The sequence below is a fragment of the Cetorhinus maximus genome, unplaced genomic scaffold (genome assembly GCF_964194155.1).
Source record: "Cetorhinus maximus unplaced genomic scaffold, sCetMax3.hap1.1 HAP1_SCAFFOLD_321, whole genome shotgun sequence".
In the NCBI taxonomy this organism is placed as follows: domain Eukaryota; kingdom Metazoa; phylum Chordata; class Chondrichthyes; order Lamniformes; family Cetorhinidae; genus Cetorhinus; species Cetorhinus maximus.
In genome coordinates, this window is record NW_027596271.1 from 86,393 (window position 1) to 230,571 (window position 144,179).

Consider the following 144,179-nt stretch of genomic DNA (forward strand, 5'->3'; position numbering starts at 1 on the left):
AATTTTCTTCACAACTGAGATAGCTGGATTTTTAATCAATAAGCGAATCATGGGTTATGAGGGAAAGGTGAGGAAAGTGGAGTTCAGTATTATCAGATTAGCCATGGTCTCATTGAATGGCGGAACAGACTAGATGGGCCGAATGCTCCTACACCTCATGGTTTTTTTCGGATAGATAGCGAAGATTTGGGCCTGTGTCTCCTGTTGACAGGGGAAACAAACCCCATCATCCTCACCAACACACTTTCAGCAGGTTCATCTGACAATGATAACAGTATTGGTAGGAGTGCCCACCTCACGGTTTGAGTGTAGGCTAAGTCCACTCTTTGCACTGATGGGACACAGCAAATTAAATATCGAGACACAGGCTGATAGGGATGCTGAGGGAATGAATGAAAATGCTGCATATTTGAAAAGACTTTAAGGCGCTCAGGAGTTTCAAAAAGAGTTTTGCAGCCAATGACGTTTGCTACCATACAAGAGTCAAGCTAAGGTTACACTAAATACTGTCTTAGCTACAAATTGTTGACCTGCAATGTGAAATGAGTGCAAGTTAAACATGAATTCACAAGAGGATTATTGTTAATTGTATAGTATGCGTTACACATACAAGTAAGGCAGACGTCAATAATTGGCATGTTTTGAAGGGACAATGTGAAGAAATTGGGGAGAGTGCAGAATATCTTTCACAGGAATGGTTCCAGGGAAGAGGAACTTCAGTTCAGTGGATCACTTGAAGAGGTTCGGACTGTTCTCCTCAGAGAAGAGATGTTCGGGAGCAGAAATTAAAAAAAAGCTCTTCAGAATCATGAAGGGTCTGGGACAGAGTGGATCAGGAGAAACTGTTCCCATTGGGGGAAAAATCTGGAATCATAGGGACAGAGGTTGCTGGCGATTGGTCAATTGTTTTAAATTAATTGATAAATTACCCTACAGAAGACACAGTATAGAGGCCATCAAACTCAGTAGCAAAATCCATCAAAGCTCTGTCTTCCTCACAAAGTATTTCAATTCCTCGCCTTTAAGAGTGTAGCCTGATCTGCAGCCGGCAGCGGAACACAACAAGCCTGAGTTCAAATGGCACAGCCTCCAACAATAATGGCACAAGTCTGCCCGGATACTTATCAGCTCGGTCTGCATGATGCAGGTTCACCAACATGATCTTCAAGCAACTGAAGCAGCTGCAGCAACTGTGTGCTTGCTTATTCTCAGCCTCGACTTTTCTTCAGCCTGCCTGTACTGCACCGCTGGACTCACGTGATAACCGATGCTGTTGGTAAAACGGAGTTATTTAAAAATCCCGGAGGGAAACTTTAAACAACTGTCATAACCTTTAGTTTCAAGTGTTATGTCTGAGATGCGACTCTAAGTTCAGTAATCAGACCACCCGTTCTCGAGGTTTTACATTAAACTAAATAAACCCATCGATTTACGCTCCCGCCCCCCACTACACCCCCGCGCCCCTCAATCTCAGACAGCGCATTCCAGATCCGAACCCCTCGATGAACCCTCTCTCCCCCACACTCTAAGGCAGTAGGTTCCATAACCTAACCACTCCACTGACCCTCCCTCCCGGAAACTTTCAGGCAACGTGTTCCAGATCCTGACCACCAGATTGACCCTCCCGCCCCCACAATCAGAGGCAGCGCATTACTGATCCTAAAGACTCGATTAACCATGACTCGCCCATACTCTCAGGAAGTGCATTTCAGATCCTCACACATCGATTGACTCTCACTTTACCACGCTCTCAGACAGCGCACACCAGATCCTAACCCCTCTTTTGACCCTCCCTCCACTGCACTCTCAGGTCTGGTTTCACTCCGTGGAAAGCTGTGCAGAGCTCCCTCGCCGGCCGTTATCTGTCAAGAGACGCTGCACCTCACACGCCAGGTAAATAACTGTTAGATGGAGTGTGGGAGGCAGCTGCTATGGGTGCAGCACTCCACGGGACTCTCACTATATGTGCACATTGCACTCCACACACAAAGCGTGTCCTGATGGATGAATTACATTGGTGTACACTAAAGGACATTGTACACAATGGGTCAGGTTCAAAATCCGGAAATAGAATGGTCAGGGTCAGGGTCCGGACACATCAGTGTCACGGTCAATGTCAGGACACAGGAGGGTCAGTGTCAGGACACAGCAGGGTCAGTCTCTGGACACAGCATGGTCAGTATCCTGACACAGGATAGTTAGCAACTGGACGCAGGATGGAAAGGGTCAGTGTCTGGGACCACGCTGGTCAGTGTCTGGACACAGTACGGTCAGTGTCAAGACACAACACGGTCAATATCCGGACACAGGAAGGTCAGTGCCAGTGCCCGGACAGAGCAGGGTCAATATTTGGACACAGAAGGTTCAGGGTCCGAATTCAGAATTGTCGGGGTGCTGAAACAGAAGTTTCAGGGCCCGGAAATGGAATTGGAACTTGAAATGTCTCAGCATAAGTTCTTGAGGAGAAATTGTGGAGACTGGAGCGCACAAATAAACTGATCCTTTTGTTTGAAATATTCAAAATGCTAAATTATCTCTTTCGTCAATTTTTAAAAATCAATGCATGGGATGTGGACGTTGCTGGTTCGACCAGCATTTATTGCCCATTCCTAATTGCCCCTTGCTCAGAGATTATTTAAGAGTCAAACCAGCACCCCCCCACCCCACCCCTTCCATTCCATTGCTGCGGGTCAGGAGTCACATGTAGGCCAGGCTGGGTAAGAATGGCAGAAATCCTCCCCTAAAGGACATTAGTGAAAGAGATGGGTTTTTATGGCAATCGACAATGGTTTCATGGTCATCATTAGACATTTAATTCCAGATATTTATTGAATTCTAATTCCAACATCTCCAGTGGTGGGATTCCATCCCTGGCACCCCAGTGCTTTATCCTGGCTCACTGGATCATTATCCCAGCAACAATGCCATTGCAAAATCACCTCTCCTGCAGGGATCATTGTGCATCCAAATGTTGCGGTTGGTGTTAAAGTCCAGATCAAACAAAATGTAACTAACTGGCAGTGCTGGCTCAGGGGTAACATATCCTCTTCCTCTCTCTATCAATTGCTGTGATACGGCAGGTGGTATTTACCACGCTGATCAAATTCCCAAGGGAAACTTGGACAAGCTATCGCGACAATTTTGCAATTTGCATTTATTACGTCCAGGCTTGTGCACTGAATTCAAACGTACTGAGTCCACTATCGCCTATTAACAACAAAGAAAAGACTTAAACACACACAAAAGGTTACAGTTACACTGTTTAACAGTTCCCCAGATTTCTACTTTAACCAAACTCCCAACTACACAGCCCCTTTAAAGCAACATTTTCAATGAATTCCAAATTATTAACACACCCAGGAATATTTCCACAAGGACCCAGTGGTTAATGTGATTTCAAAGGTTTTTCACACAACTTTGGTTACTGAGAAAGCAAACCTCTGCAGGGGAGGGGTCAGGGGTTTGGGCGGTGGCGGAGCTACAAGCTTCTTCCCCAAGTCTGTTTCTCGTGAATGCACCTTCCAAGATCTCACTCGGCCACACCTTACACAGCCTCCCACCCTTCTTCAAATATATTTCGCCCTTTTTGATCTGTAAATCTCATTCTTTCAACTAGTTTTTACCAGTTATTTTTCCCAGGATATACAAAATTTTCCATGTTATCATTATGCACAACACTGTTTGGAATAATCACATTAATAACCCGGCCTTTTTTGCCTTGTCCGGTGTAAAAATCTCATAATGTACCTTTGAAGATCAAACACTTCTTCACTTATCAAAAAATACAAATTTCATTCATACCATCTCTGCTCACACCTCACCCAAGCTTACTCAACTCCATTTCAAATGCCTGTTTTACATCACACTTCTTTGGACCTTTAAACCTTGCAGTCTAACTAGCTCTACTTTGGTTAGATTAGCCACACAATCAGAACCATATACACACACACACACTCAAACACATACAAACACAAACAATCATGCACACTCGCGCACACACACACATACACACACGCAGGCAAACACATATACAAACATACACACACACACACATGCAAACACACAGGCATGCACACATATAAATTAACACACACACACAAAAGCACACACAAACAAACATGCACACACACACAGCGATTTATAAACACACAGACACACACAACCATGCACACACAAAAAAACATGCACACTCGCACTAACACAAAAACATATATACACACACACGGACACAAATGCACGCACACACAGACATACACAAAACACACACATGCACAGACACACACAGACGCACACTCACACATAAGTGTACATAGAAACACGCACATGCACACAGAGAAGTGCACGCACACATGCACACACACATACACACAAGCCTGCCTTAAATTACCCCAAAATAATATTAGAAAAAAATATGTTAGTTAATTGACAGCATTGTTCCATATATTAGTTCATAATTGACGAGTTTACCTGTGGCTATATACCTTACATTCCGTCTCCTATCTGCGACCATAGGCTCAGCCAGCGCCAGGAACACAAGGACCAAGAGCAGCACCTTCTTCATTATTCCCCAAGCTGCTCAGAGTAAGAGGTTGAGGAAACTGCAGCACTGAAACTCTTAATATGAGCTCAGGGAGGAATCTGTAGTTAATCTTCACACACACACACACACACACATACACACACACACACACACACACACACACACACACACACACATTCAGAGACATACACACACACACGGTGAAGAGTGGCTAATCTATAAACTTCTTAAAGGAACAGCCCGTAGCTGAAGCTGGCAGGGACAGGAATGAGATTTCGAATGTACTTAATGGATTTAAAAGATAATTTAAACTTAAGCCAAGGTATCATTAATAAATGTGTGTGTGTGTATCTGGGGGAGGGCGGGGGTGCAAAGATATGAGCAACTATTCAACTGGGGTAGGTTGAAAGGAATCCTTTGCCGTGATTAGTGTAAGAATCCTACAGCAAACAAGGAGTCCATTCTTCTCATCGTGCCCATGCTGGCACAATCATTCCTCCTCAGTCTCTTATCCTTCCTCATCGCCCTGCCGTTAAATAAAATCATTTTGATTCTTTGCCCAGATTCCCTTTTGAAAGATGCTCATTCGGTCTACTCCTGCCACCAACTGAGGCAGCGCTTTCCTGATCAGAACTCTCAGTGTGAAAAGCAATTCTCCTCACTTTCCAACTGATTCATTACAGATGATTTTCAACGCGGTTCTGTATGATAGTGACTCCCCCACTCTGGACACCATTCCATTGTCAATACTGGAATGAGACTTGCGCAGATCTCTTCCCAGTGCCCCAGTGGGAACAATATTTATCACCAACCAATGTCACTAACACCACTTGCCTGGTGTTGCATGGTTGATGGTGGGAGCTTAATATGAGACCATCGCCTTCCATGTGTTCCTACATTTGACCAATGGCGACACTTCAACGCGGTCACTTTGTCTGTGCTACATGTTGGAAAATTCTTATGCAGGGAAAGATGCTGTATAAATGAAAGTCTTTATTTCTCGCCCACATTTGTCTTCATTTCCTTTGCTCTCTGACATGTCCACATTCTTTATCTCAACCATCTCTCTGTCTCTACCTATCCATACATATATTTATGTTTCTATCTATCTATCTATCTATCTATCTATCTATCTATCTATCTATCTATCTATCTATCTATCTATCTATCTATCTATCTATCTATCTATCTATCTATCTATCTATCTATCTATCTATCTATCTATCTATCTATCTATCTATCTATCTATCTATCTATCTATCTAATTATCGATTAATGTATCTGCCGATCTGTTACCAATCTGCTTATCTATCCACTTATCTATTTATTGATCTATCGCCCTGTCTGCCAATCTATCTGTCTGTCTGTCTACCTATCCTTCTATCTATCTATCCACCAATATACCTATCCTTCGATCTGCCTATCGTTCGATCCATATATCTATCTAACTAACTAACAATCTAGCGACGTATCCGTCTTTATCCCTCTTTGCTTTCTTTTCTCTCTATATTTATGTTCCTCTTCATTGCTCTGTCTCCGTGTCTTTGTAACCTCTGTGCTCATTCTCTCAGCCTCTCTATCTCAGCCCACGCCACTTCACGGATGCCCCGTTTTGGGATGCTCGATCTGTTCTGAATCTGTCCCATTTGCACGAAGGGAGTTCCACAACACGATCGAGTGTATCCTCCATGTGAAGACAGGATTTGTCTTAACAAGGACTATGCGGTGTTCGCTCCTATCAAAACGATTGTGTCCAGGGCCAATTGCGAGAGGTCGCCTGGTCTGGACAGGTCAAGCAGGTTTAGGCCTGCTGTTTGGTCCCTTTACCACTTGCCGCAGGCGAGGTGATCTGGTCACCATAGACCTCACATGTAGCACTGTTTACAATTCTGACATGGAAGTACCTCGGTTAGATGTGTCCTTCAAGGTCGGCTAAACTGGATAAGCCGTGGCGATATCGAACCACTCTTGGTGTTGGTTATTTCAGTGCCTCACTCACTGAAATGTGGCTGATATTGCTGACTCATTCCCAATGGATGAGGCGATACGGTCTGTCCGTAAGCATGATCCAGGACTCCCTGTCACTTGCCATTTCCTCACACCACCCTGCTCTCATGCCCACATGTCCATCCTTGGCCTGCTGGAATGTTCCAGTGAAGCTCAACACAAACTGGATGAACAGCAATTCGTCTTCCAACTAGGCACTTTACAGCCTTCTGGACTGAATATTGTGTTCAACAACATTAGATGATGAACTCTCGCCTCCATCCCCACCCTCTTTCCGATCCCCCTATTTTCCAATAATTTATACACATATTTTCTTTTCCCAACTATTTCCATTATTTTTAAATGTATTTCCATCCTTTGTTTTATCTCTACCTTTTAGCCTATTTCGATCCCTTGCCCCCACACCACCGCCACTTGGTCAGATTTTCAGGGCTGCAAGGTGTAAACATTGCCTTGGCGTTTCATGACCTCCCCTATCTCAGTGACACAACAATCCGAGAGAGAAATGAGGCACGGTCAAGAGGCGGTGACCAAGTATGGTGTGACCGAGGGATATGGAGACGGGAAATGAGCACAGTGCTCCGAGTGTGGTCTAAGCAAGAGATACAGAAATCAGAGCTGTGCACAGTGCTCCAAGTGTGATCGAACCGAGGGATATGGAGACGAGAACTGTGCACAGTGCGCCAACTGTTGACTAACTGAGGGATATGGAGACCTGAACTGTGCACAGTGCTCCGAGTTTGGTCTAAACGAGGGATATGGAGACCTGAACTGGGCACAGTGCTACAAGTGTGGTCTCCCTGCTAAATATGGAGACTGGAGTTGTGCACATTTCCCCAAGTGTGGTAAAGCCGTGGGAATTGTAGACCAGAAAAGTCCACAGTGCTCCAAGTGTAGTCCTACTGCCTAAATATCGGGACTGGAACTGTACACAATGCTCCAGGTGTGGTCTAACCGAGGGAAATGCAGATCATAAATGTGCACCGTGCTCCAAGTGTGGTCAAAATGCGAAATATGTAAACTGGAACTGTGGACAAAGCTCCGAGTGTGGTCTAACTGAGGGAAATGGGCATAAGAAATTTAGAACCAAGATGAGCAAATGGAGTTAAGGTAAAGATCACATATGAACTATTTGAACGTCAGTAAAAGCAGTTAAGGGTCTGAATGGCCTCCTTCTGTTTCTATGAATGCTTCCACAGATTAACTACTGTGAGAGGCACTAGCCTCCTTACAAACCTATTGCACACATTCCTTTGTGTCATCTGGAAATTTCGAGACATTGCTTTTAGTTCCCTCATCCAAATCATTGACATATAATGTGAATAACTGGGGCCCCATCTCCAATCCCTGCGGTACCCCAATAGTCACAGCCTGCCATTCGGAAAAATATCAGTTTCTTCGTACTCTTTGTCTCCTGTCTTCCAACAAGTTTTCTATCCATCTCAATACACTACCCCCAAACCCACGCGCATTAATTTCACACCCTAATCTCTTACGTGGGGCTTTGTCGAAAATCTTCTGAAAGTTCAAATAAACCACACCCAGAGGCTTCCCTTCATCAACTCTACCAGTTACAGCCTGGAGAAATTCCAGTAGATGCGTCAATCGTGATTTCCCTTTCAGTAATTCACGCTGAATCTGTCCGATTCTGCCACTGTTTTCAACGTACTCAGCTATTAAATCTTTTATAATGCACTCTAGAATTTTCGGCACTAACAACGTCAGGCTGACTGGACTCTAATTCCCTGGTTTCTCACTGCCTCCCTTTTTAAATAGTGGGGTTACATTAGCTACCCACTAATTTTTAGGAGCTGTTCCAGAGTCTATAGAATCTCGGAATCTGACCAGCAATGCATCCACTATTTCGAGCGCCACTTCCTTAAGAACTCTGGGATGTAGATTGTCAGGCCCTCGGGATTTACCCGCCTTCAATCCCATCAATTACCCCTGGAAAATTTCCCTTCTAACACTGAATTAATTCAGATGCTCCCACTCACTAAACTCTGTGTTCCCCAAAATTTCTGGTATGTTATTTGGGTCGTCCTTTGGGAAGGCAGAAACAAAGTATATATTTAGTTGGCCAGCCATTTCTTTGTCCCCCATGACAAATTCCCCAGATTCTGACTGTAAGGGCCCTACATTTGCCTTCACCAATCTTTTTATCTTCACATGCCTATGGAAAATTTTAGAGTCAGTGTTTATGTTCCCCGCAAGCTTACACTCATAATCTATTTTCCACTTCCTCATCAATCCTTTGCTGAATTCTAAACAGGTCCCAATCCTCAGGCTTGCTGTTTTTTCTTGCAAATTTGTATGCCTCTTCCTTGGATCTAAAGCTATCTCTAATTTCCTTTGTAATACATGTTTTTTTCCATTTTTCCTGTTTTACTTTTTCACCAGACAGGAATAAATAATTGTTGCGGTCCACCCATGCGCTCTTTGACTGTTATCCATTGCCTAACCAGCGTCCTCCATTTAAGTAACGTTTCCCATTCCTTCATAGTCAACACGCTCCTCACACCATCGTAGGTTTCTTTATTAACAATCGGGACCTTAGTCTCAGAATCAACAACGTCACTCTCCATCTTGATGAATAATTCTATGGTGGGTGATGCGGGTGGGGTGGTTGTGAGGATCTCATTATCATAAGATAGTCATCAGAAAATCCAACAGGGTTTTCAGGAGAAGGTTCCTCACCCAGTGAACCATAAAAATAGCGATCTCACTGCTCACCACCCCCACCCCCCATTGGTGGCTTGCTAAGTGTTTGCGTCTGAGGCAGGACTGCCCGGTCACGAGTCGCCATCCAGCCTAATGGAGGACGTGGCTCAGTAGGTGATGTTCCTGCCTCTTGGTTGGGAGTTTCCGGGTCAAGTCCCGCTCCGTGACATGCCAGCCTTGGGCGGAGAGGACGTGGCCTGGTTCGAATTGGACGGTATCCAACACATTCAACCTTCCATCATGCTCTCGCTATTCTTCAAAGGGATAAAGTGTGTGAGTGCGTGTGTGTGAGAGTGCGAGAGTGTGAATGTGTGTGTCTGACTGTGTAAAGTGTCTGTGAATATGCAAAGTGTGTGTGAGTGAGTGTGAGAGTGAGAGTGTGTGTGTGAGGATGTGTGCCTGAGAGTGTGTGTGTGAGTGTGTGTGTGAGAATGTGTGTGTATGTTTGTGTGTGTTAGTGTCTTTGTGTAGGTGTGTAACTTGAGTGTGTGGGAGTGAGAGTGAGTGTTTGAGTTTGTGTGTGAGAGTGTGTGTGTGAGAATGTGTGTGTATGTTTGTGTGTGATAGTTTTTGTGTGAGTATCTGTGTGTCAGTGTGTAAAGTGAGTATGTGGGAGTGTGAGAGTGAGTGTGTGAGTTTGTGTGTGAGTGTGTGTGTGAGTGTGTGTGTGCGATTGTGTGTCTGTGAAAGTGTGTGTCCGTGTGTGTAAAGTGTTTGAGTGTGTGAAGTGTGTGTGAGTGAGTGTATGTGAGCCTGTGTTTGTGAATGTGAGTCTTTAAGTGAGTGCGAGTATGTGAGACCGATTGTGTGAGAGTGAGTACGTATGTGAGTGTGTTTGTGCGTGTGTGTGTGTAAATGTGCGTGAGGGGATGATGCCATCTAGCAGCACTGTGTGACACCCTGTGGATAGGCATGAGGAATTAACTGTCCCCGAAGTTCGAATACACACTCACGGTCTATCGGTGGGGACAGCCTACATCTTCAGCACCACCCCCAGGATAATGTAGCCTGGTGCCTTCACCTGATCCTTGAAGTCACATGGTGTGAATCAGCTGGATGGTGATGGTAGAGTGGGGGTGATATGCCGGGCCATGAGGTTGCAGGATGGGGTTGAATACAATTCTGCTGCTGCTGCTGGCCCGGGGCATCTCATGCCTGCCCCGTTTGGAGCTGCTGGAACTGCTCTGAATTTAAAACAAAAATAAAAATAAAAATACTTTGAAAAACTCTGTTCTTAATCTATCCCGTTTAACACGATGGGAGTTCCAAACAACATAATGGCGTGTGTTTTGACGATTTATCTTCACTGGGGCTGTGCGGTAGTCACTCCTCCCCATGCCACCATGAGCAGAGGGAACTGCAGCGGGTAGATTAGCGAGGACGCGCTGAAATGAAACTTCCCCCTCTTGTTGGTTTTCTCAGCTCCTGCTGCAGGCCAAATCTGACAGGTATGTCCTTCAGGGATCGACCAGTAGATTCAGGCGTGGTGTTACCAAGCCACTCTTTGTGACGCACATTCAAGGCTCCCACCACTCCCCCCTCGACTAGATGACATCCTGTGTCGCATTGTCCTCAGATGTCTCCCAATTGTTGATTGTCATGGAGGAGAACAGGTTGATCACCCGAGGGAGCGAGGGATGGTGGGAATCAGAATGAGGTGTCCTTGTCTCTCTTCAGCTTCATGACATGTACGGTTGGGGGTAGGGATCAGTAATCAAGAGGAAACTTTCTTTCCTGAGTTTGATCTCTTGTTTTGAGTCTTCATAGATGCTGTAGGAAAGGTTGAGGTTTCCATTATTATTCCTTGAACTTAAATTGGCGAGGCCAGCATTTATTGCCCAAGCCTAATTGCCCTTTTTCAGAGGCCATTTTCACGAGTCAGCCACATTGCTGTATGTCAGGAGTCACATGTAGACCAGACCGGTTAAGGATGGTAGACTTCCTTCCCTAAAGGGCAGTAGTGAACCAAATGGGATTTTATGACAATTGGTAATAGTTTCGTTGGTCAATGTTAGAATTGTTACCTCTAGATTTTTGTTGAATTCAAATTCCACCATCTGCCATGGCGGGATTCGAAGCAGGGTCCGCAGAGCATTACCCTGGGTCTCTGGGTTACCAGCCCAGTGGCAGAACCACTATGCCACCGCCCCCACCCATGGCCTCCCTATGTCCTACCAGTGTGCCTTCATACCTTGAGGGTCTGCTTGGTAGAACATACCCAGGGATCGCAAGGGGTGAACCTGGGGCATTAGCCATTAGGTACGAAACTATGGGGGTGACTTTTGGCTCTACTGAAAGCCAGTGTGGCCTGCCACATCATGATCTCCCCTCCCTCCCTGTAGATAGGGTAACACAACGATCTGAGTGAGAAATGTGAAACCGATAAGAAGTGGTGATCAACTCAGCCAGTTTTATTCACGTGATTCAAAAAGCAGAGGGTCATCGGCCATTGGACCTACAGAATGTAGTAGAGCCTGAATGACAGAAATTCCGGTTCGCTTCAGTCGGAGCCTCAGTCGGGTCTCGCGGCGGGACATAATTCCTCCAGATTACTCCAAGAGGTTGGCAGCACCTGAACATGAACGGGAGGTTTGATTTGTCTTAAAATGGGAATCTGCTACAGAAACTTCCAACCTCGTCACACAGCATGATAGGGGCTTGGAATCAGTAAGAATGATCTCATTAGTGACTCTGGTCAGAACCGCTGGGCGTCCACGTGCACCTGAACCAGGTGTGGGCTAGCCAACGCACATGGAGACCAGAATTGTGCACAGTGCTCCAAATGTTGTGTAACCGAGGGATATGGAGACCGAACTGTGCACAGTGCTGCGATTGTGCTCTAGCCGAGAGATATGGAGACCAGAACTGTGCACAGCGCTCCACGTGTGGCCTAACCGAGGGGGATGGAGACCAGAACTATTGACAGTGTCCGAATGTGGTCTAACCGAGGAATATGGAGACGAGAAATGTGCTATGTGCTCCTAGTGTGGTCTAACCAAGAGATATGGAGAGCAAGACTGTTCACAATGCTCTAAATGTGGTCAAACTGATATATATGGAGTACAGAACTGTGCTCAGTGCTCCGAATGCGGCCCAACCGAGAGCAATGGAGACCAGAATTGTGCACAATGCTCTAAGTGTTGTCGAAAAAGGGATATGGAGCCCAGATCTGTGTGCAATCAGAATGATACAATTTATGCAACAACTTCATGAAATTTCACACGTTGCCTCATGAGAGCATGTTAGAAAAATGAATTGACACAGGGTCACATGAACCGGTATTAGTGGCAGGTGATGCGAATCTCACTCGAATTGGATGGATTGAAGGGCCATCTCCAGGAAGGAGAGAGGGGTGGACAGTGTTACAGTGGGAACTTCCAGCCTTGGTCCCAATCAGCTGAAGACACGGTCGCCAATGGCAGGCCAGTTAAAATCTCAAAATGGGCAGGAGGACAGAATTGGTGGTGCGCAGGTATCTGGAAGGTTTATTGAGATGGAGGAGATGGCAGGTAGACAGACGGGCGAGACCATGGAGAGATTGGGAAACAGTCTGTATGATTAGTTCAAGATATCACCAAGGGGCAGCATGTGGATGGGAAATACGAGGTGGCTGAGGAAAGCTCCTTGGTGGTTGATAGTTGAGGTTGGGTCATTAAAAATAAACTGCCCAGCTTTGAACAAGGCTTACACTGCGGCTGACAGCTTTCTGTTTGGAAAGGATTTTAATGGTCATGGAACGAAGATTGTTCAATGGTATTAAGACAGCTGTCAGCCGTGATCCAATTAAATGAGACTACAGGTTTTTAGGGGCTGATTGGCCAATTCCTGTTTCAGCGAATGTTTCTAGATTTTGGAAACTGAGAGATAACCTCCGTGGATGACCTGCCGATAAGCTTGGTCTCCATCAGCACCAGCAGTCCCAGCACCTAGAGCAATGCTTTACACATCATCACCTGAGCTCCCCAGAGTCACAGTGAGATGACTGTTGTACGGATGCTCTTTATATGAACTGAGAGAGAATTCTGTCGCTAATAATCACAGACACACGGTGAGGATTGGCTCAACTTTGTGCACGTCAAAGTAACACTTCACTAACTGAGACCAACGGTAACTGGAATCCACGTCCAAATTTGCCTACCAAACCGGATTTTATTAATCAGCAGAGACACTGATATGTGAAATGATTGACGCGGTGAAGGATTAAAGGAATTCTTCACTGCAACAAAGTTAGAGTCATTCAGCAGTGGTGAGGGCCATTTGGCCCATCGTGTCTCTGCTGGTTCATTGAGAGCTTTACCGAATTATGCCTCCTCCATCACTTCTCTTCCCCTATCGCCTTGCCATTATGTCCCCTGTCAATTCTTGATACAATTCCTCTTTTGAAAGTTTCCATTGACTCTGTTAACTTTTCGGGCAGCGCATTCCAGATCACAACAACTCGCTGTGTCATAAAATAATTCTCTATATCTTCCCTCAACTTACTTTGTGAATTATCATCAATATATTTCTACTGATTTCCCAATCTCCCACCCTGGAATAGACCCCACTGCCACTACTGGAAGAAGAGTTGAGGAGTAACAAATGATGCCATGGGACCAATATTTATCTGGCGATCAGTATCAATGATACAGATTCTCCAGCCATGTTTCCACTGGTGTTTGAGGGAGCTTGCTGCGGGCAAATTGACTTCCATGTGTCCAGTCTGACACAAGTGATGACATTTGAACACTAATTCACCACCTTGTTCTGAACGCTGGTGCATTCTGCCGTCCAGCTGCTTCTCCAGATTTCCTCTCCTGTGCTTGACGTAATGCCTCCAGGCGTCATGTACTCTGGGCTCGAAGTTGGAGGCATTCTGAGCCAGCCCCTCCAGACCACGGTTGGGGCTGCCCCGCCGGTGGGTACAGGCCATTCCCGGGGATGGTGATGGCCCCGGACTGGGGATAATGTCTCTGAGCTCCGAATCTGCGAGTGTGTGACTGCGTTTGAGCGGGAAGATGCCAATGTACCCCAAGCATTTCCTGACCTCCCCTCCCCACCACATTCAATACATTGACGCAGCCGCACTGAAGTGTCCCCAAGGGGCGGTGATCAATGCACTTAGTTGTTGTCACGTGCTTCAATGAGCAGTGGGGCAGGAGTCATTGGGTATACACAATGTGTCAATGGAACACATACACCGGACTCCCAGCCTCCCACTGCAAAGCCCCTCTCCAGCCCAGTGCCACGAACTGGCCATGCTGCATACTGACCCCCAGACTCTCGCTGTTTTCTGCAGTGCCTGCTTCCTTGACTGCACGTCCCCAACAACAAAACTTTCCCATGACCTCCCACCACTTAAATGGCTCCTGGTACCATGGTGCCATGGTCATTGTCCCCCTGAACTCTGCAGCTGCCGCTTCCATTCTTACAGGCCGCAAGAGCCTGTTGCACAATCGTGAAGCCCGAGGCACCTGCATTTCTACCTCCTGAATCCCCATGCCTCCCTCACTCGCAGCCACGCCCTCCTTTCCCTGACCACTAAACAAATCGGAAGACCCTGCTTGGATAGTATGACTGCCTCCTAGTAAAAAGTGCCCAGGTAAATGTCCCAATCATTGTGGCATTAATTTGACTGCAGATGGGCCTACATCTCACAGTCTCTCTCCCCCTCCCTCTTTGTCATGCAATGTCTCCCTGCATTTCCCCCTATCTCGCACTCTCTCTCCTCCCACCACCGTCTATGTTTATCTACAACTTTCCTTATTCCCACCATTTCTGAATCTCTTGCTCAGTTCCTCCCTCTCTCCCTCTCCATATCTCGATTACTATCTCTTTATCTTTTTTTCATTCATTCACGGTCTGTGGGCTTCACCGGCTAGGTCCAGAATTTACTGCGCAACCCAATTGCCCTCTTGAGATGGTGGTGGGTGAGCCGCCTTCTTGAACCGCTGCCGTCCGTGTGCTTTATGTACAACCACTTTGTTGTAAGGGAGAGAGTTCCAGGATCGCGCTCTGTTCTCCTGTATCGCTATTTTTGTCACCTTTGCAACCCCTTCCCCATTTCGACCTTGCACTCATGCTAATTCTCCTTCTCTCTCTCTCTCTCTCACTCTCTCTCTCTCTCACCCTGTCTTGCCCATCTGCCCAGATGGTTAAATATTCATAATTTTAGGCCCCTGCAGGTTTGTTAATAATTTTCCCCAGAAGCGGAACTGCCCTTTCCCCAGTCGCCGTCCTGTCTGACTCCGGTTAGGAATGAGCTGTCCTTGGATATGATCCAGCAGATCACTGCCTGCCTGTGTGAACAAGACACAAACCCTCAACTACTGAGTGTCCACATATCATCAGATTAATTCATCTAATGCTGTGAAATAATGTGGGGAGATGTTTTATCACCAGTGTATATTTCTACATTTGTTTATATAAGGGATATGAGCATCACGATCAAGGCCAACATTTGTTGCCCATCTGTAATTAGCAGTTGAGAAAGTGGTCGGTGAGCCGCCTTTTGAACCGCTACAGTCCCGTGTTGTGTAGGTACACCCACAGCGCTGTTAGGGAGAGAGTTCCAGGATTGGACCCAGCGACAGTGCACTGACAGTGATATAGTTCAAATGGGGATGGTGTGTGTCTTGGAGGGAACATTTGAAGATTGTCCTCCCATGTGCCCACTGCCCTTGCCCTTCCAGGTGGTGCGGGATCATGGGTTTGGAAAGCACTGTTGAAGAAGCCTCGGTGTGTTGGTGCAGTGCTTCTTGGAGAAGATACACACTGACGCCATTGTGTGCCAAATGGAGACTACAGGCCAATTCTTTGACCCGATGCATTGAGGCTTCACGAGATGTGGGGTGAATGTCGAGTGTACCCAGGGACGCCCCCTGCTGACTGTATGACAATGAACTGCCAGCTCTGGTCAGCCGGCCTTTCCGCTGGGGATGACTATTCCCAAGGACTGTGATGGGGAAGTCTAGGCCATTGGATTTAGGTTAACATTTGTTGAGTATCTATGTCAGGCCGTTGATCGACTTGTCCGTGGGACAATTCTCCCAATTTGGCGTTCCCTTCAATACTCAAGTGCTGATCAGACACAATTTTCACTCGAGAGCATGTGTGCGCTCCTCACGCCTACTTCCACTGAATGCGGGCAGTGGACACATTGGCACAAAGCGGCACAAGGTTAAATTGCTGCCCTGCCCAGGGGCCTTGTCTCTAGGACGGGGCACTGGAGATTCTGAAGGAGGAGCTGCAGAGGTGGAGTGATGCCCTGCAGAGGCGGAGCTGACTGACTCCAGGTCACCATCCTGACCCTTTCCTCCATCAACAGCTGGCACTGTCCTCCCTGGCTCACAACATCCTCCCATTCGCCGTGCGGTCCAGGTGGAGGTCCAGCACGATGACAATCGACAAGAAATCTCATTTTCCGGTGAATCCGGGAAGGTGTCCAACATAGTCGAGCAGCCCGGCAATGACCATGTTCAGGTGATGCCTGTTGGAGGTACTGTTAGTGACGCTGTGTCTAAAACGGCGTCTCACACTCAACCCGATCAAAATTGGATTCAATGCGCAAGATCCGGCCTGGGCCACACTAGTGGACCGTCAGCTCCTGAATTGGTCTACCTGCGTTATCGTGTCCAACAGGCTACAACTCATGGATTCACCCAAACACTGACTGGTGCACACAAGTCCATGTCCTCAGTGCATAAGCCTGCTTTTGCCCCGTTCCCCTCAAAACATTGGTCGTTGAAAAATCTCTCCATCTTAGCTTTAAAGACAGCAACTTACTTACACCAATTGCCATTTGTGGAAGAGAGTTCCAACTCGCTGCTACTCTTTGAGTGTCTCCCTTTGCGAGACTCACCAAGCAGCATGAATATCTTCTACATATCCAACTTCGCTCTATTATACCCTAATATTTAAGATTCTTAACCAATGGGAACAGTGCTTCTTGCTTGCCTTCAACAAACTAGCGTTAGCTTGTAACCTATATTTTCATTCTTCTCCAAGTGCAGACTGTTCCTGACTGTCCTGCAACGAATTCCCCATCACATGCACCCTATCCATAGAAATCGATTCCTCAGACTATTCCTCTGAGCAGTCAGGATTCACTTTTTGGCTCCTGCTTAATGCTGATGCTGGACCCACTGGAGCACAAATGGGGCCAAATGCGATCTCAGTTCATACCTCCGCTTTTTCATCTCCTTAAAGATGCATGAAAGCAATTTTACTGTTAAAGAGATGCCCAGTCAAGGCATCTTATCAATATTCCAATAATACATACTTATCAAGGAATTTCATCACTTACATTATGCGCAGTAGAATTGCTATCTTAAGCAACAATAATTACACAAATATATCAATGAGGTGATTCCTATCAAGGTTAGAACATCATTTTCTTTTCTATATGCCTGGTTCTGTTCTTGACACTCTGTACTGCATTTTTGAGTGAATCAGGCTTGATCGATTGCCTTGAAAGTTATGGTAGTGTCAGGAAAATGCCAGGCCATGGCCTTGCAGGTTGTGTTTGAATTTAATTTTGCTGCTCCTGATGACCCAGAGCTCCTTGTGGAAGTTGAGATTTGAGCTGTGTGGTCTCTTCTGAAACTATCCCATTGAAAGCAAAGAGTGCCAGATAACACAATGGAGAGTGTTCTCAGTGAGAAGATAGGATTCCGTCATCACCAGGACTTTGCGGTTGTCATTCCAACCAACACCGCCAGGGACAGATGCATCTGCAGCAGGTAAATATGTGAGGATGATGTCGAGTAGAACCTTCCTCCTTGTTCGTTCATCTGCCTCAGGCCTCTTCAGGCTTTCAGGGCTCGGTCTCCTGGGTCTGTAACGGTGACCCTGAGCCACTCTTGGTGATGAAAATGCAGACTCACAGCAGAGAACATTATGTGCCCTTGATACACACAGTGATTCTTCCAACTGGTGTTTAACATGGAGGAGTAGAGATTGATCAGATTCGGGAGAATGGTATGTGGGAGTCAGCAGGGCCTTCCCATTCCCCTGTTTGCCCCCCTGTCATGAGATATGAGAGAGAATGGATCAATGTTGAGCACTCAAAGAACAAAGAACAAAGAAAACTTCAGCGCAGGAACAGGCGCTTCGGCCCCCAATCCTGCGCCGATCATGTTGCCCTCAACTAAAACATTTTGCACCTCTGGTGTCCATATCCCTCTATTCCCATCCTATTCATGTATTTGTCAAGCTGCCTCTTAAACAGCACTATTGTACCTGCTTCCACCACCTCCTCTGGCAGCGAATTCCAGACACGCAATACCCTCTGCGTAAAAAAACTTTTCTGCACATCTCCTTTGTAGTTTTCTCCTCTCACCTTAAATCTATGTCCCCTAGTAATTGACTCTTCAACCCTGGTAAATAGCTTCTGACTATCTACTCTGTCCATGCCACTCATAATTTTGTAAACTTCTATCAAGTCGCCCCTAAATCTCCATCGCTCTAGTGAGAACAATCCGGGTTTCTACAACATCTCCGCACACCTACTAACCTTTAGACCAGGCAGCATCCTGGTAAAGGTCCTCTGCACCCTCTCCAACGCCTCCATATACTTGTGGTAATGTGCTGACCAGAATTGCACGCAATATTCCAAGTGTGGCCTTACCAAGTTTCCATACAGCTGCAGCATGACTTCCCAGCTTTTATACCGAATACCACTGCTAATGCAGTCAAGCATGCCATGTGCCTTCCTGACTACCTTATCCACATGTATTGCCACTTTCAGTGACCTGTGGACCTGTACACCCAAATCCCATGCCCATCGAAGCAATTAAGGGTTTGGCCATTTACTGTATAATTCCTGCCTAGATTAGACCTTCCAAAATGCATTACCTCGCATATGTCCGGATTAAACTCCATCTGCCATTTCTCTGCCCAAGTCTCCAACCGATCTGTATCCGGTGTATCCTTTGACAATCCTCTTCAGTATCTGCAACTCCTCCAACCTTAGAGTCATCTGCAATCTTACTAATTAGCCTAGTTACATGTTCCTACAAATCATTTATGTATAGCACAAAGAGCAAAGGTCCAAGCATGGATCCCTGCGGAACTCCACTAGTCACAGCAATCCATTCAGAAAAACACCCTTCCACTGCTACCCTCTGTCTTCTATGACCAAGCCAATTCTGTATCCATCATGCCAACTCACCTCTGATCCCCTGCAACTTTATCTTCTGTACCAGTCTGCCATGAGGGACCTTGTCAAAGGCCTTACTATAATCCATGTAGATAACATCGACTGCCCTTCCATCGTCGATCATCTTTGTCACTTCCTCGAAAAACTCGATCAAGTTAGTGTGACACGAACTCTCCTTCACAAAACCATGCTGCCTCTCACTAATACGCCCATTTGCTTCCAAATGGTAGAAAATCCTGTCACGAAGAATCTTCTCCAATTATTTCCCTATCACTGACGTAAGGCTCACCGGCCTGTAATTTCCTCGATTATCCCTGCTACACTTCTTAAACACTCCTGTCGCAAGCCTACATTGACTGCATGTCCCTGTGCAAGCAAGTCGGGTAGCACTGTCCATTCAGTGGGTTATGACATTTCCCAGAGATTTGGGCGATGAACCTATGACATTGGCTTTTCAATTATGATTCCTACAGTGTAATTATGTTGGAGCAGCTGGGTGTCAATGTGGCCCTGTTATTTCCTGACCTCCCACCCCTCCCTGCCGATATGGTGACACAACGATGCGAGTGAGAACAAAGACGCGGACAAGAGGTGGTGATCGACAGAGCCAGTTTTATTCACATGATTCAGAAAACAGTGGGTCGGATGTCAATGGACCCAAACAATGCATCAGAGCCGGAATTATGGAAATTACAGTTAGCTCCATTCGGATTCACGGACGAATCGCACATTGGGAGATGTTATGTTTAGGCAACTATAATCTTACGCAGCAAGTGATCCAAAATTGGCAGCTTGCCCCGACGTGCCTCTCATTCCAATAACATCGGCCAAATCTGCAGGAGCCTCCCAAAAAACCGCAATCTGTAGCTATTCCTGGGAAACAGAAAGGAAGAATTAATTGTTACAAAGTTTCAGAGCTCTGCCGACCAAGATGTCATTAAACCAAATTCTCTGGACACTTGAACTGTGCACAGGGCCCCAAGGTTGGGCTAAAGGAGTGACATGGAGACCAGAATGTGCAAAAGAATGACATGGAGACCAGAATATGCACAGTTCTCCAGCTGTGGTATAACCGAGGAATATGGAGGCCAGACCTGTGCACAGTGTTCCAGGTGTTGGCGAAATGAGGTATATGGAGAACAGAACTGTGCACAGTACTTCAAATGTGGTCCAGCCTTTCTATGTTGAGAACAGCGCTGTGCAGAGTGCTCCAAGTGTGGTCTAACCGAGGGAAATGGAGGCTAGAACTGTGCACAAGGGAAATGCCGCAGCCTCTACATGGAGGGGGTGGGGCAATGGAGGGGTTCGGAACCACAGGCCAGGGTTATAGTTACCCTCCCGCCCTGGAGTACATTACAGTTCCAGCGTAGTGCATGGGGATTACAATGTCTCGCCACATCCGCCAGGGGCAGGCACTCTGCGTCAGGGCCATAAAACACTGACCAACGTTTATAGTTAATGTAGGGTCTCACCGAGGGTCAGCACGTAGTTGGGAGGCAAAAGAAAACTATGGTAGTTGCTTGGGTTATTATCGAGAAAGATGATTATTTTTCTTTTTTAGGCGATTCATGGAAGGGTGCAAAACTGAGGTGGAAAGCTTTTTGTTTGGGAGATATGTTAAGGGTTGAGGAACAAAGTTGGATGGATGACGTTAAGACACCAATTGATTGGTTGCGCAGGCTGAAGAGGCTGAATGGCCTCCTCTTCATTCCCTGAATGTTTCTGCTGTGTCACTCCTGGGAGATTTGTACTCACGGCGCCTTCCTGCACTCACTCCTCCACCCACAGCGCTGGGCTGAAGCAGCACCAGGAGTCCAAGCACCAAGAGTAATACTTTCTTCATCTTCCGCAGATCCCGTCAGAGTCACAATGAGGTGACCGCATTACGACTGCCCTTTATATCAACGCACGGAGTATTCTGTACTTAATATTCACACGATCACATGGTGTGAACTGGCTCCACCTTGAGCTTGTTGAAGGAGCTGATCATTAAAGGAGATCAACATTTTCTCAAGCGAAAGACTAAATGTGTCTCCCTTGGCTGCACTTTTACTATTCGGAGAGACGGATTTGTGTAATGTTTGAAATGCTGGAGGTCGAATGGTTTGCTTCATTGTGTTTGAAGTGAATATCTTTCTGCAATGAAGGGGGTCATTTGGCCCACCCAACCTCTGTTGGCTCTTCGAATGAGCTGATGAATTTTGCCTCCTCAACCTGTTCTCTTCACCCATCGCCCCGCCATTATGATCCCACTCAATTTCTGAATAAATCCCCCTTTGATAAGTCGCTATTGAATCTGCTTCTGTTATCCTTTCAGGCAGCACATTCCAGATCACAACTCTCTGTGTCAGAAGGAAAACTCGCATCTTTCTTCTACTTCTTTTCCTAATCATGTTAATTTTTTTCCAATTAGGTTCAAATATCACGCCTTTGAAATTACCCCAAAGTCCTAATTGGAAGAAGAGTTGGAGAGTTCCCCCTGCTGCCCTGGCACATGCCTGACGTTTGGTATCTCATGTGTCAGTGTGTCTGGTGCTTCTCCTGACATCGTCTCCTGAACACGTCATTGGTCCAGGTTTTACCCCTTGGCTTGATGGTAATGGGAGAGTGAGGACAATGCCGGGACCATAAGGTCAGAGATTGTGGTTGGATACAATTTTGCAGTGCTGGTATCCCACAGTTCCTCATGCATGACAGGATTGGAGCTGCCGGACCTGTCCAGAATCTACCTCATTTACCGCAGTGACAGTGACACACAGCCCGATGGAGTGTGCCCACAGTGTGATGACAGGACTTTGTCTTCACCAAGGCTGTGCGGTGGTCAATCCTACTCAACCCTGTCAGGGGCAGATGCATATGCGGCAAGTGGATTGTTGAGGACAAGGTCAAGTTTGTTTTCACCTTTTGTTGGTTCTCTCACCACTTGACTCAAGCAAAGTCTGCCTTTCAGAGATCGACCACCTCGGTCTGTAATGGTGCTACTTAGCCACTCTTAGTGACGGTCATACGGGCCCCAACCAGATTACACGATGTGTCCTTGCTACCCTCAGTGGTTCTTCCAAGTGTTGTCTAAGATGGATGACTGCTGATTCTTCAGCTCACGGATGGTTGCAGGTGGGGATCAGCAGGAGGATTGCTGCCCCGTCGTCGGCCCCGATGTTGTTGGACATCATGGAGAGTGGATTCAATGTTGAGAATCCCAGGCCAAGCCTACACAGACTGTATGTCACTGGGCCGTCATGGCTGGTGGACCTGTCCTGTCAATAGGACATGACATGTCCAGAGAACGTGAAGGGTGTGGTTGGGACACTGGCTGTAAGGTATGATTGTGTGAGTGTTACAATATTGGAGATAAAAGATGTCAATGTGGCCCTGCCAGTTCATGACATTTCCACTTTCTCTGTCAATATGGTGACACACCGAACCGAGTGAGAAATGAGTCACAGACCAAAGTGGTAATCAATGTAGCCAGTTTTATTCACATGACTCAGGAAGCACTGGGTCAAGGATCACTGGATCCACGGAAAGCAACGGGGCCTGAATGTCAGAAATTCTAGTGAGCTTCAGTCAGAGATTCAGACGCGTCTCACCGAGGCTCAGATTACATTTGTGTAACTAAGTAAGCTTTGGAGCACTAGAAGAAAAAGAAGCATTTCCTAAGCATCGTGTAATCACATTCCTTGAATTACATTATTATTCAGGCCCCTGGATTGTCACCACATCCGAAAGGCCTATCTGTGAACAAGAGGGGAAGAGATCATTGACGGCATCATTCAGCTTCCCCGAATGTCCAAGTGCCATGTAACTGAAGGGTACTCATTCATGACATGCAGGTAGTGCAGCATTCATGGCCCAGCTAAGGGATATGGCGGCCAGAGCTGTGCATAGTTCTGCAAGTGTGGTCAAACCGAGGATTCTGGAGACCAGAACTGTGAACAGTACACCAAGTCTGGTCCAAACGAGGGATATGAAAACCAGAACTCTGCACAGTGCTCCAGGTGTTGTATAAAGGAGAGATATTGAGACCAGAACTTTGCAGATTTCTCCACGGGTGGTCTAACCAATGGGTATGGAGACAGGAACTGGGCACAGTGCGCCAAGTGTGTTCCAACAGAGGGCCGGAGCCCAGAACTGTGCACAGTGCACCAAGTATGGTCTAAACAATGGATCTGAAGGCCAAAACTGTGCAGAGTGGTCCAGGTGTTGCACTAAGGAGGGATATGGAAACCCGAACAGTACACAGTTCCCCTAGGTGTGGTCTAACCGAGGGATATGGAGACCAGAACTGTGCACAGTGCTCCAGGTGTGGTCTAACCGAGGCATAGGGAAGCCTGAACTGTCCACAGTGTACCAAGTATGGTCTAATCGTACGATATGTAGACCATTACTGTGCACACTGAGCCACATGTGGTCTATCCGAGGGTTATGGGAGACCAAAACTGTGAAGATTGTCCATGTGTGGTACATCGAGGGATATGGAGGCCAGAACTGTGTAAGGCGCTCCAAATGCGGTCTAAATGATGGGTACAGAGACCAGAACAGTGCACAGTGCTCCACATGTAGCCAGGACAAGGGATATGGAGATTAGTAATGTGCACCGTCCTCCAAGTGTGGTTCAAACGATGAATATGGAGATCAGAACTGCCCACAATGAACCAAGTGTGATCCTAACGTGGTATATGTAGGCCACAACTGTGCACAACGCCCCAGATGTGGAACTGAGGGAAATGGAGGCCAGAACTGTGACCCGTGGTCCAAGTGGGGTATAACTAAAGGATATGAAGACTAGAACTGTGCACAGTGCACCCAGTGTGGTCTAACTGAGGGATATAAAAACCAGAACTGTGGAAAGTGTTACAAGTGTGGTATATCCTTTATAGGGTCAGTGTAACACTCACTTCTCCCAATGAGACCCTTATCCTTCTCTGCTTTGACTGGGATTACCCTGAGATAGAGTCTCAATCCCTCTTTCCAGAGCCCCTAGCTCCTCTCCAACACGACCCCTCACATCGTAATTATCTCCGTACTCATCTCCTCCAAACCTAGAAAGTCTGCTCTCTACTACTTCATTCCCACAACCCTCTAACCATTCCCTCTTCCCAGGGCTCCTGACAGCATTGATCCCTCGCCGCCGTCTCTCTGTGTGGACTGGATGGGCCGAATTGCTTCCTGAGCCGTGATGACTCTCTGAACGTCCCGTTATTTGGTCTTTAATTGTCTCCGAGTGATGGGCATTAGCTGGAGACTAAACTGCACTCGGGTTTCCATTTGTGGGATGAAAGGTTGGAGATGTCGGGAATGCAATGTATGTATAAAGAGTTCCATCCCGGCCATCAGGGTTGACGCGCACATCAGTCACTTTGAGCAGTTTCCCGGCCTGTTAGATATGTCCCTGGAACACGAAACAGACCGGACACCATTTGCCATTCTGTATGACAGCCTGGAACAAGGTGTGATGGCATGACAGCAATGAACCAACCCAGGATAGGGTCCAACAGCTCACTGCCTGTCTGCCTGGATATTACACAGGATATCCACTGTCCAAGTATCACACTTTTCAATAGTTAAACGTTGCGCGGTTGGTTACAGAGTGAGGGTGAGAGCGGGCGCTAAATGTCTGGTCCTCATGTTGGTCCTAATTGGCGATGACCACAATTGGAATTTGCCTTGAGAGGTTCAAAAAGAGACAGCTGCATATTTAACGCTCAATTGCTTAATAGATGCAATTTCCATGTGGATAACCTGTGTGGGATTCTCACGTCCACTTCCACTGAGCGTGGGCAGAGTGACTCAGAGCGGCACAATGCCGGATGGTTCACTTACCAATGGAGACTGTGGGCAGGCTCTCGGGCAGAGAACTGCAGGTTCTGGTGTGTAAGTTGCAGAGGGTGAATGATGCCCTGAGCGGAGAAGCTCAAAGGGCACCACCTCACCCTCCTGCGCCTCTCTCCCAACATCAGTTGGTGCCGCTATTCCTGTTCGGACATCCTCTTCCCTCTCCTCCTCCAGGCTAGGGGGCCTGTTGCAAGAAGCCAGTGACCAAGGTCACGCATCATTCCAGCGATTCCGAGCAGGTGGCTAACATGGCTTGATGGGAATGGTAAAGTGGGGGATATGCCGGGCCAGAGGTTACAGATTCTGGTAGAACACAATTGTGCTGCTGCTGGCCCACATAGCCTCATGGATGCTTTGAGCTGCTGGACCTGATATGAATCTGTCAAAATGAACACATTGGAAGCGCCACAGGACACGATGGAGGGTGAGTGCAGTGTGAAGACAGCTCCTTGACTTCACAAGGACTGTGCGGTTGTCTCTCCTATGAATACTGTCAACGGAGACAGGTATATACGCGAGTTGTGGTTAAAGTAGATGTTTCCCTCTTGTTGGCTCCATCTCGATCTGATAAAGTCCAAATCTATCGGATATGACATATACAGCTTGCCTGCCTCTGTCAGTAGTGATCCTAATGAGACACTGTGTGTGATGGGCAATGTTGTAGCTCAACCAGGCTCCTTTGTGTGCACTCATTGCTTCTGTGAATCGCTGTTTGACATGGAGGGGAACAGGTTCATCAGCTGACGGAGGGTGGGCGGTGGCGATCAGCGGGATGTATCCCTCCCTGTGTTCCCCCTGATGCCATGAGACACAATGGAGCCTGGAGTCAATTTTGAGCATTGCCAGAGGCAGTCCTTCCCCACTCTCTGTCACTCTGCTGGCACCTCTGCTGGGTGTGTCCTGCCAGTGGGACAGGACATGCCACGGGGAGGCTGATGGACGAGCCTGGGACTTTGACCTTCAGTCTTTTACTTTGAGGATGACCACATCGGAGCTTCATAATGGTTCATGTGATCCTGTCATTCTCCGACCACACCCTCCCTCCGTGTCAATATGGTGATGCATCGTTCCGAATGAGAAATGAGGAGCAGTTAAGCGTTAAACACGTGGCTGTGCGTCTGGGATCAAATGTAGGTCAGACCGGGTAAAGACTGCAAATTTTCATCCCGAAGGTACATGAGTCAACCAGGTGGGTCTTCACTCACAATCCACTGTTTTCATGCTCAACATCACCGATATTTTGTTTTATTTCTAATCCAGGGCTATAATTTCCACAAAACCCATTCCCTACAGTGCGTCTTCAGTCAGAGGCCAGGACAATCCTCCAGTCGGCATGTCCGGGGGCTGCGTTCAGCATCGTGAACTCTATCCTTTGTAGGATCAGTGTATATCACCCACTGCGCCCAGTAAGTTCCTAACCCTTCTCTGGTGTAACTAAGCTCACCCAGAGATACAGCATTCAAACATCTTCTCGGCCCCCTATCTCCTCTCCCACACCCTCCCACATCCCGCCCCCAACCCACATCCCAATTGTCACTCCAATCGATACCCCCGGCCCTGCAAAATCTCCTCACTATTACCTCATTCCCACAACCCGCTATCTATTCTCCCCTCCCAGGAATCCTGTCCTCATTGACCCCCCACTGCTGTCTATCTGAACGGACTGGATGGGCCGAATTGCTTCGTGAACCGGGCTACCCAATGAACCTAACTTTGTTGAGTACTAATTGCCTCCCAGTGATGGGAATTAGCTGGACACTAAACTGCACTCCTGTATCCAGGAGTGGGATGAAATTTGGAGATGTCGGGAATGTAATGTTTTTATAATAAGTTGCTTGTCGGCGGTCTGATCTGAAGCGTAGATCAGTCACTTAGAGCAGCTTACCGGCCTGTTAAATATTACCCTGGAAGACGGAACTTGCCGGACACTAGTTGCCTTCCTGTCTGACAGCCTTGAACAAGGTGTGCGGATCTGACAGTAATGAATCAGCACAGGATAGGGTCCAGCAGCTCACTGCCCGTCTGTCTGGGAAATACACAGGCTTCAATCTTCCAAATCTCCACAGTAGCTCATCCATGGCTCCCGAATCCTCCCTCATGAGTGGTGATCATTGCTGGATGTATTAATCTAGCTGCGGCGTAAACAGGGATTTATAATTGTTCAGATTAACATCCCATGATTTTGTACCCAACACTTGTATTTAAGAAAGTCAGGTCACGACCATCTGCAACAAGACAGAATCCAACGATCGCCCCGTGACATTCAATGGAATTACCATCACTGAATACTCCACTATCATCATCCTGGTGATTATCACTGACCAGAAACTGAACTGGACCACCCATATAAATACTGCGGCTACAAGAGCAGGTCAGAGGCTCTCAATCCTGCGGAGAGTAACTTACGTTCTGACGCCCCAAAACCACCTACAAGGCACAAGTCAGGAGTGTGATGGAATTCTCTCCACTTGCCTGGATGAGTGCTGCTCCCACATCACTCAAGAATCTCGGCACCATCCAGGACAAAGCAGCCCCGCTTGATCGACACCCCATACACAAACATTCCCTCCTTCCACCACCGACGCACAGTAGCAGCAGTGTGTGTACCATCTACAAGATGCAGTGCAAGAACTCACCATTGCTCCTTCGACAGCGCCGCCCAAACACAACTCTACCGTCTCGAAGGACAAGGGCTGCAGAGACATGGGAACATCACCACCTGGAAGTTCCCCTCCAGACCAATCATTATCATAGACCTGGAGATAATTCGGCCGTTCCTTCAATTTTGTTGGGTCATAATCCTGTAACTTCCTCCCTAACAGCGCTGTGGATGTACCTACACCGGAATTGCAGCGGCTCACAACCACCTTCTCTAACGGCAATTTGGGAGGGACATTCAATGCTGTCCTAGCCAGCGACGCCCACATCTCCTGAATGAATTTTAACCAATGAAGCCCATAACCCTCCAGGCTTCGCCAACTGCTCTCCCATCCTACCCTGCCGAATGTCAGAGATAACATTTCGGAACACCCATTATCTCTCTGTCTCTGAATGCTCTGCGAAATTGTGTCATGCAGCCCATATTGCCTCTCCATTATCCTTCCGTCAAAGTGCATCACCTCTTACCTCCCTCTGCAAAATTCTTCTGCCACTTTTCTGCCCTCCTATCTACGTCCTGTTTCCATCGATATCTATCGTCCTCACCGGTTGCCATGGCTTCAAAGATTGTTTCATTGACAAGTGTCGACATTTCACCGTATTCCTAATGTATGTAATTGGGGAAACAGCACTATCTACATGCTGTTGGGACAGGGACATACACAGGGATGGTGATTGGCACGTCCGGGAAAATAGCTCTGATTTATGACTCTGTGATTATGATTATGGTGGAGCAACAGGGCCTGAATGTGGCCCAGCCATTGACTGACCTCCCCCTTCTCTCGCTGTCAGTGTGGAGACACACCGATCCAAGTGAGAAATGCAACATGGACAAGAAGCAGTGATCAATGCATCCAGTTTTATTCACATGATCCAGGAACTAGTTGGTCAGGGTACACGGGCCCTACACAGTCCGTGGAGCCTCAAGGCGGTTCTGGAGTCAGGAGCCTTGCTAGCCTATGTGTGATTCCTCATTTTATGATACGCTTCACCACGCAACAGTAATACAACGAATAGCATTTGTGGCGTGTCAAACCCTCGTTTCTGCAGCACTGTCCCCATTGACAGGTGCCCTCTTTAATACTGTCACATTCAGAGAAAAATCCTGAAATGCAGAATTGAATCCGCTGTTGCTGCCGCCAGTAAGGACACTCGACTGTCGGTCAATCAATTATTATGTATCACTGTAAATGTTGAAGTCCCCTTTCACTACTACATCCCGATATTGCACTATCATCTGTTTGGTCTGGGAGACCAAGACAAAGGACATCGAGAACAGGACTACTTACAGCGCTCGATGGGTTGCATAACCCAGCAACATGGAGAGCAGAACTGTGCACAATGCTCGAAGTGTGGTGTAACCGAGTGACAAGGAGACCAGAATTCTGCACAGTGATTCAGGTGTGTTCTAAACGAGGAGGATGAGGACCAGTACTGTGCACAGTGCTCCAGGTGTAGCCAGGCCAAGGGATATGGAGGCCATAACTTTATCTAGTGTTCCAAGAATGGTGAACCGAGAGATTAGAGGCAAAAACTGTGCACAGTGCTCCGAGTGTGGCATCACTGAGGGATTTGGAGACAAGATCAGTGCATAGTGCTCCAAGTCTGGTCTAACCGAGGGATATGGATATCAAAACTGTGCAACGTTCTCCTAGTGTGGCCAGACCAAGGGACATGGAGAGCAGATCTGTGCACCGTGCACAAACTGCTGTCTAAAGGAGGGATAGGAAGACCATAACTGTGCACAGTGGTCCAGCTGTAATCCGATTTGATCGATAAAGAAACCAGAACGGTGCACAGTGCTCCAGCTGTAATCCGTTTGACAGGTAAGGAAACCAGAACGGTGCACAGTGCTCCCGCTGTAATCCGTTCGAGGAGTAAGGAAACCAGAACGGTGCACAGTGCTCCAGCTGTAATCTGTTCGAGAGATATGGAAACCAAAATGGTGCACAGTGCTCCAGCTGTAATCCGTTCGAGTGATAAGAAACCAGAACGGTGCACAGTGCTCCAGCTGTAATCCGTTCGAGGAATCAGGAAACCAGAACGGTGCACAGTGCTCCAGCTGTAATCTGTTCGAGGAATAAGGAAACCAGAACGGTGCACAGTGCTCCAGCTGTAATCTGTTCGAGGAATAAGGAAACCAGAACGGTGCACAGTGCTCCAGCTGTGATCCGTTCGAGGGATAAGGAAACCAGAACGGTGCACAGTGCTCCAGCTGTAATCCGTTCGATGTATAAGGAAACCAGAACTGTGAACAGTGTTCCAGGTGCAGCCAGGACAAGGGATATGGAGACCATTACTTTGTCAAGTTATGGTGAACCGAGATCTATGGAGGCAAATACAGTTCACAGTGCTCCGAGTGTGGTGTAACTGAGGGAGTTGGAGACCAGAACTGTGCAGAGTGCTCCAAACGTGGCCAGGCCAAGGGATATGGAGAGCAGAACTGTGCACAGTGTTCCAACTGTGGCCTAACTAAATTTTATCGAGGCCAGAACTGTGCACAGTGCACCGAGTGCGGCTTAACTAAGGATTATGGAGGCCAGAATTGTGCACAGTGCTCCAAATGTGGTCTATCCGAGGGACAGGAAGACCTGGACTGTGCACAGTGTCCTTGTATGGACAACCGAGGGATACGAAGGCCAAAACTGTGCGCAGTGATTTGAGTGTGGTCATCCGAAGGATATGGAGGCCAAAACAATGCACAGTGCTCCGAATGTGGGCAACCGAGTGATCTCCAGACCGAAACTCTGCACAGTGCTCGGAGCAGGGTCGAAACAAAGGACATGGGGACCAACACTGCGCAGAATACTCCACGCGTAGTCTAACCGAGAGATATGAAGACCAGGACTTTGCAAAGTGCTCCAAATGTGGTCTACCCGAGGGTCTACAAAACCAGGACTGTGCACAGTGCACCAAGTGTGGCCAGATCAATGGATATACAGGCCGGAACTGTGCACAGTGCTCCAGGTTTGGTCCAAACGATGGTCATGGCGGCCAGAACTGTGTACAGAGCTCCAAGAATTATCTAGCCGAGGAAGAGGGAGACCGGATCTATGCACAATGCTCCACATGTATTCCAAACGAGGGATATGGAGACCAGAACTGAGCACAGTGCTCCAATTGTGTCCGACCAAGGGATATGGAGGACAGAACTGTGCACATTGCGCTACGGGTGGTCTAACCGAGCGATATAGAGACCAGGAACTGTGCATAGGGCTCCAAATGTAGCCAAGCAAAGGGATATGGAGACCAGCGCTCCAATTGTGGTCTAGCCCAGCGGTATGTCTAGCCCATAGCTGTGCACTGTGCTCCACGTGTGGCCGATCAGAGGGATGTGGAGGGCAGAACTCTGAACAGTGCCCCAAGTGTCGTCAACCGAGGCATATGGAGGCCAAAACGGTGCAAAGTGCTCCAAGTATAGGCAGCCGAGTGATATGGCGACCGAAATTGAGCACGGTGCTCAAAGTGGGGTCTAACTGAGGGATATGAAGACCAGAACAGTGCAGTGCTCCAGCTGTCATCCATCCGAGGGTAAACGAAACCCGAAAAGTGCACAGTGTTCCAGGTATGGCCAGGCCAAGGGATATACAGAACAGAACTGTGCACATTGCTACAAGTTTGTTCTAAACGATGGACATGGCGGCCAGAACAGAGCACAGTACTCCAAGCACGTTCTAACCGATGAATAGGGAGACCAGATCGGTGCACAGTCCTCCAGGTGTTGCCCAAACCAGGGATATGTAGAAATGTTCAAAGTGCTCCAAGTGTTGTCTTGCTGAGTGATATGGATCCCATAACTGTGCACAGTGCTCCATGTGTGGCCGAACAAAGGGATATGAATCCCATAACTGTGCACAGTGCTCCATGTGTGGCCGAACAAAGGGATATGGAGCCCATAACTGTGCAGAGTGCTCCATGTGTGGCCGAACAAAGGGATATGGAGCCCATAACTGTGCAGAGTGCTCCATGTGTGGCCGAACACAGGGATATGGAGGCCATAACTGTGCAGAGTGCTCCATGTGTGGCCGAACAAAGGGATATGGAGCCGATAACTGTGCAGAGTGCTCCATGTGTGGCCGAACAATGGGATATGGAGCCCATAACTGTGCAGAGTGCTCCATATGTGGCCGAACACAGGGATATGGAGGCCAGAACTGTGTACAGTGCTCCATGTGTGGCCGAACAAAGGGATATGGAGGCCAGAACTGTGTACAGTGCTCCATGTGTGTCCGAACAAAGGGATATGGAGGCCAGAACTGTGTACAGTGCTCCATGTGTGGCCGAACAAAGGGATATGGAGCCCAGAACTGTGCACAGTGCTCCATGTGTGGCCGAACAAAGGGATAGGGAGGCCAGAACTGTGCACAGTGCTCCAACCGAGGGATATGGATGTCAAAATTTTGCACAGTGCTCCGAGTATGGTCATCCGAGGAACTTGGAGACCAGAACTGTGCAGAGAGTGCGAAACGTGTTCGAATTGAGGGATATGGAGACCAGAACTTTGCAAAGTGCTCCACGTGTGGCCAGGCCAAGGGATATGGAGAACAGAACTGTGCACAGTGTTCCAAATGTGGTCCACCCGACGATTATGGGCAGCAGAACTGAGCACAGTGCTCCAAGTGTTGTATAACGGAGAGATGTGGAGACCAAAACAGTGCACTGTTGTCGAAGTGTGGCCAGGCCGAGGGATATGGACACCAGAGCTGAGCACTGTGCTCCAAGTCTGGCCTATACTTTGTAGGGTCAGTGTCTCACTGGCTGCTTTAAATGAAACCCTGAATCTTCTCTGGTATGACTGAGATCATCCAGAGACACAGTCTCCACCCCTCCTTCCACAGTCCCTAACTGCTCTCCAACCCTGCCCCTCACATCTTAATTGTCTCCCAATTCTCTACCTCCAACCCTGGAAAATGTGCTCTCTACGCCCCCATTACCACAAACCTCTATCCATTGCTCCTTTTCAAGTGTGCCCAGCTCATTGATCCCTCACTCCGGCTATCATGCGCCGAATGGCTTCCTGGGCCGTGGTGACCCTATGAACCTCCCTTTATTGTCTACATAATTGTCTCCCAGTGATGGGCATTACCTGGAGACTAAAATTCACTCCCGTATCCAGGGGCGGGATAAATGGTTGGAGATGTTTGGAATGCAATGTGAATGCCGGCCATCAGAGTTGAAGCGTAAATCAGCCACTCTGAGCAGTTTACCGGCATGTTAAATATTTTCTTGGAACTCGGAACTGAACGGATACCAGTTTTCATCCGGTCTGACACCCTTGAACAAGGTGTGGGGATCTAAAAGGAAGAATCAGCCCAGGATAGGTTCCAGCAGCTCACTGTCCGTCTTTGTGGACAATATTCAAACTGGTTCGCTGTCCAAGTAGCACGAATTTCAAATGGTTAAACACTGCTGACTGGGTTTCAGAGGGAGGATGAGAGTGGGCCCTAAAGGCGTCCTCATGCTGGTTCAAACTGGCGATGACAAGAATTATAACTTGCCTAGAGAGGCTCAAACAGAGACTGTTCCACATTTAATGCTGAATTGCTGAATAGAAGCAATGTCCATATGGATAAACTGTGTGGGCTCCGCACGTCCATTCCACTGAACGTGGGCAGTGGGCAGCCTGGCACACGGCGCCACAATGTTGGATGTTTCTGCGACCAAGTGAAAGTGTGTGGGCAGGCTCTCAGTTAAAGCACTGCAGGTGCTGGTGGCCACGCTACAGAGGGTGAATGATGCCCTGAGTGGAGAAATGCCAAGGGCACCGCCGCACCCTCCTGCGTCTCTCTCCCAACATCAGTTGGTGCCGCTATTCCTGTTCGCACATCCTCTTCCCTCTTCTCCACCAGGCTATGGGCCCTGTTGCATGATGCCCATGACCAAGTTCTCGCAGTATTCCAGCGAGATCGAGTAGGTGACCAAAATGGCTTCACGCTAATGGTTGACTGGGGGATATGCTGGACCAGATGTTGTTTGAGTGCAATTGTGCTGCTGGTGGCCCACTTAGCCTCATGGATTCTTTGAGCTGCTGGGCCTGATCTGAATCTACCCCATTGAACAAAATGGTAGAGCCACACGACACGATGGAGGGTGAGCGCGGTGTGAAGACAGCTCCTTCTCCTCACAAGGACTGTGCACTGGTCTCTCCTATGAACACTGTCAACGTAGACAGATACATTCACGAGGGGAGGTTAAGGTAGATGTTTCCCTCTTTCTGGCTCCCTCTCCACATGATACAGGGCAGGTCTATCGGATATGACAAATACAGCTTGCCTGCCTCGGTAAGTAGTGGTCCTACTGAGCCACTCTTGGTGATGGGCAATGCTGTATCCCAACCATACTCCATTGTGTGCACTCATTGCTTCTGTGAATCGCTTTTTAACATGGAGAAGAACAGGTTCATCAGCTGAGGGAGGGTGGGCGGTGAGTGTTAGCAAGTTGTATCCCTCCCTGTGTTCCCCCTGATGCTGTGAGACATAATGGAGCCTGCAGTCAATGTTGAACATTGCCAGAGTCAGTCCCTCCCCACTCTCTGCCACTCTGCTGGCACCTATGCTGGGTATGTCCTGCCAGTGGGACAGCACATGCCCCTGGTTTGGTGATGGACGATCCAGGGACATTGACCTTCACTCTGTTACTTTGAGGATGACCACATCGGAGCTTCAAGATTTTTCATGTGCTACTGCCATTCTCTGGACAACCCCTCCTTTCCTTTCAATATGTAGATGTACCAACCTGAATGAGAAATGAGGGGCAGTAAAGATTATAAGACGGCAGATTTCCTTCCCTAAGGGAGACGAGACAACTAGGTGGGTCTTCATTACAATCCACCAGTTTTATTCTCACCATCACTGGTATTTGTGTTTTATTTTAAGTCAGATACTATAATTTACCCAACTGCAAACCCTACTTTGAGTCTGCAGTCCGTGGCCCGGACAATCCTCCAGTCAGAATTTCCGGGGGCTGTGTTCAGCATCGTGAACTCTATCCTTTGAAGGGTCAGTGTATATCACTCATTGGAGCCCAGTGAGACAATGGTCCATCTCTGTTGTGAGTGAGCTCAACCCGAGATACAGCCCACGGCGTCCACCCCTCCATCTCGAACCCCTATCATCACTCCCACCCCTCCTGTGCCCTAAACCGAGCCAAACAACCCACATGCCAATTGTCTCCACACTGGGCACCTCCGGCCCTGCCAAACTCCTTCCCTTTTAAGTCATTTCCATAAGACTCCAACCATTCCCTCTTCTCAGGGACCCTGTTATCATTGATCTCTCACTGCCGTCTATCTGCGTTGCCTGGATGGGCCGAATGGCTTTCGGCGATGTGATGACTCGATGAGTCTACCTTTATTGGGTATTTAGTTGTCTCCCAGTGATTGTTGTTAGCTAGAGACTAAACTCCTGTATCAAGGAGTGGGATAAATGTTTTGAAATGTCTGGAATGCAATGTGTGTATACAGAGTTCCATGCCGGCCATCAGAGTTGGAGCTCACATCAGTCACTTCGAGCAGCTTTCCGGTCTATTAAATACATCCCAGGAACACGGAACTGAGCGGGCACAAGGTGGCATCCTGACTGACAGCGTTGAACAAGGTGTGAGGATCTGGCAGGTATGGGACAGGCCAGGATGGGCTCCAGCAGCTCACTGCCCGTCAGTGTGGACAATACCCAGGCTTAAATATTCTAAATATTCTCAGCAGCCCCTCCAGGGCTCTCATATCCTCCCTCATGTGTGGTGATCAGAGCTGTTTCTATTAATCTAGTTGTCGCCTCAACAGGAATTAATCATTGTTCAAAGTAACATCCCCTGATTTACTTCCCGACACTTGATTTATGATTGTCAGGTAATGACACTCTGTAACAAGGGAGAATCTAAACAACACCCCGTGAGATTTAATGGCATTACCATCACTGAATCCTCCACTAACAACATCCTGGGGCTTACCTTTGACTAGAAACTGAACTGGACAAGCCAAATAAATGCAGTGGTTATAAGAGGAGGTAAGAGTCTGTGACTCCTGCGGCGATCGACTCACCTCCTGACTCCTCAAAGCCTGTCCAACAACTAAAAGTCACAAGTCAGGGGTGTGATGGAATACGCTCCATTTGCCTGGACGTGTGCAGCTCCAGCAACACACAATAAGCTCGACACCACCCAGTACAAAGCAGCTCCGCTTGATTGGGACCCCAACCACAAGCATTCATTCCCTTCACCAAGGACACACAGTGGCAGCAGTGTGTACCATCCACAAGATGTTTATCAGCAACTCACCAAGTTTCCTTCGACAGCGCCGCCCAAATTCACGACATCTAATATCTAGAAGGACAAGGAAATCAGACACATGGGAACAACATCTCCCGGTGGTTCCCCATCGAACCACTCACATTCCAGACTTGGAACAAATTCGGCCAATCGTTCGCTGTCGCTGGGACAAAATCCTGGTATTTACTCCCTAACAGCGCTATGGGTGTACCTACACCACAGGGATTGCAGCGGCTGTCACCGCGTTCTCAATGGGCAATTTGGGAGAGGCATTAAATGCTGGCCTAGCCAACGACGCCCACATCACAAGAATGAATTTTAAGCAATGGAGCCCAATACCCTCCACGCTTCGCTAACTGTTCTCTCATCCTACCCTTCCAAATGTCAAAGATTAAATTTCGGAACACCCCATATCCCTCTGTCTCGGAACGCTCTTTAATGCTGCTTCATTGAGTCCATAATCCATACCCCTATTCCTTCTGACAAAGTGCATCACCTCATATCTCATTCTGCAAAATTCCATCTGCCACTTTTCTGCCCATTCTGCCCGCCTATCTACACCCTGTTTCCATAGATTTCTATCGCACACCGTTGATGCCATGACTTCAAGTATTGTTTCATCAACAAGTTTTGGAATTTCACCGTATTTCTCATTTAAGTAATTGGGGGAACATCACTGTCTACATGTTCCAACCTGATAAACAGCCCTTAACTCCAACAGCAGTTGTGTTGGGTCAGCGGCTGAGGGAGGGCAGTAGACGAGAAGCAGGAGGAGACATTTTTTTTGCCCATGTCTGTCCTGATGGCATTGGCCAATATTGAGGACTCCAATGGAAACCCCCTCTCGCTGCATGGCAGTGTGGCACTGCCGGTGGGAAAGGGGCATACCCAGGAATGCCGATGGACACGTTTGGGATAATGTTTCTGAGGCATGTCTCTGTGAAAATGATTTTGCTGGAGCTACAGGACCTGAATGTGGCCCTGCCATTGACTGACCTCCCCATTCCCTCCCTGTCAATGTGGAGACACACCAATCCGAGTGAGAAATGAGAAACCTACAGAAAGTGGTGTTCAGCGCTGCCAGTTTTATTCACATGATTGAGGGACCAGTGGGTCAGGGGACACGGGGACTACACAGTCCATGGAGCCTCAAGGCGGTGCTGGAGTCACGGGCACTGGAAGTTGGGCTGGTGTCGCTGGCCTTGGTCGCCAACGGCTGCTTCCTCCTTTTCTGATTTGCTTCGCCACGCAGCATTGAAACAACCAATAGAGCTTCTTGCGATTCAAACACTCGTTTCTGCGGCAGTGCCTCCAACGACAGGTGCCCCCTTTAATTCCGTCACATGCAACGGTCAAACCTGAAACGCAATTTTGAATCCGCTGTTGATGCCACCAGGAAGGACTCTCGCTCAAACACTTGTTATGTATCACCCTAAAAGTTGAAGTCCCCCTTTCATAACCATACCCGATACTGCATCATTGCCGGTTTGGTCCGTGAAGTGTTGCCAAAGGACATGGAGAATAGAATTACACTCAGGGCTCTACGGGTGGCGTAACCAAGGTACATGCAGAGCGGAACTGCACTCAGCGACCCAAGTGTGGTGTAACCAAGTGATATGGAGACCAGAACTGTGCACCGTGCTTCATGTGTGGTCTAACCAAGGGATATGGAGGCCAGAGCTGTGCACAGTGCTTTGAGTTTGGTCTAACCGAGGGATATGGAGACCATAATTGGGCACAGTGCTCCATTTGTGTTTCAACCAAAGGATATGGAGGCCGAAACTGTACCCAATTCTCCAGCTGTGGTCTAACCAAGGCATATGGTGACCTCAGTGCTCCTAGTGTGGTCTTACTGAGGGATATGGAGACAACAAGTGTGCACTGTGCTCCAAGTGTGGTCTGACCGAGGGATATGAAGACCTGAACTGTAATTAAAAAACTACAAATCCTTAGAAGTTTGCTGCAATTTTAAGATTCCGTCCGGTCAAATGTGGAGGCACGAGCAAAGTTAAACAAAAAATAAACAGTATTAAAAAAGTCCTAATTTTGCGAGCATTCCCACGCTGAGATTGAAAGGTTTTGGTAACATGGTTAGGTTTATGTTCCAGAACCAAGCCGGACAAATGGATTTAAAAACAGGTCAAAAATGATCCAGTCGAATGACAGCACATGTTTGATTGGGTGAATGGCCTACTTCTGTTTCTGTGAATGGTTGCATAGATTGGCGACAGGAAGGTTTGATAACCTCCCTAAATATACTTTGCAGCGATGATTTGTCCAAATACCAGGAATACAACTACCAAGAGCAGTGCGTTACTCATCTTCCTATGAGCTCCTCACAGCTACAGTGAACTGCCTGGGCTACAGAAGCTCTTTGTATGAACTTAGAGTATGAACTGTAGTTAATGAACACACACAGACACCCATGCATACACGGTGAGAATTGGCTCCACCTTGGGCACATTGAAGGGATTGGTCACTCACTGACAGGAACAGTAACTGGAATCAATGAGTAAATGTGTCTCGCAAGGCAAGTATGTGTTAATCAAAAGAAACCGCCCTGTGTAAGTATTGAACATGGGAAGGTTTATAGAAATATCTTTCTGCGATTAAGATAAGTGGGTAAATCGGATAATCGTGCCTACGTCGCCTCTCTGAAACAACTATCCAAATATTCCAACGCTACTTTACTCTGTCAATATGCCGGCTGTTTTGATTGGCCCTCATGATTGCATCCTATAGCGTCACGTGACCTCACAACCGCCCTTTCAGTTCCCCTTCCCTCACACTGAATCTACTTTCCAACGTACAGCTCACCAGAGAATAGCCAGCAATAGATTCTCTTTATGTTCCCAAGCCGATACCTATGGTGTCCCCTGAGTGTCTGCAACCGTGCCTCCCCACACCCACACCCCCACCAACGCCCACACCCACTACCGAACCACCACATCCCCCCCACCCTCTCCTCCCACACTCACACCCCCAACACCTCCAATCGCAGATTTCTTCTGCATATCAAGCGCGTCACCATACGACGAATAATTGCGATTTCTAACCAATGGGACGGGGCTCCCTGCCTTACACACCACACTCTAACCATCGCTCCTACATTATATTTGCAATTCTTAACCAATTGGAACAGAGCTTCTTGATTCCTCGAAGGCAAAAACAAAATGCTGCAGATGCTGTAAATGTGAATTGAAAACAGAAAATTCTGGAAAGAACCTCAGCAGCTCTGACAGCATCCGCGGAGAGAGAAACAGCGTTAAAGGTTCGAGTCCCTATGACCCATCTTCAAAGGTTAGAAGGGAACAAACTAACCTTAACGTATCCCCTATATTTACAAACCTTCACCAATGGGAAGGGTGCTTCTGGATTCCCTATAACAATTTAATATTTACCTGTGCCATCTTTGCACTTCTATAATCCCCAGGCATTATTTCCAGCCAATCAGCATCTAGTTTTGGATTCTGAATAATGCTATTGCTCGACTCACTGGCACACAAACATAAAATGCTCCGTTATTCCACTTAGGCTTTTAATAAGATTTCAACTAAAAGGCATTGAAACAACATTTCACTCTTGACATTAATTTAAGAAGGCTAATGGGATGTTACCCTTGATTATGCGAGGGAGCGAACATAAAGGTAAGTACGTTATCCTTCAGTTATACAGGGCATTTGTGAGACCGCACCTCGAATATTGTGTCCAGTTTTGCTCACCTTATTTAAGGAAGAATGTAAATTCATTGGATGCAGTTAAGAGGAGGCTTAAGGGATTGAGACCTGGAATGAGTGGGTTGTCTTTTGATGAAAAATTGGACAGACTGGGCATGTTTCCACTGGAGTTTAGAAGAGTAAGGGGCGATTTGATTGAAGTATATAAGATCCTGAACAGCCTCGACAAGGTAGACGTGGAATGGTTGCTTCATCTTGTGGGTGAGAACAGAAATAGGGGCGGGGAGCAACGTCTAAAAAGAAAGGGTCGCCCTTTTAGGACGGAGCTGAGGAGAACTATTTTCTCTCAGATGTTTGTGCGGCTTTAGGTTTCTGTGCCTCACAAGGCGGTGGAGGTGGGGTCAGTGAATATTTTCAATGCAGATGTAGACAGATTCTTGTGAGGCATGGTGAACAAAGGTTATCTGGGGTCATGGGCGTAGATGGGAATGTGGAATTCAAGACACAAACAGGTCAGTTGGATGGCACAGCAGACTTCAGGGCCCGAGTGGCCCACCCCTGCTTTTATGTTGTATCTTTGTATGTAACATTGCAATAATATATAACTATTAAGACATTTCATTGCCAAGCTTTTGTGGAGTACAGTTGCTAATGTCAGCCTTAGCAATTAGTGCAATGTGTCAATTAGGTGATGTTTAAAAAGGTGAGCACCTCGTTTTTTAGTTATGCCTTGGTCTGCTCTTGACACCCTACCCTTGTCTTTTCTGGGAACCAGGCTTGTTCCCTTGGCTTGATGGTAGTGGTAGCATGTGCAAAATGGCAGGCCATGACCTTACAGGTTTTGTTCGAATTCAATTCTGCTGCTTCTGATGGCCCACAGCGCCCAGTGGATTCCATGATTGGAGTTATGTGACCGGCTCTGTGTCTATCACATTGAATGACATTAGTTCCACGAAACACAATGCCCACCATGTGAAGGCAGGGGACTCTCGTCAAAAGGACTGTGCGGTGTTCATTCCTACCAACACCGTCAGGGACAGATGCACCTGCAGCAGGTAGATTGGTGAGGATGTGGTCGATTAGAATCATCCCTCTCGTTGGTTAACCTGCCCCGGTCTATTCTGCCTTACAGCGCTCGGCCACCTGGGTCTGTAACGGTGACCATGAGCATCTCTTGGTGATGGACATGCAGGTCCCACAGCAGAGACCATTATGTGCCCCTGATATGCTCAGTGCATCTTCCATGTCGTGTTGAACATGGATGTGTAGAGATTGATCAGATTCCGGAGAGAGGTGGGTGGCTGGCAGCTGGAGGTTTCCATTCTCCTGTTTGACCTCATTCATTGTGACATCAGAGAGACTTGAGTCAATGTTGAGCACTGCTGTCGCAAGCCTCTATTTACTGGATGCCCCTGTGGCATCATGTCGGGCAGGACTGCCCATTCATTGGGATATGACTAACCCAGGGATGTGGGCGATAAACCTATAACATTGGATTATAAGTTACGATTCCTAGAGTGTGATGTTGTTGGAGGTGCCTGGTGTCAATATGGCCCTGCCATGTCCTGACCTCCCCACACCCTCCCTGTAGGTAAGGTGACACATCGATCCGAATGAGAAATGAGAAATGAGAAACGGACAAGGGACGGCGATTGACACAGCCAGTTTTATTCATATGATTCAGAAAGCAGTGGGCCAGGGGTCATTGGATCAACACAATGTATCATAGCCGGGATTACAGGAAATACAGATTGCTTCAGTCGGAATCACGGGCGAATCGTACATTGGACATGTTATGTTTATCCAAGGAAGTTATGTCTGCAGCATCTGAGCCATAATAGGCAGTCTCCATTGACCTGTCTCCAATTTCTGGAACATGGTGCCAATCTACAGACGCCTCCTAACTCCACACATCCTTCGAGAGCTTCAAGGAAACAAAAAGGAAGAGTTCATTGATAACAACATTAAGAGCTCTGCCGCACCTAGGTGGGATTTAACCAAATGCTCTGGAGGCTTGAACAGTGAACAGCGTTCCGGGTGTGGTCTAACCGAGGGATCTGTATGCAATAACTGTGCTCAGTGCCCCAGCTGTGTTTGACTGAAAGATATAGAGACCGGAACTATTCACGCTGTACCGATTGTGGTCTAACAGAGGTTAATGGAGGCAAGATCTGTGCTCAGTGCTCCAGGTGCGTTGTGACTGAGGGATATAAAGACCTGAACTGTGGACAGTTCTATGACTGTGGTCGCACCGAGGCATATGGAGACCAGAACTGTGCTCAATGCACCAAATGTGATCCAGCCGGTGTATATGGAGGCAAGAACTGTGCTCAGTGCTCCACGTGTGTTGTAATTGAGGGATATGGAGACCGGACTGTGAACAGTGCTCTGAGTGTGGTATAACCGAGGGATATGAAGACTAGAATTGTCCACAATGCTCCAAGGGTGGTCTAATTGTGGGTTATGGAGACCAGATCTGTGCACAGGGCTCCAAGTGTGGTCTAATTGAGGGATATGGGGACCAGATGTTTGCACATTGCTCCGAGTGTGGTCTAACCGAGGGAAAAATAACGCAAGATATCACCGAGTGGCAGCACATAGCTGGGAAGCACAAGGAGACTAGAATATTCGAGAAGGATGAATAATTTGAAAAAGGAAAAATTTAAGGAAATGTGCAAAACTGAGATGGACAGCTTTCTGTCTGGGAAACGTTTAAATGTTTTGGGAACAAAGATGGGCAGGTGTAGGTACGTCACCCATTGATTGGTATCACAGGCTGAAGAGGCTGAATGGCCTCTTCTTCAATCTCTGAATGTTTCTGCTCTGTTCTTCCTGAGAGATTTGTACTCATGGGGCTTCCATGCACGCACCAGTCCACCCTCAGCGATGGGCTGTAGCTGCACCAGGAGTCCAGCCACCAAGAGTAGCGCTTTCCTGATCTTCCGCTGTTCCCCTCAGAGTCACAATGAGGTGACTGGATAACGGATCCCCTTTATATCAACGCATGTACCATTCTGTAGTTAATATTCACACAGCCACACGGTTAGCGCTGGCTCCACCTCGAACTTATTAAACAAGCTATTCATTAACTGAGACCAACAGAGTGAAAGGCTAAATATGTCTCCCAAGTCGAACGTCATCAGGGCTGTGTAAAATCGCAGCAAAACATCCCTCGAATCCTCTTGCTATGAAGGCCAACATACCATTTGCCTTATTCTACGCCTGCTGCACCTGCATGCTTACCATCAGCACCTGGTGTACGAGGACACCCAGGTCTCATTGCGCATTCCCCTTTCTCAATTTATAACCAGTCAGATAATAATCTACCTTCCTGTTTTGGCTACAAAGTGGATAACCTCATTTATCCACATTATATTGCATCTGCGAAACATTTGTCCACTCACTATATTTGTCCAAATCACACTGAAGCATCTCTGCATCCTTCTCACAGCTCACCCAGGTGGGAGACCCAGCTATGTGTCATCTGCCAATTTGGAGATCTACCCTTCAGTTCCCTTAACTAAATCATTTATATATATTTTGAATAGCTGGGGTCCCAGCACCGATCCCTGTGGCACGAAACTGGTCACTGCCTGCTTTTCAAAAATGAACCGTTTATTCCTACTGTTGTTTCCTGACTGCCCAACCATTATTTATCGAACTCAATGCACTACCTCCACTCCCATGCGCTTTACTTTTACAGGCAAATCCCTTTTTTGGGACTCCATCGAAAGCCTTCTGAAAGTCGAAATAAAGCACATCCACTGGCTCCCCTTCATCAAATCTACTAGCTACATCCTCGATAAATTCCAGCAGATTTGTCAAGCATGCTTACCCTTCCGTAAATCCATTGCTCATTCTGCCCGATTCTTCTGCTGTTTTCCAAGTGCTCAACTAATAAATATTTTATAATGGACTCTAGAATTTTCCCCACTATCGACGTCACTTTGACTGGCCTTTGAATTCCTGTTTTCGCTCTACATTCATTTTTAAATACTGAGGTTACATTAGCTGCCACCAATCTGTAGGACCTGTTTCAGAGTCCATAGACTCTCAGAAGATTACCATCAATGCGAACCTTACTTCTAGGCCACTTCCTTAAGTATTCTGGGATGTAGATTATCAGGCCCTCGGGATTTATCGGCCTTCAATCCCATAAATTTCCCCAACACCGTTTCCCTACCTACACTGATTCCTTTCAGTTCCTCACTCTTACTAAGCTCTGTGTTCTCCAAATTTCTGGTATGTTATTTGTGTCCTACTTTGTGAAGATAGAACCAAATTATTTAGCTGATCAGCCATTTCTTTGTCCCCCATTACAAGTTCCCCTGTTTCTGACTGTAAGGGACCTACATTGATCTTGACCAATCTTCTTCTCTTCACATGGCTATAGAAGGTTTTACGGTCAGTATTTATGTTCCCCGCAATCCTACTCTGATACTCTATTCTCTCATTCTTAATCAATCACTTGGTACTCCTTTGCCGAATTCTAAACTGTTAAGAAACCTCAGGACTGTTGTATTCTCTGGCCAAATTGGGTGCATATTCCTTGGTCTTAATACTTTCCCCAATTTCCATTGAAAGCCATGGTTTGGCCATTTTCCTGTTTTACTTTTGCGCCAGACAGGAATTACTAATTGTTGCAGTCCACCCATGTGCTCTTTGAATGTTTGTCATTGCCTATACAAAATCAGTCCTTTAAGTAACGTCTCCCAATCCATCATAGCAAGATCGCGCCTCAAACCATCGTAGTTTCATTTATTAAGATTCAAGTCCCTAGTCTCAGAACCAGTTATGTCACTCTCTACCTTGATGAAGAACTCAACCATATTATAGACGTTCATCCCCAACGGCCCTCGCACAACTAGATGGTGAATTATTTATTTCTCAATTTCCAATATCCAGTCTAGGATGGCCTGATCCCTAGTTGTTTCCTCAACGTAATGGTACAGAAAACCATCCGGTATACATTGCAGGAATTCCTCCTCTACAGTATTGTTACTAATTTGGTTTTCCCAATCTATATGCTATATAGATAGTATAATCTATATCTAGGTTAAAGTCAACCATACCGACAGATGTTCCTTTATTACATGCGTCTCTAACTTCCTGTTTAATGCCATTCCAGACATCACCACTATAGTTTGGGGGCCTATAATACAATCCCCACAAACGTTTTTATGTGCCTTGGTGTTTCTCAGCTCCACCCATACAGATTCCACAATGTTGTAGCTAATATTCTTCCCAACTATTGCATTAATTTCCTTTTCAAACAACAATACAATCCACTGCCTTTTCACTTTTGTCTGTCCATCCTTATTACTGAATACCCCTGGATGTTCATGGCCCATCTGTTGTCACCCTGCAGCCAAGTCTCCATGAGCCCGACTATATAATAACTATTAACATCTATTTGTGCAGTTAATTCACCCACTTTATTGGGAATGTTCCTCGCGTTAAGGCACAAAGCTTTAAGGCTTGTCTTTTTAACGTTGTCTGCCCCATTCCCATTATTTTTCACTGAGGCCCTCTTCTTGCATTTGAATTGTCTGCCTATTACATTTCTTATTCCCCTTTCTGTCTTTTGTTCTTGTTCTTGATTGCCCCACCTCGGCATTTATTGTCAATCCCTTATTGCTCCTTTCTCAGAGAGTATTTATGAGTCAACACCCCCATTGCGGCGGGCCAAGAGTCACATGTAGGCCAGATTGGGTTAGGATAGCGGATTTCCTCAACAAAAAATAAAAAGTACCTGGAAAACTCAGCAGGTCTGGCAGCATCGGCGCAGAGGTGTACAGTTGACGTTTCGAATCCTCATGACCCCTCAACAGAACTAAGTAAAAATAGGAGAGAGGTGAAATATAAGCTGGTTTAAGGCGGGGGAGGGAGTGGGGGCGGGGGGGGGGGGGGGGGGGGGGTGGGGTGGTGGGGAGGGAAGAGAAGGGGGGGCGGATTGGGACAAGAAAGAAGAAAGAAGTGATAGGAGGAGATAACCAAAACATGTCACAGATAAAAGACAAAGAAGTGTTGAAAGTGGTGATATTATCTAAAGGAATGTGCTAATTAAGAATAGATAGCAGGACAGGCAAGGTACAGATAGCTCTAGTGGGGGTGGGGTGAACTAAGACTAAAAGGGCATAACAGGTATAGATAAATGATCGGTAGAATACATTAAAAATAATGGATATAGGTTTTCTCCCCTAAAGGACATTAGTGAAGCATTAGTTTTTTTTTACGAAAATCGACAATATTTTCGTGGTTATCATGACACTTTATATTCCAGATTTTTATTGAATTCGAATTCCAACACCTGCAGTGGTGGGATTCGAACCCTGGCACCCCAGAGCTTTATCCTGGCTCACTGGATCATTATCCCAGCAACAAGCCATTGCACCATCGCCTGTCCTGTAGGGAGTATTGTGTATCCAAATGTTGCAGTTGGTGTTAATGTCCACATCAAACAAAATGTATCTAACTGGCAGTGCTGGCTCAGGCGCAAAATATCCACTTCCTCTCTCTATGAATTCCTGTGATACGGCAGGTGTTATTTACCAGGCTGACCAACCCAAGGGAAACTTGGACAAGCTATCGCGACAATTTTGCAATTTGTATTTATTACGAGCAGGCATGTGCACTGAATTCAGATGTAATGTGTCCACTATAGCCTATTAACAACAAAAAAGCTTAAACGCACGCAAAAGATTACAGTTACATAGTTATAACAGTTCCCCAGATTTCTACTTTAACCTGACTCCCAGCTACAAATCCCCTTTAAGGCAACAGTTCAAATGAATTCCAAATTATTAACACTCCCAGGAATATTGCCACAAGCACTCAATTCTTAATGTGATTGCGAAGGCTTTTCACACAAATTTCGTTACTGAGACAGCAAACTTCTGCAGGGGATGGGGTGAGGGGTTTGGGTGGTGGCGGAGCTACAAGCTTCTTCCGCAAGTCTGTTTCTAATGAATGCACCTTCCAAGATCGCACTCGGCCACACCTTACACAGCATCCCACACTTCTTCAAATATATTTCGCCCTTTTTGATCTGTAAATCTCATCGTTTCAACTAGTTTTTAGGAGTTACTTTTCCCAAGACAAACAAAATTTTCCATGTTATCATTATGGACGACGCTGTTGAGAATAATCACATTAATAACCCGGCCTTATTTGTCATGTCAGGTGTAAAAATCGCCTCATGGCCCCTTTGAAGATCAAACACTTCTTCACTTAACAAAACATGCAAACTTCATGCACACCATCTCTGCTGATACCTCACCCAAGCTTACTCATCTCCATTTCAAATGCCTGTTTTACACCTCACTTCTTTGGTTATTTAAAACTTGCAGTCTAACCAGCTCTATTTTGGTTAGATTAGCCACACACCCAGAATCATATACGCACACATATACACGCTCACAGACATACATACAAAAACAAGCATGCACACACACATATACACACGCACGCACACACATATATAAATATACACACACACACACACACACACACACACTCACATGCACACACACACACACACACACACACACACACACACACACAAACACACAGAAATACACACAGACACACACACACATACACACAGGCATGCACACGCCCAAATGCACACACATATCAAAGACACACACACACACACACACATATACACACAGAGATATACACACGCACAGACACACACCCACGCACACACAAACAAGCATGCACACTCACACAAACACACACACACACATTTACACGCACACACAGACAAAAACGGAAGCACACACAGACATACAAACACACACATGCACAGACATATGCAGAGACGCACATTCACACATATGTGCACATACACCCACGCACATGCACACAGAGAACTGCATGCACAGATTCGCACACACGGACGAGCCTGCTTTAAAGTACCTCACAATAATATTGGGAAAATATGATAGTTCATTTACAGCATTGTTCTATAGATTAGTTCATGATTGACGTATTTACCTATCGCTTTATAGCTTACACTCCATCTCCTATCTGCGACCGTATGGTCAGCCAGCGCCTGCAACACGAGGACCAGGAGCATTACCTTCTTCAGCATTCCCCAAGTTGCTCAAAGTAGGAGGTGAGTTAACTGCAGCACTGAAACTCTTAATATGATCTCAGGAAGTAATCTGTGGTTAATTATGGGCTGCTCGCCCATAATAGAGTTGAAAATAGTGGGAGCTGGATAATCAAAACACAGATTGAAAAGTAAAAGGCTCTCTTCCCCCAGAGCAGAGATTTATAAAAGTGTTGGAGCTAAATAGCGAGAACATTGTTTTGTAAGAAACAGGAAGTATTAGCTAGGAGATGATCAGAGCTGTCAGACTGTAGAAATGGGAACCGCAGTAGCTGTGCAACCACAGCGACAATGATATTTTTTTATTATTCATTTAGGGGGTGTTGGCGTCAATCGTTCACACAGCATTTATTGACTAGACGTAGTTACCTTTGAGAAGGTGGTGGTGAGCTGCTTTCCTGAATCGCAGCAGTCCCTCTGGTAACCCCACACCCACAGTGCTGTTAGTGAGGGATTTCCTGGAATTTAACCCAACGACAATGAAGCAACAGGGATATAATTTTAAATCAGGCTGGTGAATAGCTTGTAGGGGAACTTCCAAATCTTTGTGTACCCGTGCACCTGCTGCCCATTATCCTTCTAGATGGTTGCGGTCGTGGGTTTGGAATGTAATGTCTAAGGTCACTTCGAGAATTCGTGCAGTGCACCTTGCAGATAGTACACACTGCTGCTATTGTTAGTCGGTGGTGGAGGGAGTCAACGTTTATTGATGTGGTGTCAAACAACGGCTGATTTGTCCCAGATGCTATCATGCTGCTTGAATGCTATTGGAGCTGAACGCACCCAAGCAAGTGGAGAGTATACCATCACAATCCTATCTTGTGCCATGTAGATGGTGGAAAGGAATTGGGGAGTCAAGAGGTGTGTTACTCATCGCAGGATTCCTTGCCTCTAAACTGCATTTGTAGACGTTGTGTTTATATGGCAAATCCAGTTCTGTTTCTGCTCAATGATAACCGTTACAATGCTGATAGTGCGACGTTCGGCGATGGTAATGCCTTTGAATGTTAACGGGCGATGGTTTGGTTTTCTCTTTTGGAGTTAGTCATTGCCTGGTACTTGTATGGTGTGAATGTCCTTTACTATTTGTCAGCAAGAGCCTGAACATGGTGCATTTGGCCATGGACAACCTCATTACCTCAGGAGTCACGAATTGTGTTGAAAATTGCACAATCATCAGCGATCATCCCTATTTCCGACCTTAAGATGGAGAGAAGGGCATTGATGAGAGAGCTAAACATGGTTGAGCCTCGGACGCTACACTGAGGAACTCAGGTTCCCTCAGTAACTAAAATGACTGGGAGCTGAGCAGTCGGGGTGGATAGTTAGAAAGTGCAGGTGCTCAAAAGGCAGAGCAAACATTTAGGAAAGAGTTGTAGCTGAGCCGGTGGTGTGGGCATTTAGTAATTCAGGCCCTAAGCAGCCAGTGCCAAGATATCAGAAACGCTGTAGATGCTCGAAAAGACGGATCACGTATGCTTTGTTGTAAGAGGAATTAAAGATTGGCAATATTTGTTTTTCTTGCCAGCTATGCCCCTCATTCCATGACCGAAGCTGTCGTGTTTTTAATGTTAATTTATTCAAAGACAGCGGTTGTTGTTTTCTATTTAATGCCACTTTAATTGGCAGTTGTTCTGGCCAATCATTTTACCGGGTGATTAGAGTGGTTAAATAAGAATCGTCAAGACGATTCTGGATTAATATCTGAGAAAAGCGAATGACCCAGATCACAGCGAGAAGCCGGAGGAGTGGCAGCCACTGAACCACAAACAGCCACCATCTGTTGAAAAGTTAGTAAGAGGAATCAGGTTGTCTGAGTCAAACAAACATGAAACATGGTTCTAAGATATACCTTTGTGTCTTTTTTTCTCAATGAAATGGCTCACTTTTGATGCGATGAACTATCCAATGTCAGGGCAAAAGTGAGGAAAATTAATGCTTCCTTAAAGAGTTCAGGCTGGCAACATCCCTTTAGTGAGCGAGGTGTTAAGGGTGCAATGAATTCAGATTGCTACAAATTGCTCATCAAATGTAAATCATAGAACACAGAGGCTACTCACTCCATCATGTCCGCTTTGGCTCTCTCTCTGCCAATCAGTTCCCATGAGGATGTGGGGAGGAGGTAGCCTCATTAATCGTGGAAAAACAAGTATGAGCTATTTGCGCTTTCAAATGAATCATGGGGAAATCGGATTTAAAAGTTGTGAATCCAATATATGGAGTCGTCGCTCAGCCCTATGGATCATGGGAATGAATGATCAATTGCGCCAATGCCCGTCCTTTCACAAAAAACGTGATGCCCAGGCTTTCCTTGTTTTAAACATGTGAGGTATATGGAACTCTGAGAAGCAGCTCATTGTGCAACTGTCCGATATTTGGAGGGTGCCAGACTTCATGAAACTTGTACTGAAAATTCCCCGTATATACTATTTGGCCCAGAAGAGACATTGTAGGAAATTTGAGACGTTGTAGGAAATTTGTGACATTTGTCTATGTTACATTTGTCGAGTAATCGTGATCCAGCTGGTGTTGTTTGGGATGTTCTCTTATTGATCAGAAAAACTGTTCCAATGAACTTGGCATCACATTTCACCATTTGAAACTCTGCAACACTAACAGGGGCGGTTCATTATTTTTATTATTATTTATTATTATTATCACGACTTACTTTCACCATTGATTACAGTATAATGTGAAAACGAGTTCAGTTTGACAGTATATTACAAAAGAGCTATTTTAGTAGGGATATCATTATATCCAGAGTGCTTAAACGTTGTTAGAAGCATTTTGCTAACATGAGTTCTTTCAGGGTACAAAGTTTATGTCCTCCTGTAAAGGTCAATGTGTTTTCATGTGTAATTTGCCAAATTTTACGCACAGTTTAACAAGGTACTGCATTCCGCTCTTCAGCTGCTCCCTAAACTTAGCCTGTGTCAGCACATAAATGAACGTATTTGTGCAGCAACTGAGGATCCCAAGCATGGATCCAACTGACTCAAGCTCGTTTGTGCCAGAATTCGATGTGATTTTTACACGCAGAGAGATGAAATATATAACGGGAGTTGTCCAGAGTAATATAAAGCTCCCGGTTATACTGAAGAGTAAAATAATGGACTTTCTTCGGCTTTCTATTTCAGAATCCTTGAGATGTTCTCCATTCCTGCAACCGCGGAGACTCTTGCGAACTTGACTGTCCGCCAAAATACGTCTAGCCGTCAAAACATTTAGCAACAAAATTAGAATGAATGGAGCACATGGGGTCATGGTAATGCTAAACAAGTCAAATGCGGCCCATTCGGCAGAAATGAAAAATGTCTGTTTTAGGACACAACCAAGATTTACATTGTCCATTATAAACGCAGGTTCAAAAGCAAAGTACCAGGGAATGTTTATCAAACAACTCAACACACTCATCACTGATATGACAGCTACCGCTGTTGTCTCCGTGCAATATTTTTTTCGGAGCTTCTTGCAACATATGACCACAAAACGATCGAAGGTGAACACCACTGTTAACCAGACAGAGGCTGATGTGACTACATAAGTCAGTGTCACAGTTAGATGGCACACCGTGCTCATGGTCAAGAACGAAACAGGGAAATAAATATTCAACGTATTCTTCAGTATGACTTCAGCACAAACAACCAGGAGATCCGCCGCGGCCATGGCGATCATATAGTGGGTAATACATTTGGAGAGGCCACACTTTCCTCGGGAAATAATCACAATAGCAGCAACATTAGCTGTAAGAGAGGGATAGAGGGAGCAGTTGAGAGACTACACAAATGAACAGGATTAATTTTCTTCCTGTTGCAGCAAAGGATCGTGCATTTGACCCAAATATGCACAGTCTGCTTTCCGAGGTGAATATGTACTAAATGTAAACTGGACCTACTCAAAGTGGATGGGGAAGAGAAACATCATTTGATACTTCGCCTTTTGAAAGGAACATCTTCACCGTAGACTGGACAACTATTGTTCAATAACTATTGAGATTGCTGAGGGCAAACGTGACCTGGACAATTTGAATGCACACAAACGGCTGGGCATGGTGAATATTAAAAGGTAAATGGGAGGTGTAAACTGTCAAATCATGTGTGTCAATTTGTAAATGAAGGTGCAAAATAGAATCTGGTCCAAGTACAATTATACTCTGGAAGAGCCAGTGGTGAAATGTGTGCTGGTTGGTCTATAGATGCGATAAGTACTGGGAATGATTACTGTGCTAGAGGACTTACAGCTTGAAGGTAAAATATTGCCCAGGGGCACGAACATACTCTGAACGCTTGTGAGGGTAAAGATGGAATGGTAAAAGCACAGGAACAGAAAAATGGACACTGAGCTACATAAAAGACCAGCATAGATAAGGACGAATGCAAGTTTACACAGGAGTTATCACAGTGGCGGTACAATGACAATCAGTACAAGGTGACATTCTAATGCAGGTTCTCATGGATAAGTTTTATTCGGGGATGAGAGCTGATCAGTCATGTGTTTTAAGTCAGAATGAGTAATGTTAGATTGATATGCTGGCTGGGCCTTGTGCAGGATTATTTCAGGTGAATGCGTCGCTAATTCATTGCAGAAAGAGTGAAGCAACGTTGCTATGCAGAATCGCTGCAGTCAGTGCTGATCAAGAGGGCAGTTTAATGGCGGACTTGGAACGGTAACATTGCTATCAGATTAAGTGAGCAATATTTATTGGCCACTGGGGCACATTTCTTGCAAAATATAGTGAATGTGCAATTCGATGATGTGGTTCTAGTGAGGTCATAACTAGCATTTTGCTTGCGAGTAGAGAGGACAGAATCCCCATTAATTGATCGGCTGCAGAACAAATCACTTTGTTGCTGAAAGGGCAGCAGGGAGTCACTTGTGCCTCAAGCACAGCATCCGTGCGAAGTGATTTGAAATGTGAAGCTGAAATTTGATTTTTTCTGGGCACCAAGTGCAGAAGGTCGCGATAAAACTTGACCATGATGGGCACTTCGATGTGACACTGTAGTTAAATATATGTTCAGAAAAGTGCAATTACGAATTGTTGTTTACCTGACAATAAAGACCTAACTCCTAACACACCCATGTTTAAAGTAACATCATCTACAGCTTATTTCATTTCAGATTGGCCAGGCTCATAAAACACGTGAATCTTAGCTTTATTTCTTAAAATGCATATTTCGTTTTTTCAAATTGCAGGAACCTTTTTAGGGAATTAGCGAAGTTATTCAATGCTGCATTATTATAAAAAAGACTAACTTCAGACATTTATACTGATTACTGATGAAATTAAATGATCTATATAAGTCAAGTGGAATTGACGTGGGCCTCAGATAATCACGGTTGCATTATTATTTCAGTTGTTTACTTAGTAAAGAGCCACTTGAATTTTGAAGAATATATTTTCTGACTGAATCTCACTGAACTAATTTGTAGCTGCCATATATGTACTAACTTGATGCGCACGTTTATTAGATTATTTACGGCATTATAAAGCAAGTTAAATAACTCTAGCCTGAATTATTATCGAAAGTAGGTAATCGGCTCGCTGCCGAAATTTTGTTTGTAGTTCTGGTGGCGATGCTATAGGATTGGATGTCATGGATCTGGCAAGGGTGCAGAATAACTTTCCTACTGAAATCTGCGGTCAGATTAGTGAGGCACAGATTAGTGAACGGATAATGCACATTCTCAAAATAATAGGATGAGTAGATAGAGAGTTATTTCAAGCACCAACTGGTTTCAAAGCTATGCAACATGGTGCTGACTGAAAGTAGATTTTTCGCAAACTTGAACCCAGGGAAACAACAATGCATTGAACGTCTATAAACGTGGTGGTGAATTAACATTTCGGATCATATTATTTCAGTAAGTTGTTGGTTAATGATTCAGGTGAACTTTGAATAAAGTAAGGCGATTTAGTTGGATAAAGATAAACAGCTTTTTACATTTTTGGATCAGATTGCAAGTTGGGAAGCTTTGACCACACAAACAAAAAAAATATCTATTCGCGTTACATACACAGCCCAGTTGGCAGCCTCCAATTCACCATTCTCTAACTCGAATGTAAGCATCAAACATCGACTGATTAATGGAGCTGTCAAAGATAATCAAAAACAGCCTTGAAAACGCCAGGCAATGGATAAAAATTAAAGTTTGAGTTTCTGTTGACCATGTAGGATTCACTGGAAAAGGTGGAAGCATTATTAATCAAAGCTATGTACACAACTGCAGCTAAAAATAAATGTCAAAAATGAAAACTAACCTTCATTTACCCGATTCCTATTATTATTTGAGCAAACTCAATATTTATATTCCTACAATGACATGCATTTAAACTGAGAGACATAATTATCCGGGCGCTTTTCTAAATTATACAAAGACTCTTAACCAAATTATCAGCACTTGAAACTGTACTTTTCAGTACTTTAAATAAGGAAACAGTTTAAGACATACAGTTATTCAAACAATTATATGATGAATCAGCCAATGTTTCAACAAATTAACTATCAAAAATATTATCCAATAAATTATCAATATATTTCCAGAATTTTCCTCCGAATTAAGCGTTGGAATGCCGCAATAATGAACCAACCAATTATCTCCTTAATTAAATAGTGACCTATCCAAAACATTATCCACTATTTAGCTAGCATATTAAGTATACATTCAACAAATATATTATCAACATTATTCCCTGCTAAATAAACGAGAGAAATGAACATGTAAATATGCTACAGAATGACCCATTGCTCTCTGCAACTGCAATCTGCTTCTGACCTGTTATTGATTTGCTGTTTGGGATAAGGAACATGGAGCAGGTGCAGTGCACTTTGGTTTATGTGCCTCTTGGTGTCGTTACTGCAAACACCCGAGTCTGAAGAACTACAGAGCGATGGAGTTTCCTCCAGGGTCCCAAATGCATATCACTTTAACAGCAATGTTCTATTCGCAATGTAACTATAAAATAACAATTTTCTATAGCATCTTTTGCATGCAAAACAGATCTTTAAGATTCATTTCGGCGAATTTGTGAATGTTGTGGCGAATGCACCACCGAGTGTGATCCACTGAATTGTTTTTTTGATTATGACACATTGCTGCAGGCTCTATAGCAGCAGTTACACTAGAGAAGTGACACAAATCCTCCGCTGCAGATTCAAAACACTAATCGTGATTAAAGATCATAAAGAAACATTACAATAAGTAGACAGCGGACTGGATTTTAAGTTTTTCGGCAGCGTGAAAATGGAGAATTGTAAAATTATCCCTTTTCCTCCGCACACTCCCTTTGATCAGCTCCCGCTCCAAAATTCCTTAAATTCCCACGGGGAGGAGCCATTGAGTGATGCAAAATGGGGTCTGCGTCCAGTGACAGTGAAAGCCTGAACATCGTGCGGCAGAGTGTAATGCTGTGAACAGAAAGTCGGTATGGCTGCAAGCTCAAGACCACCTGCTCTCAGAAACTGTTTTTCCAAAAACGTTTTTCGTTCAAAGCTCAGGCAAGAAACAAAAAAGTGAAAAGCAAACATGGAGGCGCTGCCACCATCCCCAACTCAATCTGTTGCTACATTTAATCATGGTCCCGGAGGCAGAACCTCTCTTCCGCGCGATTGTCATTTGATGGTAGCTTCCTAGAAACATTTTATTTTTCTCTCGTCTGCGCCACGGCAAGTGCAAAGCACGAATCACGAAAACATACAATTGTGCCGTTCACAAACTCAATAACTTGCCCTTTCGTAATGTGTAAAAGGCCCGCCCGTTCTCCACCTGCAACTGGGAGATTCATGTACGTGACGTCATTATACCCGATGTACGTCATTGATCTTCGTGTGGATTCGCCATTTTTCAGGGGGGTGGGTGGTGCGGAGTGGGGGTTTTGGGGGGTGAGGGTTGTGGTGGTGGGGGGGGGGGCGGGTGGTGGGGGGGAATGCTGTAGATTTACGAACGGAAATTCCAGCCAATCGTTTTGGTTAAACATTTAGATATTCAGAAGTGAATCAAAATATACGTTCTCAGTTAGGGGCCAGTGTTCTCCGAAATAATTTACATTTAAACACGCATTTTGTAGCTGCTCTTTGTAGAGTTGGAACAAAAGAAACAGCCATGGCCGTCATTTCAATACAAAAATGACATCAACATTCATAGATTCGTCATCATGCAGCATTTTCTTTTCTTTGGATATATTGACAAGATTAGCACATTTATCTCCGTTTTCACTAATTCTTCCTGAAAATAAGGGTTTTCTAGTGTTGCAGTCCGTGTGAAGCGGGTACAGACACAATGCTACGAGCGATGGATTTTCAGGTTTTTGATCCAGTGACAGTCAGGGAACGGTGATCTATCTCCAAGTCAGCTTGGTGTGTGACTTAGAAAGGAAATTGTAATTAAGAATGTGCCCATGCCTCTTCTACTCTTATCCTTTCAGGCTTTCGAGGTCAAATATGTCCACAGCAGCAGCGATCAGACCTAATAACGCACCTTAACCTGGTGAATTGCAAGACAGGGCTACTTGCCAGCAAAACAGCGTATTCAGCATGAGAAAGACAGGGCTCATTGATCCCCCTACCAAATAACGATAGCTCCGCTCTGAAGTCCAGTCACAGTCGCCTTGAATGGTGCTGGAAAGTTCTGCACCTCACTGGTTGGCGGATTCCACCAATATCCCCATCGGAAATGAATGTGGAGCGCAGCGCACCAGTGCATATACATGGCTGAAGAATTTGCAGCCACATTCACCCTGAAGTGACGGGTAGATAACCATCCCGGCCTCCTCCTACCGATGACAAGCATCACAGACGCCAGTCTTCATACAATGTGATTCTCAGCACTTGGATTTAAGGAATGACTGAAGGAACTGAATGATGCAGAGGCAGTGGGTCATTTGAGATCATGCCAGAAGTACGGGAGATCAGTGCTGCTGAATAAATCTTCCTATCGAAGCTGGTAAGGTGCATCTAAATTACTGGCATCTATGCGAAAATGTGAGCATTTTCACAGGTATGCCTATCCACAAAAAAAAACACGACAAATCCAACCAATCTAATTGCAGCCCCATCTGCCTACACTTCATCATGATCGAAGTGATGAAAATTATCGTGGACAATGCTTTCAATCGCCACGTATTCGGCAGTAAACTGCTCACTGACTCTCAGTTTTTGCATCGTGCGAGCTCCAGCTCTCGGTTCGGCCTTGGTCCAAACATGGTCAAAAGTGCTTTATTCAAAAGGTGAGGAGAGAGGGGCTGTGTTTTATACCAAGACAACATTTGTCACACAATCGTATCAAGGAGGGCTATGAAAATTGCAGTCAATAAGAATAAGGGGTAACTTCCAAATTGCTTGGAGTTATATGTACCAAGCAAAAAGGTTGTTTTTTTTTGTTTTGCAGGTGAATCATCGCAGCCCCATGACATAACTGGGCGAGAGCCTGAGGGCAGTGTCCTGAGCCCAAACATCTTAAGCTGTTGCATCAATGAACTTCTCTCCATTTTAAACACAGAAGGAGTTTGGTGTGGTGGGGAGGGGGTGGGGTTGAGGGAAGGGGGTTGTGTCCGCTGATCATTGTTTAAAGTTCAGCATCATTCGCGACACAACAGATGCTGATGAAATCCGTGCCCTTGTACATCAAGACCTGGGCAATAGCCAGACTTGTGCTGAAAAATGACAGGTAATGTTCGCCCCAACAAAATTTAAAGGCAATGACCACCTGCAGCAAAAGAACAACCAACAATATGGCGTTGAGATTTAATGGCATTAGCATCGCTTAAGCCCCCATTTTCAACATCCTTGGACAAAGCATTGACAAGAAACCGTGACTAGAAGGGCAGGTCAGCATCTGAAAATGCTGTGGTGAGCAACACACCCCCGACTCTCCAAAACCTTTCCTCCATCTAAAATGCACGAATCAGGAGTGTGATGGGATACACTACACCTGTCCAGATGATTTACGCTTCTATAGAATTCAAGGATATTGACTTAATCCAGGACAAAGCAGACTGCTTGATTTGCAATCATTCCGTAAACTTAATGATGTAAGCCATTTATCCTTGTCTGAATAATTCTTCTTACTGCTTTTAAAGTTCATATGCATCATCAGCAAACATCTGAGTGAAATAATCTTATCTAAAAGGTGAATTATCCATCCGATTTCTCGGTATCGCTCAATTGCATTCCTGCTTTCCTCAATACCATTTTGCAACAGTTTCAGTGTGCACGATTTTTCAGATGCTTGAGAGCACGTGGTACTTAAATGAAATCTCATGACATCATGTAATACATGGGCAATGAATATCCCCTCCTGCTGACAACCTCCCGTTCCCCTCAGCGGATGAATCAATGATCATGAACCAAGGGGAATGAGACGGAAAAAAAAAGTGCTTTACGTCGTGGGCTTCGATTTCTGTGAGCAAGAGAGGATCGCTAGCTCCACTAATGGCCGAGCTGACCGAGGCATAAAGATAACTGCTAGACTGGGTCTTTAGCAGGTGGTCAGGAAACCAACCAGGTGCAAAATTGAATTCGCTCCACCAAATTACCCATCACATGTGCATCTGTCCATTAAAGGAATGATAGGAATGGCCACCGCACGGTCCTCGTGCAGGGGAATTCCACCTTCACATTCGGGCTTCTCTCCACCGTTTTTTGGGAGACAACCATTGTGCTAAATGGGGTAGATTTCACCTTGATCAACAACTCAAAAGTGCGCAGTCACGAGGCACTGTGGACCATCAGCTGGAGCTCATTTGTGCACAACCATAATTTGTAACCCCAAGACCAGCGTATCCCCAACTCTGCAATTTCCATGTGGAGTGTTTATGGTGATGTTTGTGGTGCCGGTCAAGCATTCTACTTTTCTCCTTTTGTGCAGATTTCATTATGTGTTGCTGTAGCTCTGCGACAAGGAATGTTCAACAGGTTACTTCTTGAATTACTGGGATTTAGATGGGATTGTCCTATGTGGAGTCATTGATGAGACTCATCCTCCGCTTTCTGGAGCATGGGCAAAAATGAAGTGATCTCACTGAAGCATTCAACTTTCTTATAAGTTTCGGTGGTGCAGATCATTGATGGATGTTTCCCCTGGCGGGTCTGTCTAAAACCAGGAAAAGCAATATCAGAATAAGAGGTCTGCATTTCGGACTGAGATGAGGAAGAATTTCATCACTCAGGGTGGGGTAAATTTTCGAAATTATGTACTGCACCCTCGGCAGATTGGCAGTCATTGAGTATGTTGAAGGTGCCGATGATTTGATCTCTCAATAATAAATGCATACAAATATCTGAGATAGTGCATGGAATATCGTGGAGGCATATTTTCAGCCATGATGTACTTGAGTAGTGGAGCACCCTCGTGCGGCCAAATAGTCAACTTATACTCGTAATTCCTATGCTCCTCTGTCCCTTTGTCAGTGCCACCATGTAACGTGGCAATGTGAGTTTCCCAAATCCACAAGGGATTCCGACAATGCTTAATATCATTCCACTGCAATTCTCAATGTAAATCAGTAATATTTGGAAGCAGGGTTTTCAACAGCAGGAAGTGGAGGGCCAGAAAATGAAATGTGCAGAATAATGAGAACCAGATAACTACTCGTAGTGCAAGGGTGGTCCAAAATCGGAGCACCTAAGACTCAGTTAGAAACCTCCGCGCTGAAATAGATGTTTGCCTACTTACGTCCGGCGTCAGTACTTGAGAACAAACTTCTCGGCTAATGCTCCATTGGCGTAGTGAAGTAGTTCTGCACTATCGGCTGTTGTAACTTTCAGAACAGATGTCAAATCGATTCTTAGGGTAAACGTCAAAGAATCCATGCCACTATTTCGCTGAACAACATTGTCGTAGCCCCTTGCGTCGTGACCAGTATTTAAACCTCGGCTAAAGACCGCAAAAAGGGTCATATGGTCATTGTCAACTTGCTGCTTGTGGAATCTTCCCGACCAAAAATTTCCGGTCACCTTTTGCGTTACTGCAGTGACTACACTTCATACAAATTCATTAAGGTGGTCGATAAATGAGGCTATAGAAATGCATGTATTTCAATAGAAAACTGACTAAGACAGCACACACAGTAATCTGTTTCACCCAGACTTCCAGATACCTCTCTGATTACAGATTAGTAAAAGCATCGCTGTGAGTATGTGAGTATGTGATTTTACAGGGATTCCGTTCCTTTAAGTATTCGAAAATGGATGAAAACCATTAGCAACGGCAGTATTTGAAGCAGAATTTTGCAGAATGGTAATTTGCCTCTGCACAGATTTTCACAGATTTTGTTTTCTACAAGTTTAAACTCGGTTGGCATTTGATTATGATAATTATTGCAGAGCCAACCCTGTTACATGACATTCCGTAAAGCAAGAATAAGATGTCAGCAGTGGATACCACGGAGTGAAAGATACCGCAACAGGAAGAAATCTGTTCACGTTATGGTTAAACATACATCCCTGCTTTGATTACTCCCCAATAGTAAAGAAACAATTCCATGTTACCGGAACTGACCTTTGAGAGGAACGCCAACATCCATTTATACAGGTAATGGTTGTATTTAGGCTCTTACCAGGAACACCAATAGCCGCGAGAATAGGATAGTAAATGGCTTTTATCTGGTGAAGTATCAGTTCTCCCATCTTTATGAGGAGATGTCTTTCCTGCAGAAATGGATGCACAAGATGGAATGAACATGTGAGCTGAAACGTAAAAATCCCCTTCTTCTTTAAATTCATTTCAGGAAAATAAAATAAACACGTTAAAATCACAGGAGGTTCGGAAGGAAATGCCACATTAATGATTCTAGAACATCAGGGTAAAACTGGCACGACAGCATTCATAGCAGGAAACAGAGAAAAGCTGCTACCTTCACCTAACATGAAGCCATTTAGTTAACTTCTCAAACCCAAGGCCCCTAAGATCTAGAAAGACAATGGCAACATGACCTTGGGAACGCCACTCGCTGAACGTTCCTCTCCCAGTCACTCATCGCTCTGGTTCAGAAAAATATCGCCGTTCCTTCACTGTCTCTGTGTCAAAATAATGGACCCCCAACACCACCCGCCCCGCTAACAATACCATCGGTGTAACTGCACCACAAAGACCGCAGCAGCTCACCACCGACTTCACAAGGGGAATTAGAGATTGGCAATAAATGTTGGCCCTTTCAGCGTTGCCCTCATCCATAAATGGAAAGAAGGACAGAAATCTATATTGTTCGTCCAAGAGCATGTTAATAAACGTACATCGGAAAACGAGAGCTTCGAGAATGGGTTTGTAAATGGCCCGTATCTGATGAAGTACAGCAAATTATATCCTCGGTGAAAAGCGCTAACTCCTGTTGAAACAGATACACCGAGCCTTTTGGAAAATATGAAATGTGACATTCAAAGAAGCTGTTATGTAGACAGCAGATAAATCCCCATGAGGGCATTCATGTCCCCTAAAGATATCAATTAGTTTCAGTCATTGAACAAACATGTTACGTCAATCGCTGTCATTGTGAAAGGCATAGTTTCAAAGTGAAACGTCGAAAATTGGAATGATGTTTGTGGTCAATACAATTGAAGGGGCTATATTTTAACGAGCAATGGGTAGATCCCATAGTGGATAGTCACGGCGGCAAATGATTGACCCACAGAGCGATGTTGGGAATCAAATTGTTACTAATTTAGATCAAAATGATTCGAGGACACACAATCGGCCTGAACCGCCAGGAGAAGTAGTGGGGACATTTCAGATTTTCACCACTGTTTTGTTTGTCGGGACCCATTCTATGTTCCAACAGGGCACATGTCTGATTTATGTCTTTGTCATTTAATCTTCCAGAGGGAACTCATACGTTGCCCAGATCATTACGTGGATTCCTCTGGCAATGATATTTCCGTCACTGACTTGACCTACTCACTCCTAGCTCAGGATCCGGAGATATTCAGCTGCGTGCTGAGCGCTTTGCTGCAAACTCAGAACGGTTTCGATTGACAATATATCTGAGGATAGAGATGCCGTATCAAACCGTTGCTGGTCAAGTGCTCCAAGATACCACAACCGCTTTGAACAACGCATCCCTCTATTCAGTACGGAAGTTTAGCTAACTTGGCTGCATGCACTCCAAGGGCACTAACTGGATGGGCAAATTACCCACCGCCTGACAAATACAAGCTCGGCACTTGACAGGCTTCACTCAATGACTTCTGGAAAGAAAACATGGATTTTCCCTCAGATGGAAGATCAAGTCCTGCCAGGCTGTGTTTTTTATATCACTTCCATATCAGTGCGAGACTCGCATAACCTTTCGGCCTCATAGAAAGCTAATGAAAACTTTCCAACTACAGTGTCCATGAACCATTTCCAACGGTTGTTGGAAGGACAAAATCCGCAAAACCGATAATCTTGCAAAGTGCAGCATGCCTGACATCGAAAATATCTTGTTTAGAGCCCCGGTTCCCTGGGTAGGTCATGCGGTTCATCTGGAAAATGCCTTCATAGGAAAACGCCACACTCGGTGAGCACGGGAAGCTCCACTACAGGATGTATGAAATCTCAAAGCCAAACTGAGAGATTGCAATCTGGATCCCAGTACATGGCGTCCTGACAACACCTTGCTAAAAGCAACGTGGTGTGCCTGCACCATATGAAGCATACACCGGGCGCACCGGAATCCTGGTACTATAATGTGGGGTTCACAGGCCTGCTTCTGTGGGGATGGAGGATTGGGAACCGGGGCAAGGCTGTGTTGGTTCCCAGTCAAAATTCTGCACAAATGCAGCAGATACTTGGCGGTCATCGGGCACATTTTTCAGGAAAGTGGTGCCTTTCCATTCCTGCATCTGCCACTTAGCAGATCTCGTCCAAAGGGCGGCCAAAGAGAAAGGTGCAAGGATACTCTCCAGGTCTCCGTAAAGCACGGAGGCCTCAACACCAGGGAGCGGGAGGAGAATACTGTCGGTCTCTCGGCCTGGCACAAGGCGGTCCATCAAATCGAAAACCTCTTCGAGGCTCAGCGACTCAAAGGAGTGGTAGAAAGGCCGAGGCACAGCAAGGAGAAGTGAACCAACCTGGGCATTTGATTTCCACTCGTTAGTGCAAAAAACGTGTCCCACGGCGGAAGAACATGTAGGTACAGAATTGGACTCCTCAGTCATCTGAAATCACACTGAGCCTGACGGACTTCATTCTAGGTACTGAGGGAATGCCACTGACGTCAATCAGATGAAATACACAATTTCACTAAGGAAGGGCACCTCCACCTTTTCAAGGGCAATTTGTATCGAGCAATAATCGTGGCCGATCTAACCAAATCCCCGCCACATGAAAGGATACGTTTGAAAACATGATTGTTAACAAAATAACAAACCTTCGGCACAACCAAATTGAGGAATCATCCAGTGATTTCAGCATTTGTGGACAACAGAGTCAAGCGCCTTAAGAACAAGAAAGCGAGGGCAAAGGTAATTTATTCCGCCTGAACATACATTTTATGCAGAATTTGGCAATCGATTGTGCAAGTATAGACTTGATCTAATCTCACACGTGATATCACACTGACACTTTTTTTTGAAGGGCAATCAAATGTCGTAGGGCCGGGAGAATTAACCATCAATATAGTTAGACAGACAGACCGACAGACAGATAGACAGACACATAGATGCCCAGATAGGCAGACATTCAAGTGGATAGATTGATTTGAAGAGAGAGCTGTACACGAGAGAGAGAGCGAGACAGGGCGTGCGACAAATGCAGCGAGCGAGTGAAAGAGCAAGAGGGTGAGAGAGCGAGATGGATGGATAGATAGATAGATAGATAGATAGATAGATAGATAGATAGATAGATAGATAGATAGATAGATAGATAGATAGATAGATAGATAGATAGATAGATAGATAGATAGATAGATAGATAGATAGATAGATAGATAGATAGATAGATAGATAGATAGATAGATAGATAGATAGATAGATAGATAGATAGATAGATAGTTAGACAGACAGACAGACAGACAGACAGACAGACAGACAGACAGATAGAGAGAGAGAGAGACAGACAGACAGACAGACAGACAGACAGACAGACAGGCAGACAGGCAGACAGACAGACAGATAGACAGATAGACAGATAGATAGATAGATAGATAGATAGATAGATAGATAGATAGATAGGTAGGTAGGTAGGTAGGTAGATAGGTAGATAGATAGATAGATAGATAGATAGATAGATAGATAGATAGATAGATAGATAGATAGATAGATAGATAGATAGATAGATAGATAGATAGATAGATAGATAGATAGATAGATAGATAGATAGATAGATAGATAGATAGATAGATAGATAGATAGATAGATAGATAGATAGATAGATAGATAGATAGATAGATAGATAGATAGATAGATAGATAGATAGATAGATAGACAGACAGACAGACAGATATAGAGAAAAAGCAAAAACCTGCAGATGCTGGAAATCCAAAACAAAAACAAAAATACCTGGAAAAACTCATCAGTTCTTACAGCATCTGCGGAGAGAAACACAGTTAACGTTTCGAGCTCGTATGACTCTTCCACAGAACTAGAGAAAAGTAGGAAAGAGGTGAAATATAAGCTGGTTTAAGGGAGGGCGGGGGGTGGGACAGGGCGAGCTGGATAGAAGGCCTGTGATCACTGTCATACGGACTCGAAACGTTAACTGCGTTCCTCTCCACAGATACTCTCAGACCTGCTGAGTTTTTAAAGGTATTTTTGTTTTTGTTTTAGTCACGTAGATAGATGGATTGATGCATAGAAATATTTGAACATGAAGGGCTGAAATACAAGTGCTTCTTGCAACAAACATCCACTGTCGGATCATTGATAAAGGCAACTGTGAAGCAGGAAGTGGTGATTGTGACTTAAAAAGAAACGTAGAAGCGCAATGAATTTACACATGCGAGATGCGACTATTGCACACGAATAAAACTGGGAATTTCGCCTGACAAAACCCCCTTAACATGGGTTCGGATATAACGTCCAGGAAATCGGTCGCGGCCATTCGTTTCGGCTTGCAAATAATACATTTTGAAGGTTAGCACTTTCCTCACGACAGGAACAAAGGCATCACTAATCTACCGGGAAGAGAAAAAAAAAACCGGGAAAAATAATTTCAAAACTGATTCAGCAGACCTCGAGCCAAGGGAACATTTTCCCTCGACCTGGCCTAAAACCCTCAGCTCTTTGCTGCATTAAATATGTCAACTGATAAACGACCTGGACAACACATTCAGTCACATAAATGTGTCTAAAAACCATTATCAAAAATGCTTCGTGATAATCGCAAAAATAAACTGAACAATCTTCCCAATGAGGAAATAAGATGCTAAGAGGGGGAAAAATCATCCATGGCTAAGCAAGGAAGTTATATGTGACACAAAGTCCACAACTAAGGCATACAAAATGCATAAGTCAGTGACAAGCTTGGGAACACTTTAAAGATGAACAAAGGTCATAAAAAACCCAAAGAAAATTAGCACAAAATGTAAAAACAGATATAAATAGCTTCTACAATTATATAAAAGGAAATAGAGTTGCTAAAGTGAATGCTGGTCCCTTGGAGGTTAGGACGGGGGAGTTAATAGTGGTGATCGCAGAAATGGCACTATAAATTTTGCCTCAAAGTTTTGCCTCAATTTTCACGGAGCCACCCCAATAGTAACATGTAGAGCAGAGGGTATAGAGAAGGAGGAAGTTGGAACAATTACCACAACTAGAGAAAAAGTACTGAGCAAACTATTTTGTTTAAAGGGTGACAAGTCCCCAGGGCCTGTTGACCTACATCCCAGGGTCCTAAAGGATGTGGCAGCGTAGATAGTGGATGCATTGGTAATTATATTCCAAAATTCCCTGGATTCTGAAAAGGTTACAGTGGATTGGAACAATCCTAATATGACGTCCTTATTCAGAAAGGCTGGGGGAGGCAGAAAGTAGGAAACTATAGACCAGTTTAATGTCTGTCGTTGAAAAATTGTTGGAATCCATTATTGAGTAATTACTAATGGGGTATTTGGAAAGTCGAAATAAAATCCAGCAGAGTCAGAATTGTTGTATGAAGAGTAAATAGTGTTTGGTTAATTTGCTAGAGTGTTTTGAAGATGTGTCAAACAAAGTGGATAATGGAGATACTGTGGATGCTGTATTTCTGGACTTCCAAAAGGCCTTTGATAAGGAGCCACACAAAACATTAATGCGCAGGATAAGATCACAGGGAGCGATGGGTAATATATTAGCTTGGAAAGAGGATTGGCTAAATAACAGTAAGCAAAGATTCCGAATAATGAGTCTTTTCTGGATGGCAAGCTGTAAATAATTTGTTTCGTCAGGGTTCGGTCATTGGGGCCCAACTATTTACCATCTTTATGACTGACTTGGATTCAGGGATAGAAGGCACTATAGCTAAAATTTGAGCTGAAACCAAAATGAGTGGGAAAGTAAGTTGTAATTAAGATATACGATATTTACAAATTGATCTGGACAGGTTAGGTGAATGGAACAAAATTTGCCAGATAATGTTCAATACGGATAATTGTGAGATTATACATATTGTTCGGAAGAATAAAAAGGCGACATACTATTTAAATGGAGAGAAACTTCAGAATGCTTCAGTGCAAAAGGATTTTGGTTAACTCGACTGACCTGTAAATTGTTGACCAAAATGTCCGGTCCTTGATCTCCAAGCTTAAGGAAATTTTAAAAGGGGACAGGGAATTCACAACACCCAATTTAATACCGGCCATGACATGATACAATTAATTCATAAACTGACTACCGTGCTGGAAGGTCATACGGGGACAATCAATAATTTGATCGGGATAGGAAAACATATTTCAGATGAAGCAAGCAGAAATGATGTCTGCAGGACCTACGAACTCTGGAGACTGCAACAAGCCCGAGAGAATTTAAAACAGATTAATGAAGAGGTAGTTACTTTATTCGTAACTAATGAACATTTATTTAATCTTTCACGAAATAAAGCTAATGCCTTGACTGCTTGCCATCTCAGAGGTTTAACACATGTATATAGAATGAATGTTGAATGTATAGTGAATAATAATATGCTAATAGGCATTGTCTTAGTGATACCTGTTACACCTTTGTCAACACGCGACAGAAAAGGGAGGGAGTGGGGAGAGGGAGATGCGGAGCGAGAGAGTGAGAGAGAGAGGAAGTAGAGAGGAAGAGAGACTGAGCTAGAAGGTAATATGGAGAGGAAAGGACAGCGACAGAGAGAGAGAGAGAGAGAAATGAGGGGAAATGCAGAAAACTAACATGTGAAATGGGTAAATTCCTGCAGACCATTGCCGTCCTTGGGCTGACCCAGAGCTCTGAACATATAATGAGTTACTGTTGTTAACGTTTCAAGCATCGAAACTCATCAGCGTGTTAATAACCAGGTAATCTGTTTTGCTGATGCTGGTCAAATGATCAATATCGGCCCCAAGGGAGACATATGCGTTTCTTCCAATGGTGGCAATCATTGTGGGATTTGGATGATCGGCTGAAACGCATTGAAGGTAATTGGCAGATAACCCGATGGAAGATGTGGAAAAAGTATTTATACACAACCTGTCCGTGTGACCTGTAAGGTGATTCCTGAAAGGGTAATGGAAGAAGGTGCAATGTTAAATCAAAAATGAGGGGTTTTGGACATAATTGAACGGAAAAAAGAGCGATGGTAGAGCAATGGGGAAAGTGAAGAGATAGAGTGGGCAGTATTCGGCAGCAATTTCAGAGATCCAGTAGATGCTCAATGGGCTAAAAGGCCCTCTTCTCTGCAGATTGGCTCTTACCTTATAAATCGTTAACAATTATTTTAAACCTTCACCAGTTCAATCATTACACATATCAGTCTCTCTGATGGTTAACAAGTACCCGGCTTGGGTGACCATGCTCAAAGTGGAGACAATCTTCATTGTGTGCATGTTATTAACTACATAATTGCTCCTCAGTTCCAATAAAGAGCATCTGTGCTGGTAGAACACCGGAAATTCAAATAGCAAGAATAAAGCTTTCCACATCTTCTCTTAGGCACCTCAGAGATTCATTGAGATAACTGGAGCACAGATGCTCTTTATTGGAACTGAGCATAATAGAGGTGAGCATATTTCACAGCAGCCACCGTAGATCAATATTGATTGGAACAGGAGGAATCTATTTTGCACTTCAAGCATGTCCCTCCGTTCAACTGACAGCAGTCTGATGTGTGCTGAACACCATCACCCCAATTTTATCCCATAACCATTAAAACCCTCTCCAAATGTAAACCCATCACTTCGGTTTCGGGCCCTTTAAAGAAACAACAAATAATGGTATTTTAGTTATTGTGGACTTACCCAGTCTCCACGAATATCATCTATGACAATTCTATAAGGAGTCCAATATCGCATAGCAGCGCAAACACTCGCTATTTTTAGGTGATGTCACTTTGAGGATCTGGATTAAATCCCTTTCTCCAAGATGTCACCTGACGCTAAATGAGGGCTCAACTGGGGCTTCAGTTCAAGCTTCCACATCGGCTACAGCAGAGGGTCATGAGGCCCGCCTCACCAGCAAACGGAATTGGCTTGTACATTTGTTCCTATTCCCATGCCGCACCACCACCCCCCAAAAACCCTATCACTACCCACAATAGTGGCCCACGGTTCAACCCAAAAAGCCTTAAATGTGCCCGCTGTCTAGAACTGATCCCAGTGACACGAGGAAACGAGGCTCTTCTTCTTTCATCTTTCCTCTCGAAGAGGTAGAGATATACAGCGATTTGAGAGTAAAAATACATAAATCACTACAAGTTGACATATATGTTAACAGGTTGTTAAAAAAATCCAAACCAAAGACTTGTCTTCATGCCTTAGGGGATAGAATTGAAAAATCGGAAAAATATGCTGAACCTGATTAAAACATTTGTTGACCAAACGTAAGCGATTGAACGCATGGTCAACATACATGGTTATAAAAGCGATACAGAGGCACTCGCGCAGAGAGAATTGATAAGGATGATACCAGGAATGTGTGGGTAAACATATCAAGAGGAATTTTCAGGCTGTGGCTCTTCTCTCTGGTAAACTGCAAACGAGTCTCCGCAATGGCACAATAGAGGTGTTTAAAATGCAGGCATTTTTAGGGATTGGATACAGAGAGAATATATCCTCTTGTGGGGAGGGACGCAACTAAATGGTCATCAATGTACGACAATCAGCAAATTACCCAATAGGGAATTCAGGAGAGACCTCATGTCCAGAAAGTCGTGAGAATGTGGAACTCGCTACGAGATGGGATGGTTCAGATGCACATTATAAAACTCTTCAAGGGGAAACCAGGAAAGCAGCTGAGAGAGAATTGTATATTCAAATTGTTTAAGGGGGGAGAGGAATGAATGAATGTAAGTCTCGTGTTTCGTTATCTAGGTACCACACACCTTGTGATCAAATACATTTTTGAAGTGGCGTCTCATCCCTCTCAAGGGTGGAGGCATGTGAGGGACATGTCATTTTCTTCGTATTTATTTCTGTCGGATTGTGTTTCTAAAAATTGGACAGTGGCTTTACAAACGAGCGTGGCTGCAGGTAAATGGCATGTTCACTGGAACATGATGAGGAATATACAATTTGGGTATCTCCTGGAACTGAGTGTGCCAGGTTGAACAAAATGGTGCTGGAATGGTGTCCTGAACTCAGAGGAACTGCCTATAAACAAAATTTTAATTGGCTCCTGATCAGGTGACGAAGGCTGTCTGTGAGAGCAGTGAGTAGAGAGATCCTTGCCTGCAAAGAGAACAGACCTAAAATTTATTTTTCCTGTGTGTGAAGGGGAAAATCACCAGCAGAGACATTGAAATTTTAAACCATTGAACGACAGACTGAAAGTGCTGGAAAACCGTCTCATGTCATCAACAATGCACTGCAAGGAAATTGGGAAGACATCAATCAAAATGAACCCATCTGACCCCGAACTCTGGATTGGTGATATTGAACTGTTTTATCTCACCTTTGAAGACCATGCTTTGTATGTTTTATATTTGTCTGTGTTTGTGTATACGGATTAAGAACGCAAAGAAGGTGAAGTTATAGAGTTAAAAGTTAACAGCTCATGTTTCTTTCCTTTGCCACTGGTTAGTACCACTCGTTAATACACAGTAATTTACGTGTTTAGTTTACAAGCCTGCTGTTCGTATTCTGTTAACCTAAATTAAACAGTTAGGTAGAATTGGGCAATTTTGTGGTCTAATCAAACGTTTTCACATTGTTCTCGCACCCCCACCCACCCCCCACCCCCACCACCCCCGCAGCAGTGGGGCTTAAGATAACAGTTCACTGCATCCAGTGAGTCATGACAACCAACACTTTTAACAACAACTTCAACATTGAAAGAAACAACAGTTTCATAAAGAACGGCAATTTTCAAAACCACCAACACATTCAACATCAGCATCAAGATATAAACACTCCAAAAAATACGATAACAAAGTCAACATTGAAAAAATATGATCAAATTCAACAATAACCTTAACATTGGAAAACACTAACAGTTCAACAACATTATCAACATTGAAAAACAGCAAAAAAAATCCAACGACAACCAAAACACTGAAAAACATCAACAAATTCAACAAACAAGATTTCAAAACAAAAATAAATTCAAAGGAAAACTTGTCATTGAGAATCACCGACAAGTTTATCAACAACCTCAGCGTTGAAAGTGCCAACAAATTCAAAAATATACTTAAATTGAAAAACAGAAACAACTTCCAACATTTTGTCGTTGAAAAAAAAAACAAATATAACAGAACCTCAACATGAAAAAGCACCAACAAATACAAGAAGAATAGGCTGCAAAACAAAACAACAAATTCAACAGCAATCGGAAAATTAAAAACAAATCAACAATTCAATAACAAGCTGAACAGCGAAAACACCAAGATACTCAGCAACATCCTCAACATTGAAAAACCGTAGAAAATTCAACAGCCAGAATATTGGAAAAAAATCAACAAACTCAGCAGCAATACTGAAAAACATCAACAAATTCAACAAACAAGAGTGAACAACACCAAAACATTCAAAAACAAACCCGCAATTGAAACCGAGGAACAAATTCAAGAACAACCTCAAGATTGAAGTACAACAACAAATCCAACAACAAGTTTATCACTCAAAACACGAACAAAATCAACAACAACCACAAAATTGAATAACGCCCACATATTCAAAGCCAACCTCAACATTTACAAACAAATTCAGCAACAACTTCGGCATGAAGCAAACTAACAAATCCAACAACAGCTTCAACATTGAAAAACACCAACACATTAAAAAACAACGTCGGAATTGAAAATCACCAAGGTCAACAACAGCCTCAACATTAAGAAATATAAACACATTCGACATATACTCAACATTGAAGATCACCAAGATCAACAACAGCCTCTACATTAAGAAATATAAACACATTAGACATATACTCAACATTCACAATCACAAACAAAGTCAACAACAACCTCAACATTAAGAAATATCAACACATTCCAAATACCGTCAACATTAACAAGTACCGGGATGAGCACTTGGCACGTCCTAACGTTCAAGTCTATGGGCCAAGTGCTGGTAAATTTGATTAGGCAGGTAGGTCACGTTTTTCTCACGTGTCGGTACAGACTCGCTGGGCCAAAGGGCCTCGTCTGCACTGTGTGATTCTCTGATTATGTGAATGAACAAATTCCACAACAACCTGAACTTTTGAAAGTCAATAAATTCAGCAACAAGCTCAACATTGAAAATAATCAACAAATTGTACAACAACATTGATATTGACAAAGAGCAACATGTTCAACAACATCAAAATTGAATGACATGAACAAATTCAACAGCGGGACATTGAAAAGCTAAAACAAATTCAACAACAAGCTCAACACTGAATAGCACCAAAAAAGTCAAGAACATCAACATTGAAAACATGAACTAATTCAACAAAAACCCTCAACAATGAAATAACGCCTACAAATTCAGCAACAACTTCAACACAGTATATTACAAACAAACTCAACAGCAACAGCAAAGAAAAAATGAGCAAATTGCACATATTCAACATTGCAAAGCACCAGCAAATTTAACAAGATTGATAACCACCAACAAATTCAAAAAGAACCTCGCCATTGAAAATCACCAAAAAATTCAGCAAGAACCTGGTCATTGCAAATGACCAACTAATTCATTAACAATCTCAACGTTGTAAAACAACAAATAATTAATACACAAATCTACCTTGAAAAACACAAACAAATCCAATAATAATGTTAACATTGCAAAACTCCAACCATTCAACAACTAGGTTAATATTGAAAAACACAAAGGGATTCAACAACTTAAACATGGAAAAATCTCAACAAACATAAAGATAACGTCCGCATTGAAAATCACCAACAAATTGAACAACAACCTCAACATTATGGAAGACAAACACATTGAAGAACAATTTCAACACTGAAATGGCCAAAAGGTTCATCAACGTTAACATTGAATAACAGCAACAAATTAAAAACGAACCAGAATATTTAAAAAAAACATATCAAGAAACTTATCAAGAACAAAAACATATCAAGAACCAGAATATTGAAAACACATATCAAGAAACACCAATAGATTTGAACTGAAACACAAATTGAAAATCACCAACAAATTCAAGAACAACCTCAACACTGAAAAACACCAACAAAACCAACATAAGCTTATCATTGAACACATCATAATATTCAAAACCAAGCTCAAAATTGAAAAACAAGCACTTATTCAACCAAAACCGCACTACTGTGAATCAAATTCAACACCACATTCAACACTGAAACAGACAAGCAACTTCAACAACAACTTCTGCAATGAAATCACCAACCAATTCACAACAGCTTCAACGTTAAGAGACACCAACAAATTCGAAAGGGATCAGGAGCACAGTGACTTGTATGTGGATGTGCATGAGTCCGTCAGGGTGGTTGCGTGGGTTCAGAAAGTGGTGCAATCTCCTTCCCGCATCCTGGGCTTCATGAGGAGAGGCTTAGAGTACGAAAGGAAGATGGAGATGTTAAACATTCATAAAATGCCGTTTCGTCCTCAGCTGCAGCATTCTGTGATTCTACGATTGAAGAAAATACCTCAGATGCTCGAATCTATCCACATTACTGTAATCACTAACCCGTGGTGCCACTTTAGCCTGTTTCCTCTGTACCCTCTACACATTCTTCTCATTCTTCCTAAAGTGCGAGGTGCATTATTGGGCACAATACTATACATACAGCCAAACTAGTGTTTTGAATGTATGCGGCCTAAATTGTGGAGTTTGTCTCCATCCATCAAAGTGGAGGTTCCGTCTATTTTATTAACAACCTTTGATAACCCCGCCTGCCCTGTTAAATTATTGGCCACTGGCAGCCAAGCTCGCTGTGTTCCTCTACCTCCAATAAAATCGCTCTCAATAATAGCAGTATGGTACTTTGATCATTTGACCTCTCAAATCATACAACATAATACAGATCCACAATTTGTCATTTCCGGTAAAATAAATTGAATGTATCAATGGTTATTGTGACAACTTTGAAAATGGCAATACGTTATCAACAGAACTTTTCTGCCAGCTTGATATATCACTGCCACGTTCACGTTTGACCGATTTGCTATATTTTTATTTTAATAATCTAATAGGTGTACCGTGCCATATTTAATGAATTGCTTATAGCCACCCCAGATTCTGTATTGAACAACTCAAATATTTGCCTGACGTTCTACTTCTGCATCCCCTCTTTACGCTATTCGGTCCCTCAAAAACTCTCGTACATCCCAGCTGGAACAGGTAAATGTACCAATTGAGTGGAGTTCAAAAAGGATTGGATGAAAGGGCTCACTGAACCTATTTGTTCATTGGCTGGAATTAATGTCAGCCTCCATGGATCCTTCCAGAAACTGTTAAGAAGGGAGTCTCCTCATTCTGTTAGCTCATAATGTGAGTGGAAGCTTCAACCATGACTAACAGGGATGTGCTGTTCCACGAGAGGGGGAGACTACATCACAACCTGAGAACAATAGGTTGGAATCTTCCTACAATGGATCAGGATGTGAAAACGATAGATTGGAATGTTACAACAATGGATTAGAATCTGAGAACATTAGATTGAAATTTTGAAACAATGAGCAGGAAATTATCAGCGGCGCTGTATTAAGTTTCTACATATTATAATTGGATGGCACTGGAACACTGGATGAATTGCACGCTCCAGGTTAATCAGGCCGGTTACTATCCCAACCTCGCTATTATTGGTGTCGCTGCCTCAGTATCACTGTATATGAACATTAATTGTATGAACCATGTTTAACTGCATTACTTTCCTCCATCAACATTAGAAGTGTTTCGAGTTTGCAACTATTTTCAACCAGTACAGGTAAGCAAAGACATGAGGGTTATGATTATCATCGAATTCCGTAATTTCAGCATGAACTTTAATCTATTCTGTCTTCCACCATAAAACAGACATTTCGCTTTATTAGGACTTCTACAGCACTTTCAATAGGTCCCTAGATGCAGTAACATAGCAGAACATTTCAGCGCCTTCAGGAAAACATACATATTTTTTAAATTAAGCACGTTGCATAATTCCACTGTTTTCTCTGTTCCTTGCAGTAAACGTATTGACGATTGTGATCTTAACACGTAGAAATTGTCGCCTCTCTAAATGTGTCAGTCGCTACCTGGTGTCCATGGCAGCAGCAGATCTACTGGTTATTATTTTCGACCTGATATTGAGACACATTCCGATTGTTCATTGGGAATACATTAATTTCCTATGGGCCTTGCGTGTGTGTAATATCCATGCCGTCCTGCTTTAGGCATCCACTGACAGCTCTGTCTGGTACACCGTCTCTTTCAACTTTGATCGGTTTGTGGCCATTTGTTGCCAGAAGCTGAGAATTTAATATTGCAGGGAGAAAACCGCGGCTGGGGTTCTGGGAACCGTGACTGTGCTGAGCTTTTTAAAGAATGTTTTCTGGTATTTTATGTTATCAGATTGGTATTTGCTGATAAACAGACCCTTGTTTTGTATTGTGACATTAGAGGTTCAGCTCTCCAGGGCCTGGGTAACGATAGAATTGCTCCATCACATTCTAACACGGTGTGTTCCATTTTTCCTGATTCTGATGCTCAAGGTTTTCACAGTCAGACACATTATAGTGAAGAGCAGAGCCCGCAGGAGAGTCCGGGCTCACAGAAGTAGGGAGAATCCCAGAGACCCAGGAATGGTGAGTTGGAGGAAATACATCATTATACTGTGTGTTTTCTCGGCCAATTTCATCCTGTTGTGGGCGATGCTAATGGTTTTTTCTATATGGAGGCGGATGTTTTACATGATCCCTGTTCCGCAATGGATGGGTGAGTAGGTGCGGGAATTGGGCTTCATGCTGCAACTCCTGAGTTGCTGCACATAGAGTTGGATGTACTCTGTGACACAGATTAAGTTCAGGGAACATTTGAAGAATGTGCTGAAATATCCCTGTTCTACAATTTTTCGATGCTTTCGATCCTTTGAAGAAATGAATCACTGAGAGTTTCCAGTATTTTAACATTTGTTTTCTTTCTACCTGCAAGGCGGCGAGCTGCCTTTCTTTTGACAGAATGGGGATTGGTCCGGACCCCGGGCTGTCGCCTAATGCTCTGGTAACAGAGGGGTTGGTGGAGCCTTTGACTATAGTTAGAGAGCCGGGAGGGCTCTGCTGGCCCGAGTACAGTGAGGCTGGTGGTATTACTGTGGTAACAGAGGGGGAACGGGGCCTGTCGCTCTCGTGTCAGTGAGGGACACCTGTCGCTTGTGGATGTAGAGTGAGGCATTCCCTCTGGCTCTGTTGGCAGAGGGGCGAGCGGATTCTATGACTCTGGTAAAAAAAGAGGGGAGGGCGCTTTCTCGATGCGGAAAGTGTCAAGCTAATATCCGTCTTCATGGCCACTGGAGGGGCCACGGTCTAATCTCAGTCCTGGAGTCAGCTGTCTCACTCTATGGCCCTCATACATTAGTTTCCTAGATGTAGAGGGGGCGGGGGGTTAAATGCCATCGTCGGCCTGCAGGTAAATAAGAACAGGAAGAGGGAAATCCACGCCAGTGGGACTGGGTGAGGCTGATTCTACTACAGGTTCACTGGGGAAGAGTGAGATATACCAGGGAGATGGTGGGATGGGATGTACCATGTTCACCACTGGAGGATTCTTATGAAATTAAAGATAACAACAATTTTTTTTCCCTAACTCTGTATTTTTTTCAATATATTTTCTATTGACAAAAAATGTGAGAGAAATTGAGAAAATTACCATGAAGACATTTTTAATGAAAACCTTTACCAAGATCCAATGTGTCGGGTCAAACATTGCCAATGTATTGCAAAGGAATAACTGAGTACAGCAACGTTTACCTACTTCCATACTGAACGGGATTAGAGCCTGATAATTTAACCAAAAGTGCACATCGTTGTCTGAAATAATCCCCAACTACCATCTCCAGCCCATAACTCCAGTGGGGAATGAGGAGAGAGTTCGTGCAAAGGGTCACGTGGTAAAGTAGCAAATGCACCACCCGAGTGAACTTAGCACCCCGCTGCAAACTTCAATGCCTTTCAACATTGTTCAATATTCACACTTCATCAATCTGTTTCCAAATGCAGCCATGCAGTAAATTAACTTCTCTGAGATGGGCTAAGAGCAGCGCCTGTAGAGGCAGTCATCGTCCAGCAGAGGGTGGGGTTGTATCACTTTAATCACAAGACAGTGAAAAGATTTTGAGAAGAGGCTTTGACTCTGGGGGCTGGGAATTTGGAACCAACTCATCACTCACACTCCCATACCTTCCTGATAGTGACCCTCGCCACTCAGTGAGCAGCCGTTAAAGAGAAAGGGAGAGAAGAAAGGTGTCAGGTGATCCAGCCATTCCAGTAAAAGTTGAAAGAGCTTCCTAAAACGTTCATGTTAAGCGTTCAGAAATTTATTGAGCACATAACTCAAGCAGTAGCAATTACACACAAAGTTTCAAATCAAACAAATTTCACATCACAGTGGGTTATCAGTGATGCAAATGTGTTCCAGTTGTAAGTTGAATATTCAGACACTCAAACCATTGGAATTGGAATGCTCTTTGCATTCTGCAACTTTATTGATGCCTTTCCAGCTGAGAGACGTCCTTGTCTGATTGCCCATCAATGGAACCCCAGCTTGCTGACCTGTGCAGTTTGAAAGGATTACTCATTAAGGTCAATGCGTCATTTCACAACATTTCTATTGATGGCCGTCAGTGAAAATGTAGAAAAAAAAACATTACTTTTCACTACGTCATGAATATAATTCCGTCCAAGGAATCCACCTCTTATCAGTCACTTCACTTAATTCAGCTGCTCCCCTTACATTTTCTTCTGTCACACCAACATCATAGTAAATTTATACAGCAGATCTAACACAGCTATTATCAAACTAATTTACTCTTACATTCAATATAATCTTGACTTGTGAGCCTATATTTGATTCTGCAAAGCCCAGCACTAAATTATTCCCCAATTCTAAAGAAACAATGAATAAGAACATCGTAACTTCCCAGAGGCTGTCCTTCAACAAAGGACTATCTGTTGTCCCTGTGCCCATTCTCAGTGTCGACAGTTCCATGAAACTTTAGGGTCTGTACAAATTTGGAGATCTTTAATCGAAAACCTTCATTAAACAGGAGATCACATTAATCCTGAAAGAGGTCGAAACTGGAGGGCCAGCCTGGCTTCAGGCTGGCCAGAGGTCACTGATCTAAAAGAGGGGCCTAATTCTATATTTAACAAAGCAATGGTTGAAAGCTCCCCCACTCCTGCAGTATGGAGCTGAATCAATAGCAGTACCAGAATCACGCACGACTAGTATATGATCACTTTGCTGACAGATTCATTGCGTTAAAGATGCTGACGGTAAAGCAGAGCCGTCATCGAGCGAGCGAATACAGCACACAGAGATAGGATCACGGCTGCTCGGTGACACTTTCCATCTCTTTCACGGTTCTGGAGGGTCCACACCTGAGCACTGAATGTCTTCGCGCTTCAAGCCGACTAGACATTGATCCTTCTGGAGCTGCCGCAAAGAGAAGAAATGATGGGTGAGTGACACAATCAAGGGAGGGATTGGCCAAGATGATTGGATGTGAATGAAGTGGATTGATAATGAGAAATAACTAATCTTTAAAATTCATTCGTGTGTTGTGGGCTTCCAGGTGGTGGTTTTCCCTTGTATCTACTGCCGTTGTCCTTCCAGATGCTGGCGGTCGTGCGTTTGGAAGATGCTGTCTAAGGAGCCTCGGTGAAATCATGCAGTGTATCTTGTAGATGGTACACACTACTGCTACTGTGTGTCAGTGGTGGAGGGAGTGAATGATTGTGGCTGGTGTGGGGGTTGTGGGTTGGGGCAATCAAAAGGGGCTGCTCTGTCCTGAACGGTGTCAAGCTTCTTGAGTGTTGTGGGAGCTGCACTCACCTAGGTAAGTGGGGAGAATTCCCTCACACTCCTGACATGTGCCTTGTACATGGTGTACAGGTTTTTGGATTGGTCAGGAGGTGTGTTGCTCGCCGCACAATTCCCAGCCTCTGAACGACTCTTGTAGCCACAGTATTTCTTGGCGAGTTCAGTTCAGTTTCTGATCAATGGGCAGTAGAATAAACAGAGTGTAAATTGGAACAGTAATCTGAGGGGGGAGCTCCAGATCAGTGGATGCAGAGTGTGAAAGGAAGGATCCGGTTTATGTCATGTTTGTCCTGAGTACAGTGCATTCTCTCACCCGATCCATAATGATGTCCCTCGCTCTCTCTTCATTGAGCCCTCGTACTGAAGTGACCTTCACGCGAATCGTCTTGAACTTAGTATCTAACACAACAGTCACAACATCAGCTGGTTAAACATACCCTGAATTTCACATAAGGCACAATTTGTATTTAGAAAAATCACTTCCGTTTAAGATCTGCTTCCTCTAATCCTCTTTATCATCCCCTTTTACCGTTTTCCCTCTCCATATATCTCTTCATCTCACTCCATCTTATCTCAATTCTATGATTTCCTTATTATCATTCGCTTTACTTACTCTTCAATGTCAGCCCCTTGTTACCTCTTATATCATTTTCATCCCATGTTTACGTCTTGTCATAGAGAATGAGAAAGGGATAGGGAGGGAGAGGCAGACAGAAAGATGAAGCCACAAGTGACACAGAGACAGAAAATTGAGTTAGAATCTCAGTAAATGTTTACAAAGCTGCAGGCCGTGTTTCCATCGATTTCACACAAAGCGAATAGGCTGCTTTGTTTTATTTTAATTTGTTTTGTGTCTGCATCGCGGGCTAGGCCAGCATTTACAATCCACCCATAACTGACCTTGAGAAGGTGGTGAGCAGGCGCCTTTTTGAAGCGATGCAGTGCGTGTGCTCTCCATTCTCAAGCGGCCTCACGCAACTGAGTGGTTGCCTGGGCCATACCAGAGGACAGTTAGGAGTCAGTCACATTGCTGTGGAACTGGAGTCACATAGCATCCAGAGCTGGGAGGGATGGCAGATTTCCTTCCCTAAAGGGACATTCCAGAAAGACAGGGGTTTGACAGCTATTCGGAATGCTTAGTCAGTGCAAGGAATGGCTTTCTAAAAATATTTCTAATCCAGAGTTAGACAAAGTTTTTGTGTCTCAAGATATCAATGGATATGAGGAGCGGGCAGGAAAGTTCAGGTAAATCCCAAGATCAGCCACGATCGTATTGTTTGGTGGAACAGGCTCGAAGGATAGAATGGTTTACTTCTGCTCCTATGACTTCTGATCTTCTATTCTGGACATCCTCACTTCCTATTTAACCTGATTTCACTGCTTCACCACAGCGAATCATTCTGTAACATTACTCACCAAGGGATTCGTCAGAAGTCCTCAGCTGCAGAATCTTCTACATTTCAACTGAGAAATGAATTCGCCAGGTCCAAACTCTCCAAATTCTCAGATAAACCAGCAAAACTAAAACTTCAGCATGGAGCGGGGAACAGGAGTGAAGGAACAAGCGACAAACAACTGAACTAAGCGATAAGAGATCACAGAGTGAGAGAAACAAGTGTGAGAGTGAAGATATGTGACTGGAAAATGGAGGAAGAGAGAAAAGGGGCTGGATTAGGCTAATTATACAAAATACCCTCAATCACTAAATTCCAATGTGCTGACTCACTGCGTCCAACTGCCCATATTCACTGCATCCCACTCCCCAAACTGACTACGTTCAACACCCATCAGTCACTACGTCCCGTTCCCCTCACGCACTGCGCACCACTCCCCTCAGTCACTGCATCCCGCTCCCTAAAGGCTGTGCATACAACTCTCTTCAGCCCGTGTCCCACTCGACTCAGTCACTACATACTTCGCCCTGAGGCAACGCATCCAATTACCCTCACTGACTACATACCACTCCCTTCAGTCTATAAATCACACTGCCCCCACTGACTACATGCCACTCCCCTCAGTCACATCATCCCACTCCCATCAGTCAGCACATCCCACAATCTGCAGTATCAGTTTGCAGCGAACACATTTTGTGAAGATTTTCTGCAGAATATCATCTCCAGACTGCTACCTGATATTTCACATCCTTTCTTGCTGGATGATTCAGGGAGAGTAGATTTTCGAGTCGAGTATTCCTCAGATTCCGGAGTTGGTGTTTTTCCTGGATCTGAAATGAAGCAAGGAGAGATGGGAGATAGCAGAGCACTTGTCAGCCCAAGAGACCATGCTACTGGTAGCAAAGTTTAGAAAATGTTTCAATTCATAATTATATAATTTGGAATACACAAATGTTACTCTGCTCTGTCACACCTGATTTTACCCCAGTCACTAACTCCCAGTCCCCTCAGTCGCTGCGCCCCATTGACCTCACTCACTATATCCCACTCCCTCCATTCATTAGAGCTTTCTCCCCTCATTCGCTCTACCCCACTCCCCTCAGTCACGACAACTCTCTCCCCTCAGTCACTAAGTCCTACTCCCCTCATTGACTACTTCCCATTCCCCTCACGGATTGCTTTCCGCTCCCCTCACTCACTCCATCTCACTCCGCTCAGTCATTGCAACCCGCCCCCTCAGTAGTTCCAACCCACAGCCCTTAGTCAGTGCGTCCCACCCCCGGAATCATTACATCACACTCCACTCAGTCACTGCATCCCAGTCATCTCCTTCACTACATTACTAATCCTGTCAGTCATTGCTCCACTAAGTCACTACATCTCACTCCACTAAGTCACTACATCACACTGCCCTTAGTGACTACAACTTTAAACACTAAATACTAGTCCACTCAGTCACCACATTCCATTCTGCTAAGATATTACAACCCACTCCCTCAGTCACTGCAGTCTAGTTTAATGGAATATTACATATCATTTTCCTCTTGCAATCTTTCACATCCCGTTTATAAGAGATTGAATATTGCATTTGATTGAGAACGAGTCCTGCATTCACACTTGCACGTTCTGGCCCCATTAATCGCTCTGATATATATTTTTTCAATGGGGCCATGTGAGTGAGCTCACTCCGGGGACAAAGAGTCCACTTAGGAACAAGTGTGATATGAAGAAGGAATTAAGTGAACAATCCATTTTGAAACAACCCCACTGTGCAGATACCTGAAGTCTTTGCTGATACAGAGGGAGAAATATCAACGGATTCTGTCGTCGATTGTTCTGTTGGTTCTGGAGTTAGTAAGGCCCCTGGATCTGCTATAACGGAGGAGGGAGATGAGGGAGCGAGGAGTTGGGGAAAAAGGAAATTTCACCTGTTTGACATGAAGCTTCAGTAAACGTCACACATCTTAGTACATATATTAAAGTCTAAGCTTGTTTTGCATTTCTGTACTTGTTTGATGAGAGAGGTCAACATGGATTTTGGTTTCAGTTTTAAAAAGTTCTTCATATCTAATGAGTGTTTGCAACTTATTAATTAAGCAAACACAAGTTTATAATAAAATAGTGCTGTTGCCCAGCAACAGGGGTCTAGTCAGGCACGTATATCTCACAGTCACACACGGAGTAAGAAAGACAGCAGCTTGTGTGGGAAGCTGTTGGAGGTCTGCTGGCTTTCAAGAATGTTGCCAAATGAAGCCACGGAAAAGTGCCAGATAGCTAGTCCCAAGCTAAATTTGGTGCAAAGTATCTGCCAGAGAGATTAGAGCAAAGGTGACAGATAACCAGTCCCAAACTGAAGAAAATACCATGAAATCTATGGGTGTGGAACAGGAGAAAGTCTCAAGCAGGTCATGTTAATTAAGTTAAGAGTGAGGGGAAGAGTGAAATGCAACATGCTTCAGATATACAGAGTCAAAAGCTGCATAAAGCACGGTTAAAGAGAGAGCAGATTGCAAGTGGCGAGAATGTGATGTAAAATTGGGGAAAATCCAAATTAGGATTCCACCGCTCAGTCGCTGCATCCCAATCCGCTCAGTCACAAAACGCCACTCCCCTCAGTCACTACCTCACACTCCCTTATTCGTTACATCCCACTCCGCTCAGTCACAAAACCCCACTCCCCTCAGCCACTAGCTCACACTCCCTCGTTCGTTACATCCCACTCCGCTCAGTCAAAAGATCGCACTCTGCTCAGTCACAACATCCTACTCACATCAGTCACAACACATCACTCACTTCAGTCACAACACTCACTCCCCTCACACACTACATCCTTTGCCCCTCAGTCGCTCAATTACATTCCCCTCACTGACTCCATCCCAATCTTATTAGTCGCTATATCCCATTGCCAGGTCACTCGCTCCCATTCCAGTCACTCAGCCAATCCCAATCCCCTCACTTACTGCATCCCAGCTCCTTCAGTAATTAAATCCCACTCCCCTCACTCATTGTGTCCCACTCCGCTCAGTCACTATGTCCCTTTCCACTCAGTCACATTGGATCAGACCAATCCCCTCAGTCACTGGATCGACCTGCGTTCAGTCATTACATCTCACTCCGCTCAGTCACAAAATCCCATTCCCCTCTGTCACCATACCCCACTCTGCTGAGAGGATGCACCCCACTCCCACAATCACCACATCCTACTTTAATGAAAAATTGCATACCATTGCCCACTGAGACTACATCAAGTTCCCTCTATTAGATATAGAATAAACCCTTGGATTGCATCCTCCTAGAGCCAAACAAGTGAAGGATCAGTTTAGAATCAACCCCACGTTGCAGATACCTGTACTTGAAGTCTTCGCTGAAATAGAGGCTGAAATATCAACGAATTCACTTGTCGATTGTTCCTCGGGTTCCAGAGGTGGGGAAGTCCCGGCATCTGCAATAAAGGAGGAGGGCGATGTGGGAAGGAGGACTGTGGACACCTGGAAATTTCAACCATTTAACATGAAGCTTCAGTGACCGTCACCCATTTTATGACATAAAGATAGTTTAAGTAGCTTAGAGTGGTATTTGTAGGTGTTAGGAGTGGATGTCAGTTTTAAAGTTTAAGTTTCATTTGTATTTCTGATTTTGAGTGTTAGGAAATGTCAAGTTGAGTTTCAGTTTCACTTTAAAATGGTGCTCTCATTCCTATTGAAAGTATATGACTTAATAAGCTAAGCAAACACAAGAGCAGATAAAAACCGTGCTATTGCCCAGCAACAGTGGCCCAGAGACGCAGGTCACTCCCCCAGACACAAGCAGAAGAAAAACTGCACCAGATTGTTTGTGAGCCACTTGCCAAGCAGAAGTCACATAAAAGGGGAAGATAGTTAGTCCCAAGCTAAAATTGGATGAAAGTATCTGCCAGAGAGACTGGTGCAAAGGGGACAGATAAACAATCCAATTCTAAAGTGAAGGCCGCAACATCCAGGGCAGTGGAACAGAAGGAATGTCCAAGCAGGCCTTGTGGGCGAAGGAAGGGCAGGAACCTGGAATGGGTCCTGTTAATGAAGTTAAGGGGGAGGGGCAGAGCGAATGTATCAAATCTTCAGATTTAAAGAGACAAAAACTGCATAAATCAGACTTAAAGCCGGAAGGGCTTGTAAGAGGCAAGAATGACTGAAAAGATGGCTGAATGTCTGTATCTCTTTGCTAGGACATGTGAAGGTACTGCACTGTTATAGCTCATTCGGTGAGAGAGAGCACATGGAAGACAGCTTGGATGCATGTGGCGGCTCAGGGAAGAATAGCATCAGAAAGAGAGCTTGAAACCCGCAGCTGAAGAATTGTGGAAGGTGAACGAGAGAAAGCGCCAGTTTGGGAGAAGATTCCAAGCTGAGGTCTTGGATAGTGGAGAATGGGATTCTTCACATGAAAGACAGAGTGTGGTTAGCAGGGCAAGCCCTGGTGTGAAAGGTGCCTGGGAGAAGTTGATGAGAGATCCATAGCATCTGGTTGAGGTGGCATCTGTCACTTGATGCCAGGGTATAGTTTACATGATCACAGGGTGTCATAGTTTACATGGCCTGTGAACATACTGTGAAAATTAGAGTATGGGATAGCTTTGTATCTTGCGGTATCCTTACAAATCTATATATGTATAAATATATATATATGTATATATATTTATTTATATATCATATGTGTGTATGTGTGTATATGTATATTATATATATACATATATATTATATATATATTACATATATATATATATATTAATAAACATGTTATTATTGCGCTAAAAGTTCATCAGTTCACCCCTGTGACTCTGCTCAAAATCACACAGACTTCAGTCACGGCATCCCACACCCTCAGCAAGATATAGGATAAATCTCTGTGTCTGAGTCATTGTTGACTCACAATGAGTGAAGGATCAGCTTAGAAAGAACGCCACAGAGCAGATACCTAAGTCTGGAGACAAAGGTGAGATAGAGGATAGTCTCTCACTGGATTCTCTGGTAGGTTGTTCCTAAGGTTCCTTAGTTGTCAATGTCCCTCGATATGGAATAAAGGGTGAGAGAAAAGGGGCAATATGGTGATCCCCTTAAACAGCTCAACCTTATTTGCCAGAACTGTCCAGAGAACGTCAGGCAGCTGTGTTTATAACCTATCTGATGAATCTTCCGTCCGTCAACACAGACTGCGAACTAAGTAGAGGCTACAAATTCAATAAACACATTCGACTTCCCAAACTGACTCATTGCGAATCTTCACAAAGTCAGCATCCTACTCCCCTCAGCCACTACATCCCACTCCCCTCAGTCAATACAACCCACTCTTCTCAGTCACTGCATTCCACTCCATTCATTTACTACATCCCACTCTCCTCAATCACAGCATCTCAGTCGCCTCAGTCACTTCATCCCAATACCCTCAGTCACGACATTCCACTCACCTCAGTCACTACATCCCAGTCCCCTCAGTCACTACATCCATGTTACCTCAGTAACTACGTTTGAATACATTCAGGCCGTGAATGGAGTTTCCATCAGCCACTACAACTCATAAATTCTAGTTGCTACGGAAATAGGACATTTGCAGGTTGACAAGTAAAGTTGCTGATAATAGGAGAGAGAGACATAGAGAAATGTAGAAAGGTAACGATATAGAGAAAATGACAGATTGATAGATGCAGAGAGAGACAGAGTCAGAGATAAAAAAAAACACTGGGTGGTCAAAGGGAGAGACCGAGCGTTTCAGATGAAGATAAAGTATGAAATAGTCAATTACAATAAGTATATATTTTTTTAAAAAATGACTTTATACTCATGAGTGATAATAGAACAGATGAATTGGGCTGGATGAAGGAGGATGCAGAATGGTCGTGTGCAGAATGACCCCCAGAGTGGACCAATTGGTCAGAGTGGCCTATTCCTGTGGTGTAAATCCCACACCCTCAGTTCCAGCACACAGTGTCAGAATCTAACTCTCCTGTTATAACGTGCTGACCCTGTACCGATCGTTAGTAAGGAACACATAGAGTGCATATATAATTTCCACAGATACTTACAGATCGATCATAAGACCGGACTGTACTCCCCTCTCCTGAGGGGATAATTCAGAGGAAGACTGGAGATGGGGAATGACAATTTTTCGTCGGAGAATTCTTGTATTATTGAGAATGAGTGCCTCTCGGGGAGTGCACTTTGGGTAAAGAATGTTATTGATTTAATCCCACAAGACAGATACCTGCAGTGAAAGGCCCAGTACGTTTACAAGGTGATTTCTCAGTGGATGTTTCAGTTGTTGAATCTTCGGGTTTCTGAATTGTGGAAGACCCTGGATATGTAGTAAATGAATATAAACAGACGTCAGCGCAGGAGTGAGAGAGAACCTGAACAGTAGATTTTACTGTCCAGTAAAAAACAGATGCCAAGCTAAGTCTGAAACATTCGGCTCGGCGACAGCAGCAGACTGCCCAGATTCATAAATATGACCAGCCACAGTCACAGGATTGCAGCCCATCAATTTCTACATACCATTCCCCACGCTCAATAATACCATTCCCCTCAGACAATACAACAAACTGGCCTCAGTCAATGCACGCCATCCCATCATCCACTGCATCTCAATACACTCAGTAAAAATATCCCAATTTCCTCAGTCTCAACTTCCCACTCCCCTCAAAAATTCAATCCCACTTCCCCACAAAACAACATTTCGAAGAGCATATGTGTGAAGATATTCTGGAGGATATTCCCTCCAGACTGACACCTGTCATTTCAGATCCTGTTTGGCTAGATGATGCAGGGACAGTGGATTCTCGAATCGACAGTTCCTCAGATTTTGGAGTTGCTGTTGTCCCTGGATCTGCAATGAAGTAAGGAGATATAGGAGATTGCAGACTGCACATCAGCTCAAGACAGCATTTACTTGTTAATAATGTTTGGAACATGATTCCACTCATTACTTATACTCTGTCACCCCCGGCTATAGCCCAATTACTAAAACCCACTCCCCTCAGTCACTGCATCCCACTCCCCGCAGCCAATGCATCCCACTCCCCAAAATAAATTCTTCCCGCTCCCCGCAGTCATTGCATCCTGCTCCCCTCAGGCACTGCATCTAAATATCCTCAATCAAGACATCACACTCCCCTAACTCACTACATCCCACTCCCCTCAGTCACTACATCCCTCTTCCCTCAGTCACTACATCCCACGCGCATCAGCAACTGCGTCCCACTCCCTCACTCACTACCTCCTATGCCCCTCAGTCACTACATCCCACTTCGCTCAAGCATTGCATCCCACTCCCCTCAGTCCCTACATCCCACACCACTCCATCAGTAATCTCACTCCCATAAGTCACTAAGTCGCACTCCCCTCAGTCACTGCATCCCACTACCACACACGCACCTCGATGATAACATCCCACTCCCCTCGGTCATGAAAATCCACTTCCCTCGGTCAGGAGATCCAACTCCCATCAGTTACTAGGACCCCCTCCCCTCAGTCAGGACATTCCATTCCCCTCAGGCATGACATCCCACTCTTCTCATTCACTAGATCCCATAACTCTCAGTCATTACTTTATTATCCCGTCATTCACTGCTTCCCCATTCCCTCCGTCATTGCATCACACTCCCCACAGTCACGGAATGCCACATAATTCAGTCACTGCACCCCTCTCCCCCGAGTCATGGTATTCAACTCCCCACGGTCAATGCATCAGACACCCTTCAACCATTCCATCCCGCTCCTCTCAGGCACTACATTCCAGTTCCGTCAGTGTGAGATTTCAGAGATCAAAAGTGTGAAGATTTTCTGTAGAATATTGCCTCCAGACTGATACCTGTTAGTTCAGAAGCTGTTGGGCTGGATGATGCAGTAAAAGTATATTCACGAGTGGATTGTTCCTCAGATTTCAGAGTTGGTGTTGTCCCTTGTTCTGCAATGAGATAAGGAGACATGGGAGATTGCAGAGTGCAGAGCACCTCAAGAGGTGATGTACTTGGTAGTAATGTTTAGAAAGTGATACACATTTTTTGATCCTCTGTCTGAATCACGCCAATGTCAATCTCATGCATGGCTATACCCCAGTGACTGAAACCAATTCTCCTCAGGCACTGCACCCCGCTCCCTGCAGCCACTGCATTCCATTCCCTACCGCCACTGCATCCCACTGCTGTCAATATAAACAGAGGTCAGCACGTGAGTGACAGAAAAGTTAAACACTTCATACAAATGTTCAATAAATCACAGATGCCAATCTAAGTGTGAACCAGTCGGTTCGGCGACAGCACCACACTGCCCCGACTCATTATTGCGACCACCTACGGTCACAGAATTCCAACACGTCAGTCTCTACATCTATCCCCGCGTTCAATAACCCTACTCTCCTCAGACAATACAGCACACTGGCCTCAGTCAATGCAGCCCAATTATCTCATCCACTGAAAGTCATTCCCCGCAGTAAAAACATGCCAATCCACTCAGTCACTGCATACCGCTTCCCGCAGTCGCTGCATCCCACTCCCCTCGGTCATGCATCCTACCACCCTCAATCGCTGCATCACACTCTCCGCAGTCCCGGCAACTTATTTGCCTCAGTCGCTACATTCCACTCCACTCAGTCGCAGCATCAAACTCCAATCAGTTACTGCATCTCACACCCCTCAGTCATTGCATCCCACTCCCCTAAGAAACTGCAACCCACTCCCCTCAGTCAGTACATCGCGCTGCCCTCAGCCACTGCATCTCACTCTCCTCAGTCACTTTATCCCACTCTACTCAGTCACTGCATCCCACTCGCCACAATCACTGCATCCCACACCCCTCACTCACTGCATCCCACTCCCCACACTCACTGCATCCCACTCCCCTCACTCACTGCATCACACTCCCCTCACTCACTGCATCACACTCCCCTCACTCACTGCATCACACTCCCCTCAGTACCTGCATCTTACTTCCTTCAGTCGCTGCATTCCACTCCACTGAGTCCCAGCATGCAAATCCACTCAGGCACTGAATCCCACACCCATCGGCCATTGCATCCCACTCCCCGAAGTCATTGCATCCCACTCCCCTCAATCAGTGCATCCCGCTCCCTCAGCTGCTGCATTACAATCCACTCAGTCCCAGCATCCAACTCCACTAAGTCACTGCATCCCACACCCCTCAGTCATTGCATCCCACACCCCTCAGTCAATACATCCCCGCCCCTTTGTAACATCATGAAACTCCCCTCAGTCAGTGCCTCGTACACTACTCAGTCACTGCTTCCCACTCCCCTCAGTCACTGCCTCCTTCTGACCACAGCCACTGCATCACACTCTCCTCAGTCACTGCATCACACTCCCCTCAGTCCCTGCATCGCCCTCTCCTCAGTCATGGCATCATACTCCCCGAAGTCACTGCATACCACTCCCCTCAGTCACTGCCTCACACTCCGCTCTGTAACTGTATCACACTCCCCTCAACCAGTACAACCCACTGCCCTCCGTCACTGCATCCCACTACTCTCAATATAAACAGAGGTCAGCACGGAAGTGACAGAGAATTAAGCAATTCATACTAATGTTCAATAAATCACAGATGCCAATCTAAGTGTGAACCAGTCGGCTCGGCAACAGCACCACACTGCCCCGATTCATAAATGCGACCACCTAAAGTCTCAGAATTCCAGCACGTCAGTCTCCACATCTCTCCCCGCGTTCAATAATCCTACTCTCCTCAGACAATACAGCACAATGGCCTCAGTCAATGCAGCCCAATGAACTATCCACTGAAAGTCATTTCCCTCAGTAAAAACTTCCCAATCAACTCAGTCACTGCATACCGCTGCCTGCAATCACTGCATCCCACTCCCCTCAGTCATGCATTCTTCCCCCCTCAATCGTTGCATCCCACTCTACGCAGTTCCTGCATTCTAACTCCCTCAGTCGCTACATTTCACTCCATTCAGTCCCAGCATCCAACTTCACTCAATCACTGCATCCCACACACCTCAGTAATTGCATCCCACTCCCCTAAGTCACTGCATCACACTCCCCTCAGTCACTGCATCACACTCCCCTAAGTCACTACATCCCACTCCCCTCAGTCAATAGATCCCACTCCCCTTGGTAACTTCTTTCCACACGCCTCAGTCAATGCCTCCTATGCCCCTCAGTCACTGCATCACACTACCCTCAGTCACAACCTCGTAGCCTCCACAGCTACAGCATCACATGCCCCTCAGTCACTGGATCGCACTCCCCTCCGCCACGACATCATACTCCCCTCAGTCACTGTATCACATTCACCTCAACCAGTACATCCCAATCCGCTCCAACACTAAATCCCAATTCCTTCTGTAACAACGCCCCTACTCCCCTCAGTCACCATATCCCACTTCCTTCAGTCACTGCATACCACTTCGTTCAGGATGAGATTTCGGAGATCAAATGTGTAAATATTTTCTTTAGATTATTCGCTCCAGACTGGTACCTTCTAGTTCAGATGTGGTTGGGCTCGTTGATGCAGTTACACTGGATTTTCCGGTCGTCTGCGCCTCAGATTCTGGAGTTGTTCTTGTCCCTGGATATGCAATGAAGGAAGGAGGGTTTACAGATTGCAGAATGCAGATCACCTCAAGATATCATTTACTTGGTTGGAAAGTTTAGAAAATTATTCACTTCATTATTTAAACAGACTGAAACCGATGTCACTCTGTCACTCCTGGCTATAACCCAGTAACTGAAACACATTCCCCTCATTCACTGAAAAATACTCCCCTCAGCCACTGTATCTCACTCCTCTCCGTCACTGCATCCCAAGCTCCTCCGTCAATGCATCATAATCCCTTCAGTCACTTCATCCCACTCCCCTCAATCTCTACATCCCACTCTGCTCCGTCACTTCATCACAATTCCTTCACTCACTGTATCGCTATCCCTTCAATCACTGCATCCCACTCCCATCAGAAAATTAACAGATATCAGCGCATGAGTGACCGTAAACCTGAAGAGTGCATATTAGTGTTCAGTAAAACACAGATGCCAATCTAAGGATGAACCAATCGTCTCGAAGACAGCACGACACTACACCCATTCATAAATATGACCACCGAGAGTAACAGAATTCCATCACCCTACTCTGTACATCCCACTCCCTGCGTTCAATAATCCCACTCCTCTCAGAAAATATAACACACTGGCCGCAGCCTAAGCACCACAATCCACTCCACTAAGTAAAAACATTTCAATCCCCTAATTCACTGCATCTCACACCTCTCATTTGCATCACACTCCCCTAAACAACTCCATCACACTCCATCAGCCACTGCATCAAGGTCCCCCCATTCACGTTATCCCATTCTATCAGTCACTGCATCCCACTCCTATCATTCACTGCATCCAGGTCCCCTCATTCACGGCGTCCCACTCGCCTCAGTCACTACATCCAGCTCCCCACAGTCACTGCTTCCGACATCCCTCAGTCACTGTATCCCACTCCCCTTATTCACTGCATCTCACTCTCCACGGTCACTGCATCAGACACACTTCAGTCACTGCATCCCGCTCCCCTCACTCAGTACATTCCAGTTCGTTCAGTGTGAGATTTCAGAGGTCAAACGTGTGAGGATTTTGTGTAGACATTTCCCTCCAGACTGATACCTGTTATTGCAGATCCCGTTGGGCTCGATGATGCAGTGACATTGTATTCAGGAGTCGACTGTTCCTCAGGTTTCAGAGTTGGTGTTGTCCCTGGATCTGCAATGATTTAATGAGACATGGGAGATTGCAGACTGCAGCTCACCTCAAGAGAGCATGTACTTGTTAATTATGTTAAGAACATCATTCAATTCATTAGATATTTCCTGTCACTCCTCGCTATACCCAAATTAGTAAAACACAATCCCCTCAGGCATTGCATCCCTCTCCCTGCAGCCAATGCAGCCAACTCCCCTCAGTAACTGCATTCCTCTCCCCGCAAAACATTACATCCTGTTCCACTCAGGCACTGCGTCTCAATCCCCTCAATCACGACATCCCACTCCCCTGAATGACGACATCCCACTCTCATTACTCAGTACATCCCACCCGCCTCAGGCACTACATCCCCCTCAGCCTGAGGAGAAATGTGCATGGCCGCACCACCTGGAGACCTTCCAGTGCAGGCCTGCGCTGTTAGAGCTACTGAAGAGACGTCCCCTTTTTGCAGAACTCGCTGGCGTGTGGCAGACACGTTTTTATGCCCCATCCACTTTAAGGAGCCTGGGTGAAGGTTAGTGAGTAAGGTGTGATGTGCGGTAGATGGTGGATGTGTAAATGGGGTGGGTTTGGATTGTAAGAGGGCTCGGCTGAGTGTGGAGGTTCTGGGGGGAATGGGGCTTTGATGGGCGTGGGTGACTGGGGTCCTTTGAGAGGCGAAGTGGTCAGTGGCTCTCCAGACGAGTTGTTGGGGTTGGAGCTGGGGGTAGCCTGAAGATGGGGGTGATTGTCATGCGGCTGGTGGGGGTGTAGTCAGGAAATAGGGAGGTTAGCCGTGAGATTTGGGAGGACACGGTGAGAGGGTGTAGCCACGGTGGGAAGGTAATTGTGGCTTACTCGATGGTGTGTGTGGGGGTAGTCAGTTGTAGGGAATGGGGACCTTAATCAGGGGTTTCGTTGTTGGTCAGGCTTGGAAGGTAGTCAGAGCCTGCGGAGATGGTCGGGGGAGTGCTGTTGGGGTTTGGGGAGGTGATCCAGTGGTCAGTAGTTTATCACAGTGCATCCGGGGTCAGGGTGGAAGAGGAGGCGTCCAGCGCGGGGGTCAGTGCTACGAGAAAAGAGCATCTTTCCTGGGTAATTATTCAACTACGTGAGTCAAAACGATCCAAACTCCTCAACTTAAATCGGATAATAGGATTGTTCCTGGTGCTGGCTAATTGTCCAGCGTAATTTCAAACTTCCTGTGCAATTTCCGTGCAGCCTTCACCTGGGGACTTCCAGGGGCTTCCCCAGTGAATTTTTTTGGGGTATCTCCCGGGAGCGAGGCCGCCCGCCTGCCGAAGATGGAATATTCTATTGGATTTTACCAGAGAGTTTTGCGTAGAGTCCCAGCAACGGGTAGCAGCCGATCATAACTTTAATCCTCACGGGCATGAGTGTGCTTCGGAAATTCCACTGGGTCCCCGCACATTTCCCCATTTGCACCCAAAGTTACACGGTTCTGAGACCAGAAAATTCGGGCCCTTATTTTGGTGCCGAAATTCTTGATGGTCATGCACCCCCAAGAACATGGTCCACAGTTCACTACCACAGCCGCAACACCGCATCTCAATAATATTCCTACGAGGCCCTCAACCATCAAATTACTCTCTACTCCACCAATTCCAGATCCCCAACATTGACAAGCGTGTGTTCAGCTGCCTGGGATTTAAGCATCGTTAATCCCTCCATAAACCAATCTCCCTCTTCCCTCCTCTCTACCCCTGTCGCACTCACTAAAACCTATGACTTTATCAAGCGGTGGGCTGTTTATTGACCGTGATGGAAACAGAGTCTGATTCGGTTCCCTATAGTTCTGCTAAAAAGTTTAATTTATTTTTCCGGTCATTATTCCTTGTGGTTCTTGCAGCAATGAGGAGCAGGCGGAACATTGTTATTTCAGTGAGTGATCTGGCACATCCAGAGCCACCCTCCTGGGTCATTTATAAACAGCAATGTACCTGTGCAATAAGCAGCATCACATCCTGGCACCGGCTTCAGCTCGTAAACGAAGTAACTGCTGCAGTTTTTAATCTTTATCTCTCGGGTCCAGAAGCAGCGATTTTCACCCGAGGTAAAACAAACTGTCCTGGTTACTTCCCCCTGTCCCACGGTGGGATGTGAACCTGAAATTACGTTTATAGATATTGAAGGATGGAACCAATGTGAACAGTGCTGGACAGTGAATGTAAATCTGATATTATAAAGTCTGAACACACCATTTAACCAGCCTGAAGAGGTTGTGGAACAGCTGCCAAATGGGATGAGTGTGTCCGGAATCTTCAATCCACCAGAACTGAAACATCAATCAGAGAATCATAGGATTAAGGGATGCACAGCTCAGAATGAGGCCACTAGTTCCACCATGTCCCAACTAAGCTCTTTGAAAGATCTGTCCCATTAATCCAAGTCCCCTTCTGTTCCACCTCATTGAACTGAAAATCTCCCATTCCAGGAATGACACAGACTGGGAGCGAGCTACAGACCTGCTGAATGGGAAGCGAGCTGCACATGCGCAGTGTAACTAATTAGGGGCCCATATGTAGCGAGAACTAAGAGTGACAGGGAGAGTTCCCCGAGGGAGTGGGGACAGGGAGAGGTCACCGAGTGAGCGGGGACAGGGAGAGGTCACCGAGGGAGCGGGGACAGGGGGAGTTGCGAAGGGAAAGGGAACAGGGAGACGTCACTGAGGAAGATGAGACATGGAGAAGTCAACGAGGGAGCGGGGACAGGGACAGGTCCCCGAGGGAGAGGGGACAGGGTGAGTTCCTCGACGGAGAGGAGACTAGGAGATCTCCCCGATGAAGAGGGGACGACGAGATGACACCGAGGGAGCGAGGAAAGGAAGAGGTCCCCGAGTGAGAGGGGACGGTGAGAGTTCCCATAGGGAGTCGGGAGGGGGAGAGGTCGCCATGGGAGAGGGGAAAGGGCGAGGTCCACGACGGAGAGGGAACGTGGAGAGGTAAACATGGGAGAGGGACAGGCAGAGGTCCCCGAGGGAGAGGGATCAGGGAGATGTACCAGAGGGAGTGGGGACGGGGAGAAGTCGCCGAACGCGTGGGGCCGTGGAGTGTTCCCAGAGGGAGCGGGGACGTGGAGTGGTCACCGGGGGTGAGGGGCTGGGGAGAGTTCCCTGTAGGGGAGTTGTAGGTCCCCGATGGAGAGGGAACAGGGAGAGGTAAACGAGGGAGAGGTAACATGAGTTTTCCCAGAGGGAGAGGGAAGAGGGATGGACACCGAGGGAAGGGAAAAAGGTGTGGTCACTGAAGGAGAAGGGGCGGGGAGAGGTCCTCGAATGAGAGGGAAAAAGCAATGGGGACAGGGAGATACTCCCAGTGGAGAAGGGATGGGGAGCGCTCCCCGAGGGATATGCAGCAGGGAGAGGTCACCAACTGAGAGGGAACAGTGAGAGGTTCCGATGGGAGATCGGGCGGGGAGAGTTCCCAGAGTGAGCGGGGATGGGGAGAGGTCCCCCAGAGAGTGGGGAAGGGTAAAGGTACCGGATGGGGATTGGGGACGTAGAGGTGCCCGATGATGAGGGAACATAGGGAGGTTAGTTTGAGAGAAGGGATGGGTTGCGGTCCTTGATCGAGAGGGAAAAGGCAGTAGGGCAGGCAGATGTTCCCGATGGATAGGGAATAGAGAGTTCCCCGAGGGGTAGGGAATATGGAGAGGTCCCCAAGCGAGATGGAACAGGGCGAAGTCCCCGAGAGCGAGGGCGTGGGTGAGAGGTTCCCGAGGGAAAGTTAACAGGGAGAGTACCCAGAGGAATAGGGCAGAGGGAGAGTTTCCCGAAGGAGAGGGGACAGAGAGATGTACTCGCAGCAGAGGGATCAGGGAGAGGTGACTGAGGGAGAGAGAAAGCAGAGAGGTCCCCTTGTGAGAGGGGACAGGGTTATTTCCCCGTGGAAGAGGGGACGAGAAAACGTCCCCAAGGGAGATGGGGTGGGGAGAGGTGCCCGAGGGCGAGGAAACAGGGTGAGTTCCCAGAGGTAGTGGGGATAGGGAGTGGTCACCGTGGGAGAGCGGATGGGGAGAGTTTCACGTCGGAGATGGGACGGGGAGAGGTCCTCGATGGAGGGGTGAGGGGGGCAGTTCACCAAGAGAGAGGTGATGGATACAGTTCCTCGCGGGATAGAGGATGGGTAGAGGTCCCGAGGGACAGGGGAAAAGGAGAGGACCCCATGGGCGTGGGGACGGGAAGAGGTCCACGAAGGAGAGGTTGCGGGGTCAGGTCCCCGAGGTACAGGGGATCGGGAGATGTCTTTCATGTAGAGAGGTCCCCGAGGGAGAGTGGTCGGTGAGAGGTCCTCTAAGGAGTAGGGATGGGAACAGGTCCACGAAGGAGATTGTGCGGGATCTGTGGTCCGAGGTAAATGGGACGGGGAGATTTCATCGATGTAGAGAACTCCCCGAGAGAGAGGCCTCCCGACGGCGAGCGGCCACGGTTCCCTGGCCGAAGCCGAGGGGCCGCGTGGGGTGAGGGAGTGTTCCCAATCAGGGAGCGGGCAGGGAGACGGGACACCGAGAGGATCCTAGATCATAACGAGGTTCAAATTCACATTGTACTTGTTTTTTATATCAATGACTTTCAATCTCTATCTCCTGGTTCCCGATTATTTTTGCAATGTTAGCAATCTCCCCTTTTCTACTCTATTCTCTCCATTCATGTATTTGAACACATCTGCTAAACCTCTCCGTTCCCATTCTCTGCCCGAGCGAGAACAATCCGTGTTTCTCCCCCTGTAGCTGGAGATCCCCCACCCCATCCCATATCCCATCCACAGCACCCCCCTCCCCCAAATCCTCCCTCTCATCCATCCAAATCCTGGAGCAATTCCGGTGAACCACCTCTATTCCCTGTTCAACGCCTTGACTCCATCATGAAAGTGTGGTGTCAGTAATCGATACATTACTTGAGATGAAGCCTTGTCCCAGGTTTTTAAAAAAATACTTTGAGATGTGGGAACCGTTGACCAGCATTATTGCCGATCCCTAATTGCTCTTAAGAAGGTGGTGTTGAGCCGCCTGCTTGAACCGCTGCATCCCATGTGATGTAGGTACACCCACAGTGCTGTTAGGGTGTGAGTTATAGGGCATTGACCGAGCGACTGTGAAGGAACGGCCGATATATTTCCAAGTCAGAATGTTGAGTGAGTTGGACGGAAACGTCTAGATGACGGTTTTCCCATGTGTCTGCTGCCCTTGTCCTTCAAGGTGTTTGGGGCCGTGCGTTTGGATGGTGCTGTCTAAGGTGCCTTGGTAAGATTCCGCAGTGCATCTTGTAGATGGTCACACTGCTGCCGCTGCCGGTCGATGGTGGAAAGAGTGAACGTTTACGGTGCTGGATGAGGTGCCAATCAAGCGGGGCTGCTTTGTCCTGCATGGACTTGATCTTCTTGAGTTGTTGGAGATGCACTTATCCAGGCAAGTGGAGAATATTCCATCACACTCCTGATTTGTGCTTTGTGGATGTGGAACAATGCCTTGTGGACTGCCATTGTGGAGTATGGAGGGTGCTCAGTGGGGACTTAATCAGTTAGCTTATAGTGGGGGATTGAACCATGGTAAAGCCTTTGGGTGTCAAGGGCAGAAGGTTAGATTCTGTCTTATTGGTGATGGTAATTGCCTGGCGATTGTATGGTGCTACTCTCCACTTATGGGGTGGTTGTGGCACAGTGCTATTATCAGTAAACGAGTGACCCAGTGAGCCAGGCTCATGTCCTCGGGACAAAGGCTCAAGTCCAATCACTGCAGCTATTAAATTAAATGCAAAGAATTCATCTGGAATATAAAGCTAGTCACAGTCACTGTGCAACCGTGAAGCCAACGAGCATTGCCGGAACAATTCATCTGGTTCATCTTTCGGAAGGAAATCTGCCGTGCTTACCTGGACTGGCCTGCATGTGCCTCCTGACCTACAGCGATGTGCTCGAGTCGGAAATGACCGAACAATCCGCTCAGTTGTATCAAACCGCTATCTACAAAAGGCAAATTCATTTGCTTTTGTTCTCTATTTCCCAGTGATATTGTAGATGATCTGTGCCTCTCTCCACTTGTTGCTTCTGCACTCACTTTCATATGTTTCCCTAGTTTATCAGAATGTATACCTGCACATTACCTTTTAAATTGGTACCATCCTTCCTGAAGTTTGTCATCACACATCCACTGGCCAGTGCACTCAGTCCATTTACAATCGATGCTCCTCCAGGTCTGGTCCAGGACGGTGTGATTTGCACATGGTTCAGTGAGTGCCGAATCTGCGACTGAGGGACAAAATATGATTCACGTTATTATAAAACATAGTTCAAGTTACACAGCGAATTAATTGTAAACCCCAAAGCAGCAATAACCCCATTTTCACTCATCCCCTGCTTGAAAATTTCGCAAATTCAGCTTGGAATCATTCCTACTTCTCTGAACCAGGTGTCCATCTGTCTCACAGCTCAAATTCCCCATCTCACACACTGCTCAGAGACAGTATTCCCTATTCTAGATTAACCATTCATACTCAGTTAACAGAAAATAACAATAGCCTCAGCATCAACTCAACCGAAAAGAAACTCGGCGAATATTCACTGAAAGATATCATTGATTATCACATTCCCCAGGTGAACACTGAGTACAGTCGGTGAGGGACACCCGATGGTCAGTGAGAGATACCCTGGGCTATCTCAGTCCCCAGGTGAAAGCTGAGTACAGATGGTGAGGGACACTCGATGATCAGTGAGGAATACCCTGAGCTATCTCAGCCTCAAGAGAAATTAGATTCCGAATCAGATTCTGTTATGTCTGTTTCATCTCTAAAATATACAGTAAACCTGGAATAAACTAATACTGAATTGATAAATAGATTGGGTGCTTGCTGTAAACCGTATTTTCGTAATGCATTAGATGAACAAAATAATATATTTACTGATTTAAATGCTGAAAGTAAGGAATTTAAAGTTAAATTTCGGGTTGGAATTGAAACATAGTTAAATGTTAAGGGGAAATGTAAACAAACACATATGTAACTGACGATTGCAATGCACAAATCGATAAATATTAGAATTATAATAAAAACTACATCTAAATAGAAGCAATGCAGACAAATAACAATGACGTTTACATTAAATATCAGCCTATTTGTATAAATAACAGTGTTTTACAGAGGTTAGCAAACAGTGTTGTGGCCCTTGCCCTACCTGACACATATTAATGAGCCCGTATGTACAGAGCAGATTCTCAAAGAATTGTGGACATTGCAACACTTGAATGCTTTGTGATATCTAAGGAGGATGGTGCAGAAAAGCCTTGCCCAGCTGGAGGCCCGCGGGCCGGATTACAGACCTCGGATCCTCTGGGCTCGGCCCGACAAACATCTTGGACTTTCAAATTTCTCAGATGTCAACAATGCGGTGGAGCTGCTCATCCATTCACAGACTGGCTCCTCCATGCATTTTTTCACCAGTGAGCCTATCAGCAGCAAATGCAGGGAGAAACAAGTCTTTCGTTGGACGAGAGGCAAATAGAGGAAATATGAAATTTCAAGGTAAGGTCCAGCTCTAGGAGCAGAAGGGGGGGAGGTGTGGCCGGGAGCGGGGGAGAGGGGCAGAGGGCAGGCCCGTGTGGGGGCGGGGGGAACAACGTGATGTCAGGGGATAGATGGGGTGCAGGTCCTGGGGTTAGAGAGATGGGCAGGCGGGGCAGAGAGCGGGGCCAGAGGATTGACAGAGTTGGGCCAGGAAGAGAGAGCTAATATATTGCCCCAATACCGTGAGCTCCTATCTTGTGCAATAACTTTTTATGTGGCACCTCATCGAATGCCTTCTGGTACACAACATCTACCAGATCCCCTTTATCAGCTCTGCTTGTTATATCCTCAAAGAACTCTGGCAAATTTGTCAAACATGATTTCCCTTTCACAAAACCATGTTGACTCTGTTTGCTTGAACTGAAGCGTTTCTAAATGTCCTCCTATTTCTTCTAAATAATGCACTCTAGCATTTTCCCAAGGGCATTTGTCACACTGCGTGGCCTATAGTTTCCTCCTATTTTTCTCCCTCCCTTCTTGAACAGGGGTGTGAAAGTAGCAGTTTTCAAATCCGCTGGTAAAATCCCGGAATCCAGTGAGTTCTGGTAAATTTAGTCCAAAGCCTCCAATATCACTGCAGCCACTTCCTATAAAACCATTGGATACAGGCCATCAGGTGATGGCGACTTGTCTGCCTTTTGTCCCAATAGCTTGTCAAGTACTTTGTCAATTGCAATTGAGACTGTTACAAGAGCAAGGCCAGAGGAGAGCGCAGGGATGGTGGAGTATCGAATGGCGCCAGGTGGATTGAGAAGGTCGGGGGAGGGAGCGCGAGCGGGGGTTGGAACGCGCGGGGTCGGGCATTAAAAATTGCAGCAGGGAGTAGAGCACGTTGTCCCGGGGTAATGAGGGCGAGCCACAGGCAGGGGGGACAATGCGGCCATGGCAGAGAGTGCGGTCCTAGGTGGAGTGATCAGGGCTGGGGCTATTGAGTTAAGCCACGGGGGGCGGATAGAGTGGGCCAATGGGGAGAGATCGGGGCCGGGGGTAGAGAATGAGGCCCGTGAGGGAAGGAGGGAGGATTGAGGTAGAGTGGGGCAGGGCGTTGGATGGAGCAAGCAGATCCCAGAGGGAAGTGAACGCAGGGCCGGGGGACTAGAGAAATCGGGGTTGCTGGGGGAGAGGGCCGCGCCAGCAGAGTGCGCAGTGACTGGGGAAGAGCGTATGGAGCTGGCGTGAGAGAGAGAAGGGCCATGGAGATAAGGGCAAAGGTCTGGTGTCGAGCGTGGTGCCCGGGTGAAGAGAGTGGGTTAAGTGGGACATATTTTGGCCAAGGCTAGAGAACAAAGCTTGAGGGTAGCTAGCGTGGCCAGCAGGGGATTTTAGGGCGAGGGGTTAGAGGGCGGTTTGGGTGGACAGTGCAGAGCTGGGGAGAGGGAGCAAGGATGGGAAGAGACAGCGGGTCTGAGGGGGAGACTACAGCCAATGGGATATAGAACGGACCCAGTGGCGCGTGATTGGGCCACACAGGACACGACATCGGGTCCCCAAATGCCCGAGAGCGGGACTTGAAAGCAGCGCTGGGTAGACAGACCAGGCCAGCTAGAAGAGAGCAGGTGCGGGATGATAGGGAGCATAGACGGGATCAGAGAGCCTCGGTCTGTGTGGGTTAGAGGGAGGCCAGGGTGAGAGAGCACAGGCAGGGGGAGAGAGTGGAACCAAGAGTTAGAGAGCAGTGCCGGGGCAGAGAGTCTGGGGCCGGCTGGTAGATGAAGGTCTGGGTTAGAGAGCATGTGTCGGCGATTGAAAACAGTTCCGGGGAGAGAGTTTGTAGGGCTAGTGGTGAGCGGGCAGGGTCGGGGTTTAGAGAGCTGGCTGCGGAGTTGAGATTGTGTCCGTCGAGAGGGTGGGGCTGGGTATAGAGAATGGGACCAGGGATAGAGAGTGGGGCCGGGGATAGAGAGTGGTGCCGGTGATAGGGAGCGGTTCCGGGCATAGGGAGTGGGGCCAGGTATCGAGAGTGGCGCCGGGGACAGGGAGTGAGGCCGGGGATAGAGACTGTGGCCGGGGATAGAGAGTGGGGCCAGGTACCGAGAGTGCGGCTGGGGACAGAGAGTTGGGCCAGATATAGCGATGAGGCCGGGAATAGACACTGGGTCCTGGGAAAATGAGTTGGTCAGGGGATAGACAGTATGGCGGGGTAGAGTGTGGAGCTGGGTATAGAGAGTCGGGCCGGAGATAGAGAGTGGGGCCGGGTATAGAGAATGGGGTCAGGTATCGAGAGTGGAGCCATGGGTAAAGAATGGGACCGGGTATAGTGAGGGGAGGCAGGTATAGAGATTGGGGCTGGGGCTAGTGAGTGGTACCGGGGATGGAGAGTTGGACTGGTAATAGAGAGTGGGGCCAGATATCGAGCGTGAGGCCCGAGGTAGAGTGTGGGGCCGGGGATAGAGAGTGGGGCTCGGGATAGATAGTGGTGCTGCATATGGAGAGTAGAGCCGGGGTTGAGAGCAGTCCCCGGGAAAGAGAGGGTGGATGTAGAGTGTTTGCGTCCGGGGATAGAGAGTTGAACCGGGGATTGATAGTGGGGCTCGGGTTAGAGAGTGGTTCCAGGGTTAGAATGTGGCACCCGGAATAGACAGTGGTGCCGGGGATAGAGAGTGGGGCCTGGGATGGAGACTGGCGGCGGTCAATGAGAGTAGGGCCATTGATAGAGTGTGGGTCCGGTTATAGTGCTTATGACCGGGAATAGAGAGTGGAGCTTACGAATTGAAGGCGGGTCCGTCGAGAGCATTGGTCCAGGAATAGAGAGTGGATCCAGGGATAGAGTGTGGAGCCGTGGATAGAAAGTGGGGCCGCTTATACAGAGTAGGGCCAGTTTAGAGAGTGGGGCCGGTGATAGAGGTTGGAGCCGGGGGTGGAGAGTGGGCCGGGGATAGAAACTGGGGGCAGTGATACAGAGTAGGGCCGGGGATAGAGAGTCCGGCCGGGTATAGAGACCAGTGTGAGGCATAGCGAGCAGGTGCAGGGATAGAGATTGGAGCTGGGAATAGAGAGTGGGTCAGCGCATAGTGAGTGGATTCGGTTATAGAGAGTGGGGCTGGGGTGTTAGAGAGTGGGTCCAGGTTTATAGAGTGGAGCCAGGGATAGAGATTTCGGCGGGTATAGAGCATGGGGCCGTGAATACAGAGTGAGGCAGTCGAGAGTGTGGGGCCTGGGACAGGGAGCTGGGCCGGCGATAGAGCTTGTGGCTGGATATAGAGTGTAGGGCTTGTGGGTAGAGAGCAGGGCCGGAGATAAAAAGCCAGCCTGTCGAGAGTGTGGGGCCTCAGATAGAGCGTGGAGCTGTGAACAGAGAGTGGAGCCGTGCATAGAGTTAGGGGCCGGGGATAGAGAGTGGGGCCCGGGGTGGAGAATGGGACTGTGCATAGAGAGTCGGCCCGGTGATAGATAGTGGAGCTGGGGATAGAGTGTGGAGCTGGGAAAAGGGAGTGGAGCCGTTGATAGACAAAGGGGTCAGGTATAAAGAGTAGGGCCGGGGATTGAGATTGGAGTGGGGGATAGAGAGTGTGGCTGGGGTTAGTGAGTGGGGCCGGAGATGGAGAGTAGATCCGATGATAGAGCGTGGGGCCGGGGATAGAGGGTGTAGCCGGGGGTAGAGTGTGGCGCCGTGGCAAGAGTATAGGGATGGGGTTAGAGAGTGGGGCCCGGTTTAGAGAGTGTGGGGCGTTGATACAGAGTTGGGCTGTGTACAGAGAGTGGTGCCGGGAATAGAGTGTAGGGCCGGGGAGAGAGTGCGTGGCCAGAGGCTAGTGATTCGGAGTGGGGCTAGACAGTGGAGCTGAGGATAGAGTGTTGGGCCGAATATAGAGATTGGGTCCGGGCATCGAGCGTGAGGCTGGGGGTTGAGTTTGGGCTGGGGAAAGAGTGTGGGGACAGGGATAGAGAGACTGGTGGGTATAGAGAGTGGGGTCGGTAATAGAGTGTAGGGATGGGGAGGGAACGGTTCTGGGGATAGAGAGTGAAGCCGCCGAGAGGGTGGGGATAGAGAGCGGAGCCGTGTGATAGAGGTTGTTGCAGGGGGAATAGAATTTGGGGCCGGTGACAAAAAGTGGGGGCGGTTATAGAGTTTGGGGCCGGGTATAGAGAGTAGGGCCAGGGGGTTAGAGAGTGGAGCTGGGTAAAGACAGTGAAGCCGGCATAGAGTGTAGGGCCGGGGATACAGAGCGGTGCCGGCAGTTAGAGAGTTGGTCCAGTGTTAGAGAATTCTACCTGGGATAGAGAGATAGGCCTGGTATAGAGAGTCGGGCCGGGTATAGAGGCCGGGGATAAAACGTGGAGCCAGGGATAGAGATTGCGGCTGGGGATAGAGAGTTGGAGCGGCGAAAGGGAGCCGGTCCGTCGAATGAGTGTGGCCGGGGAAAGAGAGTGTAGCCAAGCATAGAGAGTGGGGACATGGATAGAGGGTGTGGACGGGTATAAAGATTATTGCTGGGGATAGCGTGTGGGGCCGGGGATAGAGTGTAGGTACGGGGATACGAACGGTGCTGGAGGATTAGAGACTGGGTCCATGGTTCGAGAGTGGAGCCGGGGATAGAGATTGGGGCCGGGTATAGAGAGTGAGGTCAGGTAAAGAGAGTGGGGTCGGGGATAGAGAGTGGGGCCGTGGATACAGGGTGGGGCCGAGGATAGAGTGTGGGGCCAGGGATAGAGAGTGGGGCCGGATATAGAGAATAGGGTCGGCAATAGAGAGTGGGTCGGGGATAGAGACTGGATTGAGTTTAGTGAGTTGAGCCGGGTATATAGAGTGCGCCAAGGGGTTAGAGAGTGGAGCTGGGTATAGAGAATGGTGCCGGGTATGGACTCTAGGGCAGGGGATAGAGTGTGGTACCCAGGGCATAGAGAGTGTGGCCAGGTATTGAGAGTGAGATCGGGGGCAGTGTGTGGTGCCGGGGATATAGAGTGGAAAAAGTGATAGAGAGCGGGGCTGTGGGCAGTGTGTTGGGCCAGTTATAGAAAGTAGATCCTGTGAGAGAGATTGGGTTCTGGGGTCGAGTATAAAGAGTGGAGCCGAATTTAGAGAATGGGGCTGGGGGAGTTAAAGAGTGGAGCTGGGTATAGAGAGTGGTGTCGGGTATTGATTGTATGACCGATGATAGAGTGCTGAGCCGGAGGGTTAGAGAGTGGGGCTAGGTATAGAAAAGCTGTCCGGGGTTAGTGCGTGGTGCCTGGGATAGAGGGAGGGGCAGAGGATAGAGAGTGGAGCTGTGGATAGAGAGTAGGGCCGGGTATAGAGGGTGAGGACAGGGATAGAGGGTGGGACCGGAGGTAGAGATTGTGGCCGGGGACAGAGAGTGGGGCTGGCTATAGAGATTAGGGCCGGGAACAGGGTTTGGAGCCTATGATAGATATTGGGTCTGGGTGTACTCAATTGAGCCGGGTATAAAGAATGGGTGCCTGGGGGTTAGAGAGTGGGGCCAGGGATACAGACTGCAGCCGGGGATAGAGAGCAGGGCCGGGTATAGACTGTGGGACCGGGTATAGACAGAGAGGCGGGGGTAAAATGTGTGGCTGGGGACAGAGTTTTGGTCCAGGGATAGAGAGCGGGGCTGTAGAGAGATTGGGACCGTGAATAGAGTGTGGGGCCATCTATAGAGTTTAGGGCCGGGGATAGGAATTGGGGAAGGGAAAGTGAGTGTGTCACGGGATAGAGAGTAGGGGCTGTGATAGAGTGTGGGCCTGGTATAGTGAGTGGTGAAGGGAATGGGGGCCGCTGATAGAGAGTGGGGCTGGTCTTAGAGAGTTGGGCCGGGGGTATAGAGCTGGGCCATGGATAGAAAGCGGGGCCATCGAGAGTGTGGGGCCAGGGATAAAGTGTGGAGCCGGGGAAAGAGAGTGGAACGGCGAATAGAGAAAGGGGCCGGGGATAGTGAGTGGGGCCGATGATAGCGAATGTGGCCAGGGATAGAGGGTGGGGCAAGTTGAAGAGAGTAGGGCCGGGAATAGTGAGTGGGTGCGGTGATAGAGATAGGGTCCATGTATGGAGAGTGTCGCCGGGGATAGCGAGTGGAGCCAGTGATAGAGAGTGGGGCCGGGGATAGAGAGTAGGGCCTGGGATAGAGAGTGGGTCCAGGGATAGATAGTGGATCAAGGATAGTGATTGGAGCCGGGTTTAGAGAGTGTGGCCAGGGATAGAGGGTGGGGTCGGGGATAGACAGTAGGGCCTGGGATAGCGAGTGGGTCCGGGGATAGAGGGTGGATCGATGATAGTGATTGGAGCCCGGTATAGAGAGTGGGGCCGAGTGGTTAGGGAGTGGAGCTGGGTATAGAAAGTGGTTCCGGGGATAGAGTGTAGCGCAGGGGATTTAGAGCTGTACCCGGGGGTTAGGGAGTGGGGCCAGGTATTGAGAGTGAGGCCGAGGGTAGAGTTTGGTGCCCGGGATAGAGAGTGGGGCAAGGGATAGATAGTGGGGTTGTGGATAGTGAGTGGGGTCAGTTATAGGAATTTGGGCCGGGAATAAAGAGTGGGGTCCGGTATTGTTAGAGGAGGCGGGTGTAGAGAGTGGCGCTGGGGGGTTAGAAATTGGAGCTGGGTATAGAGAATGGTGCCGGGTAAAGGCTGTATGGCCGGTGATAGAGATCGGTGCCGGAAAGTTAGAGAGCGGGGCCACGTATAGAATAGCAGTCTGGGGCCAGTGTGTGGTGCTAAGGATTGAGACTGGGGCAGGGGTTAAAGAGTGGGGCTGTGGATAGAGAGTGTGGGCAGTTATAGTGAGTAGGGCCAGGGGTAGAGAGCAGTGTCAGGGATAGAGAGCGGGGCAGACGAGATTATGGGGCTGGATTTGGAAAGTGGACCCGTGGATAGTGAATGGAGCCGTCGATAGAGAATGGGGCCGGAGATAGAGTGTGGAGCCGGGAATACAGAGTGGGGACGGGTATAGGCAGTGCGGCCAGGTTTAGAGAGTGGAGCCGGGGATAGAGAAACTGGCCAGGTATACCGAGTGGGGACAGGGATAGTGGGTGGGGCTGGGGGTAGAGATTGGGGCCGGGCATAGATGGGGCCGGGCATAGAGTGGGGGCCGTGGATAGAAAGTGGGGCCGGGTATAGAGATTAGGGCTGGGAACAGATTTTGGAGGGTGGGATAGAGATTGGTGCTGGGTGTAGTGAGTTGAGCTGGGTATAGAGAGTGGGGCCTGGTGGTTAGAGAGTGGGGCCGGGGATACAGATTGCGAGGATAGAGAGTGGAGCCCGGGATAGAGAGAGAGGTTGTGGCAGAGAAAGGCTGACAAAGCATGTGATAGAGAGAGGGAGGCTGTGAATGTGGGAGATAGAGAGGGAGACAATGAATGTGTGCGAGTGAGGGAGAATGTGAACGTGAGGGAGAGAGACTGAGTGATAGAGGAAGAGAGACTGAGTGAGAGAGGGAAACTGAATGTGCTATAGAGCGAGAGAGGGAGTCTGTGAATGAGAGAGAGAGAGAGAGAGAGAGAGAGAGAGGGACACTGATTGACGGAGAGAGAGTCTGATTGAGAGAGGGAGACTTAATTTGCGAGAGAGGAAGAGCGAGACAGTGAGTGAGAGAAAGGTGGCAACAATGAATGTGTGTGAGAGGGAGACTGAATGTGAGAGAGAACGAGATATGGAATATGAGAGTTGGAGATTGAATTTGAAGAGAGTGATAATGAATGCGAGAGAAATAAGTAATTTGTTAATGGTTGTGAGAGAGAGGTGGACTGTAAATGTGAGAGAGAGGAGTCTGAATGTGGGAGGGGGAAAGTGAATGTGAGAGAAAGGGAGACTGTGAACGTGAGAGGGAGAGAGACTGAATGTGTGTGTGTGTGTGTGTGTGTGTGTGAGAGAGAGAGAAAGTGAAGGAGGGAGACTAAGGGGGACTGAGCGAGAGAGATATGGAGGCAGCGAAAGAGAAAAAGGGGAGACTGAGTGAGAGAGGGAGAGTATGAGTGAGAGACGGTGACTGAATGTGAAAGAGAGAGAGAGAAGGATGCTGTGAATGTGAGAGAGAGAGAGAGGGAGAGAGACTGAGTGAGAGGGAGGGAGTAAATTGGAGAGAGGGGGAGAGGAATACTCAGTGAGAGAGATGGATGCTGAATACGAGAGAGTGAAAGGGGGCGACTGAGAGAGAGGGGGGGCATTGTGAGTGAGAGGCTGGTGGTATGAGTGAGAGAGAGAGGGAGACTGTGAATGTGAGGGAGGGGGAGAATGTGAATGTGAGGGAGAAGCAGACCGTGAATGTAAGAGGGGGGAACTGTGAAGGTGAGGGATAGGAGACTGTGAATGTGAGGGAGGGGTAGACTGTGACTGTGAGGGAGAGGGAGACTATGAATGTGAGGGGGGGGAGTCTGGGAATATGAGGGAGGGGCAGACGGTGAATGTGAGGGAGGGGGAGACGGTGATTGTGAGGGAGGGGGAGACTGTGAATGTGAGCGAGGGGTAGACTGTAAATGTTAGGGAGGGGGAGACTGTGAATGTGTGGGAGAGGGAGACTGCGAATTTGAGAGAGACAGAGAGTAGAGAGAGAGGTGGGAGAGATAGTCTGAGTGAGAGATGGGTGCTGTGAATGTGTGAGAGAGCGAGAGGTTGAGAGAGAGAGTGAGGCAATGAATGTGTGAGAGAGGAAGACACTGAATGTGTGAGAGAGACGGAGACTGTAAGCGAGAAAGGAACACTGTGAATATGGAAGAAGGGAGACAGTGATTGTAAGACAAAGGGAGGCTGTGAACGTGAGAGAGGGGGAGACTGTGAATGAGAGGACTGGGAGGCTAAGAATCTGAGATAAAGAGAGGGAGGCTATGAATTTGTTAAAGATAGAGGAACACTGAGTTTGGTCGGGACACAATGAATATGTGAGGGAGAGGGAGACTGTGAATGTGAGGGAGAGGGAGGCTCTGCATGTGAGGGAGAGGGAGACTGTGAATGTGAGGGAGAGGGAGACTCTGCATGTGAGGGAGAGGGAGACTAAGAATGTAAGATAAAGAGAAGGAGACTGCGAATGTCTTAGATATAGGGGGAGACTGAGTTTGATAGGGAGACAATGAATATGTGAGGAAGAGGGAGACTGTGAATGTGAGAGAGATGGAGGGAGAGTGCAATCGGAAGAGAAATACTGCGAATATGAGAGAGAGGGAGACTCAATGTGAGAGAGAGGGAGGCAGAATGTGAGAGAGGGAGGCAGAATGTGAAAGATAGAGAAAAGGAGACTAAGTGAGAGAGAGAGACTGAATGTGAAAGAGGGGAAGAGTGACACTGAGTGAGAGAGATGGAGACTACGAATTTGAGAGAGACAGAGAGAGAGAGTATGCATGTGAGAGAGGGAGACAGTGAATGTGTGAGAGAGAGTGAGACTGCAAGCGAGAAAGGGACACTGTGAATATGGGGGAAGGGAGACCGTGAATGTAAGAGAAAGGGAGGTTGTGAACGTGAGAGAGAGTGTGACGGTGAATGTGAGAGAGTTGGAGGCTGTGAAAGTTAGGGGGTGGAAGATTGCGAATGCATGAGAGAGGGAGACTGTGAATGTGAGAGAGAGACGGGCTGTGAATGAGAGAGAGAGAGAGAGCGAGAGAGGGAGAGAGAGAGAGAGACTGTGAATGTATGTGAGAGGAAGGCAATGAAAATGAGAGAGAGGGAGACTGTGAATGTGAGAGAGAGACAGGCTTTGAATGAGAGAGAGAGAGAGAGCGGGATAGGGAGAGAGAGAGACTGTGAATGTATGTGAGAGGAAGGCAATGAAAATGAGAGAGAGGGAGACTGTGAAATTGAGAGAGAGAGAGAAAGAGGGAGACTGAATGAGAGAGAGAGAATGAGGCAGGGAGACATAGTGAGGGAGAGGGGGGTTGAGTGAGAGAGTGAGACTGAATGAGAGGGCTTGGGACAGTGTTACCTAGAGAGAGAGAGATGAAGGCAGCGAATGAAAGAGAGGGAGAGAGAGCGAGAGAGAGAGAGACTGTGAGTGAGAGATTGGGACTATGCATGAGAGAGAGGGAATGAATGAAAGAGGGAGAGTCTGATTGAGAGAGGGAGATTGAATGTGAGAGATAGAGAAAGAAATAGACTGTGAGAGTGAGATGGCAAGCGTGAGTGAGAGAGAGGAGAAGGTTTTGAATGTGAGAGAGTGAGGTGCAGAGTGTGACTGTGAGAGAGAGAGGTGCAGACAGTGTGTGTGTGAGAGTGTGAGGTGCACAGTGTGACTGTAAGAGAGTAATGTGCATAATGTGTGTGAGAAAGAGAGAGTTGCAGAGTGTGTGTGAGAGAGAGAGTGAGGTGTAGGGTGTGAGTGTGAGAGAGTGAGGTGCAGAGTGTGACAGTGAGAGAGTGATGTACAGACAGTGTGTGTGTGTGTGAGAGTGAGGTGCAGGATGTGTGTGAGAGAGTGAGGTGTAGGGTTGAGTGTGAGAGAGTGAGGTGTAGGGTGTGAGAGTGAGAGAGTGATGTGCAGAATGTGCTTGATAGAGAGAGGTGCAGTGTATGTGTGAGAGAGAGAGAGTGAGGTGTAGGGTGTGAGTGTGAGAGAGTGAGGCGCAGAGTGTGACTGTGAGACAGTGAGGTGTAGGGTGTGAGTGTGAGAGAGTGAGGTGCAGAGTGTTACTGTGAGAGTGTGAGGTACAGACAGTGTGTGTGTGAGAGGGTGAGGTGCAAAGTGTGAGTGTGAGAGAATGAGATGCAGTGTGTGTGTGTGAGAGAGAGAGTGAGGTGTAGGGTGTGAATGGGAGAGAGTGAGGTGCAGAATGTGTGTGAGAGAGTGAGGTACAGGCAGTGTGTGTGAGAGAGAGAGCGTGAGGTGTAGGGTGTGAGTGTGAGAGAGTGAGGTGCAGTGTGTGTGTGAGAGGGAGAGTGAGGTGTAGGGTGTGAGTGTGAGAGGGTGGGGTGCAGTGTGTGTGTGAGAGAGAGAGTGAGGTGTAGGGTGTGAGAGAGTGAGGCGCAGTATGAGTGTGAGAGGGAGAGTGAGGTGTAGGTTGTGAATGTGAGAGAGTGAAGTGCAGAATGTGACTGTGAGAGAGTGAGGTACAGACAGTGTGTGTGTGAGAGGGTGAGGTGCAGAGTGTGAGTGTGAGAGAGTGAGGTGCAGTGTGTGTGTGAGCGAGAGAGTGAGGTGTGGGTTGTGAGAGTGAGACAGTGAGGTGCAGAGTGTGACTGTGACAGAGTGAGGTACGGGCAGTGTGTGTATGAGAGGGTGAGGTGCAGAGTGTGAGTGTGAGAGAGTGAGGTGCAGAGTGTGAGTGTGAGAGAGTGAGGTGTAGAGTGTGAGTGTGAGAGAATGAGCCGCAGAGTGGGAGTGTGTGTGAGAGAGATAGAGAGTTGTGATTGTGAGAGAGGGAGAAAGAGGGAGAGGGAGAGTGAGAGAGAGAGAGAGAGAGAGAGAGAGAGTGGGGGGGTTAGACTGTGAGTGAGAGATTGGGACTATGGGTGAGAGAGAGACAGGGAGAATGAGTGAGAGAGGGAGGGTCTGAGTGAGAGAGGAAGGTTGAATATGAGACAGTTTATGAAGGAGAGGGATGGAGACTCTGAGTTAGAGAGACGAGAATGTGAATGAGAGTCTGGTGCAGGGTGTGAATGTGCGAGAGTGAGCTGCAGAGCTTGAATTTGTGAGAGAGATGGGGCAGTGTGATTGTGACGAAAATAGACAGACCAGAGTATGCGTAAAAGGGCGATGGACAGAGTGAGCGTGTGAGAGTGGTGGAGAGTGTGAGTGAGAGAGAGGTACAGAGTGTGAATGTGAGAGAGTGAGGTGCAGAGTGTGTCTGTGTTAAAGAGTGAAGTGCAGGGTTTGAGTGTGAGAGAGTGAGGTGCAGATTGAGAGTGTGGGTGAGAGAGACGGGGCAGTGTGATTGTGAGAGTGGGAGAAATAGAGAGAGAGAGAGAGAGAGAGAGCGATACCGTGCGTAAAAGAGCGAGGGGAGAGAGAAAGTTTGAGAGAAAGGACGAGGTTTTGTCTATGAGTGAGCAAGGGGGAAGAGTGTATGTATCAAAGAAAGAGGAGGAGATTGTGATTGAGGGAGAGAGAGGGGGAGAGTGCGAGTGTTTGTGGCAGTGTGAGTGGAGCGTTTGAGGGGTGAGTGTGACCGAGGAAGAGAGTGAGTGTGACTGAGTAAGGGGATGAGTGTGAGAAACAGTGGGAAACATTTTGAGAGAGAGAGGTGGTGAATGTGAGTGTGTGTGGTAGAGAGTGGGGGAGAGAGTGTGTTTGAGAGAGGGGGAGAGTGTGAGTGTGTCTGAGAGAGAGACGGGGAGGGTGCCACTTTGTGTGACAGAATGAAGGAGAATGTGAGTATGTGTGACAAAGAAAGGGGGAGATTTTGAGTGTCACGGAGAGAGATGGGGATAGTGTGAGTAGATGTGACAGAGAGGGAGGAAGTCTGAGTGCGTGTGACAGAGAGAGGGGGACTGTGAGTGTGTGTGACAGTGAGAGAGAGGGAGAATGTCAGTGTGTGTGACAAAGAGAGGGGAATATTCTGATTGTGTGAGAAAGAGGGAAAGAGTGTTAGTGTTTGTGAAAGAGCGGAAGAATGTGAGTGTTTTTGACAGAGAGAGGGAGACAGTGTGAATGTGAGGGGCGTGAAGGCATTGCAGAGAGCGTGGAAAAGATTCACAAAAATGCTTCCAGTTATGAGTTGTTTCAGTTCCATCGATAAATTGGAGAAGTTGGGACTGTTTAACTTGGAGGAGAGACGACTGAGAGGAGATGTTATCGAGGTGTTCAAAATCGTGAGGTCCTGGAAAGAGTCGTTCGAGAGAACCTGTTCCCACTGGGGGAAGGAGCGATAACGACAAAGATACAGACTTAAGGGGAATGGGAAAAGAATCCATGGAGACATGAAGTGCATAAATATCTCTCTTTTCTGGTGTCTTCATTGTGAATTATTTTTAGGACCTTTATCAGGGCTTTCCGAGATTTGATTGTTGTTAATTTGGAGATCAGGCTGGAGGTCAGGATACGGATTTATTAGCAATCAGACATGGGGTAAATTTTCAATCTGATTTGTGATTGTGAGCATGAGTAATTGGGATGTGAGAATTTTAAAATTAACTTCATGATTGAACCTCTCCAATCAGGTTGGAGAAGACAGGAAGAGGAAGCACCATTCAGCCCCTCGAGTTTATTCCAGCATCCAGTGAGATTTTGGCTGATCTGTGAAATAACTCAAGCTACCAGCCTTTGTCAAGTATCCTTTCAGATCATTGGAGAATATAAATATGCCAATCCCTAATTAGAAAATAACCATACATTGCATTTAACAGAAGAGTGATTCAATCTTCGACTATATCGATATATAAACGTATTTGTTAATTTCACTCAAGAAACTATGATTCCAATTTTTAGATCACGCCTCCTCATCCTCCACATCCGGACTCTCGGAAATAGATTCTGTCCACCTGATATCCTCAGGATAGCTTTCAAATTTTGAACAAATCAGCCTCCCCCACCACTCACCCCCCGCCCCGCCGCCCCCCCCCCACCCCCCCACCCACCCCGCCCCCCCCCCCCCCCCCCCCCCCCCCCCCACGACCTCTAAAAACGGACAACAATCTTACTTCGTCTAAAATCTCCTTATAATTTAACCCGTGGAATCCAGGATTCGTCCTGTTAAATCTACACGACACTCCCTCCGTGGTCAATCTATCCTACATCAGGTGTGGTGCACAGAGCTACTCACAGTTACTCCGTGTTGGTCTGACGAAGGCGTTATCAATCTGACACATGGAATCTACAAACTTGTCGGTCATTGCAATAGATATAAAGGTCAGCGCTCAGATAGGCTTTTAGATTAATTTGCTAACCCGTTAAAAACATGTCATAATCTGTGCAAAAGGATCCCCAAGTCCCTTCGGGCCGCCATCACTTGTGGATTGTCACTCATTGGAAAGATCGTTGTTTTAACCTTTTGATTACAGACTGTATGAGCTCACACGAGACAACAATCAAGCCCAATTGACACACTGTTGTCCATTCTGTGAACAATATCTCTTCATAAATTTATATTCTGTGCACACTGCTAACAATGGCATCTGTTCTTGTGTCGCCCTTAGAACCACCCTCAATAATATCACAAGTTAAGATTCGCTCCATAACGATTTTAAATGAACATGGAGGAGATTGATCACAATGTAAATAACTTACTCAGGAAACCGGGAATCAGCAGCAAAGTCCACATCGCTGGGTGATATTCTGGGAAGGAAAATAAAGAACTAGCATTAGGGGGATTTAATGGAATGGGGAAAAGAAAAGCAATTTAATTAGGGAGTGAGGCTGTGGATTCGTGGTTTATAGTGGGTGAACTGTAACCTCACTGGGGCCCCACCATATAGAGTTTAAGCCCAAACCAAAACCAGGGAATGCTGGAAATGCTCAGCAGGTCTAACAGCATCTGTGGAGACATAAAAAGAGTTAGCGTTTCGAGACCATTTGGCTCTTCTTCAGCTCTTTCTTACATGTCCGGAACCAAAACCAATTGCTTGGCCTTAATGCTTCCCTCTTTCCTTGTCCAATTGTCTCAACGGTTTAATGTCGATGACTTATTGACCTGTCGACTCTCTTCTCTAGCTCCTCCTCCAAGGCCTGCTGTATAGACACCCTGCTAATATTCGAACACAATTCCATTACTGAGCCCTGTTCGCGGACAGGAGAAGAAGCAGACACACTCCACCCAGCCAAGACCCAGAAAGTGAGAAATTCCTGATTGTATTCGAAGGCCCATTGATCGCTGACTACATACCAGATTATTCAAATGCTCTGTGAGATGCAGTGGGGCTCCTGTTCACTTGCTTTGTCCTCACTCTCAGGTACAATATGCTGTGCGTGGTGTCAGACTCTGTAACAATATATCCTGCACCGCCCATCCCACGGAGGTAACATGTGACCGCTGGCTGTGCTGTTTGGCTGAAACATTATTATTCATCCGTGGTATATATTGCGGTATTCATGCAAATTCAAGTTTTTCTTTAATGAAAGGAGTTGTGAAAACAAGGAAACGTGTACCTGATATTTGGAACAGTTTTTTTCCCCTTTGAAAAAACATAACCTGCCTCCCTTTGCCAATCATGGAGGTTGTAGGAGGACTGAAATTGTCTCCGGGTCTGAGCATTTAATGGTCAACGTTGCGTGATTTTCCGGGCATATATTTTCACTCATTCTTGGGATGTGGGCATCGCTGGGTAGGCCAACTTTTATTGCCCATCCCTAGTTGCCGCTTGAGAAGGTGGTGGAGAGCCACCTTGTTGAACCGCAGTCGTCCAGGTGTTCTAGATACACCCACAGTGCTGGTTGGGAGGATGTTCCAAGAGTTTCACGGAGCGTCAAATGCAGAATATCCAACGTAATTTCATGTCAGTTTGATTAGTGGTTTGGAAGGGAAATTCCAGGTGGTTGTCTTCCCATGTGGCTGATGCCCTTGACCTTCTAGATGCGAGCGGCTATGGGTATGGAAGGTGCTGTCAGAGGAGCCTTGCCGAGTTGCGGTTTGGTATTTTAATGGAGACACTTTTAGAAAGAGAAGATTCACTCTGTCAATCCCTCCATCATACTGTTAGCGACTTTAACTGATCCAGACCGTTTGTTTATAGATTTGCTTTTAAATTCAAATTCACAGACACCAGGGATGCAATTTAAAGTCACACTATCTGGATTGATTTTCCATCTCACTCACAAACCCTCCCATTGGCCATCGCCTGGTCCCCAATAATCTTAATCAATCCCCATCCTCACCAAATGCACATTCTATATCAATGACTTATTGAGATTACGGAGTATCCTGTGTCCAATCTTGGTAACAGCACCAAGCTGGATATAAATTGGATATTAGCTGCCCGTCAATTCGAGGATGATGTCTCCTTGGGGTCGCCATGTCCTGCTGTGGGTCTTCATGTGGATGAAGAGGTCGATTTTTCAGCCGCAGGTCATCGAGCACATAGGGCTGGACGTCCCACCAAGTCGGGGTATCCGGAGAGCAGCAGTCGCTTCCTTTCCTTCTCTTCTGTGCGGCCGCTCTGCCTCATCATGAAGACATGGAGATTGAAAGCGTGATGCAGAATGATGGACACTTTGTCACCATTTTCAACGCCTGGCAGCGAGTTCCTCCCAGCCTTTAACGTCGATGCTGCCCCACTTCGAGGAGAGTCTCCATGTGTTGCACTCGACCGTTGGCCATTGGAGAATTGAGAAACCAGGACCTGGCGGTGAGAGACACGTTTCCACCATCTGGACGCAGTGCCCAGTCGATTTATGTTGATTTTGCGAGAGTTTTGTCAGAATACTCATGCAGCCAGCTTCAAGATGGACACGAGCATCTGTGTGACAGCCCTCCCAGTGAATCCGGCGGAGTCCCTGCTGGTGGAAATATCTCTACCCAGCAGGTCGGCATCACGGTAAAGCTGTGAGGAGGACACAAAGAGCTGGAAAGAGATAGTGGCGGTTGGGGTGAGCAGGCAACATGAAGGCAGGTCGAGTATCATATGGGGAAGCGTGAGGTCATTTACTTTGGCAGAAAGAATAGAAAAACAGAATCCTTTATAAACGGTGAGGGCGTTTTAAATGTTGGTGCTCGGAGTGATTTTGGAATCCTAGTACAGGACACAGTACAAGTTAGCGCACGGGTGCAGCTGGATGTGAAATTATACGTTTGTACTTCACAAGAGAAGGAGGTTTTGCTCCTTTTTTACAAGAGTTCAGTGAACAAAAGTAGAGTTCAGGCCACAGTCAAATCATCCACCATTGTATCAAATGGTGAGCAGGCTCTAGTGGCCGAATGGTCTACTCCGGCTCCTATTTCTTAGGAGGTCTCAGCTGCAGTAAGACGGTTTCAGTCCTCTGATCTGAGGTAGAATATGTTTGATTTAGATGAGGCATGGCAAAGGTTAACACGAGCAGTTCCCAGGATGAGAGGGTTGAACATTTATGAGTGAGCTGGAGCAAATTGGGGCTCTGAATTTCAAACAAAAAGAATTGCTCCCATTGAAGCTTCTCAGTTTCTGATGCAGATCCCTAGGTAGATTCAGACAGATTATTTCCCGGCTGGAGGCATTGGGGTTGCGAAGGCACATACCCAGAAAAGAAAAACAATAAAAATTAGGAAATAACAATACTGGTCTGAAACGGTCTAGTAGGCTTTAAAATGGAACAGCAATAAAAACTGGGAAATAAGAGTATGTGTGCGACGTATTTATTCCTTGTGGCCAGTTAGGAAAAGGGCATCAACCATGAAATAAAGAAGTTAGGAGGCATTTATTGCAGTTAAAGGATACGTGAGCAATGAACTGGAAACAGTGCTGTTAGTCCTGGCAGCATGAGTTACCAATGAGTCATTTGGAACGACATGGCCGAAGGCGATGTAACACAACTTTGGGGGTGTGAAACAGAGAATCATCTCGTTGTAGGCACCAAGTGAAGGTAAAACGGTTCAGACCATGGGGGTCAGAGAGAACATTCCTTTCAGGGTTGAGATGGTGAGTGTGGCCGGGGGCACGGGCAGAGGAGAATTCCCATCAGTGTGCATCCCAAGGTGGAGATGACATCACCGCCAGAGTTCCTCAGTCCAGTGTCCTCAGCCCAACCATATTCAGCGTCATTGATCTTCCTTCCATCATAAGGTCTGAACTGGGGATGTACGCTGATGATTGCACAATGTTCAGCACCATTCGTGACTCCTTACATACGGAAGCAGTGCATGTCCAAATGCAGCAAGATCTGGACAATATCCAAGCTTGCATGGATAAGTAGCAAGTAACATTCGAGCCACACAAGTGCCCGGTAATGACCATCTCCAACAAGGGAACCAACCCATGACATTCAGTTGCATGCCCACCACTGAATCCCCGACTAACAACATCCTGGGGCTGATCCTGGGGATCAGAAACTGAACTGGACTAGCCAGGTAAATACTGTGGCAACAAGAACAGGCCAGAGGCTATGAAACCTGCGGCGAGTAACTCACCTCTTGACTCCCCAAAGCCTGCCCACTATCTACAAGGCAAAAATCAGGAGTGTGCTGGAATAGTATCCGTTTTCCTGCATGGCTGCACCTCCCACAACATTCGAGGTGTTCGACACTGCACAGGACAAAGCAGCCTGGCTTGACTGGCATCACATCAACAAGCATTCACTGCCTGCACCACGGACACACAGGTGCAGCAGTGTGTACCATCTACAAGATGCAATGCAGCAACTGTCAAAGGCTCATTCGATACCAATTTCGAAACAGACGACCCCTAACGTCTAGAAGGGCAAGGGCAACAGACTTGTGGGAAAAGCACCACCTGGAAGTTCCCCTCCAAGCCACACCGGTCCTGAATTGGAAACCTATCGGCCGTTCCTTCACCGTCATTGGTTCAAAACCCTGGAGCTCTCTCCCTAACAGCACGGTGGGTGTACCTAAACCATATGGACTCCCAAGGTTCATGAAGGCAGCTCATCACCAAATTGCCAAGGGACAATTAGGAATTGGCAATAAATGCTGGATCAGCCTGCGAATCCCACATCCCCTGAATGAATATTAAAAATGTGGAGAGAGTGGCATTGTACCCAGGGGGCAGAGAGAGAGGAGAATTAATTTCAGTCTGCATCCCAGGAAGGTGCAGTGTCCTTCGAAGAACAGCTGTCAGCGCGGGGGGAGGGTCCGCGGTTAAGATTGTCATCCGCTTCTTACAGACTGGAGGTCCAATTCAATGCGTGACTCCTGTCGGGTTTCGTTGCTACGTATACCTCCCACTTTGTCTCCCTTTATTAACTATTGGATCAGTTTGAGTTAATTGAACAAGTTGTTTGATGAGACTTTGGTTGTTTGATAAGTGCATTGTTGTTTGATTTTGCTTTTGTTCAATAAACGTCAGTATTATTTCCGTATTCAGTTTCTAAGACTCTGCCTGATGTTTCTGTTTCTGTCGAAATAAATCAGTTTGTCGGGTTAATTCAAGTTCCATGATTTAGTCATTTCAATGCTAAATAAATTCAAGTATAATTCATCAATCCAAACAACCCTTTTTAAAAGTACAGGGTGAGATTAATCTCCTCCTGCTCCAATGTCTAATGTTCTTCACTGCGCCCCCCCCCCCCTCCCCCCTCACCCCCCCACATCCATCCACACTATGGGACCATTGTTAATAATGGGGTTGCGTGATGCAGACAAGTACGGTGCTGAGCAGATTTGAATGCTGCACACCGTGTATCAGAGATAAGGAAAGGTCAGCTTACATATATTTATTTGTGAGCTTACTTTCTTTGATAGCGACTGTTCACAGCAAAGGTGGAGATAAGATCTCTCAGAAACCACACATACAGGAACTTGTGTAAACAGGGGCAAGCGAACTGAGAACTGTTTGAAATAGGAGAGGAGGAGATGGTAATACCTTCATTTAGCCTTGTTGCAGTATTCAGGGGGACCAAAGCACATCTGTATTATTACAAGAGGTACCCATCTTGCACCCAGAACCATTAATATCCTTTCATAACACAGACCCATCAATCTATGCCTTGACATTCCCAATTGACATGCCAAACATCGTTCCACTGACTTGTGTGTGATTGTGTGATTCCTGTTATTAACCGTGAATGGTCCAAATCCAATTGTAAGATTATGTCCCTCAGGAGCAGACCACACAGTGATCTCAAAACTTGGCTAACAGATTACTACTGCATGTTAGAATTGTTGCCAGTGCAGCACCCTTCAGTCATGACCCGCCGACATTGCAGAGCTCCCTCAGTACTGTCTCTCCGAGAGTGCGGCTTTCACGCAGTACTGACTACCTGTTAGTGTGGTTTCCCTCAGGACTGATCATCCGTCAGTGCAGAACTCATTCACAACTGACTCGCCGACAGTGCGGGGCACCGTCAGCACCCCACCTCAGTGTTATCCCTCAGTAATCTCCCTCCGCGAGTGCAAAACTCCCTCATCACTGACCCTCCGAGAGAGTGGCACTCTCTCTGTACTGATGACCCGCCAGTGTGGCACTTCCTCAGTATTGAAATTCTGATAGTGCAGCACTCCCTCAGGACTGACCATCTGACAGGGCAGCACTCCCTCAGCACTGAACCTCCGACATAGCGGGACTCCCTCTCTACTGACCCTCCGACTGTGCGTCACTCACTCAGTACTGACTGGCTCTCAGGGCCGCACTTCGTCATTGCGACCCCTTTGACAGTACAACACTACCTAATTACTGTTCATCTGACTGTGCGGCACTCCCTCAGTATCATAACTTCCAACAGTGTGACACTCCATCACTACTTACCACCCGACAGAGCGACACTCCTTCAGGTCTGACCCTCCGACACTGCAGCACTCGATCAGTACTGACCACCCGAACGTACGGCACTGCCTCCGAAATGACCCCCCGAACAGTGCAACGTTCCTTCAGCACTGGCCCTCTAACAGTGCGACGCTCCATGAGAAAATACCCTCCGACATTGTGGCATTCCCTCAACACCTACCCTCTGATAGTGGGGTACTCCCTCCGTGCCGAACCCCTGACAGTGCAGCAGTCCCTTCCTGCCGAACAGCTGACAGTGCTGTACTCCCTCAGTACTGACTTTCTGGAAGTGCGGCACTCCCTCAGGGCTTAATCTCTGACAGTGCAGCACATCATCAGTACTGACCCTCCAACAGCTTTCCTTTCCTTCACTACAGAGCCTGAAAATGGGCAGCGCACCTTCAGTATGGAACCTCCGACAGCTTGACACTCCCTCAGTGCTGAACTTCTGATAGTGCACAACTCCCTCAGCACTGATCCTCCCACAAGGAACACAGCCTCAGAATTGACCATCAGACAGTGAGACTCTCCATCAGAACTGACCTTCCGATGGTGCGGCATTCCACTTCCGTGGGCCTGGCACTTCGACAGAGCGACACTCCCTTAGTACTGACCCTCTGACAGTGCGTTACTCCCTCACTGCTGACCCTATGACAATGCATCGCTCCCTCAGTACTCACCCTGCAACAGGGCAGTCCTCCATCAGTACTAACACTCCAACAGCGCTGCACTTCTTCAGAAATGACCCTCGAATAGTGCAGCACTACCTCACTACATACCATGCAACAGTGTGGCACATCCTCAGTACTGACACTAGGAAAGTTTGGCCCTCTCTCAGTGCTGACGCTCCAACAGTGCGGCGCTCCCTCAGCACTGACCCTCCAACATTGTGACATCTGACTCACAAACCATCAAATTGTCTTTTGCGTGGCCCTCAATAATGGTGCTGTGACCAAGCTTGGACACAGAAAGCTGCATCCCCTCATTAGGTCGTTGACAAAGATTGTAAATTTGGTGAGAATGGGGCTTTTTGAAGATTTTAAGTTTATGTCCCTCAGGAGCAGACCAGTAACTGGTCTCAATACTTGACCAACATATTATTACTGCACGTTTGAATTGCTGCCAGTGCAGCTCCCCCTCAGTAGTGACCGTCAAACACTGCAGAGATCCCTCAGTACTCTCAGTGCTGTCCCTCCGAGAGTGCGGCATTCCCTCAGTACTGACTTCCTGACAGTGCGGTAATCCCTCAGCACTGATCATCAGTTAGTGCAGCACTCAGTCACGAATGACCCGCGGATAGTGCGGGGCACCATCAGTACCGCCACTCCGACAGTGCGGGGCTCCCTCATTAATGTCCATCCGAGAGTGCGGCAATCCCTCCACACTGTCCCTCCGAGACAGCGGCACTCCATCAGAACTGACCATCCGACAGGGTGGGACTACCTCAGTACTGACCCTCCGACAGCGTTGCACTCCCTCAGGACTGGCCCTCCGACAGGGCAGCAATCCCTCAGCACTGAACCTCCGACAGAGCAGCATTCCATTTGTACAAACCCTCCGACAACGGGGCACTCCCTCAGTACTGACTCTCCATCAGGGCAGCACTTCCTCAGTGCGGACCCTCCGACAGTACAGCACTTCCTAATTACTGTTCCTCTGACAGAGTGACACTCCCTCAGGTCTTACACTCCGACATTGCAGCAAACGCTCAGTACTGAAAATCCGACAGTGCAGCGCTCTCTCGGAAATGACCCTCCGACAGCGCGACATTCTCTCAGAACTGACACTCTGACAGTGCGACGCTCCATCAAATCATACCCTCCGACAGTGCGGCAAGGCATCAACACTCCCTCCATGCCGACCACCTGACAGTGCTGTACTCCATCAGTACTGACTTTAAGAAAGTGCGGTATTGCCTAATGACTGACGCTCCGACAGTGCAGCACATCATCAGTTCAGACCCTCCAACAGTGCTGCACTCCTTCACTACAGTGACTGCGACAGTGCAGCGTAGCATCAGTACGGATCCTCCGACAGCTCGGCGCTTCCTCTTTACTGACCATTTGACAGTGCAGCACTCCCTCAATACTGGTCCTCCGCCAGGGAACACGGCCTCAGAATTGACACTCTGAAAGTGCCACTCGCCATCAGAACTGTAAATCCGACGGTTCGGCATTCGCTCAGTACTTACACCATGACAGTGTGCCACTTCCACAGACTTAACCCTCCGACAGAGAAACACTCCCTTAGTACTTACATTCTAACAGTGGGGTACTCCCTCACTACTGACCCTCTGACAATGCGCTGCCCCCTCAGTACACACCATACAACAGTGCAGTACTCCATCAGTAATAACCCTCCAAAAGCTCTGAAAACCTTCAGTACTGACCCTCAAACACTGCAGCACTACCTCGCTACATGCCTTGCAACAGTGTGGCACATCCACAGTTCTGACCCTCGGACAGTTTGGCCATCTCTCAATGCTGATGCTCCGACAGTGCGGCGCTCCCTCAGCACTGACCCTCCAACATTGCAACATCTCCCTCACAAAAATTCCCTTTGTTCTGCGACTGGCGCAGAATAATCTTCACCAATCCTCATTCTCACCAAATTTTCAATTTATGTCAACGACGTAATGAGAAGTTGGAGTGTTATGCCTCCAAGCTTGGTCACAGCACCAAGCTGGACAATAAATTGTCCTCACCATCGGCTGTCCCTCGATTCGATGATGATGTCTCCTCGGTGTAGCCATTTCCTGTTGTGGGTCTTCATGTGGATGAACAGGCAAAGACTCGTGCCGCAGAGATTCAAATACATGGAGCAGGACGTCCCACCAGGTAGTGCGGCCCGGAGAGTAGGATTTGCTTCCTTTCCTTCCATTCTGTGCGGTCGCTCTACCTCATCATTAAGACATGACGACTCAAAACGTGATTCAGAATGCTTCACAAGTTGTCAACATTTTTACCATCTGGCAGCAAGCTCCTCTCAGTCATTAGCGTCGATGCTGCCAAAATTCGAGGCGTGTTTCAAAGTGTTCCCTTGGAACATTGGCCATTGGTGGGATGCAAAAACAGGACCTGCCGGCGAGACACACTTTTCCACCACCCAGACCTACTTTCCAGTCCACGGAAGTCGTTTTTGCGAGAGTTTTGCCTGAATACTCGTGCAGGCATTTTCGAGAAGCTGACGATCGTTTGTGTGACAGTCCTCCCAGTCAATGCGGCAGAGCAACTGCTGGTGGAAATGTCAGTACCCCGCTTATCAGCATCACCGTAAAGCTGTGAGGAGGACACAAAGAACTGGAAAGAGGTAGTGGCAGTTTGAGTTAGCAGGCAATATTGTGGCAGGTTGAGTATAATGTGGGGAAATGTAAGATTATCCACATTGGCAGGGAGAAGTGAAGAACAGAATACTAAACAAACATGAGGGCATTTAAAATGTTGGTGCTGGGAGGGATTTTGCAATGTTTGTCCAAGACACAGTACAAGTTAGCACATGGTTGCATTGAGAAGTGCTTTGACGTGTCTGTACTTCACAAGAGAAAGGAGTTTGCTGCAGTTTTACAAGATTTCAGTCAGTCAAAATAGAGTTCAGGCCTCAGTCTGATCGGCCGCAATTGTATCGAAAGGCGAAGCGGAACTTAGAGAACGAATTGTCTACTCCGGCTCTTATTTCTTAGGAGTTCTCAGCTGCAGTAAGACGGTTTCAGTCATCTGACCTGAGGTCGGTAATTTTTAACTTAGATGAGGTGTGGCAAATCTTCTCTCGATAGGTTCCCAGGATGAGAGGCTTGTCCATTCATAAGTGAGATGGAAAAAATTGGGTCTCTGTAGTACAAATGAAAAGAGTGTAACCCATTGAAGCTCCTCTGTTTCTGATGTAGAAACATAGGTAGATGCAGAGGGATGATATCCCGACTGGATAGTCCAGAAATGGATGGGGGGTGGAGGCAGGGATTTGGGCATATACCTGGAAAATTAACACAGTAAAGCTGGAATTAAGAATACTGGTTTGAACCGGTCTATTATGCCTTTCAATGGAACACCAATGAATCTGGGTAGTAAGAGTATGGGTCCGGACTATTTTCTTTCCTTCAGGCCAATGACAAAAAACGGGATCAGCCATGAAAGACAGGAGTTTGGAGGAATTTCTTTGCAGATGAAGGCAACGTGAACAATCAGCTGGAACCAATGACGTGAGCCAAGGCAGCATGAGCGACCAATGAGCCATATGGAACGCCATGGCCGATGGTGGTGTGTCAACACTCTGCGGTGTGAAACACTGAGACGTCTCGATTTGGTCCAAAAGCGAAGGGAAACCGGTTCAGACCCTCCGAGTCAAAGGGGACATGCCTTTCAGGGAGGAGGTGGAGAGTGTGGCACCGGACCCGGTGGGGGGGGGGCGGGGGGGGGGGGGGGGGGGGGGGAAGACTGAGGAGATTTACTATCACTGTCTAACAAGAGAGAATCCAAACATCTCTCTTTGCCACTCAGTGGCATTACCATTTCTGAATCCCCCACTCTCAACACCCTGGTGGCAACCATTGCCCAGAAACTGAACTGGGCTAGCCAGATAAAATCTATGGCTTCAAGAATAGGCCAGAGCCTGGCAACGCCCCGACGAATAAATCACCTCCTGACTCCCAAAAGCCAGTCCACTAACTACACCGCACAACTATGGAGCATGATGGAATACTCACCGCTTTCCTAGAGGAGTGCACCCACAAAAATCAAAAATCTTGAGCCCTTCCGGGACAAATCAGCCCTGCTTGATTGGCACCACATCAAAAACTATTCACTCCCTCAATGTCCGACACAATGCAGCAGCAGTGTGTACCATCTACAGGATGCACAGAAGCAACTCACCAAGGCTCCTTCGATAGCACCTACCAAACCCTCGAACCGTTCCATCGAGAAGGGCAAGGGCAGCAGAAAAATTGGAACAACACCACCTGTAATTTCCCCTCGAAGCCACTCACCATTCTTAGTTGGAAATATATCGGCCGTTCCTTCACCATCACTGGGTCAACTTAATGGAACTCCCTCCCTCACAGTCCTGTGGGTGTACCTGCATCACTTGTACTCCAGCCCTTCAAGGAGGCAGCTCCTAACCGCCTCCCAAAGGGGAAATAAGAGATGGGCAATACATACTGGCCCACCCAGCGAATTCCACAAACCCAGAATGAATATTAAAAAGATGGGGGGTGTGGCTCTGGGCCCAGGGGGCAGACAGAGGAGATTTCCTGAGAGTGTGGATTCCAGGAAGGTGTAGTGTCCTTTGATGAACAGCTGTCAGCGTGGGGGACCAGGGCTCGGTTAAGATTGTCATCCACTTCTTACAGACTGGGGGGTAGATTTGAAAGCGACGCGATTGCAGGGTGTTGCTGATATGTATACTTTCCACTGTGTCTCCCCTTATTAACAATTGGATCAGTTTGAGTTGATTGAACAAGTTGATGGATGAGTCTTTGATTGTTTGATACATGCATTAATGTTTGATTTTGCATATGTTCGATAAACGTCAGTATTATTCGTTAATGCAGTGCCTTAGACTATTCATGATGTTTTTACCTCTGTCCAACTAAATCAGTTTTGAAGGCTTAATTCAGGTTCCAATGATTAGCCTGTTCACTGTTAAATTAATTGAAGTCTAATTTTATATAAACAAACAACCCCTTTTAAACGCAAAGTGTGAGATTAACATCCTCCTGCTCCTGTTCCTTAGGTTCTTCAAAGGCCGGTTCAGTGAGCTAACGCCAATTTCCAGGGTAGTTTTTCAGCTTCCCGTAACCACACTGTGGGGCCATTGTCAATACTGAGCTTGTGCGATGGAGTCAGGCTCTGTGTGGAACAGATTTAAATGCAGCACACCATGTAACAGGAACAAGGAAATGTCAGCCTATAAATATTTGTGAGGTCGCTGTATTTGACAGCGACTGCTCACAAGAGAGGTGGAGATAATATCTCTCAGAAACCACACATCCAGGAACATGTGCAAACAGGAGAAAGGGAACAGAGAGCTGTTTTAAATATGAGAACAAAAGAAGGTAATGCACCCCCTCAGCTTTGTTCCAGTATTCAAGGGATCTACCACACATCTGTTTAATTACATAGGTAACCCAGCTTGCACCCAGAACCTTTAATGTTCATAAGTAAAAAAGACCCATTAATTTATATCTTCACCTTCCAAATTGACAGACTGAACATATTTCCACTGACTTGTGTGTAATTGTCTGATTCCTGATATTAACCTTCAGTGGCCCAAATCCAATTTTAAGGTTATGTCCCTCAGGTGCAGACACCTAACTGGTCTCAATACTTGGCCAACATATTATTACTGCATGTTAGAATTGCTGTCAGTGCCCTGCCGACATTGCGGAGCAACTTCTCTACTGTCCCACCGAGTGTTTGGCGTTCCCTCAGTAGTAACTTCCTGAGAGTGCGGTACTCCCTCAGTAAAGATCATACGTCAGTGCAGCACTCAGTCACTAATGTCAAGCGGATAGTCCTGGGCTCCCTCAGTACCGCCAATCCGACAGTGCGGAGCTCCCTCAGTAATGTCCCTCCGAGAGTGCGGCACTCCCTCAACACTGACCCTCCGAGACAGCGGAACTCCCTCAGTACTGACCATCCAACAGGGTGGCACTACGTAAGTATTGAACCTCCCACAGCGCTGCACTCCCTCAGGACTGACCCACCGACAGGACAGCACTCCCTCAGCACTGAACCTCCGACAGAGCAGCATTCCCTCTCTACAGACCCGCCGACGGGGCGGCCCTCCCTCAGTGCTGACTCTGCCAGGGCGGCACTTCCTCAGTGCGGCCCCTCCGACAGTACAGCACTTCCTATTACTGTTCCTCTGACAGAGCGACACTCCCTCAGATCTGACACTCAGACAGTGCAGCAAACGCTCAGTACTGACCCACCGACAGTGTGGCGATCCCTCGGAAATGAACACCCGACAGCGCGACATTTCCTCAGCACTGACACTCTGACCGTGGGATACTCCATCAGAGCATACCCTCGGACAGTGCGGCATTCCATCAACAACTGCCCTCTGAGGGTGCGGTACACACCCACTGCCAACCCACTGTCTTTGCGGCACTCCCTCCGTGCTGACCACCTGACGGTGCTGTACTCCATCATTACTGACTTTTAGAGAGTGCGGAAATCCCTCAGGACTGACCCTCCGACTGTGCCGCACATCATCAGTACTGACCCTCCACCATTGCTGCAGTCCTTCACTACAGAGCCTGTGACAGTGCAGCGCTCCCACAGTACAGTCCCTCCGACAGCTGGGCGCTTCCTCAGCACTGACCTTCTGACTGTGCAGTACTCCCTCAGAACTGATACTCCGACGGGGAACACTGCCTCATAATTGACTCTCTGAAAGTGCAACTCTCCATCAGAACTGAACTTCCGAAGGTCCGGCATTCGCTCAGCACTTACTCCGTGACAGTGTGCCAATTCCAGAGACCTGACTCTCTGACAGAGCAACAATCCCTTAGTACAGTCATTCGGACAGTGGAGTACTGCCTCACTACTGACCCTCTGACAATGCGCTGCCCCCTGAGTACTGACACTCCAAAAGTGCAGTACTCCATCAGTAATGACCCTCCTACAGCGCTGCACTTCTTCAGAAATGACTCTCAAACAATGCAGCAATACCTCACTACATATGATGCAACAGTGTGCCTCATCCTCAGTTCTGACCCTCGGACAGTTTGGCCCTCTCTCAATGCTGATGCTCCAACAGTGCGGCGCTCCCTCAGCACGGACCCTCCGACATTCCGACATCTCACTCACAAAAATTCAAATTGTCGTTCGCCTGGCCCCTAATAATCTTCATAAATCCCCATTCTCACAAAATTTCCAATCTATGTCAACGACCTAATGAGGGGATCGAGTGTTATGTGTCCAACCTTGCTCACAGCACCAAGCTGGACGGTAAATTGTCCTCACCTTCGGCTGTCGCTCGATTCGTTAATGATGTCTCCTCGGTGTGGCCACTTCCAGTTTTGGTTCTTCATGAGGATGAACAGGCCGAGGCTCGTGCCACAGAGTTTCAGATACATGAGGAATGACGTCCCACCAGGTAGTGCGGTCCAGAGATCAGGATATGCTTCCCTTCCTTCCATTCTCTGCGGCCACTCTGCCGCATCATGAAGACATGGCGACTCAAAAAGTGATGCAGAATGATTGACACGTTGTCAACTTTTTGACCAACTGGCAGCAAGCTCCTCCCTTTCATTAGCGTCAATGCTGCCAAAATCCGAGTCCAGTTTCAAAGTGTTTCCCTGGAACATTGGCCATTGGGGAGTTGAGAAAACAGGACCTGGCGGTGTGATACACTTTTGCACCATCCAGACACACTTTCCAGTCCAGGGATGTCGTTTTTGCGAGAGTTTCGCCTGAATGCTCGTGCAGGCATTTTCGAGAAGCACACGATCGTTTGTGTGACAGTCGTCCCAGTGACTACGGCGGAGCCACTGCTGGTGCAAATGTCACTACACGGCTTATCAGCATCACTGTAAGGCTGTGAGGAGGACACAAATAACTGGAAAGAGGTAGTGGCAGGTTGAGTGAGCAGCCAATATGATGGCAGGTCGAGTATAATGTGGGGAAACTTAAGATTATCCACTTTGGCAGGGAGAATTGAAGAGCATAATACTGAAGAAACGGTGTGGGCATTTTTAATATTGGTGCTGGGAGGGATATTGGAATACTTGTCCAGGACACATTACAAGATTGCACAAGGTTGCTTTGGGAAGTGATTAGACCGGTTTGTACTTCACAAGAGAAGGGAGTCTTGCTGCAATTTTACAAGATTAGAGTCAGTTAAACTGGAGTTCAGGCCTCCGTCAGATTGGCCACAATTGTTTCGAATGGCAAAGCAGGCTTTTGGGTCCGAATTGGCTACTCCGGCTCTTATTTCTTAGGAGGTCTCGGCTGCAGCAAGACAGTTTCAGTCAACTGACCTGAGGTGGGATATGTTTGACCTAGATGAGTCGTGGCAAATGTTCACTCGATCGGTTCCCAGGGTGAGAGGCTTGTCCATTCATCAGTGAGCTGGAACAAACAGGGTCTCTGAAGTACAAGCAAAAATTTTATCCCATTAAAGCTCCTCAGTTTCTGATGTAGATACATAGGTACATGGAGAGGGATTACATCCCGACTGGAGACTCCAGAAATGGATGGAGGTTGGGGGCAAAGATTTGGGCACATTCCCGGAAAATTAAAACAGTAGATCCTGGAATTAAGAATAACGGTTTGGATCGGTCTATTATGCCTTTCTATGGAACACCAATAAACCTGGGAAGTAAGAGTATGGGTCCGGACATTTTTTTTTCCCTTCTGGCTAATGATGAGAAAGGGATCAGATATGAAATACAGGAGTTTGGAGGAATTTATTTGTAGTTGAAGACAACATGAGCAATCAGCTGGAACCAATGAAGTGAGTCAAGGCAGCATGATTGACCGATGAGGCATTTGGAACACCATGGCCGAAGGTGGTATGTCAACACTCTGGGGTGTGAAACACAGAAACGCCTTGATTTGAACCAAAAGCGAAAGGAAACCTCTTCACATCCTCAAAGTCAAGGGGACATTCTTGTCATGGACGAGATGGAGAGTGTGGCACCGGACCCAGGTGGACAGACTGAGGAGAATTCCTATCCCAGAATCCAAAAATCGCCCTTTGCCGCTCAGTGGCATTACCATCGATGAATTCCCCTCTATCAGTAACTTTACGGCTACCATTGCCGAGAAACTGAACTGGGCTAGCCAGATATATTCTGTGGCTACAACAACGGCCCAGAGCCTGGCACTGAACCGACGAATAATTCACCTCCTGAGCTCACAAAGCCTTCCACTATATACAAGGCACAAGTCAGGAGTGTGATGGAATACTCTACGCTTCCCTGGAGGCCTGCACCTCCCACAACACTCAAAAAGTTGAGGCCGTCCGGGATAAATCAGCCCTGCTTGGCATCACTTCAACATATATCTCTCCGTCCACCACCGACACAAAGTAGGAGCACTGTGTACCATCTGCAGGATGCACTGCAGCAACACACCAAGGCTCCTTGCATAGCACCTGCCGAAACCACGCCCCATACCACAGAGAAGGACAAGGGCAGCAAACAAATTGGAACAACACCACCTGGAAATTCCCCTCCAATGCACTCACCATTCTTCCTTGGAAATATATCGGCCGTTCCTTTACCATCACTGGGTTAACTTACAGGAACTCCCTCCATAACAGTATTGTGAGTGTAGCTGCAACACATGGGCTCCAGACTTTCATAGGGGCAGCTCAGCAGCACCTTCTCACAGGGCAATTAGAGATGGGCAATAAATGCTGGCCCAAATAGCGAATCCCACAACCCCTGAATGAATATTAAAAAGAAGGTGGGAGTGGCACTATGCCCAGGGGTCCTACAAAGGAGATTACCTGAGATTGTGGATTCCAGGAAGATGCTGTGTCCTTTGGTGAACAGCTGTCAGTGTGGGGGCCAGGGCGTGGTTAAGATTATCATCCGCTTTTTACAGATTGGGGGTACATTTTATAGTGTGACGCCTGAAGTGTGTTGTTGATTCGTATACTTTCCAGTGTGTCTCCCTTTATTAACAATTGGATCAATCTGAATTGATTGAATAGGTTGATGGATGAATCTTTGATTGTTTGATAAGTGCATTGTTGTTTGATTTTTCATATGTTCAATAAACGTCAGTATTATTCGTTAATTCAGTGCCTTAGACTCTGCCTGATGGTTCTATCTCTTCCAACTAAATCAGTTTTAAAGGCTTAATTCAGTTCAATTGATGAGCCTGTTCACTGTTGAATTACTTCAAGTCTATGTTTCTATAAATAGACAGCCCTTTTTAAATGTAAACGTTGAGATTAACCTTCTTCTGCTCCTATTCCTTATGTGCTTCAATGGCCGGTTCAGCGAGCTAACCCCCGGGTCCAGGGTAGTTTTCCACCTTCCATCCACCCACACTGTGGGGCCATTGTCAATAATGAGGTTGTGTGATGGAGACAGGCGCTGTGCGGAGCAAATTTGAATTCTGCACTCCGTGTATCAGGAACAAGGAATGGTCAGCCTATAAATATTTGTGATGTTACTGTGTTTGACAGCGACTGCTCACAAGAGCGGGGGAGATAAGATCTCTCAGAAACCACACATCCAGGAACATGTTCAAACAGGACAAAGGGAATAGAGAGCTGTTTTATATATGAGAACAGGAGAAATTAATACACCCCCTTAGCTTTGTTCAAGTATTCAAGGGGTCCAAAACACATCTGTATTATTACAGCGGTGACCCAGCTTGCACCCAGAACCTTTCATATTCTGATTTAAAAAATATCCACTAATGTTTGTCTTGACCTTCCAAACTGACACACCCGACATCTTTCCACGGATTAGTGTGCGATTGTATGATTACTGACTTTAACCCTTAATGGCCCAAATCTAAATTTAAAGTTAGGTCCTACAGGAGCAGATTACTCAGTGATTTCAATATATGGCCAACAGATTATTCGCGCAAGTTAGAATTGCTGCCAGCGCAGCTCCCCGTCAGTACTGACCGGCCGGCAGTGCAGCACTACCATAATACAGTCCCTCAGTAAATTCCCTCCGACAGTGCGGCAATCCCTCAGTACAGACTCTCTGACATTTCGGTATTCCCTCAATCCCGTTCCTCCAACAGCGCAGCGCTTGTTCAGTACTGCCCATCCAACAGTGCGGTTCTCCCTCAGTATTGCCCATCCAACAGTGCAGCACTCCCTCTGTAATGTCCCTCCGATACTGCAATCCCTTTGTCCTGACACTCTGAATTCAAACAGTCCCTCAGTAGTGACCCTCCAACAATTCTGCACTCCCTCAGCACTGACCCTCCGACAGTGCGGCTCTTCCTCAGTCCTGGCCCTTCGGCTGTTCGATGCCCCCTCAGTACTGTCCTTCCAACATTGTGGCACTCCCTCAGTGCTGGCCATCCGACAGTGTGGTACTCCGTCCGTACTGACCCTCCGACGGCATTTCTCGCCATCCGTAGAGAGATTCCGACAGTTCTACACTCCCTCAGTACTACCCTGCAAGAGCTAGGCATTCACTCCGATAATTGCAGCAATCCCCCACTAATGACCCTTCGAGGATGCGGCACATTCTCAGTACTAAGCCTCAGGCAGCTCGGAGTTCAATCATTAATGACCCTCCGACAGTGCAGCACTCCCACTGTATTAACCCGCCAATCTTGAGGCACTCGCTCAGCACTGACCATCCGACAGTGCAGCACTCCCTTAGTACTGAACCTCCATGCGAGCTTAACGCCTTCAGTACTGACACTCCAACAGTGCTGCACTCCCTCAGTACTGTCTCTCCGAAAGTGAGGCAAATGTTCATTGCTGACCTTCAGAAAGCTAGGGACTCCCTCAGTATTGACACTCGAACAATGCGGCACATCCTCAGTACTGACACTCAGACAGCAAGGCGCTCCCTCTGTACTGACCCTCAGACAGTGTGCTGCTCCCTCATTACCGACCATCTGCCAGGGCAGCACGCCCTCAGTATGGATCATCTAACAGTGCGGCACTTCCTCATTATTGACCCTCCTACAGTGCAGTGCTTCCTTAGTACTGACCCTGAAACAATACAGCACACATTTTTACTGACTCTCTGACAGTGCTGCACTCCCTCAGCACTTGCGCTCCGAAGGTCTGGTACTCCTTCATTACTGACCCTCCGGCAGTGCGGCAATCACTCAGTACTGACCCTCTGACAGTGCGGCACTCTCTCAGTACCGCCCCGCCGACAGCGTGACACACCCTCAGTACTGACCCTCTGACAATGCGGCACTCCCTTAGTATTGACCCTCCGACAGTGTGGCACCTCCTCAGTACTGACCCTCGGTCAGAGTGGCTCTTCCTTTGTACTGATCCTCTGAGAGTGCTGCACTCCCTCAGTTCTGACCGTCTGTCAGTGTGGCTCTCCCTCTGTACTGAACCTCCGAGAGTCCTGCACCCCCTCAGTACTGAACCTCTGAGAGTGCGGCCCTCCTTCTGATAATTGGAGGGTTATGTGTTTCGGATAAATCTCGACAGAGTCGCTATTTTGCAGAGAGCATTCACACCAGCATCTATATTTCACAGCAATGGATCATGTTGTGTTTAATATTTGATCAGAATAAACAGTTTATACATTTCAAAATTAACAATTCATTCAGAGATGAGGAGAGATATTTTATCTCATAGCGTCGTGAGTCTTTGGGACTCTCTTCCTCTAAAGGTGGTTGAAAAAGAGTCTTTGAATGTATATAAGGCCAAGCAAGATTGGATCTCGACGAACAAGGGGTTGAAAGGTTATCTTTGGGGAAGCGGGAATGTGGGGTTGAGGTTACCATCAGATCAGCCCTGATCTTACTGAAGGGCGGAGGAGGATCAAAGGGCAGAGTGTCCTTCCCCTTTTCCTCATTCGTATATTCGTAGGTACAGCTTATAATCAATTTCTACAAAATATTATCAATAAATACGTTAAATTATTAATTGATTGCATTATATTGAGTCAATAATTCCAATTATTAACTAAATCTGCATAATATGTATAATTGGTGTAAATATTAATAATTTGAAAAATGTATTATGAATTAATTATTGAATTCAATAACATATTTTGAGTTGCTCGTCAGATTATTAATTTCAATTATGAATTGAAACGTCTAATTATGAATGATCAATTAAACATCGGATTATCAATTAATTTCTAAAAATATATTATAAATCATTGGTCTAATTATTAAAATCAATTCCATCAATGTATTATGCATTAAAAAGACAATTATTAATTAATCGAATTCCATCTCCAGTATATCTACTGTTGAATTAATATCAGTGCCTCACTGTCCGAGGGTCAGTACGGTGGTTGCGCGGCACTGTTGGAGGGTCATTACTAGGGGAGTTCTACACTGTTGGAGGGTCATTCCTGAGGGAGTATCGCATATTGGAAGGTCATTACTGAGGGAGTGCCACACTGTTCTAGGGTCAGTACTTGGGGTTTGCCGCACAGTTGGAGTGTCATTAATGAAGGAGTACCGCACTGTCAGAGGGTCAGTACTTAGAGAGCGCTGCACTGTCGGAGGGTCAGTTCTGAGTGAGTGCCGCACTGTCAGGGGGTCAGTAATGAGGGAGCGCCGCACTGTCAGAGTGTCACCGATTGTGACATGGAGGAATAATCTGTCGCCTACCTATTCAGGTCACTGAGTGGTCTGCTCCTGAGGGACATAACCTTAAAATTAGATTTGGGCCATTCCGGGTTGATGTCAGGAATCACAAAATCGCACACAAGCCAGTGGAATTCTGTTCGGTGTGTCAAGTGGGAATGTCAAGGCATACATTGTTGGGTCGGTAGTACGTAAGGATATTCAAGGTTCTGTGTGCCAGCCAGTCACTGTTGTAACAATACAGATGTTCTGTAGACCCTCTGAAAACTGGAACAAGTCTAAGGGATTGTACTTCCTTCTCCTGTTTTCATAATGTAAACAGCTCTCTGTTCCCTTGCTCCTGCTTGTACATACTCCTGGATATGTGGTTTCTGAAAGATCTTATTTCCACCTGTGTTGTAAACAGTCGCTGTTAAACACTGTAAACTCACAAATAATTATGTGATGACCTTTACATGTTCCTGATACACGGTGTGCCGCATTCAAATCTGCACGGCACAGTACCTGTTTCCATCACGTAATCAGAGGATTGACATTGGCTTCATAGTGTGGGTGGGCGGAGTTGAAATCTTCCGTGCACCCTGGAGTTGGCTCACTGAAGCGGCCATTGAAGAACATTAGAAATGGGAGAAGGAAGAGTTTAATCTCATCATGTACGCTTAAAAAGGGCTGTTTGCTGATTTTATAAACTTCGACTTAAGTTAATTCAGACGTGAATAGCCTAATCAATGATACGTGAATCAAACAGGTTTACTTCAACAGAGACAGATCCATTAGGCAGAGTCTCAAACACTGAATTCATAAATAACACTGATGTTGACTAAACAGACGCCCAAGCTGTAAGAAGCGGATGACAACCTCAACCACAGCACACCCGCCCTCCGGCCCACCACGCGCGGACAGCTGTTCACAGAAATACACGGCACCTCCTTGGGATCCGCACTGCCAGGAATTCTCTGTTGTGAGTCCCTGGGGTCAAGTGTAACACTCACCACCTTTTTCTAACTTATTCGTGGGATGAAGGATTCGCTGGCTGGGCCAGCATTTACTGTCCACCACAAATTGCCCAATTTGAAGGTGTGTGTGTGTGGCCTTCACGAACCTCTTCAGTCAATGTGGTCTAGGTACACCCACAGAGCTGTGAGGGATAGACTTCTAGGATTTTGACCCAGCGAAAGTGAATGAGCGGATGATATAATTCCACGTCAGGATGGTGTGTGATTGGAGGGTAACTCCCAGGTGGTAGTCTTCCCATGTGTCTGCTGTAATTGCCCATCTAGATGTTAGAGGCCATGTGTTTGGAAGGTCCAGTCTAATGAGGTTAGGTGAGTTGCTGCAGTGCATTTTGTAGATGATACAAAATGCTGCTACTGTGGGTCGGCATTGCAGGGAATGAATGTTTGTGGATGTGATGTCAGTCAATTGGGGCTGCATTGCCCTGCACGGTGTCGAGGTTCTTGAGTATTGTGGGAGTTCCACTCATCGAGGCAAGTGGACAATATTCCATCACACTCCTGACTTGTGCTTTGTCGTTCATGGACAGGCTTTGGGGAGTCATGAGGCGGGTTGCTCGCTGCAGAAATCCCAGCATTTTACCTGCCCTTGTCGACAAAGTACTTATTTGGCCAGTCCAGTTCAGTTTGGGCTCAATGGTAAACCCCAGGATGTAGATATTCGAGGATTCAGTGATGTTAATGCATCAAGCGGCGATGGTCCGATTCTCCCTTCTTGGAGATGGCCATTGCCTGACACTTGTGTGACGTGAATATTATATGCCTCTTGTCAGCCCAAACCTGGATAGTATCCAGGACTTGCTGCATTTGGACATGGACTGATTCCGTATCCGGGGTGTTTGGGGAGTGTGGTCCCCGTTGTGGGGCGGGGGAGGGGGCGTCTGGTTCTGGGGTGGGGGGTGTGTGTTGTCACAGTGTGGGGTGGGGGCGCGTGTTTCCGGGGTGGGTGGGGGCGTGTGTCCCCCAGGGTGGGGGTGCGTGTGGACCCCGGGGGAGTGGGGGCGTGTGGTACCCGGGGCGCTGCAGAAACACGCGATCCTTTTATTCCATCGACTGCTCTGTCAACAGGTGTGCGGATGAAACCGGAGCTCTCGTTGAAAATGGAGCCCTGGTCTCTGCCTTCAACAATTACAGGGAGGCCAGAGACTCCATTCAGCGGATGCTCACACAATCTGACTGTGCTCATTACCAAGGCACCATCATGAATTGGATCCACTCCTTCTGCAATATTATCAATTAATTTTGGGCCTGTTGTTGCTCTAACCCAGACAGCAGGAAGTTGCATCCCTCTTAAATTCAGGATTCATTGCACCCACCCCATTTCCACGCCCCCACACACACATCCTGGACACACTCCCTCTCTGTCTCCCACACACGCTGACACACTCGCTCACTGTCTCAAACACACACACTGACACATTCGCTCTTTGTCTCTCTCACACACACTGCCACACTCTCTCGCTGTCTCTCACACACACTGACACACTCGCTCTCTGTCTCTCACACACAATGCCACACTCTCTCATTGTCTCCCACACGCGCTGATACACTCGTTCACTGTCTCTCACACACTGACACACTCGCTCTCTGCCTCTCACACACTGACACACTCGCCCTCTGTCTCTCACACACAATGTAAAAACTCGCTCTCTGCCTCACACACACAATGACACACTCGCTCTGTCACACACAGTGAAACATTGTTACACTCAGAATTACAGAATCAAACAGCGTAAAAGAGGCCCTTCCGCCCATCGAGTCCGCACCAGCACATGAGAAAAACATGACCTACATACCTGATCACATTTTCCAGCACTCGGCACGTAACCTTTAATATTATGACGTGCCATGTGCTCATCCAGGTGGTTTTAAAGGATGTGAGGCAAACCGCAACCACCACCCTCCCAGGCAGCGCACTCCAGACCACAGCCACCCTCTGAGTAATAAGCTTTCCTCACATCTCCCCTGAACCTCCTGCCCCTCATCTTGAACTTATGCCCCCTCGTGACTGGCCCTTCAACTAACAGCCCATTCCCCTCATAATCATGTACACCTTGATCTGGTCGCCCCTCAGTCCTCTCTGCTCCAACGAAAACAACCCAAGTCTATCCAATCTCTCATTATAACTTAAATGTTTCATCCCAGGCAACATCCTGGTGAATCTCGCCTGCAAACCCTCCACTGCTATCACATCCTTCCTAAAATATGGGGACCAGAACTGCACCCAGTACTCCAGCTGTGACCGCAACAATGTTATATACAACTCAAACAGGACCTCCCTACTTTTGTAACCTAAGCCTCGATGATAAAGGCAAGGGTCCCATATGCCATTATCACACCCCACTGACTGTCAATTCCGCCTTCAGATATGGACACACACGCCAAGGTCCCATGGTTCCTCAGTACTTCTTACTGTCGTGACGTTCATTGAATACTTCCTTGTCAAATTAACCCTTCCAAAGTGTATCACCTCACACTTTTCAGTGTTAAATTCCATCTGCCACTTATCTGCTCATTTGACCATCCCGTCTATATCATCCCATAGCGTAGACAATAAAAATCACGGTAAAACATGGGTCAGTCTTTGTGTCATCCACAAAAGTACTAATCCTACCCCCCACATAGTCATCTATGTCGTTTATATAAATGACTATAAATAGGGTACCCAGCACAGCTCCCTGTGGTACACCACTGGACACTGGCTTCCCGTCACTAAAACATCCTTCTGTGATCACACTCTGTCTCCTACAACTGAGCCAATTTTGAATCCACCTTATCAAATTTCTCTGTACCCCATGTGCATTTGCCTTCTTTATAAGTCTCCCGTGTGGGACCGTGTCAAAGGCTTTGATGAAATTCTTCTAAACTACATCAACTACACTACCCTCATCTACAAAACTGGTCAACTCCTCAAAAAATTCAATCAAATGCGTTAGGAATGACAACCCTCTGACAAAAACATACTGACTATCCCTGATCAATCATTGCTTCTCCAAGTTGAGATAGATTCTTTACTTCAGAATTGTCCCCATTAGTTTCCCTACCACTGTCTTGAGATCCACTGGCCTGTCGTTCCCTTGCAAATCTCTACAACCCTTCTAAAATAGCGGAACGACATTAGCTGTTCTCTAGTCCTCTGGCACCTTCACCATGGCAAGAGAGGAATTCATAATTTGGTTCAGAGCGCCTGCGATCTCTTCCGTTGTTTCCCTCAGCAGTGTGGGACAGTAATCATCCGGACCTGGAGTTTTGTCCACTTTTAAGAGTCCCACCATCTCCATATTTTGCCACTCCCTATATCAATTTGTTTAAGAAACTCGCAGTCTCTCTCCCCGAATTCCATACTTTCATCCTAATTGCAGAGGGAATTCCAGAGCTCTAGGCCGCGCAGCTGAAGGCATGGCGGCCAATGCTGGATCAATTAAAAATGGCGATGCACTTGTAGCCTCATTTTTCGGAGTGCAGACATTTAGTGCAATTCTGAAGCTGGAGGAGATTAAGGAGATAGAAAGACAATAAGGCCATGGAGGGATTTGAAAACAAGGCTAAGCGGTTTAGAACCCAGGCATTTCTTAACCCAGACATTTCTGACATGATCTAACATTGTCAATGAGCACATCATTTTTAACGAATAATGTTAACTGTTTAGAGTCAGGATGTGGTCTGCAAAATATTTGATGGCCTCTAATTTATTGTGGTCTGTATGTGTGGGACCAGCAAGAAGTTCGTGGGAATATTCAGTTCCAAATTGAACTATTGCCTAATTCAGGATTTCAGCAACTGACGACTCAACACCCGTAGTCAGGGGATGTTACACAGTGGAATAAATTGATCATAAGAGTGAAAAATGTATGTGGCAGGAGTCATATCTTCGAATGAATTACTTCACCAAGGTGAGAACAGTGTCCCTTCACTTCACATATTCAATTGGGACAGGACAGTCGTTGGAAGCAAGGCAATAAACTATAGTCCGTTGTTTGGAAACCATGGCTTTGGTCTTCCCAGTATTAAATTGTGGGACCAGGTCTTCACGTTCGCTATTGGATGTCGCATAAACAAGTGGAAACAAGCAAACAAGAGGAAACCAAAGGAGCGCACAGATATGTTGTTGAGACAGAGCTTGTTGCTATAAAGGTGAAAAAGTAACCCTGTATTCTTAGGTGATTTCGCCGTGAATCTCCGTGCATATGAGAATTGTGTATATGTGCGGGCAAGTGCAGGCCACTGGAGGACAAGAAAAAATTAAAGTTATTGGGATAATTTAAAGATAAGCAAAGTTCATTATTTTACAAAAATGCATCACTGAGATTAATAGAGCATTTTTTCAGGTTGAAAAATATATTGAGAGTTGCAGCGCCAATGACTATAAGTGAAGTTAGGGTGCTCATAAGCAATGAGCCAATTATGTGCTAAAACAAATATGAGGGAGGAAATGACCTCCTCCTGTTCATATGACTGGTTCTAGATATTGACTTCTAAGAAATATACTGGAATGGAAAACAGGAGAGAAGCATATGGGTACAATATTACCATTAATGCATCAGCACCAGTACACAAAGCAGCAAGAGCAGTGCATTCCCCATCTTCCACTAAGTTGCTCAGAGTAGCAATCAAATGAATGAATCATATAAGCTCTTTATATAAATTCAGAGAGTATTCTGTGTTTAATAAGGAAGCACAAACGATGGGTAGTGGCACAATTTTTACTTGTTAAATGGACAGTTCATTAACTAAGTCCAAGAGCCACCACAATCAAAAATTGAACGTGTCGCCAAAGCAAGTCATTGATTCATAAACAAAAGGTCCAATCTGAGTAACATTTCCTCTGGAGGCGATTTAGAGAATTACTGCGTATAATAAACGGAGGAAACATACAACAGAGCAGGCCATTGGGCAACTGTGCCTGTAACATCTCTCTAATAGATCTATCCGATTACACCTAATTCCAACTTGCCTGAACTGCACCGCCCGACAATCCATTCATCTTCAAGTATTTTTACAATTACACTTATTTAAAGCTGTTATTGAATCTGTTTCCACCGCCCATTAATGCTGCGCATTTCAGGTCACAACAACTTGCGGTTAAAAACGAAACTATCCTTATTTTATATACAATTCATTTTCCAATAATATCCATGTGTTTCTACTTACAGTACCTGTATGGTAACTCTTTATGATTCGTGTTCGAGAACATCTAGAGCCCTTCTGCTGCGACAGACAGAACTATTTTTCTACCTTTAAATCTTCAGCCTCTATTATACCTACCAAAGTGACAATGTGACATTCACCTATGTTCTCCTGCAACCTGTTTTTTTTATTATTTTTGCACAAGCACTTAATATTTATTTTTGCAGACTCTTCGCAATGGTATCAAAATTATTTCTGAAAGCACATTTATATCGTCAGTAACTTTGACCACACTGCACTCTATTTCTTTATCCAACTCAACATTGTAAAACGGTTTGTGTAAACATGAGGCCATTGGACTGACCCCTATGGCACCCCCACTCGTCTAGATACAGTTTGCCAACGTTAAAACGGGCCAGTTATGTCGACTCTGTTTCCTGTTAAGCCACACGATAGACATGATGTAATGTTACCCTTAAACCATGACGATGAAACATGTTTAATAACCTTTTGTTTACGTGGTATCGCATACGTTTTAGTAATTCAAAATAAAACTGCATCCAATATCCCTTCTTTCCTCATCCTGCTTGTTACATCCTGAAATAACTGGAAAAAAAATGGTGCACTATTGTTATTTCAGAATATCGTGTTCACTCTGCCTGATTGGATCATGAATGCCTACATTTTCTGCGATCAGTTCCTTAAAAATGCCTTCCTGCTGGATTTTAGCAGAAGAGAACAAACAGAAAAAGATCTCACCTGCCTCGGTAACCTGCTCAAACTGGGCGCAGAACGATTTCTGTGGCTATTATAAGAGGGCACCTTGCACTGAGGGAAAAACAATCAAACGAAAAAAAAACATCAAGATTAATGTTTAATTAATTGTAAAAGTAACTAATAACATTTTATTTTAAAAGAACGTTAACGCTTAAGCCATTTGGAAAATCATCGCTCGCTAATGTCATGAATTCAGTAATTTTTTCGAACATGTCTTTTCGGCCGTGCAGACCTCCGGGCCACTTTTCCAGCGGACAGTTAAAAGTTAATGGCACTATTGTGGGTCTTGAGGTACATGTCACCTAGGCCTGTTAAAGTCTCCCATAAAAATCGCCAGAGAACTAGATGGATTCATATATTAAAAAAAAAACAACGTGCTACTTATTCCAGATATGTAACGTTAAAAGTAAAGGCAGGTGGATTTTTAGTGTTCGTTTCCTTTGTAATTCAACGTTGGACTCATCCAAACCTGTGAAGGACAGACTTCCTGAACGTTCTGTGCAATATTTCTGGTCAGTGTTACTATTTCGGCACATTGAATGTGTAACTTTACCAGGTAGGCACCTATTTATTAAGTCTGTCAGATTGAACAAACTGGTATAAAATAACGATCAGGATTTCTGTTTTCGTTTTTGTCCCCAGATGTGACTGAGCCTCGACTGCGCAGGGTTGGTTTAATTGTGCTTTGCCCTCTTCGTTCATCGGCGGCGACCATCGCAGCCAAGACCTGCTTTTGTTGCTGATCTTTAATTGCAATAGAGAAGCGGGTGCTGAGCAGTCCCGCGGTTCAAGCTGGATAGGCAGTCCGATTTCATCCTTATCCGACTTTCCTGCAGCGTGTTTATACAACTGATTATTTGCTCGGCCATTTCAAAGGGCACTTAAGATTCAACCACGTTACCTTGAGAGTGGGATCAATTGTAGGCCGGGCAGTGTGAGGCCGAAATATTTTCTCCCCTAAATGGCATTACAGAACCGGATTTTAAAAGACACTTCAATAGTTCCATTGTCACAATTAGTCGGCATATTATGCTAAGATTTTATTTCCTGATTTTGTAGAATTAAAAGCTTTCTGTGCTCATAAAAACTTCAATGTTTCAGAGAGTGTCCAAATGTATGAGTTCTCTCCGAGTCAAATCCACCGCTGCATTTATAAATAGTTTAAGGCACTTCACTGCCTGGAGAACGGTAAGGCCTCAGACCGTGCATCTGCTCCCTGTGTCTGCAGACATTTCTGTGTTATGCTCTCTAACCAGAGCCATAAGGCCTCCCATGGTGTACCCCTTGTCTGTGTTTATAAACAGTTCAGTCCCCTGGGTTAGAGTTTGCTTTATCCCGTCTTTTTGAACTGACTACCTAGTCCAGCTAACTTTCCCTTTTTTAAAAGCTCCAGACCCGAGAGTACTGCGTAAGAATGATGGATGAGTTTGATTCAGGAACATTGGAAAAACGTGAAGGCGATGTTATTACAGGGAAAACATACGAGACAAGAGGATTTTGAGAGAAATGAGAGAGAGAGAGAGAGAGAGATGAGAGGTCTGTGTGCGTGAGAGAGAGGAAGAAAGAGAGGCCGAGAGAGAGAGAATCTGTTGATTTTTTACCCCACTGTACCTAACCTGATTAAGTCTGTGCTCGGCAAACATCTGAAGAGTTATTGCGCCGCATGGTAACCACAGGCTCAAACCCCTCTCCTGCCCTTTCCATTTCACTATACTTTCACTGAGAGTATGTGTTGGTGAAAGAAAAAATAATGATGGAAGCAATACAGTCTTCCTAAATCCGTCCCCTCCTGGGGTCCTGACGCAGATTAACGTTGCCTTCCTCGCTCCTCCTCGCCCTATCACTTTGATAAGAGCAACAAGATTAAAACAATAATAAGGCTTAGAGAAAAGTTTGCAGAGGGTAATAAGCATCTGCTGATATACACCGCCTCCTGTCAGTTTCACTGGGGCAGGGGAAAGGGCGAAATAATCACTGTTACCACTAGAGGCTAAATAAAGATTCAGCCCACAAAGGTGTTCACATTAAACAAGATCGATGTAATAACGCGCGTTTTTTTTTTTACTTTTACAGCAAAACCAAGCAAATTCCGTTGGGAAAGCTGTTTTTTTCTGCGTGTTTAGTGATCCATCCCATGTCTTTTATATCTGAAAGGCGCGCATTGTTTTAAGAAAAACATGGTGTTCTTATTCGGACTTTCTGTACTTTGCGCCCTCACCTGGATCTGATAACCAGTGACACCTCCAGTTTTTGCTTTACTAAAAGTCAATCATATTTGAGCTAACAAACAGGAGGCGAGGGAAACCTTCTAATCTTTCGCTCGTTGGTCAGTTGCAAACAAAAACTCACAATGACGTCTGTGATGACTCTTTATGGTTTTCCCTTCCTTATCTCTGTAATTTCTTCCTACCCCACAAGTCACAGTGATAACTGTGGTCCTCTAATTCCGGCTGCATGACCCTCCCCGACTGTGATTTTTCCACCATTGCTGAACTTGCCTTAATTTGCTTACAGTCCATGCTCTGGAACTCCCTCCCAGCACCGCTCCAAATCTCTGCCTCCCTTTCCTCCTTTAAGATAATTCTTAAGACCGTCCCGCTTGACTAATCCTTTGATCAGTTGTCAAGTTCCGTTGTGTGAAGCAATTTGGGCCATGGGATTGCGCTAAAGGTGCCCTATGAATATGAGCTGTTGTTGTCGCTTTGCCATATAATGCTCTGTGCAGCATCTTTGGTTGTGTTACTACGTTTACATTAAATACTAATACGTGAGGGCTTCTATTGCTGCATTTCGGACTCTGTGTCATGTTCCATGTATGGTTGTCAGGATCACTGCATGAATCCCGTAATCCCCTGCCTCCATCACTCATCCGACAAAGTGACAGGAGGTCCTGTGCCGATATTGACAGAGGTAAAACCATGATGGGGCCTGAGATCTGCCTGCTCCATGTTTGGTGCTCAGTGAGATATTTTTTCTCTTTTTCCATGAACAGTGAAACAGATGTTGCACAGGCCTACCCACATAGAGATTAAATAATTATCAAGGAGTCTTATAAAGAATGTGTCAGTTGAGCTTAGCAAAATGCTGAAAAACAGAAACAGTAACGATTATTATAGATATTCGACTGGCTATTTAAGGTGTTGAACTTATATTTATGAGAGAGAGAGTATGAGAGAGAGCGAGAGAGAGAGAGGGAGAGAGAGAGAGAGGATTTACCATATCCGTCACCCGCCATGACATTGTCCTCCCCCGAGAATCGGGTCATAGCGCTCCCTCCAGAGAGAAAATTGGTAATTCCCGATCGTCCGGTGTAAATCTCATACTTCCCCAGTGTTCCTGCCATATATACCCCCCTCGCTGCTTTCATCGGATATCGCTCACCTAATAGAACTTCTGCAGCTGCACTTCCCCCGGTGTTCATGGTATATATCTACTCCTCCCCGCTTTTCCTGTAATATATCCCCCAGGCCCCCAGATGTAGCTGATATACATCCTCTTCGCGGATCTACCTGGCATATTTTACACATTCCCGGGTCAAACCGAACAAATCGCTCCCCGTCATTGGACCTGGCATATCCCCACATTCCCCCACCCGCAGCCCCTGCAGCGTACTGGTATACATCTCGTTCTTCCCTGGAAAATCTTGTTTTTCATTGCCAGCCCTGCAGCACTT

General features: G+C 46.4%; 1 protein-coding gene across 3 annotated transcripts; it reads right to left on the reverse strand.

The window, feature by feature from the left end:
- Window positions 1-75,465: 75,465 nt before the first annotated feature.
- LOC144673262 (uncharacterized) lies at window positions 75,466-97,778 on the reverse strand. Of its 3 annotated transcripts, XM_078535180.1 has the most exons (7): window positions 97,725-97,778; window positions 91,529-91,624; window positions 83,225-83,320; window positions 80,613-80,708; window positions 78,798-78,883; window positions 78,043-78,097; window positions 75,466-75,664 (listed from the first exon to the last, which is right to left on the reverse strand). In XM_078535180.1, the coding sequence occupies exons 1-7, from the start codon at window positions 97,759-97,761 to the stop codon at window positions 75,657-75,659; spliced, it is 474 nt and encodes a 157-aa protein (XP_078391306.1). In that variant the 5' UTR covers window positions 97,762-97,778; the 3' UTR covers window positions 75,466-75,656. The 3 variants fall into 3 exon arrangements, with proteins under 3 accessions (XP_078391306.1, XP_078391305.1, XP_078391307.1); XM_078535179.1 differs by lacking the exon at window positions 75,466-75,664 and having other exon boundaries at window positions 77,912-78,097; XM_078535181.1 differs by lacking the exons at window positions 75,466-75,664; window positions 83,225-83,320 and having other exon boundaries at window positions 77,912-78,097.
- Between the last annotated feature and the right edge of the window lie 46,401 nt (window positions 97,779-144,179).

Bases quoted from the DNA above. Each gene is read 5' to 3' on its own strand.
- LOC144673262 (XM_078535179.1), bottom strand. From the start codon at position 97,761: ATGACAAACTTCAGGAAGGATGGTACCAATTTAAAAG. The intron at 91,625-97,724 runs GTAATGTGCAGG...AAATCATTGCAG, and splicing joins GGATGGTACCAATTTAAAAG to ATCCAGGGACAACACCAACT. The intron at 83,321-91,528 runs GTATCAGTCTGG...CCTTTATTGCAG, and splicing joins AACGGGATCTGCAATAACAG to ATGCCGGGACTTCCCCACCT.